A 106,757-nucleotide genomic window follows, 5' to 3' on the forward strand; every position below is an offset into this window, starting at 1 on the left:
AACTCTTTTTGAGTACGGGTATAAAAACCAAATATCTACATTTTTTAGTTGTTCTCGACAGATAAATTGTATCGATGCGCAGGGTTGCAATTTAACATATGGCATTAAATAATTATAAAACATAAGTTATTAATATGTAGGCACATTTGCAATACTAATAAATAAATATATCATAAAGTTGCTGTACTTTAATAATTTGCTCAACTTATTATTTTCCAAATTGTTTCATTTTAAAATTGGCAATTGTTCGCGCTCATACAGTATATACATTCTTGATCAGCATCAATAGCCGAGTCGATATAGCCATGTCTGTCCGTCTGTCCGTCTTGTTGAGCGCCTAGATCTCAGAGACTATAAGAGCTAGGGCAACCAAATTTGGTTTCCACACTCATGTGATATCACACTGCTACAAGTGTATTTCAAAATTTCGCCCCGCCCCCTTCCGCCACCACAAAGGACGAAAATCTGTGGTAGGCACATTTTTAAAGATACGATAAAACTAAAAACGCAGTATCGTAGAGAATGCCCATATCTACCAGATTGCCGAATCTAAATCAGATCGGATCATAATTATAGCCAGAATGAAGAAATTAATTTTCAGTTGCTTCCCCTGTCCCCCCTCCGCAAACGACAACGCAACTCATTTTCCTTCTCGCTCGCACACTCTGCCGCGTTCAGTGCGCGATCAACCCCTAGCGGAGGAGATGTAGAATCTAAATGGAACATGTACATTGTACAATCTACATGTTAGATGTATAATATACATTGTAGATGTAGATATCAGATGTAGCAAAAAAATGTAAAATTTTTTTTTTTAATTCTAAAATTCTAAAAAATCATAAGATCAAAAATGTATATACTGACTGAGTACGGGTATAAGTAGAGTCGCGTCCCCAGAAACGACTCACACGTTCCTTCTCGTTCAAATTGGGTAGGACATTTCAATGCAGGTGCTGGGACACAAACAAATGTATGCTACAAACGATTAGTTCGCATAAATTCCGCCAGGAAAGTTCCGTTCGGTGTTTCCTAATTATGTCGTTTGGGAGCGCTTTCGTGTTTTCAAATTATGCCGATGGGAGGAATAACAACAAAAATAGCACTCTTTTGGCTGCCTTAAAAGTTGATCTCTTCATAATTGACTGCAGTAAAATTTAGATAACACTACTCGACAAAACCGAACTTTTTTTTTCCTCAAGGATCCAAACCGACTTTTTCTGATAGATATGGGGCTTTAAAATTTTTTAAAGAATTATGGTTTTTTTTCTATGGCAGAACTTTTTTTGAAGAATTTTTGAAGTCTGGTATTTTTTTTTAAGCTTTTTTCAGAGGTAGCGATTTTTTTTTCACATAACTTTAATATCTTACGTCTGGTTGTACAGAACTTTGCTATTTTGAAAAGGTAATTAAAACAGCTAGAAGTTGAGCCCAAATACTTTGTGATTTCAGCTTACCGTCTGGGAAATATAAAGCATTGAAATGCAAAAATGATGATTTTTGTGGGTATTTTTTACGAAATTTTGACTTTAAAAACTCAGGAAAAGTCGAAAAAAAATTATATCTTGTGTTATCTATTTTTTGTGTATAGGTGCGTTAATTGGTATCGCTCATTAAAATCTATGGAGAGACTTTGGAGCTAAAAGTTAACCAAACCTAAAAAATGGAAAAAATGAACAAAAAATACCTTTTGAAGGGCGGGCCCAACTGCCAATTGGGAACAAAGCAAACGAGCAAGGGTTGTACATTTGGTACCTGATCGCGTTCCTTTGTTCCCAATTGGCAGTTGGGCCCGCCGCCTTCAAAAAGGTATTTTTTGTTCATTTTTTCCATTTTTTAGGTTTGGTTAACGAATTTTAGCTCCAAAGTCTCTCCATAGATTTTAATGAGCGATACCAAATTAACGCACCTATACACAAAAAAATAGATGACACAAGATATAATTTTTTTTCGACTTTTCCTGAGTTTTTAAAGTCAAAATTTCGTAAAAATACCCCACAAAAATCATCATTTTTGCATTTCAATGCTTTATATTTCCCAGACGGTAAGCTGAAATCACAAAGTGTTTGGCATCAACTTCTAGCTGCGTCAATTATCTTTTCAAAATAGCAAAGTTCTTTACAACCAGACGTAAGATACTAGAGTTATGTGAAAAAAACAAGCGTTACCTCTGAAAAAAGCTTTAAAAAAAATACCAGTTTTCAAAAATTCTTTAAAAAAAAGTTCTGCCATAGAAAAAAAAAAATATATCATCAAACCATTTCTAAGCCCCAAATCTTTAAGAAAAAGTTCGTTTTGTTCCTTGAGGAAAAATCGTGTTGACTAGTGTAATTTGAAATTATTAATAAAAAATTATATTTTTACTTTATTATTAATTGCATATAATTATTAGAACATATTTTCCGAATTATTTGATAATGTCGTTCATCAGGAAATCGAGCATATATGCATATAGTCAACACGAGTGCAGAGTTATTGCTCAGTTATTTTAATAAATAAAAACTTTAATAACTATTTTTCCATTCCAGCAAATGCCACCCCTGCAGTGTAGCAAGCTGCGATGGCGACAAGGCATCTTTCCTGTTCCCCAGCCTCCCAGAGGTCAATAAGAAATTGCTTGCTAATTTACAAATTAAACAAGCTACGTTACGCTCCAGAGTATGCGCAAATATAATTAATATTTTTTAAAATTTTATTTTTATATTTTTATTAATTTTAATAATAATTTAAATTATTTTAAACTGCACTAAAATTTTACTAATTATATTTTTCTTCAATTTTTATATTTAGGATATAGGCCTTTGTATGAGCTTTCGCTCACCAAAAGACAAACAAAAGCAAAAGATTGTCATTGTTAATAGACAATGTTGAAAATGAGTATTAATTAATAGACAATATAATCAACAATAACTAAGATCAAGCTATAGATAGTATAGATATGATCAGGGAAATATCTTTTCCGGTAGAATCCGACTTTGTATCTCTACAAAAGAAATACGAAGCTCTAAATGAGAAATATTTATCTCAAGAAAAAGAAATGAAATATTTGTTGCACAAAGCAACAGTTCTAAATCATGAAAATGAACAAAAAATTAATGATCTCGAGAAAGAAATCTCTCAACTTAAGCCAACGGTCCCGAACAGAGTTCATGAAGATCAATTAATAGACAATATAATAAACAATAGCCAAGATCAAGCTATGGATAATATAGATATGATCAGGGAAATATATTTTCCGGTAGAATTCGACTTTGTATCTCTACAAAAGAAATACGAAGCTCTAAATGAGAAATATTTATCTCAAGAAAAAGAAATGAAATATTTGTTGCACAAAGCAACAGTTCTAAATCATGAAAATGAACAAAAAATAAATGATTTCGAGAAAGAAATCTCTCAACTTAAGCCAACGGTCCCGAACAGAGTTCATGAAGATCAATTAATAGACAATATAATAAACAATAGCCAAGATCAAGCTATGGATAATATAGATATGATCAGGGAAATATCTTTTCCGGTAGACTCCGACTTTGTATCTCTACAAAAGATATACGAAGCTCTAAATGAGAAATATTTATCTCAAGAAAAATAAATGAAATATTTGTTGCACAAAGCAACAGTTCTAAATCATGAAAATGAACAAAAAATAAATGATTTCGAGAAAGAAATCTCTCAACTTAAGCCAACGGTCCCGAACAGAGTTCATGAAGATGTTTCGCTGCCGCTCCCATTCGAGCCAGGCTTTCAGGGCAAACACATCGACAAGTTGCAGAAATTTGTTGAAGAAATGAATGACTCACAAAAATTGTGCGCTACTTTTTGATGAAATGTTCATCCATCCTAAACTTGAGTATCTGCCTCTGGCTGATCGAGCTGTTGGCTGTATAGATCTGGGAGACGGTATTTCCGATAAGGAACAATACTCCTTCCAAGCAACCGGAATGTTAGCATTCATGGTACGAGGGCTGGTTAATGATTATAGTCATTTTGTTACTGCAGTTTTTGTTAACAAAAATGTAAATCATCATTACCCCGAAGCCTTTATAAAGGCAGTTAACTGTTTCAGATCAGTCGGCTTAAATGTCCAAGCTGTGGCTTGCGATCAGTCATCGGTTAATACCACTGATCTAAATAAAATAAACTTAGACAATTTACTAAATGCGCCAAGACCTCAAATCGTATGTGATTACATACATTTGTTCAAGAGTGTTAGAAATAACTTCTTGTCACATGACCTGATAACACCAGACGGTAAAGCGTCATGGAAAATCATTGAAAAGTTTTATGAAGTCGATTCATCAAACTTATTTCGTTTGGCACCAAAGCTAACGGAAAAACATATCAATCCGATAGGATATGATAAAATTAATACTTTATTGGCCGTTAATGTATTTGCCAATGCGGTCAGTACGGGCATTAAAATGTTTGCTGATTACAATGCTTTTGACGATGAAGCAGATGAAGATGAAGCCTTTGCTACATCGATGTTTCTAAAAAGAATGAATGATGGTTTCGATTTCTGATCGTGTCTGATTGAAACTTGCAAAAGAATCAATCATGTTTCTGAAAATCTTTTTAAAATAAAGGATATTGTTAGCGTTAGTACCAGGGGTTTCAATCAAGATTCCCTAGAGGAATATTTTGATAGTTTGAAACGCAATATTGGGTGGCAATACAAAAGACCAACAGTAGCCCAATTGCTGATGCAGCTTTCTAAAAACCCTGAAAAGGGAAATTCAATCGAGAATGGTGAAAACCATTTAGGTGTTTCACTTAAACAGTATGGCTTACTTTTCTTTCAAACAGAAACATTACGGCGACCAATTGTTAAAATTGCTGAGCGCGCTGCTGTGAGAAACACTTTAGGTATTGTTCTGTGCAAGCTAAAAATTGAATGCACTATCTGCCAAAGAAAATTGGTTGCAGATGGACACAAAATTGGTCAAATTATAAATCCAACTGAAGCTCTTTTTAAACATTCAATGGAACACATTGGAATATTTTCAGAGTTCTTCACTAAAACTCCATGCTCAAAAAATATTGTAAAATGTATTGTTTGAAAATGCATTAGGACTGATGCAAATTGGCTTAAGGCTTCCGATCCATGCTCTTCCCATAGACAGAAAATCTTAGAGCACTTGATAAAAGTGTTTCTTTCTAGTAACTTTATGTGGCTCAATGAGAAATTGGATAACACTAAAAACTTAAAATCAGACATAAAGCGGGGGGTATTACTGAAAGAAAAAAAAAAGAACAATGGATGAAGAAAGGCAAATATATTCTGAAAAGAATTATCTATATGCCAAAAAAATAAAGAGCATAATAAACGATGGCTTCTGTGATTAGAAAATAATTACAAATGGCCAAGCGTTACCCTTGCAGCACCTGCAGTAATGTAGGCTGTCCGATTTATCATCTTTTTCTTTATTGAAAAAGTAAAGATCGCTGACTAAGAAGAGTGGTTTCTTCCGAAACAGACTTAAAAAGCCTAGGCTTGAAAAGTGCAAGTTAACCGGGGACGCGTACTTTAAAATTTGTCAGTGCTCTGGCTGAAATTAATGTTTTAAATTTATGGTATTTAAATGGTATTTCTCGAAACTGAAATGGTATTTTTTTTTTGGTACCACTAACCATACAGTATATACTCTTTGAATAAAATAAAAGTACACATCTAGTAGAACATTTTCCAGAGCTTTAGCGAATCTAATTTTCAAGATAATTTTAGTTTAGGAGATATGAGCAGAGATAACATCCCTTATTTTTATACCCGTACTCAAAAAAGAGTTAAGGGGTATATTAGATTTGTGGTAAAAGTGGATGTGTGCAACGCAGAGAAGGAAACGTTTCCGACCCCATAAAGTATATATATTCTTGATCAGCATCAATAGCCGAGTCGATAGAGCCATGTCTGTCTGTCCGTCTGTCCGTCTTGTTTGACGCCTGGATCTCAGAGACTATAAGAGCTAGGGCAACCAAATTTGGTTTCCAGACTCATGTGAAATCACACTGCTACAAGTGTATTTCAAAATTTCGCCCCGCCCCCTTCCGCCACCACAAAGAACGAAAATCTGTGGCAGCCACAATTTTAAAGATACGATAAAACTTAAAACGCAGTATAGTAGAGAATGCCCATATCTACAAGACTGCCGAATCTGAATCAGATCGGATCATAATTATAGCCAGAATGACGAAATTAATTTTCAGTTGCTTCCCCTGCCCCCCCCTCCAGAAAACGACAACGCAACTCATTTTCCTTCTCGCTCGCACAATCTGCCGCGTTCAGTGCGCGAGCAACCCCTAGCGGAGGAGATGTAGAATCTAATTGGAACATGTAAAATCTACATGTTAGATGTAGAATATACATTGTATATGTAGATGTAGATATCATATGTAGCAAAAAAATGTAAAATGTAAAATTTTTTTTTTTTCTAAAATTCTTAAAAATCATAAGCTCAAAAATGTATATACTGACTGAGTACGGGTATAAGTAGAGTCGCGTCTATAGAAGCGGCTCGCACGTTCCTTCTCGTTTTTTTTGCACCCAAGCCAAAGTTGCGCTACTCATACTCCCCTCTTACTTTACGGGGCCGGCAGAGCATTTCCCCCAAAATGTCTTTGGATGGCGCTAAATTGCGGTATGTGGACGAAAGCGGCTTGCCCGTGGTTGTGGCGGCCAAAAGACGCACCTTTCAAGTAGGCTCGTATCTGAGCTGTGACCTGGTCCTGGATGGGCCACAGGTGGAGGAGGTGCTCTGCGAAATAAAATGCGACGCCTTCGGCAGGGTGAGTGGAGGGGGTGGGGGAGTGGATTGATTTGCCCTATCAACAGCATGTGCTCGTCCCCAGCACTAACCATACAGTATATCAGCGAATACTCCCAAACAAAAACACAAATATGAATAAGGGAACAGTGAAATCTCGAAGAAAAGACAACAACAAAATCTTAACAAAAGTCGGGTAACACCAATCAGAGAAGAGACAAACCCGGTTTTTGCTGGACGGATCGTAAGAACACAAAGTTGTTTGCATGGGTTGGCCTTTCGGCTGGTACACAGCACAATTACAAAAACAAAAGGGCTCGGAGGGCAATGGGCCTGGGCATCGCTGCTGTATAGCATCGCTGTTTTCTGTCCCAGCACCCCCACCCCTTCGGCTGTACAATATTTATTTACATAAGTAACAACAAAGACTATACAATATACATTTCATACCATATCTCTGCTCATGTCTCCTAAACTAAAATTATCTTGAAAATTAGATTCTCTAAAGCTCTGGACAATTTTCTACTAGATGTGTATATTTATTTTATTCAAGGCGTTCATAAAATATTTTTTAATTTTGCCACCTCTTTTCGGCTGAGTCTCCACTGTATATACACACAATGCAAACAAATAACAACTTTATAACCAAACTCGACCTATTCAGGGCCAGATCAACCCTCAACCGGGCCATCAATCTGGGGCCCTACATTTTTTCACGCCAGCTCCCTTCTGAAATAAAAACTTAAACATACAAATTAATCAAACAAACATACAATTTTTATCAGTGGCTATTTTTTATTCATTATGTGGAGTTTTGTTTTTTCAACAAAATTTCTTTGTTATCCCTAGGGGGGCCCTAGGCAACTGCTAATCCGGCCCTGGACCTATTCCCGTCGTAAGACTTAATATTTTCTTGGTGTATTCTGTCGCTCGACTCGACGCGGGCCGAGGCATTGACGAAGCCGAAAGCAGAGGCAAAGGCTAGCGTCAAAGAGAATGGAAGAAATACCCAGCGCGCCCGTCGCAACATCAGCGCTCAAAACAAAACGAAAAACCGAAATTCAGTTCAAGCGGCCAAAAATTGTAGAGCCCACACACAATCACAGTATGTGTGAATTTATGGCACACACAGACCTGGGGTGCTGGGACAATAAACTCAGCTGCGACACGTTCGGTCCCTGCAGTACGCGTAAGCGATGTGTGAGCAACCACACTTCGATGGCAACATCATGCAGCTCGATGACATAAGCGATGACCTGCCATACGATGGGCTGTTTACTTTAACAACTAACCATACAGTATATAGATGTGCCAGTTCATACACCGAACCCAATCAATTCGAGCGAACACGGCGCAAGCCGAATCGAACCGGCTGAGCCACTTAAACATTTTGAACATGTTAAACGCAGCCAACTTTGGGAATTCAAATGGACGTGGACGTGGACATGGACATGGTGGGCGTGGACATGGTGGACGCGTCCCTGCCGATGATGCTCCTGTCGTCCCTGCCGCTCCAGTGGCCGATGCCGCTCCTATCGCGCATGCCGATGATGCTCCAGTCGTCCATGCCGCTCGAATCGCCCATGCCGCTTCCATCGTCCGTGCCGCTCCAGTCATCAATGCCGCTCCAGTGGTCCATGCCGCTCGAATCATCCATGCCCCTCCTGACGATGATGAGCCAGTGGTGTCCCATGAGCGTTGGGCTGTGCAGGTGGCGCGCGCCGAGGCCGAGGAATAACCATTAAAAAACTAATAAACAATATTATGTATATAAATTTTTGAGTTTATTTATTTGCATTAAAACTACCTAACTACTAACTAATACTACCTAATGTCTTCCAGCTTCATGTACACTCCTGCGAATTGTGCCAGAAATATTGGAGCTGCCTCTCCGTTCTTAAGCTCCGGTACGTGCCCGGCTGCTAACAAACTGATCTCAACTCATCAGTGTTAACGTTGTGTAAGCTGATTTTGTCAGACGGGCACAGTCCGAAAAACTTTTGATGCGTTAATCTTAAGTTGGCAAGCTGCCTCTCCTTGTACTCCCGGTGAGGAGACAGTGCTGCAGCTGTATCTGCCTGGTCCAACACCGATTGCCAAGTATCCTTCTTAAAAATGCTCCTCATGTACACCCTTCGCAATACTCGGTCTTTGTAAAGGTACCGCTCTACCAAACTATTTTTCAAATGGATGTAGTCCCGCAGCACCGGCAAATGCGCGTAGTGGTAAGTATGAAATTCCGCTTTCCCATTTGCTGCATTGCCGTCGCTTATAACGCCCAAGACTCTATTCGAAAATTCGTGTCTTCTGTGACTGCCTGTTAAATACAAATATTTTGATATACTTTTCCAGACATGATATTGCTTTGACTTACCACCGCAATGTGGAGTACTGCAAATCGGCTCAGCAGTATGAGCCGCAATTACCAGCATTTTTATTCTGGATGGAATGCCATGCTATTTTGGATAACATATATTGAGCAAATTGCAACAGCTATGCTTAAATAACATCATACTTACACCTGTTTCAAACTGTTTCACATGCAGTTCGTCGTAAGTGACGAAGAACGGTGAGAACGTCCGCAACACCTCTACGCTTTCCACTATAGACCGCTGTGTGTGGCCGTTATTACTTTCTGATTGTACGAATTCCAGTGCGGATTCTACATCAGCAGGACGGTGCCGAAAGTTTTCGCTATTTAGGAAATATTCCCTGATTGTCTCCATTGTGTTCTTTATGTTTTCCTTTTTTGCTTTGATTGCAAATAGATCCAAATAACTGTTCATTTCGAATATTTGATCTTTTTGGAAGTATCTGGCAACTTCATGTATTTGTTATACCCGTACTCAAAAAAGAGTTAAAGGGTATATTAGATTTGTGGTAAAAGTGGATGTGTGTAACGCAGAGAAGGAAACGTTTCCGACCCCATAAAGTATATATATTCTTGATCAGCATCAATAACCGAGTCGATATAGCCATGTCCGTCTGTCCGTCTTGATGAGCGCCTAGATCTGAGAGACTATAAGAGCTAGAGAAACCAAATTTGGTTTCCAGACTCATGTGATATCACACTGCTACAAGTGTATTTCAAAATTTCGCCCCGCCCCCTTCTGCCACCACAAAGGACGAAAATCTGTGGCAGGCACATTTTTAAAGATACGATAAAACTTAAAACGCAGTATCGTAGAGAATGCCCATATCTACCAGACTGCCGAATGTGAGGACTAGGCACACTTTAAGTGCTGAAACTCTTTGTCATGTGGCTTTGCTTCGCTCCAGAAAAACTAAATTTGGAATTAAAACGCAAAATAAAAAACAATTCAAAGTGCTCGCCGTGTAATACCACGAAGTGAGAAACAAGTGCGAAAGTGCACGCTTTAAGTGGGTAAGTCATAGAAGGAGAACAGCCCTTCCTGTTCGATCCGATCGATCCAGTCCCGCTGGCAGCTGCCCGACTGGCTCGATCGCTTTCTGCAAAAAAGCTCGCAGATCTTGCAGTCGAACGAGATCGGAATAATCTTCTCCTCTCAGAGCAGTATGAACACATACGCCTAACAGTCAAATTCCGGCATTTCAAGCGATGAAATAGCCGCGAGAGCGCCAGCAGAGAGGCAGCCTCTTCCTGACCGACCACAAAGGCCAGTGTCGCGAACACCAATGTTCGAAGGGCCTTCATCCCCTGTAGACTGACCACAAAGGCCAGTGTCGCGAACACCAATGTTCAAAGGCCCACAAGAGCCACCGGTCGCAGTCATGGACAATGTGCCAAGCACTAGCGCTGCTGCACGGAAGCGATTCGCAGAGCTGGGTTTTTCAGGTCCACCTCTCAGCTCGACTCCCATAGGGGTGCAGCGTGCTCCTGCAGCGAAGACTCCTCAGCTCCATTCAAATACAACGGTAGGGAACATGACAGAGAAGCGCGACATGGAATATTCATTTCCGATCGATTCCGGTTCCCTACCGCCACTGCCTGCAGAAAAAGCTGATGCAATTTATGAAAAGGAAAAAATTAGGTATTTTCATGTCACTGATCCACTCCCCAATCCCGATAATCGTATTGCGGGGAATGTGTCTTTATTATAGATGGAGTGCCTTGGTGGCGACCGCCGAAGGGGTGTTCGGCCCCTCCAGGCTTTATCCCAGGCCAGTCTTTAAATAAAAACTACGTATTTTGTTCGAGATGTACGCATTTAGGCAGAAACGCAATGAAAAAGCACTCGACCCAGTGCCAATTGATTGCAAAAAAATATATTTGTTTGCGATGCTGTTTCACTAACAAAATTAAAACGGCAAACCACAACTGCCCCGAAAGCATGCGAAGTCAGCCAAAAATGGCTATGTCATTAGACAGTGAGCTTGTCGAATTGGTTCCTCTGTGTGAAAGATTTACTAGATTTATCTACTATATTAGATTTGTGGTAAAAGTGGATGTGTGTAACGCAGAGAAGGAAACGTTTCCGACCCCATAAAGTATATATATTCTTGATCAGCATCAATAACCGAGTCGATATAGCCATGTCCGTCTGTCCGTCTTGATGAGCGCCTAGATCTGAGAGACTATAAGAGCTAGAGAAACCAAATTTGGTTTCCAGACTCATGTGATATCACACTGCTACAAGTGTATTTCAAAATTTCGCCCCGCCCCCTTCTGCCACCACAAAGGACGAAAATCTGTGGCAGGCACATTTTTAAAGATACGATAAAACTTAAAACGCAGTATCGTAGAGAATGCCCATATCTACCAGACTGCCGAATGTGAGGACTAGGCACACTTTAAGTGCTGAAACTCTTTGTCATGTGGCTTTGCTTCGCTCCAGAAAAACTAAATTTGGAATTAAAACGCAAAATAAAAAACAATTCAAAGTGCTCGCCGTGTAATACCACGAAATGAGAAACAAGTGCGAAAGTGCACGCTTTAAGTGGGTAAGTCATAGAAGGAGAACAGCCCTTCCTGTTCGATCCGATCGATCCAGTCCCGCTGGCAGCTGCCCGACTGGCTCGATCGCTTTCTGCAAAAAAGCTCGCAGATCTTGCAGTCGAACGAGATCGGAATAATCTTCTCCTCTCAGAGCAGTATGAACACATACGCCTAACAGTCAAATTCCGGCATTTCAAGCGATGAAATAGCCGCGAGAGCGCCAGCAGAGAGGCAGCCTCTTCCTGACCGACCACAAAGGCCAGTGTCGCGAACACCAATGTTCAAAGGCCCACAAGAGCCACCGGTCGCAGTCATGGACAATGTGCCAAGCACTAGCGCTGCTGCACGGAAGCGATTCGCAGAGCTGGGTTTTTCAGGTCCACCTCTCAGCTCGACTCCCATAGGGGTGCAGCGTGCTCCTGCAGCGAAGACTCCTCAGCTCCATTCAAATACAACGGTAGGGAACATGACAGAGAAGCGCGACATGGAATATTCATTTCCGATCGATTCCGGTTCCCTACCGCCACTGCCTGCAGAAAAAGCTGATGCAATTTATGAAAAGGAAAAAATTAGGTATTTTCATGTCACTGATCCACTTCCCAATCCCGATAATCGTATTGCGGGGGAATGTGTCTTTATTATAGATGGAGTGCCTTGGTGGCGACCGCCGAAGGGGTGTTCGGCCCCTCCAGGCTTTATCCCAGGCCAGTCTTTAAATAAAAACTACGTATTTTGTTCGAGATGTACGCATTTAGGCAGAAACGCAATGAAAAAGCACTCGACCCAGTGCCAATTGATTGCAAAAAAATATATTTGTTTGCGATGCTGTTTCACTAACAAAATTAAAACGGCAAACCACAACTGCCCCGAAAGCATGCGAAGTCAGCCAAAAATGGCTATGTCATTAGACAGTGAGCTTGTCGAATTGGTTCCTCTGTGTGAAAGATTTACTAGATTTATCTACTATATTAGATTTGTGGTAAAAGTGGATGTGTGTAACGCAGAGAAGGAAACGTTTCCGACCCCATAAAGTATATATATTCTTGATCAGCATCAATAACCGAGTCGATATAGCCATGTCCGTCTGTCCGTCTTGATGAGCGCCTAGATCTGAGAGACTATAAGAGCTAGAGAAACCAAATTTGGTTTCCAGACTCATGTGATATCACACTGCTACAAGTGTATTTCAAAATTTCGCCCCGCCCCCTTCTGCCACCACAAAGGACGAAAATCTGTGGCAGGCACATTTTTAAAGATACGATAAAACTTAAAACGCAGTATCGTAGAGAATGCCCATATCTACCAGACTGCCGAATGTGAGGACTAGGCACACTTTAAGTGCTGAAACTCTTTGTCATGTGGCTTTGCTTCGCTCCAGAAAAACTAAATTTGGAATTAAAACGCAAAATAAAAAACAATTCAAAGTGCTCGCCGTGTAATACCACGAAGTGAGAAACAAGTGCGAAAGTGCACGCTTTAAGTGGGTAAGTCATAGAAGGAGAACAGCCCTTCCTGTTCGATCCGATCGATCCAGTCCCGCTGGCAGCTGCCCGACTGGCTCGATCGCTTTCTGCAAAAAAGCTCGCAGATCTTGCAGTCGAACGAGATCGGAATAATCTTCTCCTCTCAGAGCAGTATGAACACATACGCCTAACAGTCAAATTCCGGCATTTCAAGCGATGAAATAGCCGCGAGAGCGCCAGCAGAGAGGCAGCCTCTTCCTGACCGACCACAAAGGCCAGTGTCGCGAACACCAATGTTCGAAGGGCCTTCATCCCCTGAGACTGACCACAAAGGCCAGTGTCGCGAACACCAATGTTCAAAGGCCCACAAGAGCCACCGGTCGCAGTCATGGACAATGTGCCAAGCACTAGCGCTGCTGCACGGAAGCGATTCGCAGAGCTGGGTTTTTCAGGTCCACCTCTCAGCTCGACTCCCATAGGGGTGCAGCGTGCTCCTGCAGCGAAGACTCCTCAGCTCCATTCAAATACAACGGTAGGGAACATGACAGAGAAGCGCGACATGGAATATTCATTTCCGATCGATTCCGGTTCCCTACCGCCACTGCCTGCAGAAAAAGCTGATGCAATTTATGAAAAGGAAAAAATTAGGTATTTTCATGTCACTGATCCACTCCCCAATCCCGATAATCGTATTGCGGGGGAATGTGTCTTTATTATAGATGGAGTGCCTTGGTGGCGACCGCCGAAGGGGTGTTCGGCCCCTCCAGGCTTTATCCCAGGCCAGTCTTTAAATAAAAACTACGTATTTTGTTCGAGATGTACGCATTTAGGCAGAAACGCAATGAAAAAGCACTCGACCCAGTGCCAATTGATTGCAAAAAAATATATTTGTTTGCGATGCTGTTTCACTAACAAAATTAAAACGGCAAACCACAACTGCCCCGAAAGCATGCGAAGTCAGCCAAAAATGGCTATGTCATTAGACAGTGAGCTTGTCGAATTGGTTCCTCTGTGTGAAAGATTTACTAGATTTATCTACTATATTAGATTTGTGGTAAAAGTGGATGTGTGTAACGCAGAGAAGGAAACGTTTCCGACCCCATAAAGTATATATATTCTTGATCAGCATCAATAACCGAGTCGATATAGCCATGTCCGTCTGTCCGTCTTGATGAGCGCCTAGATCTGAGAGACTATAAGAGCTAGAGAAACCAAATTTGGTTTCCAGACTCATGTGATATCACACTGCTACAAGTGTATTTCAAAATTTCGCCCCGCCCCCTTCTGCCACCACAAAGGACGAAAATCTGTGGCAGGCACATTTTTAAAGATACGATAAAACTTAAAACGCAGTATCGTAGAGAATGCCCATATCTACCAGACTGCCGAATGTGAGGACTAGGCACACTTTAAGTGCTGAAACTCTTTGTCATGTGGCTTTGCTTCGCTCCAGAAAAACTAAATTTGGAATTAAAACGCAAAATAAAAAACAATTCAAAGTGCTCGCCGTGTAATACCACGAAATGAGAAACAAGTGCGAAAGTGCACGCTTTAAGTGGGTAAGTCATAGAAGGAGAACAGCCCTTCCTGTTCGATCCGATCGATCCAGTCCCGCTGGCAGCTGCCCGACTGGCTCGATCGCTTTCTGCAAAAAAGCTCGCAGATCTTGCAGTCGAACGAGATCGGAATAATCTTCTCCTCTCAGAGCAGTATGAACACATACGCCTAACAGTCAAATTCCGGCATTTCAAGCGATGAAATAGCCGCGAGAGCGCCAGCAGAGAGGCAGCCTCTTCCTGACCGACCACAAAGGCCAGTGTCGCGAACACCAATGTTCGAAGGGCCTTCATCCCCTGCAGACCGACCACAAAGGCCAGTGTCGCGAACACTAATGTTCGAAGGGCCTTCATCCCCTGCAGACCGACCACAAAGGCCAGTGTCGCGAACACCAATGTTCGAAGGGCCTTCATCCCCTGCAGGCCGACCACAAAGGCCAGTGTCGCGAACACCAATGTTCGAAGGGCCTTCATCCCCTGTAGACTGACCACAAAGGCCAGTGTCGCGAACACCAATGTTCAAAGGCCCACAAGAGCCACCGGTCGCAGTCATGGACAATGTGCCAAGCACTAGCGCTGCTGCACGGAAGCGATTCGCAGAGCTGGGTTTTTCAGGTCCACCTCTCAGCTCGACTCCCATAGGGGTGCAGCGTGCTCCTGCAGCGAAGACTCCTCAGCTCCATTCAAATACAACGGTAGGGAACATGACAGAGAAGCGCGACATGGAATATTCATTTCCGATCGATTCCGGTTCCCTACCGCCACTGCCTGCAGAAAAAGCTGATGCAATTTATGAAAAGGAAAAAATTAGGTATTTTCATGTCACTGATCCACTCCCCAATCCCGATAATCGTATTGCGGGGGAATGTGTCTTTATTATAGATGGAGTGCCTTGGTGGCGACCGCCGAAGGGGTGTTCGGCCCCTCTAGGCTTTATCCCAGGCCAGTCTTTAAATAAAAACTACGTATTTTGTTCGAGATGTACGCATTTAGGCAGAAACGCAATGAAAAAGCACTCGACCCAGTGCCAATTGATTGCAAAAAAATATATTTGTTTGCGATGCTGTTTCACTAACAAAATTAAAACGGCAAACCACAACTGCCCCGAAAGCATGCGAAGTCAGCCAAAAATGGCTATGTCATTAGACAGTGAGCTTGTCGAATTGGTTCCTCTGTGTGAAAGATTTACTAGATTTATCTACTATATTAGATTTGTGGTAAAAGTGGATGTGTGTAACGCAGAGAAGGAAACGTTTCCGACCCCATAAAGTATATATATTCTTGATCAGCATCAATAACCGAGTCGATATAGCCATGTCCGTCTGTCCGTCTTGATGAGCGCCTAGATCTGAGAGACTATAAGAGCTAGAGAAACCAAATTTGGTTTCCAGACTCATGTGATATCACACTGCTACAAGTGTATTTCAAAATTTCGCCCCGCCCCCTTCTGCCACCACAAAGGACGAAAATCTGTGGCAGGCACATTTTTAAAGATACGATAAAACTTAAAACGCAGTATCGTAGAGAATGCCCATATCTACCAGACTGCCGAATGTGAGGACTAGGCACACTTTAAGTGCTGAAACTCTTTGTCATGTGGCTTTGCTTCGCTCCAGAAAAACTAAATTTGGAATTAAAACGCAAAATAAAAAACAATTCAAAGTGCTCGCCGTGTAATACCACGAAATGAGAAACAAGTGCGAAAGTGCACGCTTTAAGTGGGTAAGTCATAGAAGGAGAACAGCCCTTCCTGTTCGATCCGATCGATCCAGTCCCGCTGGCAGCTGCCCGACTGGCTCGATCGCTTTCTGCAAAAAAGCTCGCAGATCTTGCAGTCGAACGAGATCGGAATAATCTTCTCCTCTCAGAGCAGTATGAACACATACGCCTAACAGTCAAATTCCGGCATTTCAAGCGATGAAATAGCCGCGAGAGCGCCAGCAGAGAGGCAGCCTCTTCCTGACCGACCACAAAGGCCAGTGTCGCGAACACCAATGTTCGAAGGGCCTTCATCCCCTGCAGACCGACCACAAAGGCCAGTGTCGCGAACACTAATGTTCGAAGGGCCTTCATCCCCTGCAGACCGACCACAAAGGCCAGTGTCGCGAACACCAATGTTCGAAGGGCCTTCATCCCCTGCAGGCCGACCACAAAGGCCAGTGTCGCGAACACCAATGTTCGAAGGGCCTTCATCCCCTGTAGACTGACCACAAAGGCCAGTGTCGCGAACACCAATGTTCAAAGGCCCACAAGAGCCACCGGTCGCAGTCATGGACAATGTGCCAAGCACTAGCGCTGCTGCACGGAAGCGATTCGCAGAGCTGGGTTTTTCAGGTCCACCTCTCAGCTCGACTCCCATAGGGGTGCAGCGTGCTCCTGCAGCGAAGACTCCTCAGCTCCATTCAAATACAACGGTAGGGAACATGACAGAGAAGCGCGACATGGAATATTCATTTCCGATCGATTCCGGTTCCCTACCGCCACTGCCTGCAGAAAAAGCTGATGCAATTTATGAAAATGAAAAAATTAGGTATTTTCATGTCACTGATCCACTCCCCAATCCCGATAATCGTATTGCGGGGGAATGTGTCTTTATTATAGATGGAGTGCCTTGGTGGCGACCGCCGAAGGGGTGTTCGGCCCGTCCAGGCTTTATCCCAGGCCAGTCTTTAAATAAAAACTACGTATTTTGTTCGAGATGTACGCATTTAGGCAGAAACGCAATGAAAAAGCACTCGACCCAGTGCCAATTGATTGCAAAAAAATATATTTGTTTGCGATGCTGTTTCACTAACAAAATTAAAACGGCAAACCACAACTGCCCCGAAAGCATGCGAAGTCAGCCAAAAATGGCTATGTCATTAGACTGTGAGCTTGTCGAATTGGTTCCTCTGTGTGAAAGATTTACTAGATTTATCTACTATATTAGATTTGTGGTAAGAGTGGATGTGTGTAACGCAGAGAAGGAAACGTTTCCGACCCCATAAAGTATATATATTCTTGATCAGCATCAATAACCGAGTCGATATAGCCATGTCCGTCTGTCCGTCTTGATGAGCGCCTAGATCTGAGAGACTATAAGAGCTAGAGAAACCAAATTTGGTTTCCAGACTCATGTGATATCACACTGCTACAAGTGTATTTCAAAATTTCGCCCCGCCCCCTTCTGCCACCACAAAGGACGAAAATCTGTGGCAGGCACATTTTTAAAGATACGATAAAACTTAAAACGCAGTATCGTAGAGAATGCCCATATCTACCAGACTGCCGAATGTGAGGACTAGGCACACTTTAAGTGCTGAAACTCTTTGTCATGTGGCTTTGCTTCGCTCCAGAAAAACTAAATTTGGAATTAAAACGCAAAATAAAAAACAATTCAAAGTGCTCGCCGTGTAATACCACGAAATGAGAAACAAGTGCGAAAGTGCACGCTTTAAGTGGGTAAGTCATAGAAGGAGAACAGCCCTTCCTGTTCGATCCGATCGATCCAGTCCCGCTGGCAGCTGCCCGACTGGCTCGATCGCTTTCTGCAAAAAAGATCGGAATAATCTTCTCCTCTCAGAGCAGTATGAACACATACGCCTAACAGTCAACTTCCGGCATTTCAAGCGATGAAATAGCCGCGAGAGCGCCAGCAGAGAGGCAGCCTCTTCCTGACCGACCACAAAGGCCAGTGTCGCGAACACCAATGTTCGAAGGGCCTTCATCCCCTGTAGACTGACCACAAAGGCCAGTGTCGCGAACACCAATGTTCAAAGGCCCACAAGAGCCACCGGTCGCAGTCATGGACAATGTGCCAAGCACTAGCGCTGCTGCACGGAAGCGATTCGCAGAGCTGGGTTTTTCAGGTCCACCTCTCAGCTCGACTCCCATAGGGGTGCAGCGTGCTCCTGCAGCGAAGACTCCTCAGCTTCATTCAAATACAACGGTAGGGAACATGACAGAGAAGCGCGACATGGAATATTCATTTCCGATCGATTCCGGTTCCCTACCGCCACTGCCTGCAGAAAAAGCTGATGCAATTTATGAAAATGAAAAAATTAGGTATTTTCATGTCACTGATCCACTCCCCAATCCCGATAATCGTATTGCGGGGGAATGTGTCTTTATTATAGATGGAGTGCCTTGGTGGCGACCGCCGAAGGGGTGTTCGGCCCGTCCAGGCTTTATCCCAGGCCAGTCTTTAAATAAAAACTACGTATTTTGTTCGAGATGTACGCATTTAGGCAGAAACGCAATGAAAAAGCACTCGACCCAGTGCCAATTGATTGCAAAAAAATATATTTGTTTGCGATGCTGTTTCACTAACAAAATTAAAACGGCAAACCACAACTGCCCCGAAAGCATGCGAAGTCAGCCAAAAATGGCTATGTCATTAGACTGTGAGCTTGTCGAATTGGTTCCTCTGTGTGAAAGATTTACTAGATTTATCTACTATATTAGATTTGTGGTAAGAGTGGATGTGTGTAACGCAGAGAAGGAAACGTTTCCGACCCCATAAAGTATATATATTCTTGATCAGCATCAATAACCGAGTCGATATAGCCATGTCCGTCTGTCCGTCTTGATGAGCGCCTAGATCTGAGAGACTATAAGAGCTAGAGAAACCAAATTTGGTTTCCAGACTCATGTGATATCACACTGCTACAAGTGTATTTCAAAATTTCGCCCCGCCCCCTTCTGCCACCACAAAGGACGAAAATCTGTGGCAGGCACATTTTTAAAGATACGATAAAACTTAAAACGCAGTATCGTAGAGAATGCCCATATCTACCAGACTGCCGAATGTGAGGACTAGGCACACTTTAAGTGCTGAAACTCTTTGTCATGTGGCTTTGCTTCGCTCCAGAAAAACTAAATTTGGAATTAAAACGCAAAATAAACGAGAAGGAACGTGCGAGTCGCTTCTGGGGACGCGACTCTACTTATACCCGTACTCAGTCAGTATATACATTTTTGATCTTATGTTATTTTAGAATTTGTGAAAAAAAAAAAATTTTCATTTTACATTTTTTTGCTACATCTGATATCTACATCTACATCTACAATGTATATTCTACATCTAACATGTAGATTGTACAATGTACATGTTCCATTTAGATTCTACATCTCCTCCGCTAGGGGTTGATCGCGCACTGAACGCGGCAGAGTGTGCGAGCGAGAAGGAAAATGAGTTGCGTTGTCGTTTGCGGAGGGGGGACAGGGGAAGCAACTGAAAATTAATTTCTTCATTCTGGCTATAATTATGATCCGATCTGATTTAGATTCGGCAATCTGGTAGATATGGGCATTCTCTACGATACTGCGTTTTTAGTTTTATCGTATCTTTAAAAATGTGCCTGCCACAGATTTTCGTCCTTTGTGGTGGCAGAAGGGGGCGGGGCGAAATTTTGAAATACACTTGTAGCAGCGGGATATCACATGAGTGTGGAAACCAAATTTGGTTGCCCTAGCTCTTATAGTCTCTGAGATCTAGGCGCTCAACAAGACGGACAGACAGACAGACAGACAGACAGACAGACAGACGGATAGACAGACATGGCTATATCGACTCGGCTATTGATGCTGATCAAGAATATATATACTTTATGGGGTCGGAAACGTTTCCTTCTCTGCGTTACACACATACACTTTTACCACAAATCTAGTATACCCCTTAACTCTTTTTTGAGTACGGGTATAAAAACAATTCAAAGTGCTCGCCGTGTAATACCACGAAATGAGAAACAAGTGCGAAAGTGCACGCTTTAAGTGGGTAAGTCATGGAAGGAGAACAGCCCTTCCTGTTCGATCCGATCGATCCAGTCCCGCTGGCAGCTGCCCGACTGGCTCGATCGCTTTCTGCAAAAAAGCTCGCAGATCTTGCAGTCGAACGAGATCGGAATAATCTTCTCCTCTCAGAGCAGTATGAACACATACACCTAACAGTCAAATTCCGGCATTTCAAGCGATGAAATAGCCGCGAGAGCGCCAGCAGAGAGGCAGCCTCTTCCTGACTGACCACAAAGGCCAGTGTCGCCATGTCACTGATCCACTCCCCAATCCCGATAATCGTATTGCGGGGGAATGTGTCTTTATTATAGATGGAGTGCCTTGGTGGCGACCGCCGAAGGGGTGTTCGGCCCGTCCAGGCTTTATCCCAGGCCAGTCTTTAAATAAAAACTACGTATTTTGTTCGAGATGTACGCATTTAGGCAGAAACGCAATGAAAAAGCACTCGACCCAGTGCCAATTGATTGCAAAAAAATATATTTGTTTGCGATGCTGTTTCACTAACAAAATTAAAACGGCAAACCACAACTGCCCCGAAAGCATGCGAAGTCAGCCAAAAATGGCTATGTCATTAGACTGTGAGCTTGTCGAATTGGTTCCTCTGTGTGAAAAATATACAAAAAAAAATATTCAAAATTCTTCCCCAGCTGTTCTTTGTGTGGAAGAAAATTCCGCAGCTGTTGGTGTGGAAAAAGATTCCGCAGCTGTTGATGAAAATGTTGTAATATATCAGTACTTGGATATAATTTCAGAAGATGACAGGATCGTCTGAAATGGTTACATATGAAATTCATGTGAAACACATGAACGACTGAAAAAATGTCTCGATCGCTTGGAAAGGCTAGAAAAATAAGTAATAATACCAAAAAAGAAATTCATGTGGCACACATGAACGACTGAAAAAATTTGTCGATCGCTTGGAGAGGCTTGAATAATACTTAACTAACACACATCCTGTCCGATCGACCATCTTTTCCCTTCATTGGAAAAAGTAAAGATCGCTGATGAGGAAGATTTGGTCTCTTCCGAAACAGGAAAATAATCCATTATATAATAATAATACATTTTCATTGCAGATTGGCCCCGCTGGAGCGACACATTACCCACAAAAACTCAAGTCGAATGGACACGCGATGCTTTGGCATGTTTCCAGATGCCCATAATATGGAATTAACTCTGGAAAAGAAGCTGCAGGGATTCCAACTGGTGGCACAGGAAAAGGTAATGCTAACAACACTCAACTACATAACGTCTAATTGGTGTATTTCCAGCTGCAAGCTATACTGCGCGATATCATCCTGACCCTCAAGTGGGTGCAGAAGCACATAGCCGGCCGCATCGGCATCATGCAGGAGTCGGCCAGATTGATGGTTGCCCAGGGCCCGGTTGAGGGTTGATCCGGCCCTGAATAGGTCTAGTTTGGTTTTAAAGTTGTTATTTGTTTGTATTGCTTGTATATACAGGGGATTCAGCCGAAAAGAGGTGGCAAAATTAAAAAAATATTTTATGAACGCTTTGAATAAAATAAATGTACACATCAAGTAGAAAATTTTGCAGAGCTTTAGCGAATATAATTTTCAAGATAATTTTAGTTTAGGAGATATGAGCAGAGATAACATCCTTTATTTTTATATATTGTATTTATTTCCCACCCCCACCCACTCTGCCCATTCCCCATTTATGTTGCGGCAGGTCAGCTCTGGTCGCTACATCACATCAGCCTTCAAAACAAAACGATAACCGTACTCAAAAAAGAGTTAAGGGGTATATTAGATTTGTGGTAAAAGTGGATGTGTGCAACGCAGAGAAGGAAACGTTTCCGACCCCATAAAGTATATATATTCTTGATCAGCATCAATAGCCGAGTCTATATAGCCATGTCCGTCTGTCCGTCTGTCCGTCTTGATGAGCGCCTGGATCTCAGAGACTATAAGAGCTAGAGAAACCAAATTTGGTTTCCAGACTCATGTGATATCACACTGCTACAAGTGTATTTCAAAATTTCGCCCCGCCCCCTTCCGCCCACACAAAGGACTAAAATCTGTGGCAGGCACAGTTTTAAAGATACGATAGCCAGAATGAAGAAATTAATTTTCAGTTGCTTCCCCTCCCCCTCCCGCCGACGACAACGCAACTCATTTTCCTTCTCGCTCGCACACTCTGCCGCGTTCAGTGCGCGAGCAACCCCTAGCGGAGGAGATGTAGAATCTAAATGGTACTCGTACAATCTACATGTTAGATGTAGAATAGACATTGTAGATGAGATGAAGATAACAAATGTAGCAAAAAAATGTAAAATGTTTTTTTTTTAATTCTAAAATTCTAAAAAATCATGCTCAAAAATGTATATACTGACTGAGTACGGGTATAAGTAGAGTCGTGTCCCCAGAAACGACTCACACGTTCCTTCTCGTTTTATATTGTATTTATTTCCCACCCCCACCCACTCTGCCCATTCCTCATTTATGTTGCGGCAGGTCAGCTCCGGTCGCTACATCAGCCCTCAAAACAAAACGAAACGAGAAGGAACGTGCGAGTCGCTTGTACATGTTCCAATTAGATTCTACATCTCCTCCGCTAGGGGTTGCTCGCGCACTGAACGCGGCAGAGTGTGCGAGCGAGAAGGAAAATGAGTTGCGTTGTCGTCGGCGGGAGGGGGAGGGGAAGCAACTGAAAATTAATTTCTTCATTCTGGCTATAATTATGATCCGATCTGATTCAGATTCGGCAGTCTGGTAGATATGGGCATTCTCTACGATAATGCGTTTTTAGTTTTATCGTATCTTTAAAAATGTGCCTGCCACAGATTTTCGTTCTTTGTGTGGGCGGAAGGGGGCGGGGCGAAATTTTGAAATACACTTGTAGCAGTGTGATATCACATGAGTCTGGAAACCAAATTTGGTTGCCCTAGCTCTTATAGTCTCTGAGATCCAGGCGTCAAACAAGACGGACAGACGGACAGACGGTCAGACGGACAGACAGACATGGCTCTATCGACTCGGCTATTGATGTTGATCAAGAATATATATACTTTATGGGGTCGGAAACGTTTCCTTCTCTGCGTTACACACATCCACTTTTACCACAAATCTAATATACCCCTTAACTCTTTTTTGAGTACGGGTATAAAAAGGGCGGTATATACTAGAAAAGTATCCGAAGTATTTGCTTGTATTGCTGGTATGTTTCGACCCACCTCGAAAAGTATATCAATTTGATATATTTTGCCAGCAAACACGAAGCAAACATTGCAATATGAGAACAAAAAACCAAATGAAATATTTAAATAATGAAACAAATAGAATCTAATTAATGCAGTATTATATGAATGACAATTATATGGATATTATAATATATTATTTTTTACTAATTTTCATAAATATAAATCGCCATCTGCTGCTGCTGATAGTCAGACACATTACATTGCCAATACAATACTGGAGAGCCCAGGATATGCCTAAGGAAGAGCGGCCCCAGCCGAAGAAGTGCATTTTATTATCTTTAAAAAAAAACCAAGCAGCGATCTGAGCAGTGTAACCGTTCGGAATGCAGTGCACACCTCTGGTCACACACTGGCCGCTCGAAGAATATATGACATTTGTTTGCTGGCAAACAGATTTGGATCTGAGTACTAGCACTAACCATACAGTATATAGATGTGCCAGTTCATACAACGAAAGGGGCGCAGCTGAGCTTGCAGCGAACGTTCCCAGATCTTCGGCTTTGGGAATGGCCGCGTTGGGCTCATGACGTCACACGAGCCGACTGGCAGCAAGCATGCATGTGTTGTGTACGTGTGCACTCAAAAATATATGATTGTATGCATAGAATAATTTTTAGCTGCCGAAACCGACTTTGTTCGAGATTTCAGTTTACGTAAACGTGTGTGTGCCATGTATTCACACATACTGTGCATGTGTGTGGGCTCTACAATTTTTGGCCGCTTGAATTGGTTTTTCGTTTTGTTTTGAGGACTGATGTGATGTAGCGACCTATTCAGGGCCGGATCAACCCTCAACCGGGCCCTGGGCAACCATCAATTCCCGTCGTAAGACTTAATATTTTCTTGGTGTATTCTGTCGCTTTCTGTTGACGAAGCCGAAAGCAGAGGCAAAGGCTAGCCTAAAAGAGAACCGCGCGCCCGTCGCAACATTAGCTTTTCAAAACAAAACGAAAAAATATTTTTTGAACGGCTTCGAGTCGAGCGACAAAACACACAGAAAAGATGAAGTCTTACGACGGGAATAGGTCCAGGGCCGGATTAGCAGTTGCCTAGGGCCCCCCTAGGGATAACAAAGAAATTTTGTTGAAAAAACAAAACTCCACATAATGAATAAAAAATAGCCACTGATAAAAATTGTATGTTTGTTTGATTAATTTGTATGTTTAAGTTTTTATTTCAGAAGGGAGCTGGCGTGAAAAAATGTAGAGCCCCAGATTGTTGGCCCGGTTGAGGGTTGATCTGGCCCTGAATAGGTCGAGTTTGGTTATAAAGTTGTTATTTGTTTGCCTTGTGTGTATATACAGTGGAGACTCAGCCGAAAAGAGGTGGCAAAATTAAAAAATATTTTATGAACGCTTTGAATAAAATAAATATACACATCTAGTAGAAAATTGTCCAGAGCTTTAGAGAATCTAATTTTCAAGATAATTTTAGTTTAGGAGACATGAGCAGAGATATGGTATGAAATGTATATTGTATAGTCTTTGTCGTTACTTATGTAAATAAATATTGTACAGCCGAAGGGGTGGGGGTGCTGGGACAGAAAACAGCGATGCTATACAGCAGCGATGCCCAGGCCCATTGCGCAACTTTGGCTTGGGTGCAAAAAAAAAAAAAACACGAAACGAAAAATTGCTGCACGGCGGAGGAGACGAGCGAGACTTAAACGAGTCGCGAATGAGTAATTGTTCACCAATAAATGGTAAACTTTTCACACAAGTATGATAGTTCCCCCTGCATTACGATATTTAATTTTTTTAATTAACTTAATTTTTTAGCTTAGTACTCAGATCGAAAAAAAACACCTCGCGAACAGAATCAGGGTTGATGTTCGTATGAAACCGAAAAGAAATTTGTTACGGCTAAAACTGTTTTCTAGGCTCTGTACGGAAGGCAGTACTCAGATCAAAAAACAACGAGAAGGAACGTGTGAGTCGTTTCTGGGGACACGACTCTACTTATACCCGTACTCAGTCAGTATATACAGCTTATGATTTTGTAGAATTTTGGAAAAAAAAATAAATTTTACATTTTAAATTTTTTTGCTACATCTGCTATCTACATCTACATATACAATGTCTATTCTACATCTAACATGTAGATTGTACGTGTTCCATTTAGATTCTACATCTCCTCCGCTAGGGGTTGCTCGCGCACTGAACGCGGCAGATTGTGGGAGCGAGAAGGAAAATGAGTTGTGTTGTCGTTTTCTGGAGGGGGGGGCAGGGGAAGCAACTGAAAATTAATTTCGTCATTCTGGCTATAATTATGATCCGATCTGATTCAGATTCGGCAGTCTTGTAGATATGGGCATTCTCTACTATACTGCGTTTTTAGTTTTATCGTATCTTTAAAATTGTGGCTGCCACAGATTTTCGTCCTTTGTGGGGGCGGAAGGAGGCGGGGCGAAATTTTGAAATACACTTGTAGCAGTGTGATATCACATGAGTCTGGAAACCAAATTTGGTTGCCCTAGCTCTTATAGTCTCTGAGATCTAGGCGCTCAACAGACAGACAGACAGACAGACAGACAGACAGACAGACAGACAGACAGACAGACATGGCTATATCGACTCGGCTATTGATGCTGATCAAGAATATATATACTTATGGGGTCGGAAACGTTTCCTTCTCTGCGTTACACACATCCACTTTTACCACAAATCTAATATACCCCTTAACTCTTTTTTGAGTACGGGTATAAAAACTGCAGTAACAAAATGACTATAATCATTAACCAGCCCTCGTACCATGAATGCTAACATTCCGGTTGCTTGGGAGGAGTATTGTTCCTTATCGCAAATACCGTCTCCCAGATCTATATAGCCAACAGCTCGATCAGCTAGAGGCAGATACTCAAGTTTAGGATGGATGAACATGAGTCATTCATTTCTTCAACAAATTTCTGGAACTTGTCGATGTGTTTGCCCTGAAAGCCTGGCTCGAATGGGAGCGGCAGCGAAACATCTTCATGAACTCTGTTCGGGACCGTTGGCTTAAGTTGAGAGATTTCTTTCTCGAGATCATTTATTTTTTGTTCATTTTCATGATTTAGAACTGTTGCTTTGTGCAACAAATATTTCATTTATTTTTCTTGAGATAAATATTTCTCATTTAGAGCTTCGTATATCTTTTGTAGAGATACAAAGTCGGAGTCTACAGGAAAAGATATTTCCCTGATCATATCTATATTATCCATAGCTTGATCTTGGCTATTGTTTATTATATTGTCTATTAATTGATCTTCATGAACTCTGTTCGGGACCGTTGGCTTAAGTTGAGAGATTTGCTTGTATTGCTGGTATGTTTCGACCCACCTCGAAAATTATATCAATTTGATATATTCTGCCAGCAAACACGAAGCAAACATTGCAATATGAGAACAAAAAACCAAATGAAATATTTAAATAATGAAACAAATAGAATCTAATTAATGCAGTATTATATGAATGACAATTATATGGATATTATAATATATTATTTTTTACTAATTTTCATAAATATAAATCGCCATCTGCTGCTGCTGATAGTCAGACACATTACATTGCCAATACAATACTGGAGAGCCCAGGATATGCCTAAGGAAGAGCGGCCCCAGCCGAAGAAGTGCATTTTATTATCTTTAAACGAGAAGGAACGTGTGAGTCGCTTCTGGGGACGCGACTCTACTTATACCCGTACTCAGTCAATATATATGTGAGCTTATAATTTATATATTTAACCAATACTATATATTTTTACGTAAGCGCCGCTCAAATCAGCTACCAATTTAGTATATTAATATAGATAATATATATATAATATAGTTAATATATATTTAATATATTAAATTGGTACCCAGGGAACACCACGGGGAGGCCATCGCGAAGCAATGGGGTCACTCTAGCCAAAACATAATCTTGGGGACCTACGAGTCGACTTGAGCTGCTTTTAAAAGCATTTTAAGCTCCTTATTCCCCAAAAAATTAAAAAAAAGGATTCCAATCCCTCGCTAAAGATATAAATACATAAAAATACGTAAAATTATTTAAGAAAAAAATACTTAAAATAATATATTAAGCAAAATAAATCTAATAAAAGTAAAAAGCCTTAAAAAAATTAAATAATTAAAAAACAGAGCTAAAGTTCTAATTACGCTTAAATATACAAAATATAAAATATGTACACTAATGCCTGCTTCATAAAAGAAATCTACTCTTCTGCCTCCCTAACATTAACTAAAATTCCACTATGATAACTATAGACAGTCTCAAAGGTGCGCGCGGTGGCCCTGCTATCAGAAATGTTTGAAAACGCCCAGTCAATATGCGTATTGCAATTGGTTGTGGACGAGTCCAAACCTAACAAAGACCTAAAATCCCTTTCTAAAAGGAATTCATAAATTTCCCTACAGCAACCAGAACGAGAATGCAGGCATAAATTAAAATCACCTAACACTAGAGAATTGCTACCTAAAAACGGAAAACGCTGAACTAAGTCCTTAAATTCGTGTTTAAACTTTGGCAACGGATAACTGGGGGTTCTGTAAATAACAATAAAACCGACAGATTTGTACGTAAACAAAGCATATTCGAACACCGGAGATGCTAAGTTCCCGGAAACAGCATAAAATCGATCACTTTCAACAAAACTAAAGTGATCTATAAGATCATTCCTAGCGAATATAAGAATGCCTCTTTTCGGTCTAGCTCCGCTGGCTACGGACTGGCAATCTAACCGCACTGCTGTGGAATAGCCAGGAATATTATAAGCTTCATTTGAGTAAGTGGAAGCCTCAACGAAGCACAAAATAGAAGATTTGAGCATTAGCTCATCAGAAGAGACATCGCTAAAATGGCAGTGCAAGTTTTCCGTATTATGGAAGAAAATATTAAATTCGGACGGATTGAGTAAACAATCGAAGTGGGTGTGAAGTAACTTAGCGGAACGTAAGCTCTCCATCTCTCTCGCGACAGGACAGTTCTGCTTGGGTTTCGGGGGAATGAAAGGCCCAACGATATAAAGTCCATTCGCACTCTTGGCCCTACTGCAAGCTACATACAATGCTTCTCTTTGCATATTGGAGGAAGTGTGGACGACAACTTTGCTGTATGTAGCTCCCTGACTCTTATGAATAGTTATAGCTTCTGCAGCTACAACCGGAAATTGTTTACGGTCTATAGTAACCTGTTCGTTTTGGTGGTATTGAAAACTCTTTGTGGTTTTCTGAATTGGTGTCCATGAAGATTCGTTACTATGGCTGCGTTTCGACCGTGCGTTAACTCCTACGCTTTCTTCGAGAAAATGTATCCAAAGAAGTTCGGGTGTATTGGATGAGCTAAGATCTATCTGCATTAAAACACCAGTGGCTCCGTTAACAAGGCCGTCTGATGTATCTACATTGACTGTCATCATATATTTAGCCGTGGTTTTGAGAACCAATGAAGTACACAAACCTTGTGTATTAGAAGTTTTGAAACTCTTAACAGCATCCAGATATCTAGTTTTAATATCTGGGGTAAGATGTTCGGCTTTGATGCAGTCTAAAGCTATTGAAGTATATTCTGCTGTCATAATCGATGATAGCTTCTCCCTTTTGTACCTTTCTGTCTCTTTATTGCTATAAAATAAGTGGATCGCATCTCTTGGAGCTTGACTGCCGTCAACTATTCTGTCCCTAAGCAATTGAATATCTTCAGACGACATTTCGGCCGATGCCATGTTATTTAGTGCGATTGCAAAAGGTTGGTCATCTCGCTGTCGCATAATCTCTTTAAGTTCGAAAAACTTGAAGCCATCCAAGAGACTAGAGCCAACTATAGCACTGTATGGACTAGCATTGTATGGATATAATTGTATGGATATAGCACTTGATGAGGATTTGAATATCCAACGATCACCTCCTGGACATAACTGCCTTAGATCGCCGAACACGATAACAGAAATGCCACCAAAAGGACTTTCGTGCCTTGAAAATATTTGCTTTAGGCGCCTATCCAAGTATGAAAACATTTTTTCACCGACCACAGAAATCTCGTCAATTATAAGAAGTTTAAGATCAATAAATCTTGAACGCAAGGCATGGTTGGATTGATTGAGGGGTAATGAAAACATTGAGTGAAGTGTGGCACCTCCAATACCAAATGCAACTTTTCCTGTGGGAGCACACAGAAGTACTTTTACAGTATTTGGGTCAGATCCTGGTATACGATTAAGCTCCTGAGAAATGGTCTGAAAAATGGTAGATATTGTTCTACTCTTGCCGACGCCTGCGCCGCCACCTACAAACTCATAAAAAAGTGCCTTATCTCTCACATTATGAAGAACATGTGTGAGATAAGTTTTTTGCTTTAAATTAAGCGATCTTATCATATTGGCTAAATCAGTAAGGGAAACAAATGTGGGAAGCTTAATTAATCGAATACTCCTATCTGGATCCGCTGCCTGGTCATTCAAGTTTAGAACATTTATTTGAGAACCTATTTCAGGAATCGCTAAAGCTCTAAATTCCTCATCAATTGCCTCATCACCTGCCTCACCTGCGTTTTCTACCCTATTGGCTTCGGCTTCCATGGCCCTCCTAAGCACGTCTTCTAAATCTGCTAATGCATTGTATTTTTGGAAATTCGAACTAACTAATTCCTGATGATCCCCATAAACATCCTCACAATTCCTGCTCACTAACTCTGCCTCTTCATTTCTCCACGGATAAAACAGCATCACTAGTGCTCTAAAATAGTTCGACCTATCTGTGTTTATATTAAACCTCATATATTTTAAAATCGAAGGCTTGGTCCGTTCCCTAATGAAACCACTACTATCGCGGAGAGGGAAATATACTTCTACTAGGACCTCATTTTCTTCGTCCTCTTCATCATCATTTTGGCCAGTTCTTTTATTGCTTTTAGAAAATTCATAATTTGCTGCAAAATCGGCTAAACACAGGCCCTCAAGAGAAGTTGGTCTTTGTTCATACCGCTCCAGCAATCCTTTGACGAATATGTCAGTGGAATCCTGATTCATATTTTGAAGGTTGCTTGTGGATTTGAGCATTCGAACTCGTTGCTCTGGAGGGAAAGTATTTACTTGAACACATTTGTTGCTGGTTCCGGACAACGGAATGCCTAGACAACAGTATACGGCTTCCTGAGCAGATATCTCAGTGCCAGAAATAAACTTATGACCAATGTGCTGTAGCTTTTCTCTGATCGTGTAATTGCCCCCTTGAACTTCGCTTACCGCCGCGCGCATAAGCTTTGAAATACCCCTTTGGGATTTATTTATATAGTTAATTATATAGCTACAGCACGCATAAGGGTCCAAAATGTATTGGATATCCATATTGGCCCTTTGCATTGAAAGAATGTGTTTATTATAAGCATTAATGTTAATCTCAGCAAATGACCTTTTTAGAAAAATTGTTGGTTTCTTCAAACCAGAACATATTGCATATTTGTAGTCCTCGTAATTGAGGCTCACTTGTTCGTGCGAAAGAATGTTTTCAAATAAGCTCAAGTGATCAATCATATCAGGGGATTGATCAGAATTTAATAGGTCTTTAATTTTCTTAAAATTTCCTTGGTGAAAATCAAGGTTTGGAGTTTCCTCCGGCAATGGACTCAATATCTCCGTTTGGGGCATTGGAGGGTATGGAATACCGAATCTGCAAACTTTGTTTCCACTTTTACCAACTGTCTTAAGACATGACCTGTTTGTGTGCTTATGCTTTTGGTATTCAACATACGGAGCTAATTCTGAGTCTGTTATATCTACTGTAATATGTTTATTAATGAAGGCTACAACTGTTGAAATTGACTCAGTTCTGGTTAAGTCCACTGCTGGGGCATCTTTCAGCCAAAACATGCCGTGAATATGGGGAGAACCTCTCTGTTGAAATTCAACACGCCAATAGAATTTGATGACGAAGTTTTCTCCGAAAATGCCCTCTGGACTCCTCATAACTTTTAAAATCTCGCGATACCTATAATCGAAATACCTAGCACAAGTAACTGGATCTGCCCTAATAAGACGCGCCTTTTCGTCCCAAACTAAATCAATGGCCTCTTCTTCACTAATTATGATTCTATCTACGTTTTTTTTGAGCAAAACAAGAAACTCTGGCCACCGCGTTTCAGCGGCAGACAGAGTGATAAAAAAAGTCGGCAGGCCGAACTGACGAATCATGGCCATAACCTTCTTCTTTTCATCCTCCCAGTGAGCTGGAGACGAGCGAATATCTCGAAGAACTCTATATCCCTCATCGTGGTTAATAAGTCCCCCTATGAAATTCTCATTAAGAGCGTTGGCTGCCGTTACTGCACTGGAAATGCTCCGCTTACGTAAGCAGATTGAAATATTATTGCGAATCTTAATGAGTTCTAATTTTTTGTAATTGAAAAACAGTTTATCAGTTCTACAACCTCTCCTATCTACATTTCGAAGCTCTGATCTAACTATGGTTGTATAACTTTCTGAGCATGGTCTCTTGACGCCTGCGTATATGGTGGGAAAGGATAACTCTTCCGAGTCAATATCTAGGATCATGTCGAGAGGTCTTTGGCCTTCGCCTGGTGCTATTCTTACAGGTGTATCATTAAATGCAATGTTATTTTCAAGCAGAGTTTCCTGACCTCCAGGATTGAGTTGATCAGCTTCCAAATCCTCGTCAGGATGGGCTGGCTCTGCGTCTACATTCCTATCTCTATTCTGCATCGCTTCTAATACGGCAGCGTCTGCCTGAGATGCTACAAATGGAACTATATCGGATCTAAATTTAGACATCCATTCCTTGTTAACTTTAACATCATGCTTTTTATATAGATCTGTGGTAACTAAATAGCTGAGAGCGTCAAAAACTTTTAAAGGTCTAATGGTTTCAGCCATGAAATCAGCACCAATTGCCAGTCTACGTTTCAGGTGGAGCTGAACTACCTGGGCTTCATGGAAAGCACGTGGAAGCTTTTTTACGGCTTCGTCTATAGAAATAGGGACGTTTACTACTGCTCCTTTAATGGCATTTTGGCCTCTCGATCCGTCTAAAAGACTCATAATTATCATAAATGGAAGTCGAGGAGAAATCAGTCGTTCCTCTAATTTAGTAAGCCCCTTTAAGCAGTCGGGCAGTATAGGGAAATCTAATCCATTTTTGAAGAAAAGCTTAGGCCTGTTGCCTTTCGTTATTTTGTTGTGACATGTTCTGCAGAACTTTAATTTTTGGCAGTCAGAAGGGAATTCTAGAAGGCTTTGAAGAGCGAAAATGTCAGCACTAAACTCGCAACAATTCTGTAAAAGCTCGCGAGAAATTTTACAAATTTGTTTGGGGAACCAGAGGCCTTTACAAGAAAGGCAAACCTGATCAGGACCCAGCTTTACATTCCTATTATAAACTACTTTTAGAGCTTCTAGGCCACTAAGCCTTATTCTGGGTCCTATCTGAGCCCTATCCTGGGAGATATTTGCTCTTTCTTCCTGCATTCGGGAGGCGTTTCTCAAGTTTTGCTCAAGCCTATTGCTGCTATCGCTCCTATATTGGCTAAGTCTCTGACTAGCACTTCTGGCAGCGTCAACTGCAGACCGTCGAGCTGCGGCACGAGCAGTTTGACGTGCCAGAGTTTCTCGCTCTCGTAAGATATGCCTACGGTCAATTAAACTTCTTTCTTGGGCCCTGCGAACTCTATCCTGCTCTCTTTCTAACAGTCGTCTCCGTTCGTTGTATCTACGCAGGCGCTGTCGCCTCTCTGTATTTGTCCTTTGCTCCTCACGTCTAGTCTGCGCGTCCGTGCGTCTTACTATGTGTTCTACTGTGTTTTGTTCCTGTTCTCTAATCCTATAGTCCAGGTCCTGTCTTCGTCTGGACCGACGCGCAGTATTGGCCACTTGCTCCTCAAGTCTAATCTGCGCATCTGTTCTTCTAACTATATGTCCTACAGTATTTTGTTCCTGCTCTCTATTTCTATAGTCTAAGTCCTCTCTTCGTCTGGACCGACGCGCAGTATCGGCCACTTGCTCCTCACGTCTAATCTGCGCGTCTGTTCGTCTCACTATATGCCCTACTGTGTTTTGTTCCTGTTCTCTAATCCTATAGTCCAGGTCCTCTCTTCGTCTGGACCGACGCGCAGTATCGGCCACTTGCTCCTCACGTCTAATCTGCGCATCTGTTCTTCTAACTATATGTCCTACAGTATTTTGTTCCTGCTCTCTATTCCTATAGTCTAAGTCCTCTCTTCGTCTGGACCGACGCGCAGTATCGGCCACTTGCTCCTCACGTCTAATCTGCGCGTCTGTTCGTCTTACTATATGCCCTACTGTGTTTTGTTCCTGTTCTCTAATCCTATAGTTCAGGTCCTCTCTTCGTCTGGACCGACGCGCAGTATCGGCCACTTGCTCCTCACGTCTAATCTGCGCGTCTGTTCGTCTCACTATATGCCCTACTGTGTTTTGTTCCTGTTCTATAATCCTATAGTCCAGGTCCTGCCTTCGTGTGGACCGACGCACAGTATCGGCCGCTTGCTCCTCACGTCTAATCTGTGCGTCTGTTCTTCTAATAGTATGTTCGGCTGTATTTTGTCCCTGCTCTATAGTCCTATACCTTTGGCTACGTCTCCGTCTGGCCCGACGCAGAGTGTCGGCCACTTGGCCCTGTCTCGGAGTCTCCTCGCCTACTCGTCCTTCTATATTTCCTAAAGATTGGTTCCGTATCCGTCCGGACCGACGCACAGAATCGGCCACTTGTCGTCTTGTCGTATGTCCTCGTGTATCCGGAATCTCTTCAACAGAGATGGCTGCCTGCTCTTCCAGCGCTACAGCTGGAACCTGCCCTTGGACCTCAATCTCCTGTTGCTGGTTATCAGAATCTAAATTTTCCCTATTTTCTAAATGTTCCCTATTTGATCTGTTTCTCAACCTGCGTCTCTGAGACTGTTGAGAAGCAGATTGTCTATTCCTACGTGGCATTTTACAAAAATGTATAAATTTAAAAATAATAATATAAAAAAATATATAATAATAATATATAATATAATAAAATAAAATAATAAAATAATATAATAATAATATAATATATTAATAATTATAAGAAAAGAAACTACAAGAAATAATTAGAAAATACAAAAACTACATATAAAATCTACAACTACAAAAAAATACTCCCCAAAGCGGAGCGAGCAGCAGCGACGTCCGTGGGAAGGCAGCAGCGACGTCCGTTGGAAGGCAGCAGCGACGTCAGCAGCGACGTCAGCAGCGACGTCAGCAGCGGCACCAAAAAGCGCGCGCGATTGCACCGACGTAGTTAGCTACTACTAATAGCTTCTAACTCACGATCGGCGCAGAAAAACTAAGTCCCTATATCACTCCCTAGCAAGCACTACTTTTAGCTATTAATCTAAGAGCTAAACTAGTTTAAATATGATTATTTAACGCACTTTATCGCAATCGGCAATCGGGAAGTCTCTATCGCTCACGGTGGCTCGATATCGACTGGTCAAACCAATACAATTGCGTACTGAGATTCCGCGGTTTTTTTACTCAAGAGCAAGTAAAAAAGTAGAGCGCAAAAGGAAGAAAAAACCGAGTCAAAACATGCATGCGTAACGGACAATTCAATGCATATGTATGTATGTATTTACATATGTACAGCAGAAAACCAATCTGTCTGAGCCATTTCTATGCAAATGTTTTAACTAGAATATGTTTATACTTCTAATTGCATTCCTATGGCGTGGGGTGGTGGGTGGTAAATGATTTTATTTACTATTTCTCTTTGCTATCGCTGTTCGCTGTATGTATGTGCATGCATGTGTGTAAATAGACAGCCGCGCATATTCTCAATTGAGAGAGCACTTGTCTGAGTGGGCAGAGAACTCTCAAGTGGAAACAGAGAGATAGAGAGAAAGACTCAAAGACATTTCGGCGGTTTTTTTTCTCATTCCTTTCACAGGAATTTTAAGAGTCAAAACATTTGCGTGTCACCCCTCCCCTACGTAAATAAACGGCTGATTTTAACAGCGCATGTAAAGGCTAAATGAAAGAGCGGCAATATCTTAAATATATATTTAATATTAATATATTTTATTACTAACATAAATATGTAAATATACATGTACGTATAGTCATACGTGCATATGCATGTAAATTTATGAAATTGCCAACAAATTGTTTACCAATTGCTTGGGTGGAAGGAGAAGATGCTCTATCTCTCTCCCTCTCGTTGGTCGCGCTGTTGGCAAAAGGGTCATATTGAAATGTTGGTTAATGCGGGAGGAGAGGAAGATCATGCAAAAGACGAGAAAAAGCAAACAGGTAGCGCATCGCTCATCTGACTTGTGGAATTGTGGACAGGGCCGGCCCAAGCCCGGGCCATGTTGCCAAATATAACCGAAATATTTCGCACTCCATCTAGCTATACTAATATACATTTTCAATCAATTTCCCTTTTGGCGCCCCTTAAAATTTTGCGCCCAGACGCTAAAACCGGCCCTGATGTGAAAGGGGAAAGAGAGAGATAGAGAAAGAGACAGAGCCAGCCGCTGGTGTTTTAGATTTCGCGTTTGTTTTAACGGACAATTCTCATTATTTTCAAAGGGAGTTTAGATAACAACCTACATTCGCTGGTCCCCTCCCCACCCTAAAATATAACGGCTGATTTAAACAGCAGCATGTATGTAGGACCTACATTGATATGTAGATATGTATGTGCAAATATGTATGTATGTATGTACATATATATACGTATGTGTGTATATAAATTGGTTTTATTATTAATATTTATACATATGTACATAATTTGTTCAACTTGTTGGCTGGGCGGAAGATGGGTGGTTAATGTGTTGTTGCGAACATGTGATATTGTTAAGAACGCTGTCTCTCTTTGGTCTGGCTGTTGGCAAAAGAGGCAGGTTGATTTTTGATAATGTGGGAGGGGGATTGTTTTAAGGCATCAACAGCAGATAAGGAGAGAGAGGGGTACGGCTGATGCACACATACATACATATGTACATACATATGTATGTTCATTGGCTTTAATAAAAACTTATGCATACATATGTAACTCATTTAACTTATTGCCGTGGTTGGTGGGCGGGCGGTCGATGGTTGTTGTCTGTTTTAAACACGTGATATCGCAAGGCATGCTCTTTCTCTCTCTCTCTCTCTTTCTGTCTCCCATTTTCTGCCTGGTTGTTGCAAAAGGGCCAAACTGATTTGTTTATGTGGGAGGGGGTGATTGTTTTAAGTCATAGAATCTAATACATCAACAAACAGACTACGCTTCTTGGTCACAATAGCTAGCAGAGAGAACCCAGCAGCTAGAGTAGGGTTTGCTGTTTAATTGCGTGGGATTAATATTAATCATTATGGGTAAAGGAGCAGTGCAGGGGTAAAGCAGACCGCGCACTACACGCTGAAGAGTGTGTGAGTGAGAGAGAATGAGTAAGCGCATGGGGTAGGTTAGCTATGGAAAACAATTTATTTTTTCTGGCTATAATAATGATCCGATCTGATCCAGATCCGGCATTCTGATAGATATGGGCATTCTCTACGATTCTGTGTTTTTATTAGTTTTCTAGTATCTTCAAAATTGTGGCTGCCACAGATTTTCGTCCTTGGTGGGGGCGGTGCAAAATTTGGAAATACACTTGTAGCAGTGTGATATTACATGAGTCTGTACATCTAACATGTAGATTCTACATGTACCATTTATATTCTACATCTCCTCCGCTATGGGTTGCTCGCGCACTGAACGCGGCAGAGTGTGCGAGCGAGAAGGAAAACGAGTTGCGTTGTCGTTTTCTGGAGGGGGGGCAGGGGAAGCAACTGAAAATTAATGTCGTCATTCTGGCTATAATTTTGATCCGATCTGATTAAGATTCGGCAGTCTGGTAGATATGGCCATTTTCTACGATTCTTCGTTTTTAGTTTTATCGTATCTTTAAAATTGTGCCTGCCACAGATTTTCGTCCTTTGTGGGGGCGGAAGGGGGCGGGGCGAAATTTTGAAATACACTTGTAGCAGTGTGATATTACATGAGTCTGGAAACAAAATTTGGTTGCTCTAGCTCTTATAGTCTCTGAGATCTAGGCGCTCATCAAGACGGACAGACGGACAGACGGACGGATGGACGGACAGACGGACATGGCTATATCGACTCGGCTATTGATGCTGATCAAAAATATATATACTTTATGGGGTCGGAAACGTTTCCTTCTTTGCGTTGCACACATCCACTTTTACCACAAATCTAATATACCCCTTAACTCTTTTTTGAGTACGGGTATAAAAAAAAAAAGCCAAGCAGCGATCTGAGCAGTGTAACCGTTCGGAATGCAGTGCACACCTCTGGTCACACACTGGCCGCTCGAAGAATATATGACATTTGTTTGCTGGCAAACAGTTTTTGGATCTGAGTACTAGGCTTTTGCAATGTACTCGCTGTGACGATAACGATAAAAAATACCATCCGGCAAAAAAATAAATACCATTTCAGTTTCGAGAAATACCATTTAAATACCATAAATTCAAAACATTAATTTCAGCCAGAGCACTGACAAATTTTAAAGTACGCGTCCCCGGTTAACTTGCACTTTTCAAGCCTAGGCTTTTTAAGTCTGTTTCGGAAGAAACCACTCTCCTTAGTCAGCGATCTTTACTTTTTCAATAAAGAAAAAGATGATAAATCGGACAGCCTACATTACTGCAGGTGCTGCAAGGGTAACGCTTGGCCATTTGTAATTATTTTCTAATCACAGAAGCCATCGTTTATTATGCTCTTTATTTTTTTGGCATATAGATAATTCTTTTCAGAATATATTTGCCTTTCTTCATCCATTGTTCTTTTTTTTTTTCTTTCAGTAATACCCCCCGCTTTATGTCTGATTTTAAGTTTTTAGTGTTATCCAATTTCTCATTGAGCCACATAAAGTTACTAGAAAGAAACACTTTTATCAAGTGCTCTAAGATTTTCTGTCTATGGGAAGAGCATGGATAGGAAGCCTTAAGCCAATTTGCATCAGTCCTAATGCATTTTCAAACAATACATTTTACAATATTTTTTGAGCATGGAGTTTTAGTGAAGAACTCTGAAAATATTCCAATGTGTTCCATTGAATGTTCAAAAAGAGCTTCAGTTGGATTTATAATTTGACCAATTTTGTGTCCATCTGCAACCAATTTTCTTTGGCAGATAGTGCATTCAATTTTTAGCTTGCACAGAACAATACCTAAAGTGTTTCTCACAGCAGCGCGCTCAGCAATTTTAACAATTGGTCGCCGTAATGTTTCTGTTTGAAAGAAAAGTAAGCCATACTGTTTGAGTGAAACACATAAATGGTTTTCACCATTCTCGATTGAATTTCCCTTTTCAGGGTTTTTAGAAAGCTGCATCAGCAATTGGGCTACTGTTGGTCTTTTGTATTGCCACCCAATATTGCGTTTCAAACTATCAAAATATTCCTCTAGGGAATCTTGATTGAAACCCCTGGTACTAACGCTAACAATATCCTTTATTTTAAAAAGATTTTCAGAAACATGATTGATTCTTTTGCAAGTTTCAATCAGAAACGATCAGAAATCGAAACCATCATTCATTCTTTTTAGAAACATCGATGTAGCAAAGGCTTCATCTTCATCTGCTTCATCGTCAAAAGCATTGTAATCAGCAAACATTTTAATGTCCGTACTGACCGCATTGGCAAATACATTAACGGCCAATAAAGTATTAATTTTATCATATCCTATCGGATTGATATGTTTTTCCGTCAGCTTTGGTGCCAAACGAAATAAGTTTGATTAATCGACTTCGTAAAACAATGATTTTCCATGACGCTTTACCGTCTGGTGTTATCAGGTCATGTGACAAGAAGTTATTTCTAACACTCTTGAACAAATGTATGTAATCACATACGAATTGAGGTCTTGGCGCATTTAGTAAATTGTCTAAGTTTATTTTATTTAGATCAGTGGTATTAACCGATGACTGATCGCAAGCCACAGCTTGGACATTTAAGCCGACTGATCTGAAACAGTTAACTGCCTTTATAAAGGCTTCGGGGTAATGATGATTTACATTTTTGTTAACAAAAACTGCAGTAACAAAATGACTATAATCATTAACCAGCCCTCGTACCATGAATGCTAACATTCCGGTTGCTTGGGAGGAGTATTGTTCCTTATCGGAAATACCGTCTCCCAGATCTATACAGCCAACAGCTCGATCAGCCAGAGGCAGATACTCAAGTTTAGGATGGATCAACATTTCATCAAAAAGTAGCGCACAATTTTCGTGAGTCATTCATTTCTTCAACAAATTTCTGCAACTTGTCGATGTGTTTGCCCTGAAAGCCTGGCTCGAATGGGAGCGGCAGTGAAACATCTTCATGAACTCTGTTCGGGACCGTTGGCTTAAGTTGAGAGATTTCTTTCTCGAGATCATTTATTTTTTGTTAATTTTCATGATTTAGAACTGTTGCTTTGTGCAACAAATATTTCATTTATTTTTCTTGAGATAAATATTTCTCATTTAGAGCTTCGTATATCTTTTGTAGAGATACAAAGTCGGAGTCTACCGGAAAAGATATTTCCCTGATCATATCTATATTATCCATAGCTTGATCTTGGCTATTGTTTATTATATTGTCTATTAATTGATCTTCATGAACTCTGTTCGGGACCGTTGGCTTAAGTTGAGAGATTTCTTTCTCGAAATCATTTATTTTTTGTTCATTTTCATGATTTAGATCTGTTGCTTTGTGCAACAAATATTTAATTTCTTTTTCTTGAGATAAATATTTCTCATTTAGAGCTTCGTATTTCTTTTGTAGAGATACAAAGTCGGATTGTACCGGAAAAGATATTTCCCTGATCATATCTATACTATCTATAGCTTGATCTTGGTTATTGTTGATTATATTGTCTATTAATTAATCCTCATTTTCAACATTGTCTATTGACAATGACAATCTTTTGCTTTTGTTTGCCTTTTGGTGAGCGAAAGCTCATACAAAGGCCTATATCCTAAATATAAAAATTGAAGAAAAATATAATTAGTAAAATTTTAGTGCAGTTTAAAATAATTTAAATTATTATTAAAATTAATAAAAATATAAAAAATAAAATTTTTAAAAATATTAATTATATTTGCGCATACTCTGGAGCGTAACGTAGCTTCTTTAATTTGTAAATTAGCAAGCCATTTCTTATTGACCTCTGGGAGGCTGGGGAACAGGAAAGATGCCTTGTCGCCATCGCAGTTTGCTACACTGCAGGGGTGACATTTGCTGGAATGGAAAAATAGTTATTAAAGTTTTTATTTATTAAAAGAACTGAGCAATAACTCTGCACTCGTATTGACTATATGCATATATGCTCGATTTCCTGAAAATATGTTCTAATAATTATATGCAATTAATAATAAAGTAAAAATATAATTTTTTATTAATAATTTCAAATTATCTAAATTTTACTGCAGTCAATTATGAAGAGATCAACTTTTAAGGCAGCCAAAAGAGGGCAATTTTTGTTGTTATTCCTCCCATCGGCATAATTTGAAAACACGAAAGCGCTCCCAAACGACATATTAGGAAACACCGAACGGAACTTTCCCTGGCGGAATTTATGCGAACTAATCGTTTGCAGCATACATTTGTTTCTGTCCCAAAAGCACCTGCATTGAAATGTCCTACCCAATTTGAATGACAGGGCGGGGACGGAGATAACTATGAAGGATAGAAGGAGAATAGAAAAACACAAAAATACACGCACATGCATGCGTGTTGCAAAAATGAAAAAATGCGAAAATTGACTTACCAAATTGGTTCCATTTTTAATTCTTGAAAGAGTGTAATTTATGTATATTTTTATATACTAATTTAGTTGTTGACAAAACACTCACTTAAAAATATTCAACGGCTTGTAGAAAATTCCAATAGCTCTGATCGGACTCTGATAGGAATCGAAACTCACCCCTTTTTATATTGAGCGCGAACAATTGCCAATTTTAAAATGAAACAATTTAGAAAATAATAAGTTGAGCAAATTATTAAAGTGCAGCAACTTTATGATATATTTATTTATTAGTATTGCAAATGTGCCTACATATTAATAACTTATGTTTTATAATTATTTAATGCCATATGTTAAATTGCAACCCTGAGCATCGATACAATTTATCTGTCGAGAACAACTAAAAAATGTGGACATTTGGTTTTTATACCCGTACTCAAAAAGAGTTAAGTTAAGTTAAGAGTTATTAGATTTGTGGTAAAAGTGGATGTGTGTAACGCAGAGAAGGAATCGTTTCCGACCCCATAAAGTATATATATTCTTGATCAGCATCAATAGCCGAGTCGATAGAGCCATGTCTGTCTGTCCGTCTTGTTTGACGCCTGGATCTCAGAGAATATAAGAGCTAGTTTCCAGACTCATGTGATATCAGACTGCTACAAGTGTATTTCAAAATTTCGCCCCGCCCCCTTCCGCCTCCACAAAGGACGAAAATCTGTGGCAGGCACAATTTTAAAGATACGATAAAACTTAAAACGCAGTATCGTAGAGAATGACCATGTCTACCAGACCGTAGATCCAGACACATCCCTAGATATTGGAGAGGGCATCAAGCAATGCAATACCTGGAGTGCCTCGCGTCAGGAGGCAGCCGATGGTATGCTCATCATACTGCGTTGATCGCGTGTCACTCCTGCTTCAAGACCAGAGCGAAGAACACATTCTTTTTGGGGAGTAAGTAAGAATCCCACCGTCTTATTGGTGCTATACCTTCGAAAGTGAATGAGCGTTATATTAAATTTGTGAATATTTTTGGACACGATTCGAGCGCCGTATTCATAAGATCCAGATTTTAAAAGTTAACACAGCTAAAATTTAAACTTTAAATCGTACATCGAACAGAATGCTTTCAACACCTGATCGCAGCCAAAACCAGGGCAATTGCATGATGAAGGGCCCGCCTGAGAAACAGGCTCTGCACGGTCAAGTGTTCAAAATCAACAAGTGACCGATGAAAAGGAACATACGAGTACTATTTCGCTGCCCTAGCAATGAATGAAATGAAACCGAGGAAAGAAGCAACAATCTGTATTATAGGGCGCTTGCTGTTTAATGTTATGTATGTGCATGTTGCTTCCCACATATGTAAGAATAAAGTAATCCATTAATAATAAATAAATGTATAGAAATAGCACATGCGAATAAACTGTTCAAAAAATACTTGAGGAACACACAAATTTTTGACTAGTATACCGAACCCAGTATAGTTCAGCCAACCGTTTTTAACTATTTATACAATTTTCTAATCCTTAAATTTGTTTTTAAATAACCCTTCGGTTGTAACGTACACGCACCCGGCACAAGCAACAAATTTACTATTTATTGTCATAATAAATACCGCGCATAGGCATATCCGTGCGTGGACTGTGGGCAGGGCTGAAGTCGCATGCTGATGTGACATAATCTTGGCTATGGACGCATCGGTGTTCCACGTCCCTCCTCCCCAAGGGCGAGAGTGGAATCGACAAGCCGTTGCTGGTGCATTGAGATGCCCAAATGGCTGGATCAGCCTTGTGTGCAGCTATGTTAATCTTGAGGAATCTCGCACAGGTGGGCCCAGAATCTGAAAAGAAATCGAGACAACAGAGAAAATCTCGAGTCTTAGGGATGCCTCGCTCACTTCTTTTCATAGTTGAAGCTCTCATCAAAGGCGCTGCAAAAAACAAAAACGAATGAATCCAACTTCATGGCCTGCTGCTGCTCCTCGTAATTTGTCTAGGGTACTTCCAGATCCTTTGAATGTAGGATATTTCCCGGGCATAAGCCAGGGCAGAAAAACCAGGGCAATTCGGCCCCTAACACCCCTCTATTTAAAAAGTTGAGCACCCTTTTTTAAACCGCGGAAAATAATACTTTTTGTAAAGGCTCCTTGTAGCGCCATCCTCCTCTTTACTTACAAAACAAAAAATGACCACCGATATCTAATATAATTTTATCCGATAGATACATCCATTTTTTACAAGATTAGCTAGTGAAACGTAATGAAATACGTCATTTAAACACATAGCTTAAAAAACAGAGACTGACTACTTTCTGCATTAACTGAAGCCGGAGATGACAAACATTTCCTCAGTTCTATAATATTCTTTTCCGAGGTAGCATGTTGCTACCTGTATAATGTTGCTCATCATTGCTATGTTATGTTGCTGTGTGAGCAGGGTGTGTTGGCACAACGAGGTAGCGTCATGTAACACATACGATACCGACAGCCAAACATCGATATCTTTCTAAAGAAACGCATCAAAATACCGATAGTGTAACAAGCAGGCAACGGCTAGAACAAATTTAAAAATTGAAAATGCTGTAGCTTATAAAAGCAATGACAAATTGAAACGCCTTGAAAACCCATCAGTATTCCCAGTTGTTAATCAGCCAACCCAATGTTTCCCCCAAGCTGAAACGGAAGTTCATTGCCATCCCCCGCTGTAAACAATAATAAAATCACCGAATCTCATAGATATCAGAACCAAAAAAACCCATGCATGCCCATGCCCCTGCTCAGCGGGCGACATGGGTTAATTACAGATACAGCTTCTACAGAAACCATGTACACCCCTGAGATAACGAATGATATTGATAAAAGACAGCAAATATATCGACTCATGGGCTTGCAATAATGTTTAGTTTTCGAGAGTCAGCAGCGCCATGCAGAAGCTTCTTTCATTTCTCGTCGTCGGGATTATTTTAGCCCTTTTCAACGTTGATGCGGCGACGACGCCCCAGAGGCTGCCGGATAGCCGCATTGTCAATGGGCGTGAGGCCGGGGAGGGGGAGTTCCCTTATCAGCTCTCGCTGCGGCGCCACACCATCCACATCTGCGGTGCCTCCATCCTCGCCAGCAACTGGGCCATAACGGCGGCCCACTGCATTGACAACCACGAGAAGAGTCCCCGCGAGTTCACCCTGCGCCAGGGCACTGTCCTGCGCACAACAGGCGGCTCCGTCCAGCCCGTGCAGACCATCTACAAGCATCCCTCGTACGATCGGACGGACATGAACTTCGATGTGGCTCTGCTGCGGACAGCCGTCGGAGCCCTCTCCACGACCCCTATCCGCCTGCCAGCTGTCGGCGAGGCTATCCCGGAGGGCATGTCCGCTGTCGTCTCCGGCTGGGGACACATGGATATCATCAATCCCGTCCTGGCGCCGGTCCTCATGAGCACCACTGTGCAGACGGTTAATCAGGAAAAGTGCCACGAAGCCTTAAAAAATCACGGCGGCGTCACCGAAGCGTAAGTATAGACAGAGAGATTAATTAATTATCTAGTTAATGACCCGCCATCTCGTCTAGAATGTTCTGTGCGGCCGCCAAGAACACGGATGCCTGTCAAGGCGACAGCGGAGGTCCCATCAGTGCCCAGGGCACCCTGATTGGCATCGTTTCCTGGGGGGTCAGCTGTGCGGATCCCTATTATCCCGGTGTGTACACTCGTTTGGGCCACCCCACTGTACGCCGTTGGATACGTCTGCTCACCAAATTGTAAATCTCCATAAATAAAGTATATACATGCGCGAAAAGATAAAAGTTCTCTTTTGAATGTACGCGCTAAACTCATCAAAAGTGCCATCTCTAGCAAAGGGCCAGCAGCTGTTCAAGTGCGATAGGCAGATGAGCGCATTAACGATAGACTGAGAAAATTATTCGTTTTATTTAGTTTATTTTTCGACGGGTATTTAAGGCACTGCCCGTTACAAAAACAAGTTTTAACCGAATCTAAATCGAGGGCTAGCTCTTAAATTAAACGCTGAGTAAACAGTGGTGCAGTGGCAGTGATATCCTAGGAAAAACAGGCGTGGGAGTGGCAACAGCAGCAGCGGGTGGTGTGGTGTGTTGTGGTGACGGTGGCGGCACGCATTCTATTTAGGGTGAGTGCGGTGCAAATGCACAATACAGAAGACACAGAAGAAATCAAAGAAATTAACAAATACAAGAGGTAAAAATAGACCCCAAACAGACACTTAAGTGCAATCTTTCAACAGTTCCCTCTGCTGAATGTACTGGCGCTGGTTGTGGCTCTGCCTTAAGATGATCTACCAGCTGCTGTGCTGCTCGGTGAGCTTGATCTTCTTCTGCTTCAACGTGTTCTGGTTGTTCTGCAACTTGGCTATACCCTGGGGCACCCTGACCCTGCTCGTCGTCTGTGTGGCCTCCAAGTTTGTGAAGCTGCAGCGCAGTCCCAACGAGAAGCGGCTGCTCAGCCTGCTGAGCGCGCCAGATGATTGGCCAAGCTACTGGCCCATCGCCAATCGGGCTGCCGGCTACGATGCGCCCGAGAACTCGAAGGCAGCTATCAAAAAGGTGACGTCATGAGGCGGTGGTTGCTTCGCCGGCCCTTACCCCAGTAAAAATCAATAACATCCCCCATTTTCAGTGCCTAACACGTGGATATCGGAACGTGCTTCTAGATGCCGGCCTCACATCCTGCGGGGAAATCGTTATAGCCAACCCCAGTCGCCTGGCTGTGGCCCAGCAGCCGTTGAGCGAGCTGCAGAAACTGAACATCACGGAGCAGCATCCCATGGGGTGAGACATGAGCCTGAGGCAAATCAAGTGGAAATTCGTTTAACTCAAAAGTCAATACACAGGTCCCAATTCGAAGCAGAGTCGGTGGCCACGCTCAGGCAGCTCGCCGACTATGTGGAGGCGGAGGCCACCTCGGCCACGCTCTTCCTGCGCCTTCACGACAACAGTGCCCGCATGCTCGACCAGCTGCATAAGTTTATGGCCGCCAATGAGCCGTTTACACAGCGCACAATTGTCATAAGTCGCTCTCCGCTGGCTATTTATCAGGTATGGAATGCACTCTATGCATAGAGGAGGATGCTCCCTACCCTCTCCAAGGATGCTTCTGATGTCTGTTCTCTTTTGAAGCTGCGTAAACTGCATCCGGAGATAATTTGCGGCCTTTGGCATGAGACTTATCTATCGCTGGCCATGCTCAAATCCTCCACACTGATTACCTCAATCTATGGTGCAATCTTTCGCAATATCATTGCCCCAGTGATCGGCATAAGCGTCGTCTTTCTGAGCAAGGAAGAGTTCAATTTGTAAGCCATTCATTGTGACTATGGAGATTATGGAGTACTCTTTAATGTTTTATGTTCCTTTGGCAGGCACATTGCCGACCTGTGGCGCAATGTGGGCGTCCGTCCAATCGTCTACATGGTGAATTCACCCAACGAGAAGCGCTATTTTCAGAAGACCATGAAGATACAATATCTGACCGACTCGCTGCGCTCCGAGCCGCATCTTCTGATGAAGGCCTAAGGAGTTGCATTCACCAGCGGGGAAACCAACGAACTCAAACGAACACAACTCAGACAGGAGCGCACACAAAGAGAAACTGTTTGCATTTAGCTGCGCTACACTTATTTCTTAAGAGTAATTCGTTTTTAGTGTCCACGTTCAGTCACCCACACTTGATATGTGTTTATATGATGCGTTTTTTGTACGCGTTCTGCATCCGTAGAAGCTTTAGAAAGTATTACCCGTTGTGTACCAGTACCAGTACCCGTACCCGTACCAGTACCAGTGAGATTGAAGCTATTTGTATATTTATGTTTGATTAGGTCTTGTGCTTTATTTATTGTATGTAGCGGATGCTTTTTATATTTTACATTGACGTCCTGTATAATTTTATATATATTTTATTTAATTATGTCTATATTCTCGTATACTATACCCGGCTAATATGTTCTAAAAATTTGTACGATATTTCTACCCATGCTCTCGATATGTACACAAATGTAGTATACCTTACAAGGTAGTGTATTGCTTTTTTTGAGTGCTCTATACATACATATATATGTAGTGTGCACACATACACGCGCAGGTTTTCTATAATGCCGAACATTTGCCAACTTTTTCACAAATGTTCCTATTGTTATGCAGATCCCAAAAGAATAACTTGTCTAAGACCAAGTCCCGACTACAAATATGTACAATTAAGTTTCTTACGTCTAATCCGAGGGAGAGCAAACAAATTGTGTTCCAACGAGCATTACCCATACGACTATACCAAAAAACAATGATGCAAATTTCATTTTATTACGATGCGATGATACGATGAGTAAATAAAGATAATGCGAACAATTGATTTAAACTCAAAAATCCACTCTAAAAGTTTTCTCATAGATGCACTGGGTAAGCTAGTAAGCATTTTGACTATCAGTAGCCGAAATGTTTAGCTTAGTAAGGCTAATATGGTCAATGGTGTTCTTTGGTTTAAGTATATGTACATATATGTGTACTATGTAGATTTACAGTTTATTATTGGTCATGTATTTTGCTCAGCACAGCGGCCGACAAAGGATAGCGAAAGGTTCTCCAGAGTCAGTTTAAGACGAAGGCGACTGTGTACAACAACGATTCAAGAATAAGATCCTTGGACCCACTACAGCTGAAATAAGGAATGTATCAAAGGCGTTCACCAGAACTCTAAAATATGATAACTGATAATTGATTACTGATTACCCATGTGATCACTGATAATTGTAGATTAGACCAAAGTTTTGTTTACATTTTAGTTACTACTATCTGACCTGGCCACCCATTTGCCGCATTATTGTGAACTGTTGTTTCTGCTGCTCCGAACGATGTCATTTGGAAACTTCAGTTCAGTGTGCAACTGGACTTCAGGAAAGGTTTTGAATCTGGATGCATACCGATGAGCAAGCCGTTCAATGGATTTGCGCAACACAAGCCTGCTGACTCATGTTTGAATGGGGACATTCTTTAGCTTGCAGATAGCCATGCATCGAGTTGTCGATAGATGTGTGTGAAATCATAACAAAAATTGTACGATACAGAATATTTATTTATGTATACAAGAAATTGACAAAATGCAAGAAGGCCAATTGTTCCCTATAAAGTTCTATTAAATTTCCTCATTTGCGGCGGGAACATGGGGCTCTCTTGGGTGCCTTATCGCTGCTGGGAGCAGATTCTGCCACGTCCGGAGTATCCGCCAAGTGAACCTTCTTACGTGCCTTCGGGGCTGATGGGGCAGCGGCTTCCGTTGACGGAGCTGGCTGCTCTGCCTCTGGTTCGACAATTGGGGCTGCCTTGGCAGCTCGTCCGCGTCCACGGCCTGCTGGTTTCTTGGCGGTCACAGCTCCCACCGGCTCCTTTGTAGGCTCCGGCTGCTTCCCGTCGGAAATCTTCGCCAATGGGGTCTTGGCACGGGCTCCGCCACGTGCTTTCTTAGCGACCGGCTGAGCCTCTGGGTCTGGCTCAGTCCCAACTTTGGCTTTGCGTGCGTTGCCACGCGCATTCTTCCTGGCCGCTGCCTTGGGCTCCGCCTCCTCCATCTCTGCAGACTCTGCTTCGGCCACATCCTCGGCCTTGCGACGGGTGCCACGTCCTTTAACAGCGGCGGTCGTTGCCACGGCTGGTGCATCCTCTGCAACTTCTGTGACCGCCTTCTTCACTGGAGGCTCTTCCTCGTGCGGCTCCTCAGCGCCGGCCTTGCCCTTGCGACCTGTCGGATTCCTCTGGCGCCAGCTGCGGGACGGGGTCGGCTTGTCATCGTCGGGGGCTTCTGTGTAGCTCTTCCGCGGCAGATTGCGTCCCTCACGCCTCTGCGAAGTTGTGGGGTCCGGCAGAGTCACCGTGGGTATCTCCGGGGTGGTCGGGGTGGCTGTGGCTGGCGTTGTGGGAGACGCCTCCGCCTCGGACGTATTGGCTGCTGTCTTGACACTGGTCGCCGGATTGCGGTTGCGTCGCGATCCAGATTGAATCGATTGAATAATCTCGGTGCATAAGGATGTGCTTTCCTCAACGGTGGAAATGGGAGCATTGGGAACAGGTTGCTGAGAAGAGTCTGATTGACTCTCTGGTGATACCTCTTCTTTCTTTGGTGATGATTGAGGCAGTTCCTTCACTACCTCTACAAGCTCCTCAACTAAAGAAAGATCCCCTTGCGTTTCTGACCCTGGCTTGGGGGAACCGTCCCCGGTAGAGTTGCTGAGGGAGCGTCGATCCTTAGCCATCTGCTTTCTCATCTGGAAGGCTTTGAACTTCCGGGGACTGAGAAAGAACAGAGATGGGCACTTGCTCTTGGCTTTCTCATTATCGGCGGCTACTTGGGCAGGGGTCCGTTTCTGTGGATGGAAGGGCAGACGAACTGGCTTAAGGAACTTACGACGCGCCATCAACAGAGATGGACGCTTGGGCGTGGCCACAGGTGTTGTTGCCTCCACGCTATTGGCAGCAATCTGCTTTTCGGGACTCGTGAGCAGAGCCTGTTTCATCAGGGATTGTGGCGTCCGCTTGGCCACTTGGTGCGACGGAGCTGAAGATGGCGGCGTATCCGATTTGGTACGGTTCGGTTTGACGAGCGGCGAGGCATCTGACGATTCATCGGCGCTGCCGGACACACTGATGGGCGTCAGCTTGAGCGTGGGACGCAGCTTTTGTGGTGTCAGGTCAATGAGATACATGGAGGTGGAGGTCTCCCGCCGGACCTTCTTCGATGTAGATGGTGTGCTGAAGTCGAGCAGATCCCGACTGCAGCTGTTCAGATCCCCATTCAGCTCTGATAGCACGCTCTTGCTCGTGGAGATTGTCGGCGTGCTGGGTTTGCGGACACATGTGAAGGACTTCTCCGTCTTGACACCTGTTTCGCGGGGGGAAAAGGAGGTGATGACCACATCGGAGAGGGCGCAGAGCTTCAGCAGCTTCTTGTGACTGGCTGGTGGGGTTGCTGTGTTCTCTTTGTTTTGCGTGGCATCCAGAAGATCTACTTTCTTAGTCTGAGTAGCTTTTGAAGCTGTTGCTACTGGCCCGTCGTCTGCATTTGGCGGAAAACGTTGGACGCTTTCGCCCACATACGGAAATTTAGCGCCTTCCGAAGACATTTTTTGGGAGACGAGCAAGACTTAAACGAGATGCGAATTAATAAAAATCTGTTCGACAAATGTTGCAACTATGAAATTTATATCAGGTTTACGATATTTGATCTGTCAAAAAGTCCTCACAGGTTATACGATATTTCTACCCATGTACTCAGAAGTGGGATTGAAGTAGGGTTGAATTCTGATAATTAAAACTTGAACAATTAACGAAAGAATGGAGCGCCCAGGTTTCAAGGAGGACCACGATATCTTTCCTATAGACATTAATTAATCGCGTGGGCAAACAATCAAGGTTATTTTTATGTTATTTATATTTTGGTTATGTTTAACCAGTTCGGTGGCAACCCTGTACGGTACAGATTTGGCGTGGTTCGGAAACTCTACTGAAAAAGCCCAAAATTGTTTAAGAAAACTCATAAAAAATTGTGTAAACTCGATAAAAAGACAAATAAACTCCTTGTGGTTCTTCTGTCCACTACGCCATATTAAAAAAAACAGCCACAATTGACTTTTTTCGGTCAATCTGTGTGGAACGTGTTGCGGGGCCGCCATCTTGTTTAGCCGGGAACATTCTCGAAGAAAACGTGACGTCAATATCTTTGCTTTAAAAGAAAAATCATCACTAGAATACTCTTTTACTTAGCCCACACTTACTACTTATTACTTACTATCCGGCGAACTAGAGAGGAAAAGTACGAAAAATTAAAAAAATGAAGGGATGTTTTGTTTAATAATGTTTTGTTATGTCTTAAGAAAAAAGCTCATTAAACTAAATAAACAATATGTGTAAATAGCTAACGAAACACTTAAACTTTGAGCCCATATGTCCTTGTTTTCAAAAGGATCCTCAAATCAAAAATTTCCCACTGCCTGCTAACTTAATGGCTTGTGTTTTTCATTTTTATCGGCGGTCATTGTTAACAGAGCTTTAATCATATTTCTTTCATATATTTACGTCATCTCCACATATTAGTTTGATCTTCATCAGAACGAACACAGGCGCAACGCCAAACCAATTCGAGGCAGAGTCGATGGCCACGCTCAGGCAGCTCGCCGACTATGTGGAGGCGGAGGCCAACCTCGGCCACGCTCTTCCTGCGCCTTCACGACAACAGTGCCCGCATGCTCGACCAGCTGCATAAGTTTATGGCCGCCAATGAGCCGTTTACACAGCGCACAATTGTCATAAGTCGCTCTCCGCTGGCTATTTATCAGGTATGGAATGCACTCTATGCATAGAGGAGGATGCTCCCTACCCTCTCCAAGGATGCTTCTGATGTCTGTTCTCTTTTGAAGCTGCGTAAACTGCATCCGGAGATAATTTGCGGCCTGTGGCATGAGACTTATCTATCGCTGGCCATGCTCAAATCCTCCACACTGATTACCTCAATCTATGGTGCAATCTTTCGCAATATCATTGCCCCAGTGATCGGCATAAGCGTCGTCTTTCTCAGCAAGGAAGAGTTCAATTTGTAAGCCACTCATTGTGACTATGGAGATTATGGAGTACTCTTTAATGTTTTATGTTCCTTTGGCAGGCACATTGCCGACCTGTGGCGCAATGTGGGCGTCCGTCCAATCGTCTACATGGTGAATTCACCCAACGAGAAGCGCTATTTTCAGAAGACCATGAAGATACAATATCTGACCGACTCGCTGCGCTCCGAGCCGCATCTTCTGATGAAGGCCTAAGGAGTTGCATTCACCAGCGGGGAAACCAACGAACTCAAACGAACACAACTCAGACAGGAGCGCACACAAAGAGAAACTGTTTGCATTTAGCTGCGCTACACTTATTTCTTAAGAGTAATTCGTTTTTAGTGTCCACGTTCAGTCACCCACACTTGATATGTGTTTATATGATGCGTTTTTTGTACGCGTTCTGCATCCGTAGAAGCTTTAGAAAGTATTACCCGTTGTGTACCAGTACCAGTACCCGTACCCGTACCAGTACCAGTGAGATTGAAGCTATTTGTATATTTATGTTTGATTAGGTCTTGTGCTTTATTTATTGTATGTAGCGGATGCTTTTTATACCCGTACTCAAAAAAGAGTTAAGGGGTATTGTTGAGCTACTGAGCTTCTTCAGTAGCGTTGTATTGCGATATTATTAAAAAGGCGATGATTGTTCAGTTAATGTATTCACAGTTTATTGTACTTAAGTTAATATATATGTTTTATCCAAAACTAGCGAAAGGTGTGCGGATTTGATAACGAGAGTTAACGATGGGTCGATTGAAGACGCGGGGGCCGGTTCAAGACTGTTGAAGTTGTTAGATTTATGTAAGGTTTAGTTTAGAACTCTGTGGCAGGCAGGTCACTGTGCCAGACAGCAAAACGTTTAACGACGGTGATGATCGAATCTGAAGTGTCTTCTGCTTTCTCTGACGAGCCTCCCCCACAGCGGCTGTCGAACGCCGACAGAGAGCAAAGCACCAGACAGAGCATAAGCAAAGCAAACAAAACAGTAATAAAGAGAGACGTTACTTTTAAGAGATGTTACATATGGTCTCTTTGCTCATTGTGCTGCCATGGGCCGGCGCTTAGCCGAACATACTCCCCCCGTTGAAGAGCACGGATCTTTAACGTCCTTATTTTGCAGCACTGTTGTTGTCTTCAGCACCGTCTTCAGTACCGCTACTCCGGACTTTATTTCTGACCCTATGCTGGGTCGAGCGAGGGGCCACTTCAGATGAGCTACCTGAAAATAGAGAAGCAAAAAGTGGAGCTGCCTTGAGAGACGGAGAAACCTCTCCTGCAACTATCCATCCCAGTTTGGTCTCCTAAAGACGTGGCAGTCCAGTTCCCAACTTGATATTGCCAGGGCATAGAAGCTCGAAGAACAGAGCCGCTCCAATCAGAATATCAACTGGCTGGGGCTGGTGAAACTTCTGATCCGCCAGAGGTATGTTGGAGGGCATGTTCCAGCGATTAATGTCGTGGATACCGTTGGGTTGGTTACCCGTAATGGTTGGAGCAATAAGTGCCGTAATGGTCGCGGCATAGTTGGACGCGTATGATTCCAGTTGGATATCGACGCAGCATCCTTCGGATATGGCACACGAATCGCCTAGACCAGAAACGGAAACTTCCGACTCTTTCTTCTGTAGCTGCAACTGTTGAGCCAGACGAGAAGTGACGAAATGCACCTGCGATCCAGAATCGAGCAGGGCACGGCAAGGAATCAACATCCCGGAGCGACTCCTTACGCTGATTATGGCAGTGGGCAAAATCACAGCGTCCCGTCGATGACTCTGGGCCAAGAGCGACGTGGCTGACGATGTTACGGCATGTTCAGCGACAGAGGGTATCGCGGGAATTCGTAGAGTCGATGTTGATTTGACGAGTTGAGGCAGAATGGCTTGAGAAGTGTAGGACGAAGACTCGAAATGAAGTAGTGTGTGATGCTTAGCACCACATACTCGGCAGGATCGTGACCGACATTCACCTTGCTGATGGCCTGATCGGAGGCAGTTGGTGCATAGGGATAGCTTATTAGCTTCCTGGAGCCGAAGTCGAGGAGAAAGGTTGCTGAATTGAGAACATCGATATATCGAATGTCCGGTGTCGCCGCAGAGCGCGCAGGCAATCGGCTTGAAGGTAGTTGCAACTAGGCAGTGTTTCCGATTGCTATTAGTGTACATTTCCTTAGCGTGCTCCTGAGTCTCCAACCTCTGGCATCTCTGCTCCAGAAAAGCGGTAAATTGCTGGCTTGTGGGTATGCTATCCATTGACGAGCATTCCTCCCACTTGGCTTGTGTGGCGCTGTCCACTTTCTGTAGCAGGATATGTATCAGAATGCAGTCAGCTATCTGGTCCTTTGTCCCCATACTCTGCAAGGCCCGCAGATTGGCATTTACAGTATCTGACAATGACCGGAGCTGGGACACAGACGAGGTCTCAATACGCTGCACACCCAAAATGTCGGTGACATGTGCCTGAAATATTAAACGCTTGTTATTGAATCGTTTATTAAGAAGGTCTCAGGGCGATGGGATAGCTGGCGTGGCTGAATTCTAGCGAAGAGATTGTGTCTAGAGCAGGTCCTTTCAGCCAGGATCGTAGGTGCTGCAGCTTCTCCACATTCGTTAGGTCAGAATCCTTGTCAATTATGGAGGCAAACATGCCCCAAAACGCAGCATATTTCGCGTAGCCCCCGCTGAATTCGGGAAGCTTTAATTCCGGCAGGCGAGGCCGACTCTGCACTATGACTGTAGCTGGGGCCTCTCCAACATGATCCGTCCGCATTGTTGAGCATGGGAGCATTGTGGGCTGCCGCTTGTTCAACTCGCGCTTCATACGAATTTCCAGCATGACCACGCATTCGTCAAACTCCTCCCTCAAGGGACTGCCAATCTCATCGAGATCAATCCTCTCCAGGGCATTATGGTGCTCGTTGAACGAAGCGACCAGATCCGCTAGCAACTTTAGTCGCACATTTAACTCCTCCTCACTGAGTTCCCCAATCCTCTCCTTGCCGACGGCAGTTTCCATTCTCCGTGCTGCTCCTACCATGGATTGCACCTTGCGCTTGTTGAATGCAGCTTCCGAATCGACGAACAAAGGTGAGGGGGGGGAGATTGAAGGGGCGCATTAGAAGCCATCGTGTATGCTCAGTAGAAAGCTGGGTTTAGAGTCACTGGGGAGCGGTGAAGGTTACACCGGGTGATTAACCTCGAGCAGTTTTACATGAACTGTACAATCGATCGCAGGGTCAGAAACACACGGTCTTGCAGTTTTACAGATCAGCAGCGTGAGCTAACAGTTTGAAACGCACTAAACTTGTGCATCCGACAACAACAAAGGCATGCACACTGAGAGCACGAAACCGAAACGAAACAGCAGCAAGCAAGCAGACCGCAAATCGAGAACCGTTTCTGTTGCTTGCCCAACCCTTCCCAATTTTTTTTTTTTTTTTTTTTTTTTTTTTTTTTTTTTCCCTTCTTTTTTTAAAACTAGCGCAAAGGTCAGCTACTGAGCTTCTTCAGTAGCGTTGTATTGCGATATTATTAAAAAGGCGATGATTGTTCAGTTAATGTATTCACAGTTTATTGTACTTAAGTTAATATATATGTTTTATCCAAAACTAGCGAAAGGTGTGCGGATTTGATAACGAGAGTTAACGATGGGTCGATTGAAGACGCGGGGGCCGGTTCAAGACTGTTGAAGTTGTTAGATTTATGTAAGGTTTAGTTTAGAACTCTGTGGCAGGCAGGTCACTGTGCCAGACAGCAAAACGTTTAACGACGGTGATGATCGAATCTGAAGTGTCTTCTGCTTTCTCTGACGAGCCTCCCCCACAGCGGCTGTCGAACGCCGACAGAGAGCAAAGCACCAGACAGAGCATAAGCAAAGCAAACAAAACAGTAATAAAGAGAGACGTTACTTTTAAGAGATGTTACATATGGTCTCTTTGCTCATTGTGCTGCCATGGGCCGGCGCTTAGCCGAACAGGTTTATTAGATTTGTGGTTAAAGTGGATGTGTGTAACGCAGAGAAGGACAATTTTCCGACCCCATAAAGTATATATATTCTTGATCAGTATCAATAGCCGAGTCGATATAGCCATGTCTGTCTGTCCGTCCGTCCGTCCGTCTGTCCGTCTCGATAAGCGCCTGGATCTCAGAGACTATAAGAGCTAGCGAAACCAAATTTGGTTTCCAGACTTATGTGATATCACACTGCTACAAGTGTATTTCAGAATTTCCCCCCGCCCCCTTCCGCCCCCACAAAGAACGAAAATCTGTGGCAGGCACATTTTTAAAGATACGATAAAACGAAAAACGCAGTATCGTAGAGAATGCCCATATCTACCAGATTGCCAAATCTGAATCAGATCGGATCATAATTATAGCCAGAATGAAGAAATGTAATTTTCTGTTGCTTTCCCCGCCTCCCCAGCCAGAGACACGCTGTTCATTCTCTTTCTCTGCCGCGTTCAGTGCGCGAGCAACCCCTAGCGGAGGAGATGTAGAATCTAAATGGTACATGTAGAATATACATGTTAGATGTAGAATATACATGGAATATGTAGATGTAGATAACAGATGTAGCAAAAAAATGTAAAATTTTGTTTTTTTTTTAATTCTAAATAATTATATGCTCAAAAATGTATATGCTGACTGAGTACGGGTATAAGTAGAGTCGCGTCTCCAGAAGCGACTCACACGTTCCTTCTCGTTTTTTATATATTTTATTTAATTATGTCTATATTCTCGTATACTATACCCGGCTAATATGTTCTCAAAATTTGTATATGTGCACACATACACGCGCAGGTTTTCTATAATGCCGAACATTTGCCAACTTTTTCACAAATGCTCCTATTGTTATGCAGATCCCAAAAGAATAACTTGTCTAAGACCAAGTCCCGACTACAAATATGTACAATTAAGTTTCTTACGTCTAATCCGAGGGAGAGCAAACAAATTGTGTTCCAACGAGCATTACCCATACGACTATACCAAAAGCTAGTAAGCATTTTGACTATCAGTAGCCGAAATGTTTAGCTTAGTAAGGCTAATATGGTCAATGGTGTTCTTTGGTTTAAATATATGTACATATATGTGTACTATGTAGATTTACAGTTTATTATTGGTCATGTATTTTGCTCAGCACAGCGGCCGACAAAGGATAGCGAAAGGTTCTCCAGAGTCAGTTTAAGACGAAGGCGACTGTGTACAACAACGATTCAAGAATAAGATCCTTGGACCCACTACAGCTGAAATAAGGAATGTATCAAAGGCGTTCACCAGAACTCTAAAATATGATAACTGATAATTGATTACTGATTACTGATCACTGATAATTGTAGATTAGACCAAAGTTTTGTTTACATTTTAGTTACTACTATCTGACCTGGCCACCCATTTGCCGCATTATTGTGAACTGTTGTTTCTGCTGCTCCGAACGATGTCATTTGGAAACTTCAGTTCAGTGTGCAACTGGACTTCAGGAAAGGTTTTGAATCTGGATGCATACCGATGAGCAAGCCGTTCAATGGATTTGCGCAACACATGCCTGCTGACTCATGTTTGAATGGGGACATTCTTTAGCTTGCAGATAGCCATGCATCGAGTTGTCGATAGGTGTGTGTGAAATCATAACCAAAATTGTACGATACAGAATATTTATTTATGTATACAATAAATTGACAAAATGCAAGAAGGCAAATTGTTCCCTATAAAGTTCAATTAAATTTCCTCATTTGCGGCGGGAACATGGGGCTCTCTTGGGTGCCTTATCGCTGCTGGGAGCAGATTCTGCCACGTCCGGAGTATCCGCCAAGTGAACCTTCTTACGTGCCTTCGGGGCTGATGGGGCAGCGGCTTCCGTTGACGGAGCTGGCTGCTCTGCCTCTGGTTCGACAATTGGGGCTGCCTTGGCAGTTCGTCCGCGTCCACGGCCTGCTGGTTTCTTGGCGGTCACAGCTCCCACCGGCCCCTTTGTAGGCTCCGGCTGCTTCCCGTCTGAAATCTTCACCACTGGGGTCTTGGCACGGGCTCCGCCACGTGCTTTTTTGGCGACCGGCTGAGCCTCTGGGTCTGGCTCAGTCCCGACTTTGGCTTTGCGTGCGTTGCCACGCGCATTCTTCCTGGCCGCTGCCTTGGGCTCCGCCTCCTCCATCTCTGCAGACTCTGCTTCGGCCACATCGTCGGGCTTGCGACGGGTGCCACGTCCTTTAACAGCGGCGGTCGTTGCCACCGCTGGTGCATCCTCTGCAACTTCTGTGACCGCCATCTTCACTGGAGGCTCTTCCTCGTGCGGCTCCTCAGCGCCGGCCTTGCCCTTGCGACGCCTGGGCGTGGCTGGTCTGGGCGTGGTGTCCACAATCAGCTCCAGGGCCTTGACTGTCGGATTCCTCTGGTGCCAGCTGCGGGACGGGGTCGGCTTGTCATCGTCGGGGGCTTCTGTGTAGTTCTTCCGCGGCAGATTGCGTCCCTCACGCCTCTGCGAAGTTGTGGGGTCCGGCAGAGTCACCGTGGGTATCTCCGGGGCGGTCGGGGTGGCTGTGGCTGGCGTTGTGGGAGACGCCTCCGCCTCGGACGTATTGGCTGCTGTCTTGACACTGGTCGCCGGATTGCGGTTGCGTCGCGATCCAGATTGAATCGATTGAATAATCTCGGTGCATAAGGATGTGCTTTCCTCAACGGTGGAAATGGGAGCATTGGGAACAGGTTGCTGAGAAGAGTCTGATTGACTCTCTGGTGATACCTCTTCTTTCTTTGGTGATGATTGAGGCAGTTCCTTCACTACCTCTACAAGCTCCTCAACTAAAGAAAGATCCCCTTGCGTTTCTGACCCTGGCTTGGGGGAACCGTCCCCGGTAGAGTTGCTGAGGGAGCGTCGATCCTTAGCCATCTGCTTTCTCATCTGGAAGGCTTTGAACTTCCGGGGACTGAGAAAGAACAGAGATGGGCACTTGCTCTTGGCTTTCTCATTATCGGCGGCTACTTGGGCAGGGGTCCGTTTCTGTGGATGGAAGGGCAGACGAACTGGCTTAAGGAACTTACGACGCGCCATCAACAGAGATGGACGCTTGGGCGTGGCCACAGGTGTTGTTGCCTCCACGCTATTGGCAGCAATCTGCTTTTCGGGACTCGTGAGCAGAGCCTGTTTCATCAGGGATTGTGGCGTCCGCTTGGCCACTTGGTGCGACGGAGCTGAAGATGGCGGCGTATCCGATTTGGTACGGTTCGGTTTGACGAGCGGCGAGGCATCTGACGATTCATCGGCGCTGCCGGACACAGTGATGGGCGTCAGCTTGAGCGGGGGACGCAGCTTTTGTGGTGTTGTCAGGTCAATGAGATACATGGAGGTGGAGGTCTCCCGCCGGACCTTCTTCGATGTAGATGGTGTGCTGAAGTCGAGCAGATCCCGACTGCAGCTGTTCAGATCCCCATTCAGCTCTGATAGCACGCTCTTGGTCGTGGAGATTGTCGGCGTGCTGGGTTTGCGGACACATGTGAAGGACTTCTCCGTCTTGACACCTGTTTCGCGGGGGGAAAAGGAGGTGATGACCACATCGGAGAGGGCGCAGAGCTTCAGTAGCTTCTTGTGACTGGCTGGTGGGGTTGCTGTGTTCTCTTTGTTTTGCGTGGCATCCAGAAGATCTACTTTCTTAGTCTGAGTAGCTTTTGAAGCTGTTGCTACTGGCCCGTCGTCTGCATTTGGCGGAAAACGTTGGACGCTTTCGCCCACATACGGAAATTTAGCGCCTTCCGAAGACATTTTTTGGGAGACGAGCAAGACTTAAACGAGATGCGAATTAATAAAAATCTGTTCGACAAATGTTGCAACTATGAAATTTATATCAGGTTTACGATATTTGATCTGTCAAAAAGTCCTCACAGGTTATACGATATTTCTACCCATGCACTCAGAAGTGGGATTGAAGTAGGGTTGAATTCTGATAATTAAAACTTGAACCATTAACGAATGAATGGAGTGCCCAGGTTTCAAGGAGGACCACGATATCTTTCCTATAGACAATTAATTAATCGCGTGGGCAAACAATCAAGGTTATTTTTATGTTATTTATATTTTGGTTATGTTTAACCAGTTCGGTGGCAACCCTGTACGGTACAGATTTGGCGTGGTTCGGAAACTCTACTGAAAAAGCTCAAAATACTTAAGAAAACTTATAAAAAATTGTGTAAACTCGATAAAAAGACAAATAAACTCCTTGTGGTTCTTCTTTCCACTACGACATATTAAACGAGAAGGAACGTGTGAGTCGCTTCTGGGAAGCGACTCTACTTATACCCGTACTCAGTCAGTATTTACATTTTTGAACATATGATTTTTTAGAATTTTAGCATTAAAAAAAACATTTTACATATTACATTTTTTTGCTACATCTGATATCTACATCTACATATACAATGTATATTATACATCTAACATTATAGATGTACCATTCATATTCTACATATCCTACGCTGGGGGTTGCTCGCGCACTGAACGCGGCAGAGTGTGCGAGCGAGAAGGAAAATTAGTTTCGTTGTCGTTGGCAGGAGGGGCAGGGGAAGCAACTGAAAATTAATTTCGTCATTCTGTCTATAATTATGATCCGATCTGATTCAGATTCAGCAGTCTGGTAGATATGGGCATTCTCTACGATACTGCGTTTTTCGTTTTATCGTATCTTTAAAAATGTGCCTGCCACAGATTTTCGTTCTTTGTGGGGGCGGAAGGGGGCGGGGGGAAATTTGGAAATACACTTGTAGCAGTGGGATATCACATGAGTCTGGAAACCAAATTTGGTTGCCCTAGCTATTATAGTCTCTGAGATCTAGGCGCTCATCGAGACAGACAGACAGACAGACAGACATGGCTATATCGACTCGGCTTTTGATGCTGATCAAGAATATATATACTTTATGGGGTCGGAAACGTTTCCTTCTCTGCGTTACACACATCCACTTTTACCACAAATCTAATATACCCCTTAACTCTTTTTTGAGTACGGGTATAAAAACAGCCACAAATGACTTTTTTCGGTCAATCTGTGTGGAACGTGTTGCGGGGCCGCCATCTTGTTTAGCCGGGAACATTCTCGAAGAAAACGTGACGTCAATATCTTTGCTTTAAAAGAAAAATCATCACTAGAATACTCTTTTACTTAGCCCACACTTACTACTTATTACTTACTATCCGGCGAACTACAGAGGAAAAGTACGAAAAATTAAAAAAATGAAGGGATGTTTTGTTTAATAATGTTTTGTTATGTCTTAAGAAAAAAGCTCATTAAACTAAATAAACAATATGTGTAAATAGCTAACGAAACACTTAAACTTTGAGCCCATATGTCCTTGTTTTCAAAAGGATCCTCAAATCAAAAATGTCCCACTGCCTGCTAACTTAATGGCTTGTGTTTTTCATTTTTATCGGCGGTCATTGTTAACAGAGCTTTATTCATATTTCATTCATATATTTACGTCATTCCCACATATTAGTTTGATCTTCATCAGAACGACCACAGGCGCAACGCCAAACACCATCAAACCTTCACGTATTCCCAATTTGAGACCTTTTTTTCGTTTCAAAAAATTTACAAAATAATTTAATAAAATTACGATTATAGCCAATCGTATTCTAGCCACTTCATTTATGTGATACAATTATTTTTCTTTTGAAATTCTCGATGAAAAACTCTTAAATCATCAATGAACTGAAGTCTGAAGACTCAAGTCTGGCACTGTATGTACTATAAGTGTGCGATGTGATTGTTTTCTGAGAATTTGGAAAAAGGGTTCGTCAATGGCAATGCTTGCATATGCTCACTGATTCCTGATCAAGGTGGTCAGTGCAATGATCGAATATTACAGAGAATTACCATTAAGTGTTACTCAGTGGTTTGTTGTTGAGTGGCTCACAAACAACAGCTATACGTATGTATAGTTTAGTCACCAATGAGCAACCCAACACCATTACTAGCACTAGAAGGAAACACCAACTGTAGATTAGACCATAAGTTTCATTTCAGTTTTCTTTATTATTTGGGGATGTCTTACTATATATATGTATGTATGTATATGTATATTTGTGTATATGGTATGCCTAAGTCTATTAGGGTTTTACATTTCTGAGCAAGGGGATGGGAACCTTTTGCGGGGCTGACAGGGGATAGGATATATGTACGTAGTATTAACGATAGAGCTTAGAGATAACCATGCATAATCGAGCTGTCGATAGATGTATGAATGTATGAAATTTTATATTATACAGAAGTTCGTAAAGTGTGTGAAAGCATAACAAAAATTGTACGATAGAGAATATTTATATATAAAACAATTGGGTTAAGTGCAAGATGGCAAATGAAAACCAGTTCCTTATTTGCGGCGGGAGCGTGTGGCTCTCTTGGGCGCCTCGTCGTTGCTGGAGGCTGGCTCTGCCACGGCCGGAGTGGCCTCGAAGTGAACCTTCTTGGCACGGCCACTGCGTGCCGTCGGGGCTGATGGGGCAGCGGCTTCCGTTGACGGAGCTGGCTGCTCTGCCTCTGGTTCGACAATTGGGGCTGCCTTGGCAGCTCTTCCGCGTCCACGGCCTGCTGGTTTCTTGGCGGCCACAGCCACCACCGGCTCCTTTGTAGGCTCCGGCTGCTCCCCGTCGGAAATCATCACCACTGGGGTCTTGGCACGGGCTCCACCACGTGCTTTCTTGGCGACCGGCTGAGCCTCTGGGTCTGGCTCAGTCCCGACTTTGGCTTTGCGTGCGTTGCCACGCGCATTCTTCCTGGCCGCTGCCTTGGGCTCCGCCTCCTCCATCTCTGCAGACTCTGCTTCGGCCACATCCTCGGCCTTGCGACGGGTGCCACGTCCTTTAACAGCGGCGGTCGTTGCCACCGCTGGTGCATCCTCTGCAACTTCTGTGACCGCCTTCTTCACTGGAGGCTCCTCCTCGTGCGGCTCCTCAGCGCCTGCCTTGCCCTTGCGTCGCCTGGGCGTGGCTGGTCTGGGCGTGGTGTCTACAATCAGCTCCAGGGCCTTGACTGTCGGATTCCTCTGGCGCCGGCTGCGGGACGGGGTCGGCTTGTCATCGTCGGGGGCTTCTGTGTAGTTCTTCCGCGGCAGATTGCGTCCCTCACGCCTCTTCGAAGTTGTGGGGTCCGGCAGAGTCACCGTGGGTATCTCCGGGGTGGTCGGGGTGGCTGTGGCTGGCTCCTCGGTCGGTGGACCCTTTTGAGAGGGTGTTGGCGTTGTGGGAGTCTCCTCCACCACGGGCGTATTGGCTGCTGCCTTGCCAGTGGTCACCGGCTTGCGGTTGCGTCGTGATCCAGAGCTAGGCTTGTCATCGTCGGGGACTTCTGTGTAGTTCTTCCGCGGAATATTCCGTCCTTCGCGTCGTCGTGGTGTCAGCTCATCCTCGGTGTGGGAGGGCGAGGAGTACACCCCATCGTTGGGTTTCTCTGGGGAGCCCAAAGCGGTGGCAGTGACGGTCGGAACGATTCCTGTGGGAGCTTCTTGGTTAGTGAGCTGCGCATCGATGCCTTCTTCCTTGGCGGAGGCTTTGCGTCCTCGTCGCGCCGTTGTCTTTTTGGCTTGGGGTGTCCCCTCGTCGATACTCGCCGATGGTTTCCGGACAGCTCGCGTTGGCTTTTTCTTCTCTGCCAGATCCACATCCACGCTTGGTTTGCGACCTCGTCGTGCTGGCTTCACGCTGGCTGTTGATGCTTCCTGGATCTCGGGAAGAGGAGCCTCCAGGGGTGCACCTTCTGCGCTGTGACGCTTTGACTTTGGCTCCGCCTGGTCGACCTTAGCTTCTTCTACGGTCGCCTTGCGCCCGCGTCGCCGGGAGCTGGTTGCCTCGACATGCTCCTCGGGTACATCCACCGACTCGGTTGTGGGTTTGCGTCCGCGTCGACGCGTCTTTTGCTCCTCCTCGTCCAGCAGCAGCTTCTTTGGCTCTGGCTCTTGCTCGATTTCCTCAGTGATCTCCTCCAGATGTGGATCCACGGGCTCCGCTGAAGCAATGCGCTTCGTTAATGCTGGTTCTTTATCTGCTGTTGCGTCTGCTTTCTGTCCCCGTCGCCTGGGCTTCTCGAGGACATCCGGAGCTGCCAGCTCGACATCCACGGAAGGCTTGCGTCCACGTCGCTTGGGTCTGTCTGCCTGGGCATCTGTCTGATCCTCTTTAGTGGCTGTTGGCTGGCTGGCCTGTTCAGTTTTTACACGCTCCGAGGACTTACGGGTTCGTTTTAGGGGCTTCATTGGTTCAGCCCCAGCCCCAGCTGCTTGATCTTCTTTGATAGCTGCCAGAAGCCCCAGGGCTTTGGGGTTCTGTGTATCATCCTTTGCGGCCTCCTTCTCTGCAGATGGAGGTCGTCCGCGTCGCTTCGATGTCTCAGGCAGAACCTCCTTTGGGGGCTTCCTGAGCTCGGAGTCCACTGTGTGATCTTCTTTGACGGGGGCCACGATCTCCTGGGCTTTGGCCTTCTGTGGTTCATTCTTCTCCGCCGATGGAAGCCGTCCACGTCGCTTCGCTGTCTCAGGTCGAGCTTCTGTAGTTAAAGGTAGCAGCTCCTTCTTCTGTTTACTCTGCTCGGATGGCATCTCTTCCTCTTCGATGGCATTCAGAATCCCCTCCGCCTTGTTCTTGGCTTCGTTGTCCTTTGCCTCCTCTGCTGATGGCTTGCGTCCACGTCGCTTGGGCTTTTCCAGATTGGATTTGGACGTCTCTGGCTCTGGGTTCGCTTCGTCTACTTCTTTGGACGGCTTTCGTCCCCGTCTCTTGGCCGTCTCCATGTTGGCTTCCTTATCCTCGAGGATCGGCTGTTCCTCGGCGGTCGGTTTGCGACCCCGCCTCCTTGGCCTCTCCGAGTCGCTGGCCTCTGTAATTCTCTCCACGGACGAGCCCTTTCTGGTTACCCTCTTGGCGGCAGGCAGTACCTCCTCCTTAGCGTGCGAGTGCTCGTCCTTGCGCTCTAGTCTTGTTACCTTCATTGCCCCCTGCTTGGCTGCCCCTTCTGCTGCCACCTCTGCCTCTTGCTTTTCCCGGTTTTCTGTTTTTGTCTCTGGTTCAACTTTTTTCAAGATTTTTTCTACAAGCGATTGATTTCCGTTTTCAGAATTACTTTCGAGCTGCTTCTCCGTCGCTAACGTTTGCCTTTTGTTCTGTTCAGAATCAGTTTCCACAGGCGCCGCCTGCGTTTCGACACTGATCGAGGCCCCGCCCTCTGGAGCAGATTTCATTTCAGTTGGGGATTCAACGCCTTGGCCGGGAGTAGGCTCAACTGTGGCCGCCTCACTTGGTGCATCATCAGTTGTTGTGACTGGAACTTCAGTTTCCTTTGCAGGATCAGGATCAGTAACAGAAATGCCGCCTTTGGGTTGCACCACCTCAGCGGGAGCACCCGAAGACGAAGGTTGCTCGACTGCAGGTGCTTCTGTGGCAGCTTCCACTGTGGGTGTTGCACTTCGTGTCGGGACTTTTTCCTGCGGGGCGTGGCTCGAATTTGAGTCGCTCAATTCAATCACGACGTCATCCATTTGGACATTAGAGGGGAGCACTTTGGTAGTCGTTTCCCTTCGATTCACATGCAGATCCACAGGCTCGGCTTGTTCTTCCAGCATGTCCATGGCCACAGAATCCTCATCATCCTCATCATCATCTTGGCTAGAAGTTTCTTCTCTTGGGGATGACACTGACTGACTATCGTCTGATATTATTTGGATCTCCTCGTTCGCACTTTGACCTGTATTGGCAGACGGTCTGGGTCTGTTTTCCAGAATGTTTTCAGCATTCAAACCGATTAGGGATTGATTTGTGGGCGTCTCATCGATTACTTCTTCAGACTCTGACGTTGAGGAGGAAACTGATTGAATTTCCTCGGTGGATAAAGGTGTGCTTTCATCATCGATGGAAATTGGAACATTGGGAACAGGTTCCTTCGAAGAGTCTGATTGAATCACTGCTGATACCTCTTCCCTCTCTGATGATGATTGGGAGAGTTCCTTTACTTCCCCTAATGGCTCCTCAATTGGAGGTGGAGCATTGGGAACAGGTTCCTTGCAGGGTTCTGAGCGAATCTCTGCGCGTTCCTCTTCTTTTTCTGGTAATGAATGATTTACAGGCTCCTCAACTGCAGGTAGAGGGCTGCTTTCCTCTGCGATGGCAATTGGGGCACTAGAGACAGGTCCCTTGGAGGATTCCAAATGAGTCTGTGATGTTTCTTTCTCTGGTGATGATTGTGGCAGTTCCTTTACTACCTCTGCAGACTCCTCAACTGAAGGGGGGCTCTCTTGAGCTTCCGCAATTGCACTGGATCCGTCATGAAGTTCGGCTTTAGCTTCAGGTTCGGTTTCAGTTTCAGTTTCTTGTTGAATATTCAGCTCTGGTGTTACAGCAATCTTTTCTTGTACTTTGGGTTCATCTGGAGTTGAATCCTCTTGAACAGCAGCCACTTCGTTGGTTGTAGCTGCCTCTTGGATGACTTCTGCATCAGATGTGGACATTGTTTCGCTTTCTTTGGGTAACTCGATGGCTGCGGCTGTGGTTGTCGGTGTTGCTTTTGGGTCCACAGCTGAGATCGCATCAGTCTTCTCTTCCTCCGTCGTGTGGACAGGTGATTCTTTGTCAGAAAATGACTGTTCGATGACGGGTGCACGGGTTTCTGCATCGCCCGAAACCTCGACTGTAATGACTTTGTCTTCGTTTGTCGATTTCCTCTGGACTGAAGGCTCCTCCAAGGGCAATGTCTTCGCTTCTTGGGCTGCGACCTCTTCATCAGCTGCTTTAAGTGGTTCATCGCTTGGTGGCTTGCGAGCTTCTGGGGCTTCCTCCACATATTCAAAATTGTTGGAGGCATCTAATTGGATGACGTCATTTCCGTTCTCCCTAGCAGGTTCTTGTTCTTGCGGTGGGGATCTCTCTGCTTCGTTTACGACCTCAGGGATGTCCTCCCTTTGCGTGACATCCATGTCCCTTGATGCTTCCAGAATGGAAACCTCTTCAGGCTGTTCGATTAAAGATTCGTCGCTGGAAGCAGGTTTCTCGTCAGTTTCCACGTCCTGGCCATTGCTCTGTTCACCTCCACTTGGACTCTCGTTTTTGGTTGTGTCCAATGCTTGCTTTGCATCTTCTTGAATGGCATCCTCTTTGATCATTTTATCTGCAGATACTTCGACTGGACATGCTTCAGGCTCAGGCATTTCCTCGATAGTAGAAACATCTTCAAGACGGTTTGAGGCATCCAATTGAATAACCTCATCTGTCTGTCTATCCTTTATCTTCTCAGCTAAGCTTATATCCTGCGTTGGATCCACTGCAGTTGACTCATCCAGATTATTTGGTTCTGCGGAAACCGCGTTGGCGACCTCCACGCCAGCTGCAGGTTTCTCATTTGCTTCAGCATTGGTAGGCACGTCCAGTGTGGTCCCATCATCCTTCTCCTTTTGGCTGGGACCATTGGTCTGCTGAACCTCAGAGCGAATCTCATCTAGAGTTGTTTCCAATGCAATGGAATCGTCTTGATTCTCTTCAATCAAAGATTCCTCTGGAACCTCTTCAACTAAAGATTCTTCTGAAACCTCTTCAATCAATGATTCTTCTGGGACGACTTCAATCAAAGATTCCTCTGGAACGTCTTCAACTAAGGATTCCTCTGGAGCCTCTTCCACTAAGGATTCCTCTGGAACCTCTTTCACTAAAGATTCCTCTGGAACCTCTTCCACTAAGGATTCATCTGGAACCTCTTTAACTAAAGATTCCTCTGGAACGACTTCAATCAAAGATTCCTCTTCCACTAAGGATTCCTCTGGAACCTCTTCCACTAAGGATTCCTCTGGAACCTCTTTAACTAAAGATTCCTCTGGAACGTCTTCAATCAAAGATTCCTCTTCCACGAAGGATTCCTCTGGAACCTCTTCCACTAGGGATTCATCTGGAACCTCTTTAACTAAGGATCCATCTGGGACGACTTCGATTAAAGATTCTTCGGTTGAAGCTGCTTCAGCTACTTGCGGTTGATCGATGATTGACTCTTCAACAGACTCGTCAACGGTTTCTGTAACGCTGAATGCATCCAAATGAATTTTCCCATCCTCAGGTAGTGTCTCAGCCTCCTTTCGATTCTCAGCTATGCTGATTTCTTGTGTAACGTCCACCACATTTGCGTCATCTTCCAGACTATGGGCTTCTTCTTTGGCTGGTTCACTTGCAGAATCAGCAGCAGGAACCGCTTCGCTTTCCGGTTCTTCAGCTGTTTCAGGCGCAATTGAAGCTTGCGATTCTTCGGCTTCGCGTTCGACCGTTTTTAGTATCTGTTGATCTTCGGAATCAAATGTATCTTGAATAGCGTTTACAACAGCCGAAACACCCTGTACATTCTCTTCCTCAGTTCCTTCCTCAACCAAAGATGCTTCGGCAGGCGTTTTGTTTGCTTCTGGCGTTTGCTCAACGATATCCAAACTATTCTCAACTGATGGGATATCATCACTTCCTTTTGGAGCTGGAGATTCTTCACAAGTCACCTTCTCCTGTTCGTCTGTATCCTCTGGTGTCCGCTTGATTGGTGATTTTCGTTCTGACGTCTCTTCCAGAGGCGTCCTTTCAGTGACCTTGTCCGTGGTGCTTTCGTCTGCCAACTCTTTGGGCGACGAATCGACTTCGACCTCTGACTTTTCTCCTGCGCTTTCCTCTGGCAACTCCTGGGGTGATACTCCAGGTACGATTTCCTTACTTGCGATTGGAGGAGTAGCCGATGACTGGCTGATACTGCTTATGGAAGCATTTGCAATGCTACAGCTTGAGACATTCAATTCGATGGCCGAATACTCGATTGAAGAGTCGAGAGGATAGCTCTCGGACTCTGTGGTCGTCGCCTCCAAGACAGAGGAGACATCCGTTGCTTTAGCCTGTGGCGGTTCGGTGCCTTCGCTTGAATCCAGTTCAATTACCAGTGAAGAATCGTTGGGCAGAGTCAGAGTTTTGCCTGGGGTTTCGCTGGGTTTGGTGGCATTGATGCTGCTTTCAGCCGTGATATCTTGCACCTCAATCAAAGAAATCTCATCAACTGAAGAGTCTACAGCTGGTGTGTCAGCTCCCATGGATTCCTCGACAGATCTAGGCACATCCTTGCCATTTGTGTCCGTTGCATCTGTAGCAGCGTATTCGCTGGGCTCCTCAAGGAATCTACTGCTGATTTCTTCCCCCACCTTCTTCTTGGGAATGACTTCATGCTCTGCAATTGTCTCTGTCGGTTCAGCATCCTCCTCATCATCGCTGAACACCAAGGGCTCGCTCATGCCAATGATTGAGTCAGTGTCAGAGCGATCGTCACCTGGGATCGGGACAGATGGCGGACGGATGGTCTGAACCTTTGTCTCCTCCACGGTCACGCCGCCCGATTCAACACCGGAGACAGACACTATCAGAGGGTCTGAGAACATTGAGTCCGAGGTCTGATCCAGCAGCTGTATGCCGCTTATGTCATTGACGCTTGACGAGGTGGGCCTAGACGCCTCCCCTCCCTCCTCGGTCAGTGTGCTGAGCTCCAAGTCTGCCCTGATGGCAGCTTTGTAGGTGGTGCTGGTCGTCGCAGTCTTGCTGTAAGTCGGGGCCGCACTCAAATTCATCAGGTCCTCCGACGAGACCGAGTCGTTCTGCTTGTAGGCAGCCAGCGGATCGGCGTCAGTCGCCATGCTCACGGTGGTCACATTTATTTCGGTTTCAGTGTCCTCCACGTGTGCAGCGGACGTGCTGGGGACATCGTGAAAGATATTGTCCAAGGGCAGGGTGAGTCCTCCAACGCTCAGGTCGTACCTCAACACCACCGAGTCTCTGTTAGATTCCTTGCGCGAATGCAACACCGCACTGGCTGGCTCATTGGGTACCATAATATTCTTGGCGCTGGGAGTCTTCAGAATCTTGTCGAGGTCCCTGCCCTCCGCACCTTCCGCTAGTGGTCTCTGCCTGCTCCTGCGGGGTGTGTCTGAGACGCTGTCAGAGGCCTCCAGCAGCTCCTCAATGTTGCCCAGTATGGGCGAAGCAGGCATCTTGGGTGTCTGCATCAGTTCCCGCAATCCCTTGAACAGCGGCGTGCTGCAGTTTTTGGGCGTCTTTAGCAAATCTCTCAGGCCGTGATAGTCCACATGGTCGGGCTCATCTGTGACCAGTTCTGTGCCATAATCTTCATCTTCAGCGGCTGCCCTTTCGTCTGTAACAAAGCAAACCCTTCAGATATACACACATAATCCCAAAGACTGGTCTGGATTTCAGCTTACCATCTGCTGTAGCAACTTCCTCCACAATGGCGCCCATGTCGCCGACTGATTCATCGACTAAATTGGTCCGCTTGGGCGTGTTTAGAAGGCGCTTCGACTGCCGCGTTGGCGTGCCCATGTCCTCGGTCAGGCGCCGCTTTCGCGTGGGCGTGGCCAAGGCCTGGGTGTCGGCCGATGAGAAAGAGGCGCGTCGCGTGCGTTGGCTGATTGCATCTTTTTCGCACTTAACCTCGACAGAGGCGCGACGAGTGCTGCGCCGCGGAGTGGTGGCCACAATCCTCTGGTCGGCGGAGAGACGGCGCGAGCTCCTCCTAGGCAGGGGTGTTTTTAAAGATGGGGCTACTTTTTCCACTCCCATATCCGGCTGCTCAACTGGTGAGGGTTCTACAGCGGAAGCTTCGTTCTGTTTATTCGTTTTCAGACTCTCTGAAGACTCTGAAGGAACTTCTGCAGCTGAAATTCGAGGCTTGAGTGTGATTCGATCCCAAATAGAATTCATGACTCACCTTCCACATCAGATTTCGGATCTGTGGGGACCTCCTCGCAAATGCTGTCCTCAATTACAACTGCACCTGAGGGAAAAAAAAGAATTTTAGGCTGTAGGAACTGTAGGAATCGAATCAAAGAATCCTTTTCACCCCACTTACCCTCGTCGCTTTTCTCGGGCAAGTCCACGAGCACCTCTTCACATATGCTATCATCGATGACAGGAGTCTCCTCTACTGCATCCCCTGTATCTACTGATGGCTCTTCAGCGGCTACCACTGGGCTGGGACTCTTTAAGCTGTCTTCTATGGGCTTGGTGGCCACAGCTTCAGTGCCGTCCATCTCTGCGGTTATCAAAGCAGCAAAAGCCTCGACTGAAGATCCCGCTTTGATTGGCTCTTCTCCGCATTCGTCATCATCGTGATCATTGATGGTAAAAGTGCGGCTCAGGTTATCATCGGAATCGTCAAGTTTCTCTGGGGTGGAGCATTTGCTTTTAGATATATTTAATGCCTTCCCCTCGCTTTCGCTCGTTTGAGGCGTCGATCGGGTGATGGACAGGGCTGGCTTGGGCGATCCATGCCTGGGTGACCCGATCCTAGGCGTCGACCCTGGCTTGGGGGAACCGTCTCGGGGAGAGTTGCTGAGAGAGCGTCGAGCCTTGGCCACCAACTTGTTGCTCATTTCCACATGGGGGCTGCGTCTGGCCACCGCCAGGGACTTCCTCATCTTGGAGAGTTTGTTCTCCCGGGGGCTCACAAAGAACAGAGATGGGCGCTTCCGAGGCGAGGTGCTGGGTGTCTTGGCTTTCTCCTGATCGGCGGCTCGTTGGGCAGGGGTCCGTTTCTGCGGATGGAAGGGCAGGCGACGGGGCGTGGTAAGGCACTGACGACGCGCCTCCAACAGAGATGGGCGCTTGGGCGTGGCCACAGGTGTTGTTGCCTCCACCCGATTCGCAGCAATCTGCTTTTTGGTACTCGTGAGCAGAGCCCGTTTCATCAGGGATTGTGGCGTCCGCTTGGGGGTCGCCGCAGCCGCCAGTCGCTTGGGTGTCTTGGCCAGTTGGTGCGACGGAGCAGGAGATGGCGGCGTATCCGATTTGGTAATGTCTATGACGAGCGGCGTGACATCTGACGACTCATCGGCGCTGTCGGACACACTGATGGGCGTCAGCTTGAGCGTGGGACGCAGCTTTTGTGGTGTTGTCAGGTCGATGAGATACATGGAGGTGGAGGTCTCCCGCCGGGCCTTCTTCGATGTGGATGGTGTGCTGAAGTCGAGCAGATCCCGACTGCAGCTGTCCTCATTCAGCTCCGATAGCACACTCTTCGGCGTGCTGTAGACGCTCTTGGGCGTGGAGATTGTCGGCGTGCTGGGTTTGCGGACACATGTGAAGGACTTCTCCGTCTTGACACCAGTTTCGCGGGGGGAAAATGAGGTGATGACCACATCGGAGAGGGCGCAGAGCTTCAGCAGCTTCTTGTGACTGGCTGGTGGGGTGGCTGTGTTCTCTTTGTTTTGCGTGGCATCCAGAAGATCTACTTTCGGAGTCTGACAAGCTGCCGAAGCTGTTGCTGCTGGCTCGTCGTCTGCATTTGGCGGAGTCTTGCAGCGTTGGCTCTCATCTGCCTCCACATGGGCATCGCTTTGGTCACGCGACTCTATCGACGTGTTGCCTTCGTCATCCGAATTGATGCAATAGCGAAAGCTGCAAATGACACATTGATGATGATTATTTATTGTGGCGGAAATTCTAGGGCAATACACATATGTAGGGAATATGTGCACACATACACAGGAACAAACAACAAACAAACACACTCGCACACACGCAGAGATGGAGGATATTTTAGGGTTGGCCGTCGTCTACCTGGGTGACTGCCTGCCCTCCCAGACGGCTTCACTTACTTGTGCACGGTCAAACGCTTGTCGATCTGAGGCCGATGGGAATGCAACTGTAAGGCAAACAAAGGGAAAGGGCGTCTTGAGAAACTGTACTTGGCATTGAGGCGGACTCTGCTGAGGCTCCAAATTGACAGACATACCTTCAGGGATGGACAGGAGTTGGAGGCCTGCTCGATGGGCGACAGACGTTCCGGAGTGCGCGGCACATCCTCCGCCTCGGAGGTCTTGGGAAACTCCCAAGTGTAGATCTGATTGAGTATGGTGATGCGTCCGCCATGCAGCAGCGGCCGCTTGCCATAGACAACCTTGTCGTTCAGATGGATGGGCTCCTTGCGCGATTTGTTGTTGATGGTTACCTGGGGACGAGCACATGCTGTTGATAGGGCAAATCAATGCACTCCCCCACCCCCTCCACTCACCCTGCCGAAGGCGTCGCATTTTATTTCGCAGAGCACCTCCTCAACCTGGGGCCCATCCAGGACCAGGTCACAGCTCAGATACGAGCCTACTTGGAAGGTGCGTCCTTTGGCCGCCACAACCACGGGCAAGCCGCTTTCGTCCACATACCGCAATTTAGCGCCATCCAAAGACATTTTGATGGAAATGCTCTGCCGGGCCCGCAAAGTAAGAGGGGAGTATGAGTGGCGCAACTTTGGCTTGGGTGCAAAAAAAAACACGAAACGAAAAGATGCCGCACGGCGGATGAGACCAGCGAGACTTAAACGAGTCGCGAACGAGTAATTGTTCACCAATAAATGGTACACTTTTCACACAACTATGATGGTTCCCCCTGCATTACGATATTTAATATCTGATGTATCAAACATGTAAAACTCTGTGCAGGAATTTTTTTTTTGCAATGGACGCGCAAGTGCGATGCGTCTAAAATTAGAGATGGTCCGTTAAGTTCGAAATTGAGTATCTTGGGGCTGCCAACTTGCTCAAATTTAAATGACACATGTTTTCAGTTTTTATCACTAGCTCAGCGCGTTTAATCTTGTTGCGATTCGCTTTTTCTCCACAATTACACATAGCACATAATTCAATTATTAAATCGGCCTTGAGTCGAGTTCCGAAAAACTGCACGCTAGCAAAATCAGAGTTGATATTCGTATGAAACCAATAATATTGTTATGACATTAGACGTTTGCCAATTTTTCTGCGTAGAGTGGGATAGCATGAGATAAAAACATGCAACATTATTTTTCGTAGCCGTCTCTAGACACGTATAATGGCTTTCAGTCGAACAACTGAGGCACTAATTGATACCAAGCCAGCTGCTCCCAGCTCAACTGGAAAGCTAGCTTGACGCATATACATCCCTATTTTACCCAGCTAGTCAGTTAGCAAAGTCTAATGTCATAGCACCATAAGAAATTTGTTCGAGCGCAAACTGTTTGCTACGGTCAGTTCGTCAGGCAGTCCTCAGTTCAAGGCAAAAAATGCCGATAGATACTAAAAAAGCAGCCGATAGTATTTGTTGGTTCGTTGGTATTTTAAAAGCCGCTCAAAAAATATATAAGTGTTCTTTTTCCGCTAGGTACGGTACCCTAACAAACACAAACACGTAAAAGTTTTAGCCTAGTACTCTGATCGAAAAAACACCTCGCGAACAGAATCAGGGTTGATATTCGTATGAAACCGATAAGAAATTTTGTACGGCAAAAACTGTTTTCTAGGCTCTGTACGGAAGGCAGTACTCAGATCTTATTTTCCGAAAACAAAAGGGGGCAAGAAACAGAAAATATTTCAAAGATTTGCTTGTTTTTTTGGTTATGTTTGTTTTTTCGTCCCACCTCGAAATTTATATCAATTTGATATATTTTGCCAGCAAACACGAAGCAAACATTGCAATATGAGAGCAAAAAACCATATGAAATATTTAAGTAATGAAGACAAATAGAATCTAATTAATGCATTATTATATGAATGAAAATTATATGGGTATTATAATTTATTATTTTTTACTAATTTTCATATATACAAAACAAATATTGTTTTTAAAACATTTTGTCTTCACGGTGGTCGGCACGGTAGGCGTCGCCATCTGCTGCTGCTGATAGTCAGACACATTACCTTGCCAATACAATATTGGAGAGCAAGCCCAGGAAGAGGGCCCCAGCCAGAAGTATTTTAAACAAAAAACCAAGAAATGGTCTGAGCAGTGTAACCGTTCGGAATGCAGTGCACACCTCTGGTCACACACTGGCCGCTCGAAGAATATATGACATTTGTTTGCTGACAAAAAAATTTTTGCATCGAGTACTAGGCTTTCAAAATGGAAAGCAACGAACCAAATTTTATGATATAATAATGAAGAAAAACAAAATCTAATTAAGGCAGCTATAAGATGGAAAATTATAATTTACTATGTTCATTAATACGAGTATGTATGAATATAAATCAAACATATCATTGTACCTCTTCTGGCGAAATCATGCATTTTTATTCCATACGAATATAATCTCTGATTCGGACCACAGAAAATATAGCGCGTCTGAGTACTAGGCTTTATAATGTGGTAATGCTGAGCTGGTCACACTAATAACTGATACCAAGTATCGATACAGAATTAGTGCTGGGAAATTCAGCGAATATCATCAGAGAGCCGGAATTTAACATTTACAGAAAATATTAGAAAATCTACGTTCAAAATGGATGTCGACGCTGCACAAAAGACTTGGGAACTGGAGAACAACATACAGACACTGCCCAGCTGTGATGAAATCTTTCGCTATGATGCCGAACAGCAGCGTCAAATTATCGATGCCAAGCCGTGGGAAAAAGATCCACATTTCTTTAAGGACATAAAGATTTCAGCTCTGGCGCTGCTGAAGATAGTCATGCACGCCCGCTCCGGGGGCACACTCGAAGTTATGGGCCTAATGCTGGGCAAGATTGAGGACAACACAATGGTGAGTAGACAAACATATAAATAGAAACAAAGAAGCTCACACCCTGAAGTCTCATTTGCCGGCAGATTGTGATGGACGCGTTTGCATTGCCGGTGGAGGGCACTGAGACACGCGTGAATGCCCAGGCTCAGGCCTATGAGTACATGACTGCCTACATGGAGGCCGCCAAGGAGGTGGGACGCATGGAGCATGCCGTTGGCTGGTACCACAGCCACCCGGGATACGGCTGCTGGCTGTCTGGCATCGATGTCTCCACACAGATGCTCAACCAGACCTACCAGGAGCCGTTCGTGGCCATTGTGGTCGATCCTGTGCGCACTGTCTCCGCTGGCAAGGTCTGTCTGGGCGCCTTCCGCACCTATCCAAAGGGATATAAGCCACCAAATGAGGAGCCATCCGAGTATCAGACCATACCATTGAACAAGATTGAGGATTTCGGTGTGCACTGCAAGCAGTACTATCCGCTGGAGATTAGCTACTTCAAGTCGGCTCTGGACCGCAAATTGCTCGACTCCTTGTGGAACAAGTACTGGGTGAACACCCTGGGCAGCTCTGGTCTGCTGACCAACACGGAATACACCACTGGCCAGATCATGGATTTGTCCGAGAAGCTGGAGCAGAGTGAAAATTTTCTGGGTCGCGGTAAATGTCGAACACAAAGCGAGTCTTGACCCTTCTAATTGCCAGCTTCTTGTTTTACAGGCACCGATGTCAACGAGAAACGCTCCGAGGACAAGCTATCCAAAGCTACGCGCGACTGCAGCCGCTCCACAATTGAGTTGATACACGGCCTGATGGCCCAGATAGTCAAGGACAAGCTCTTCAATAAGGTTGGCCTGGGCAAATAGGCCTCTCCTGCATTAGATTATTATATGTAAAATGCGATACTATACTACTATTTGATACTATGATTTCAAAATACACCGAGTGGATTTTCTAAAAGCAAGAGCGGTTTGAATGCTGAACACTGGAAGATACGGTTTAGAAACGCTTAAAATGTATTTTGGACAGCAGCAGCAATGGCATTGTCTACTCATCAATCAATTGGTTTCATCTTTTATGTATATCGTTAGGCGTATTTTATAACTTTTATTCTCCGATTGCGTGTCTGTCCAGTGTCGGGGCTGCCTGCTGGAGAGCCACTGCATACCGACAGCATAGGCCACAAGTGAGGTGTCAACGCACTCCCTGCACGTGGCCCAATCAATTTCGTTGACTAGAGAGATAGCTTAGTCGCTAATTAAATACGTTGTCACGTTTATAGCCAGGGGGCCCTGGCATACCATCCCCCAGCACCAGATGTCGGCAATGCAAATGCCAAGCTCCTTACTACAGTGAACGCTCGAGAGAATAAACACTAGGTTGTATTATTTGGATAGGAAGGAAACCATCAAAGAGCATGACTGATTAGTCTAGTTTGAATTTCGAGTCCAACTGTTTTTTTTTATTTCAAGATCGGCAATATTGGACCCCAAAGCCTAGACTGTTTCATTTGTAGTCAAAGAACATATATAATTTTTGTATTTAGGGAAAACTGTTTTTCTGGTATAGCACACATATATATATATATATATATAAGTATATCCCCCCGCGAGACCACTGTATTTTCCCTCTCTCTCTCTCTCTCTCATCAACCATATTTAACCGTGTTATCATCACTTTAACTATCCTGGCGTCGCACCATTAAAATGTTAAATATTTGTGTGCATGTGTAGGTGTTTTTGTGTGTTTGCTATACCCCCGAAAATCCCTTTAGCCCAAGTACAACGATAAACAATGCAAACGAATTTATGTGGGGGAATTTTTAAATCCTCTTAAAAATGTCATAAAAGCAAATGTAAATTGTGGCGTCAGACAAACCAAATAATCCGTCATCAAAAGCAAACAAATTCCAAGGAAAATTACATCGCAAACAGGAGGACACAGAAATAGTCTTTTATAAAGATTTACCTACAAGGAAACCCCTCCGAACCATTCCGAACTTGATTCTCAAACACAAAATGTGGGTGGAATGCGCTTTGTGCGTGTGAATTATTGTTATAAAAGCCATAAACTAGGGGAAAATACTTCATTTTTTGATACTTTATCGAAATGCGACCGTCAATTGGCATCAACAAGGAGCAATGACATGAAATGTAATACTGCCCGACTAGATGGGGGGGTACTGAGAGGGAGTTAGTGCGTCCAAAGAGGGGACAACTAAGTGGGGTAGAGTTAGAGTGTGGGCTGAGTGCTGGTCGACTATAAAAGTGCTGGAACCCAACGGTAGACGTTTCATTCGCACACACAGTGCCAGCGGGGAAGCTTTAATACAGCACAGCAGCAGAATACCATCCACAAGGTCCAAAGTCCTAAGCCAAATCATCCCACTGCACCCACACACGACAGCATCCACACAGTGTAGCAGTGTAGCATCAGTGGAGCAGAACCACGGAATTAAAGTCACAGCGGAAAAAGCAAAAGGACGAGCGACGCGTCTAAAGAATATATGTATGTACGAATATAATGGAAAAATTGTCGTGTCTGCGGGATTGCGTGTGTGTTCGTGTGTAAAGTGCAGCCTGGTTGGGGCGCGTGTGTGTTCATAAATTGAATTTCCTTGAAATTAGAAACTAAATAAGTCTCAGATGCTGCCAGAGAAAATTGCCCACTAAAACGGAAACAAAAAAGAAACAAGGCAACGTTTAATAAATAACTTGTAGGCAGTTTTAAAGTGTAGCGTAGAAGTTGTAACGGACCTGTTGAACAAGGTAAGGAATAAATGCTATACATACCCCGGATCCAGTCCACTGATACGTTACCAAAATATTCATCTGTATCTTAAATATGATGAAAGGAGAATCTATTATGTTCCCATTTCCCATTGCAGATTCTCCAACAGTCCCAATTATGTATGGCATGCTCTATGAGAGTGTCCAGCACTATGTGCAGGAGGAGTACGGCGTATACGTTTGGAAGAAGGTCTGTCACATCATCGACTGCAAGCACAACAGCTTCAAGACCCACCAGATCTATCCGGACAAACTGATGCCGGATATAGCGGCGGCCCTGTCCGCCTGCACGGGCGAGTCCTTCGACTACTGTATGAACTTCTTTGGGAAATGCTTCGTGAGGTTCTTCAGCAACTTTGGCTACGACAAGATGATTCGCTCGACGGGCCGATATTTCTGCGACTTTCTGCAGTCCATCGACAACATTCACCTGATCATGCGGTTCACCTATCCCAAGATGAAGTCGCCGAGCATGCAGCTGACCAGCATGGACGACAAGGGGGCCGTCATCCTCTACCGGAGCAGCCGAACGGGCATGTCCAAGTACCTCATTGGGCAGATGACGGAGGTGGCGCAGGAATTTTATGACCTGCCGATCAAGGCATATGTAGTCGAGAGCCAAAACGACATCAGCGGTGGGACGGCGGGCCCCATCAAGATGACGGAGGGTCCGCTCACTGTCGTCGTGAAGTATCGCCTGGACTTCGACAACTCCGAGTATATGGCCAAGCGTGTGAACACGGTGACGCATCCCTCGCAGCTAAAGATGCCCACGGTGAAATTGGACGTGTTCCTGGACCTGTTCCCCTTCACCTTTGTGCTGAACCACGACATGAAGATTACGCATGCCGGGGAGAAGATTGTGGAGACTTGGATAATGCACAATCCTGGGGTCAATCCCAAGGGCTTCATCGGCACTGGCGTGATGGACCTGTTCCACTGTCGACGCCCCAAGGAAACCAAGATCGATTGGGAGACACTGATCCAGATGCGGGCGGTTCTCTTCGAGTTCGAGCTGATCCGCACGGGACATAATCGGGATGCCTACGACGCAGCCCTGAACATGGACTTTGAGAACTACGACGAAATGGATCTGAACGAGGCCCAGACCATGGCCATCACTAAGGCCAAGGAGTTCAATGACGCACATCCTGCCGATGCGGAGCTTGCCGCCAATGAGAACGAAATCGATCCGGCCACGGGAGAACGTCGCTCCTCCCAGGGCCTCAGATCCATTCTGCTCAAGGGTCAGATGTTCTACATCAAGGATGTGGACTCGCTGATATTCCTCTGCAGCCCGTTGATTGAGAATCTGGATGAACTGCACGCCATTGGTCTGTACCTGAACGATCTCAATCCGCACGGCTTGAGCAGGGAGCTGGTCATGGCTGGCTGGCAGCACTGCTCCAAGCTGGAGATCATGTTCGAGAAGGAGGAGCAGCGGTCCGACGAACTGGAGAAGTCCCTGGAGCTGGCCGACTCCTGGAAACGTCAGGGCGATGACCTCCTCTACTCCATGATCCCTCGTCCCATTGCCGAGCGAATGAGGAACAGCCAGGAGCAGGTCTGTCAGAGCTTCGAGGAGGTCTCCGTCATCTTCATCGAGGTCCTGAATGTCTACGACGGCGGCTTGAACAGCATTCAGGGAGCCATGATGGCAGTGAACACGCTGAACAAGGTCTTCTCGGCTCTCGATGAGGAGATTATTTCCCCGTTCGTCTACAAAGTGGAGACCGTGGGCATGGTCTACATGGCTGTGTCCGGAGCACCGGATGTCAATCCTTTGCATGCGGAGCACGCATGTGATCTGGCCCTGCGCGTGATGAAGAAGTTCGATCCCAAGGATATGGGCGATGTGGCCATTCGCGTGGGCATCAACTCGGGGCCCGTGGTGGCCGGAGTCGTTGGCCAAAAGGTGCCCCGATATTGCCTGTTCGGGGACACGGTCAACACCGCCTCTCGCATGGAGAGCAGCAGCGATCCCTGGAAAATTCAGCTCTCCAAATACACGGCAGATAAGGTGCGCGATATTGGCTATAAGGTCGAGTCCCGCGGCACTGTCCAGGTCAAGGGTAAGGGCGAAATGGAAACCTGTTGGCTGCTTGAGGGACCAGTGGGTTAAAGGACTGAATGGAGATTCAACGTAAAACACCTGCACCTAAAATATTGTACCCCACTTGAGGCTTTTGGAACTACGCATATTTGCAATAAAAGAGAATTCCTCCTTTCACTTTGAGTTTAATTGGAAGTCTCTGGGTTCTAGGTCTTTCAGATATCGCATCTGAGGTCACAACCCCTAGTTTTAGGACTCTCGTAAATGGGAATTAAGCTAACAAACGTTTTTCTTTTGCTCGAACATCCAACTGATGAGGGTCTCGTATCTAGTCCATTCCCCCCAGACAACTTCCATTTCCGAATATCCTATTTTAATAACTTTTATGGAGGGATTGCGTGTCGTTTGGCACACCATCCAAAGCTGATAGCTATCCACGCAGGCAATCATAAGCCCATGTAAGTCGCAAGTGGATTGGGCTCTGCACTGAGAAAACAAGTTTTGATATCAAAGGCAGGCAGACCCTAAGAGAGATATTTATGAGAGTAATAGTAGCAGTATAAAAGATCAGGAAATAAAGCCACTGCCATTGTCCACTGGCATCAATAGAATTTACTTCGAGGAAGTAGAACTCCTTCTAAAAAAGAACAAAAATACACTTAGTTTTAGGAGGTTTATTCTAGCATTTGCATTCGATGTGAGAGCGAATAATAATGATCCGATCAATCATTTTCATGAATCATTCTTTATGATTCTGCATTTGCGCTGTTGTTGCGACATGGGGGCTTGGCAAAGATTTGAAATACACTTGACACAGTCTGCACATAAAATCGTGTTACTCTAGCTCCAATGGTCTTTGAGAGCTAATCAAGACGAGCAGACAGCGAGACATGAATTGAATTTTCAGGTGAAATGACCATCGGAATCGTAAGTATTTCAGCTACTTCTTCTTTCAATAACTTTTCCACCTATAGACTTATATAGTACTGAGTATTTTCTCTAAGTGTGTTCACGTGCATGCCTTCTGGAGTTGCGTTCCCCTGCTCTTCTTACCGAAATTGAAATTAAGCCATTTTGCGTGTACCGCAGAGGAGCTAAGCTCAAGTGTCGGGACGCTTGCCAATTAATTCTAGACCAATAATGACAATGACCAATGGCCACCCCCACACACAGGACTAATTAAGTTTTTTATTTTGGGCAAATGAAAGGACAAAACTTGATGTCCTTCTCGTATTTTGTTTTAGCTCAATTTCTCATTGTAATCGCCCCTTTCCTGTGCGTTATTAATGTCATTTTAAGTAGGTTTTAATCATTTTCAAAACATCCGTTTCGTGTCCGGGGCTTGACATCCAGCAGAGATGCCCGATGGCCCATGTCCTCGCACATTATCTTCACTTTTGGCAATTCATGCGCTGCCTATAAAATTGTCATCGCCTATTTAAAAAGCTCTCCCGGACATCCGTTTCGGTTAAGTTAAGTAGGACGAAGGTTCGGTTCGGTTGGGATGCTGTGAGGCTGTGGGGGAGCCGAAATCCCCTTTAAATTGCTTTAAAAAACAACATCAAATATGTAGCCAGGACTCTCTTATTCACACACACACATATGTAGGTATTTACTGCGAAAGTATGCGTGAAAATGGAATGACATTAAGAACAGTAGCGTAGCCCCAGCCCCACAGTCACCCATCCATCCATCCACCCATCCACCCACTAAGAGAACCAGGGAAAATGCCAAGGCAAAAGCGAAAGCGAAAGGCTACGACAATGATACATTTGACGAGCAGTTAAAAGCGAAGACTCCCAGGGCTGGATGATTGTGAAGAATATTCCTACAAGCGTTCGGGTTTAATAAACGTATCCACAAAACACATTCATTAAGTGTTAAAAATTATGATAATCATATCAGTTATGTTTGATTAAAGAACACAAAAATACAACACTTTATTTTATCTTGTGTATTAAGAATCTGTTCATGTGTTTCTATAACAAGCAGCCACAAACTCCATTCTATAACAAGCAGCCACAAACTCCATATCAAAGTTTATTCAGAATGGGATATGTAATCTCTCCTCCTAAAAAAATAAAACCAAATGATAAACATACGAGTATTACCCATCCCTGAGACAATATTTTAAGTGTAACGTAAAGGAAACAGTCCGAGTCCAAGAACGCAAGCACGTATTCGGTGCGTATTGTGTGTGTATCATAAAAGAAATGAACAGAGAGAAAAATGACTCCTTTGGCAGTGTGTCAATGTTGATACTTTATCGAGAAAGAGAGAAAGTGGCAATTGACATGGGACGGAGGACCCAGAGACCCAGAGGACCGAAGCCAAAGAGCATTGACTGGCGATGTCCATAATGATGATGATGATGATGATGATGATGGTCAAACAGAGAAGTGCGTGTCGAGGCGCCAGCACGGAGGTCGTAAGTGGGTTGGAAACATCCATCCAACAGGAATCTGGCTGCGGGGGCTACTATAAAAGGGCAGAGAGCCAACGATACACGCTCCATTCGTACGACGACCACCAGTCTGATTGCCGGCTAAGGGAAAAGCTTCGCACGACCGAACCGACGACTCCGCCATCAACATCGACTCCGGCCCAGACTCACGAAGTTCCCTCAGAGGAAATCATGGAGCAAATCACACCGGAAAAAGCCAAAGAAGCAGCGACAGGCGGGCCAACAAATTTAGTGTAACAATAGCAACAGACGACGACGGAACACGGACCCAGAGACAGGGAGAGAGAAAGAGCTCCACAAAAATAAAATATATACATATTTGTATATATATGTATATATATTTGTATATATATCGAGTGTTAACGTGTCCGCGAGGAGAAGGCGGCTGTGTGTGAGCAGCATATGCCCCAAAAGTGCTTGTGCGAGTGTTCGGGCAGGTTCCCCTGAATTATAAATAAGCGAAAAGCAAATGCCGCGTGGATAAAATTAAAACTTCAGATATACTCGTACCAGTATAAGTGCGAAACAAAAGTTGAATAAGTATTTGGAATATCTGATGGCGATTTAATCATCTGTAAAAGGCGAAAAGGCAATCTAAAGTAAGCCGGATTAGCAGTGATACAATATGCTAATTTCACAGCCAACTTTTGGGAGGGTTTCATCAGAGAATTCAACTATGTTTGAGTGGGAATTAATTTTTCATTGGTTTTCCCATTTCCAAGCAGAGCAAAGAGTGGGAAGCCATATTTTACATAGATCGTTAAATATAAATTGATAGATCATCCTAATTTGTTCCTTTTAATATTCAGTTTAATTTATTTTTGTCCTATATTTTCAAAAAAATATTTTACTTGGTGACAGATTAACGTAATTATTTATTATTATTTATTATTGTATGAATCAGCTTAGAGTTGTAATGCTTAAACCGCAATAAATTGATTTAAACAAATTATAAGTAGAAGCCACTGAGTAGACGACAAAACATCTTTCATTATGAATGATTGACACTAAAATATGAATGAAAATTTTGTTATGGAAGTGAAAATAATGATGACACGAAGTTAGTTTATCACTTCTAAATTTTTTAATAATATAAATCATTTTGTATGAGGCTCATTGAAAAATCATAGAAGTCAGCTAAGAGGAGGCAAATGGAACAAATTTGTACTGGGGTTGTAAGACCAATGATCATTTTTCTTTTCGAGTACAGAAGATTTGAATCAATGATACAACCCGGGCTTTTGCTTATTTATAAGTAAATTATGAACAAGAGAGGAGCAAAGGGATGCTTCCGTTTTAATATATTTTTATTTGACAGTTAACATCCTCAAACATTAATCAAACGCCACCATTTTCCTTTCTACTTTCAACTAGACACCAAAGAATTTTTACGACTCTTGCCCCAAGAAAAATTTGCATGTTTTGGTCACAATTGAATACACAAACTCCCCGAAGATGTTTGAAAATTTATGGCCCAACAGTAAGTTGGGTTAACCTTCGACTTGCCGGGGGGAATTTGGGGCGGGAAATTTGAAAAAAAAAGTCACCGCAACATGGCGAATTAACGGCAACAAAAAGCCAACGGAAATAAGTCAAGGAGACAACGAGTTCTGTCAAGGACGTGACAAGCACTGCGGAACATGAGTTAAAGTCTCTGCGGAGGCGCGTGCCTGGTCCTGGCACATGGAGCCGAACTTTAGAGGCAATAAATCAAAAGACAAAGAAGAGGAAAGGGAACGCAGGATTAACTTTCCCTAGGGCCTGTTGAGGAGTAGATAGGCGATGGCTGCAATTATTTATTTTCCTGGAATATGTTACTTTATGTACTTTAAAATCCAAGTCAATTTAACGCCTGATGATTTTATTTGATGGCTTATGGGATAGGCGGACTCCTATTTAATCTCTCATCAATCACTCGAGCTTAATATTCGTTAGCTAATTCCCGACCCGACACACTTTCTCATATCCTGGGGGCAGACTTCACCTAATTACTAGCAGTGAATAATGGAAAAACTTTGTTATCCTAATTATGTGGCTCCCAACTTTTTCTCGTTGCAGAGAAACTTTTTGCACAGGCAATTTTTGCGACAGACAGACCACCCCCAACTGACCATCCCCGAGGAGGGACCCCAACAGAACCCCCACTGACCATCTCCAAGAAGCGACCAGGAGCAAACAGCCGCCATCATGTATGGGATGCTGTACGAGAGCGTGCAGCACTACATCCAGAAGGAGTATGGGATGGAGACGTGGAAAAAGATATGCCAGATAATCGACTGCAAGCACAACAGCTTCAAGACCCACCAGATCTATCCGGACAAGATGATGCCGGACTTTGCCGCCGCCCTCTCCGCCTGCAGCGGCGAGTCCTTCGACTTCTGCATGAACTTCTTTGGGAAATGCTTCGTGAGGTTCTTCACCAACTTTGGCTACGACAAGATGATTCGCTCCACGGGTCGATATTTCTGCGACTTCCTGCAGTCCATCGACAACATTCATCTCCAGATGCGGTTCACCTATCCCAAGATGAAGTCCCCGAGCATGCAGCTGACCAACATGGATGACAATGGAGCTGTCATCCTCTATCGCAGTGGGCGAACGGGCATGTCCAAGTACCTCATTGGACAGATGACAGAGGTGGCTAAAGAGTTCTATGGCCTGGACATGACGGCGTATGTTCTGGAGAGCCAGAACGACATTTGCGGCGGAACAGCGGGTCCCATCAAGCTGTCGGAGGGTCCGATGACGGTGATAGTCAAGTACCGCCTGGACTTTGACAATCGCGACTATATGGCCAAGAGGGTGAACGTCGTTGCCCATCCGTCGCAGCTAAAGATGCCATCGGTGGACCTGAACGTGTTCCTGGAGCTGTTCCCCTTCACGATTGTGCTGAACCACGACATGAAGATAACTCTCGCTGGCGAGAAGATTATCGAAACGTGGATACTGCACAATCCGGGGGTGAATCCGAAGAACTTCATTGGCAGTCATGTCATGGATTTGTTCAAGTGCCGGCGGCCCAAGGACACCAAGATCGAATGGGAGACAATTCTCCAGATGCGAACGGTTCTCTTCGAGTTTGAGCTCATCCGCACGGGTCACAATCGCGCCGCATACGACGCAGCCCTAAACATTGACTACGACACCTTCGACGATGCAAGTCTCAACGAGGCCCAGACCATGGCCCTGGCCAGTGCCCAGGAGTTCAGTGTGGAGCACGCCAAGGAGGACGAGGCTGCTGCTGCCGCCACGAAGGATGAAATCGACCCTGCAACGGGACAGCGTCGTCCCTCAGTGGGACTCCGATCCATTCTGCTCAAGGGTCAGATGTTCTACATCAAGGATGTGGACTCGCTGATATTCCTGTGCAGTCCATTGATCGAGAATCTGGATGAACTGCACGGTATTGGTCTGTACCTGAACGATCTCAATCCGCACGGCTTGAGCAGGGAGCTGGTCATGGCTGGCTGGCAGCACTGCTCCAAGCTGGAGATCTTATTCGAAAAGGAGGAGCAGCGGTCCGACGAACTGGAGAAGTCGCTGGAGCTGGCTGACTCTTGGAAACGTCAGGGCGATGACCTCCTCTACTCCATGATCCCTCGTCCCATTGCCGAGCGTATGAGGAAGAGTGAGGAGCATGTCTGCCAGAGCTTCGAGGAGGTCTCGGTCCTCTTCATCGAGGTCATGAATGTCTACGACAGCGGTTCGAACAACATCCAAGACGCTATGCAAGCTGTCACCACATTGAACAAGGTCTTCTCGGCTCTCGATGAGGAAATCATTTCCCCGTTTGTCTACAAAGTGGAGACCGTGGGCATGGTCTACATGGCTGTGTCCGGAGCACCAGATGTCAATCCTTTGCATGCGGAGCACGCATGTGATCTGGCCCTGCGCGTGATGAAGAAGGTTAAGGCTCATGCACTGCCAGGCGTGTCCATCCGCGTGGGCATCAACTCGGGGCCCGTGGTGGCCGGAGTCGTTGGCCAAAAGGTGCCCCGATATTGCCTGTTCGGGGACACGGTCAACACCGCCTCTCGCATGGAGAGCAGCAGCGATCCCTGGAAGATTCAACTCTCCAACTACACAGCCACAAAGGTGCGCAAGGTCGGCTACAAGTTGGAGCTGCGTGGCTTTGTCACGGTGAAGGGAAAGGGTGAGATGGAAACTTTTTGGCTGCTGGAAGGACCAGAGTAATATTGTAGCACCATCATTTGACCAATATCTAATGGTATTCATATCACCCTCTGCTCGCTTTGTAAGAGAGCTCACACCAAATATGTACAAATTTTTAAAATAAAGCGAGTGGGAACGTTGATTCGCTTCTATTGCCGCGACTCGACTTTTATACCCGTACTCAGTCAGTATATAAATATTTGATCTGTTTAAATTTGTTCCCTACATCTGGCATCTACATTAAAAACTCTATTCTTAAACCTCTGACAGAGGGCGCATACAGAGACAGAGAGAGAGAGAGAATAAGCAGCGGCTGCAAGGGAGTGGGGCTAGAAACTGGCTATAATAATGATCCGATATGGATAAAAAATAGAATAGCCACCGATAAACATAAAAATTAATCAAACAAACATAAAATTTATAAGTTTTTATTTCAAATGAAAAAAGAAGGGAGCTGGCGAGAAAAGTCCTTTCCATAAGCTAATTGTACGTCGTCTTTTCTATCGCTTGCCACCACACTAAGACTCCATACAGCAGAGTCGGTCGCACCACCGCACACTGGGCAAAACAGCCAAATTTTTTTCTTGTAATAATAATAATTTAGGGCATTTAAAAAAAAAAAATTTATTTTATGTTTATTTTTTATTTTTAAGAAAAATTAAATAAAATATTTTGAATATATTTTATTATAGTTTGTTGATAGAAAAAACAAAATTTGAATTGAAAAAAAACAACAACGCTCCTCATTATTTGCATTATTCTGAGTCTGAACTACTACTTTCCTCAGAACTGGAAGCTTTCGAGTCCAGACTCAGAAGTAAATTCTTTACCTCCACATCTAATTTAATATGTTTGTTTTTTAAACGCGATTCACGTTCTGACAACGAGCTAATTAATGGATTGGATGAATACAACAGTGCATGCATTAAATCCTGCATAGTGTTTGTACGTGAAGTTTTACGCGTGTGATTCAGTCTTATATTTCGAAAGTCTTTGTTTCTCGCTACTAGCGCCTCTTCCGACATCAGCAGATATTATATCGGCACCATGCATTAAAATTTTGTGAAGCGAAGAAGGCATATAAAACCACGGATATTCTTTTACAAAAATGTCTGCAGTTTTGTAAGCATAGACTCGAAAGGCATTCGGGTCTACTTCACGCCCAGAAACCATAGCACGTAGGATAACTCCAAGTCTGTGAATAAGGTCTTCACTTACGCCTGTTATTCTAGCTGACATTTTTGGATTTTCAAAAAAAACGTCTAGCGGTGTTTCCATTATTTGTATTCCTGGAACCAGGCATCGGAATATCCAATAATAATGCCATTTCAGCTCTAAACTTACTAAGGATTTCGCTTTTGTGTCTATTGACAATTTCTTTGTCGGAACCACGAACCTGCCACTTTTTGATAGGAAGTCGATAAGCAATATGAATCATGCACTCAAAGCATCGAATCCAAGCTTGTAAAGTTGACTAACCAAACTTATACAAGGTTTCATTTGTGGAGAGGTTTTTAATCAGTCTTAAATTGTTCTTGTCTTTGGGCGATGCTTTACAAATTCCGCATGTTTGTGCTAATGTTTCTGCAATAACGCTAAAGGTTTTGCCATCAATCATAGTCATTTGCAAATTATGCTCAACTTGAAAATAAGAAAGTGATGTTGGCGTTAGATTGGATATTTGGGTCTTCATATTTTCCACCTCTTTACAAATTAAGTCTGCAGTCTCCTTTTCAAAAATTATTTTTATTGGCTTGCAATAACGAGTCGAAGAAGGGCGTTCATTTTTCCAAATTATTGAAGTACCTCGCTGTACCTGCAGAGGTACAATGCAGATAGCAAACAAGTTTTCATCGAAAATTTTATTTTCGAGGCTGCTATAGTTTTGCCGATAGCTTGAATGCCCGCTGTTGCCGTCACATCCCCATTTATAAATTGCAGAAAGCGTTTCATAATTTTCTTTTTCTACAATAAATGCATTCTCGTTTCCTTCGACAATCCTCATAATTGTATGATGCAGTAACTCTTGCAAAGGTACTTCAGCAGAACATTCTGTTATTTCGACAATATCAGGATAGCAACGTGTTTTTGCAGATCGGATCGCTTAATAGCTCGGAAAGACGTTGGCTTTCCGCTTTTTTGTGCCAGCTTGCATATGCTTGTACGAGTTTTTCGTGAGACCTCCATCAATGTATAGTGCTAACGCTTCAACTGGAGTATATTTAATTGGAAGTTGAGTGCTTGATTCAACGCATTTCTTAACTTTTTTTGAATCAGTATCCAGCATGGACAGCACTTGAGAAGCTCTTCGTTTTCAAGCCTTATACAAACTGACTCGTGCTGCCGCCATAAGCTGTCCGCATGTACTATTTTCAAATATCTCTGATACTTTAAGCGTCTTATTTTTTGTGTGGCATTCACCGAAGTCTTTAACAGGTCGTCCTGTTAGAGTTTGATCTTTTATCTCTGCAAGGAAGAGCATCCCATCCAACCATTCTTTACTTTGTTTCTCAAAGCACTCACGGACCCTAAAAGCCCTCTTCCATTTTTCCATCAGTTTGCTGGTAAAATTTCATAAACGTTTTTTGATTTCTTGTAGCTCGTTTTCATTATATTTGGTTTTGTCTAAAATTTTCGAAGTCATCTTCCGCCAGCCACACCAAGAAAAGAGTGCGCTTGCAAACTGACATCGTGCCTTAAAAGATAGCTGTGTCAAAAACTTGCCGTGTATTGCAGCCTAAATTTCAAACTTACAAAAGCAATTAGCCACATTAATAAATAGAAAAAAATTGAGTCGAATCCGGTCGATTGGCAGTTACAGTCCACGATGTCGAAAAAGACGCCAAAGTTGGTGTGCTCAATTTACGCGCGTTTGGTATACAGCACATACGCAAAGCAACAGCTAATTTTTTTAATTAGTAATATGTTGAAAACAATAGAAACCAAAACAAATATGAAAACAATCAATTTAAGTATTTGCAAGCAACAACTTTGGAGTGTAAAAAATAGCGGGAAAATTTGATGATGTACCTACGAAAACATATGTTCACTTTAAATGGTCACAGCTGATCGAATGTCGAACGCATAATTTTTTAAAAACTATTTGCTGCCTAACTAGTCAAATCCAAGTCGTCGACCACCAGGTTCCACAGGAGGGGCGAGAGGACCCCACCCTGCGGTGTGCCTCTGTGTGCCCCTTTCACCATGGAAGCGGTGCCCCACTCTGAATACAGCCGCCTACAACTTAGAAGGTTCTTTATCCAGAGGTTGATTGATTGTATTCCTCATTGATTATCACATCGTTCGCCAGTTTGGCGATTTTGAAGAATTCTTTGAGGTTGTTTCTTTGAAGCGATAAGTCCCGGTTCCACCAGAGTGGTTTGGTTCTCTTTTTCGTTCTCGAGGGTGGGCATGCTGCGTGGTACGCATCCAGTAGTTCCTTGGAGAGGGTCTCTAGGGACGATTCTATTTCTTCTGGGGATTTCACTGTGCCCGGACGAGTCGCGAGCTTCGAGGTAACTGTCTTTTTAAACTTTTCCCAGTTTGTGTTCCGGGGGTTTCTATAGACAGTTATCTTCGGAGAGTGTTTAAATTTGAACTTGAACTGAATGTACTTGTGGTCTGAGAAGGATGGTCTTTCAAGGACTCTCCAGCCAGATACCAAAGTACTCTTTGCCGTTACGAGTGTTAAATCTAGCACGTTTGAAGAGGTGGGACCTACGAAGGTGTATTCCTCTCCTACGTTTGCTACATCTAGGTTAGTCAATAGTATGAAGTCTAGAAGTGACTCGCCTCTATCGTTGATGTCGGGCCTTCCCCACACGTTGTGATGTGCGTTTGCGTCCGTACCGACGAGAAGTTGCTGGTATTTCGGGCTGGCTTCTGCCACTAGATGCCTCAACTCTTCAGATGGAGCTGGCCTGTCGTGTGCCATGTAGCAGGATGCTACCATCAGGCGCCTTTCCTTACTTTCTAGCATCACCACGGTCAGATCGTCAGTGCTGTAATGAGACATAAGATAAGCATGGATTCCCCTTCGTACGAGTACGGCGGTTCTGTTCCTGCTTACCGATGGTGGATAGAACACGTGAAAATTTGAGGACTTTAGTCCGGCCACAGCATTGCCTGATGCAACCCATGGCTCCTGGACTAAGGCTATGTCGGCGGGCCCGACATCTGGTGTCCAGACCAAGGTCCTTCTCCACCTCGCCCGCCTGCAGAGTGTGCATCCTTATCTTCGGGGTGGCGCTTTTTCAGCCGCAGGTAAACACTGCCCATCCCCCACGCCATCTTCCCGTATCTTGGGTACAGCAGGTCTTCTGTCTCCTTGCTGATCAGTATGATCGCACTCTGGCCCCCCTCATTGGGTAATGGGCTCCCGATGTGCAGTATCCTACAGTTCGCCGTTGGCACATCAGGGTTCTGCCGCTGTAGTAGCTTCAGCGCACGGTCCCCTTGAATGGCGATGGGGAAGAGTACCTTTGCCTTTGCTATGGACGGGATTAGCTCCATGTCCACCACCTCCAGCTTGGTCCCCTCCCACAACTCTTCCAATTGGCAGACCGTTTGCGTCAGCCACTTGAGTGGGGGGTCGTCAATACATTTAAGTATATTGACCCCGTTCAGCCACCCTGCACCATCGAACGTGGGCATGGGGGCCGTTGGGTCCTCCTCCATTCGAGTAAACAGCGCATCCACGAGCCGCGCGTGCACCGTCTTCACCGCGCCGCCGTTATTTTTCCGTTCCCGTCGCTCCGATCAATGAGTGCCACGATTAAGTGTCGTTTGGTCACATCAATGACCTTCGCTTTCAGCTGGGATTTCTTCACCTGTCTTGGTGTGGAGCCTGCCACCTTGGGCCTGCGTTGCCGCTTGCTCACCGGAGTGTCCTTGATGGCACTCTCTGCAGCCGTCCCTCTTCTACCCTCTGCTCGGCCCAGGCCAGTTTGGCCTTCTCCTCTTCAGAGAGGTCGTTCCTGCCCTGGAGCTGGCACAGGATCTTGAGGGCCGCTTTGTATTGTGCCTTTGCCTTCAACCCCTCCTTGGAACGCTTCGGCCCTTCCCTACGCAGGGAGCTGGAGCCTGGTTCCGGGGAGCGGAGAAGGCTATCTTTCTCCGTCTTCGTTACCGAGAGCACGGTCTCCAGGTCCGAGTCTGTGTCGACCACGGCACCTGTGCGGCTCAACTTGGAGTGAGTCGTTTACAGTACATTTGTTTATTATGAAAATATGTTGCGAATATTGGTTATTACATGGCATTTGCGCAATTTCCGCAGCGAGCTACTGGAGCTGGATCTGCAGGCGCAGCTGTCTCCACTTCCATTTCGGCAGCGGATTGACAGTCTTCTGCAAGCCGCAGAAGATTCCTTACGGACTTCTTCCTTCACAATTGCCGCCAACATTCAGCGGAATCGCCGATTAAAGGGGACTTGACCGGCTCGAGCGCCTTGACCGGCACCACTAACCATACAGTATATTATCTTGAAAATTAGATTCGCTAAAGCTCTGGAAAATGTTCTACTAGATGTGTACATTTATTTTAAATAAATATTTTAATTTTGCCACCTCTTTTCGGCTGGGTCCCACTGTAAATACAAACAAATAAATTAAATTTTAAAACCAAAATCGACCTATTCGGCTTGCTTTCGTATCTCGTCATGAATTGAACATGTCGAAAAACGTCTCAGGTCCAGCAGCCGAAGACCTGGGGACCTGGGACAGAAAACTCAGCTCGACACGTTCGGTGTATGAACTGGCAAATCTACATATATACTGTATGGTTAGTGGTATAATAAAACGAGCAAAGTATCGAATATCGGCAAAAAATGGCGCCAAAATGCGAACACCAGGTGTTCACATTGTTTTTTTTAAATTTGATTCCGATTTTTACGCTGATTTAGCTGCATGGGATACCACATTCACTAAATGACAGGCAAAATGATGTTGCGCTTTAATCTAATTGTCGCGGTTTGCGAGAACTTTGGCATTGGCCTTAAGGGAGATCTGCCATGGCGTTTAAAGTAAGTAAGTTTGTGATTATATTGTCTGTGTGCTTATATCTCTGGGAACCTAACCTAACCTTACCACTGCAGGTCCGAGCTAAAGTACTTTAGTCGCACCACCAAGCGGACCAGCGATCCCAACAAACGCAATGTGGTAATCATGGGCAGAAAGACATATTTCGGAGTGCCCGCCAGTAAGCGTCCTCTGCCAGAGCGTTTGAACATTGTGTTGAGCACCACGCTGCAGCCAGCAGAGCTTCCGAGTGATGTGGTATTGTGCCCCAGCCTAGAGGAAGCCATGAAGCATCTGGAAGCAGAGACCTTGCGCGACCAAATTGAGAACGTCTGGATCGTGGGCGGTAGTGGGGTGTACGAGGAGGCCATGGCCTCGCCCCGTTGCAACCGCCTTTATATAACCAAAATCCAGCAGAACTTTGAGTGTGACACCTTCTTTCCTAGCATACCCGACGGCTTCCGTGAGGTGTCGCCCGACGCGGACACGCCCCTAGGCGTGCAGGAAGAGAACGGAATTAAGTATGAGTACAAGGTATTGGAAAAACGAGAATAATAAACCAATTTATTTGCTTTTACTACTGCCGCGCACATCGTCTGCCGTGATTGTATCGCCCTCCAGTCCCTTGGCGGCTAGCATGAGCTCGTAGAGCTGCACCACCTGGTCATCTTTGAGCATTTCCACTGCATTGGGATCCATTTCCTCTCCCAGCTCTCCCTTGGGCTTGCCCCGCAGTCCCAGCTGCTTGGTAATTGTAGAGGCATAGCGCTGGGTAAAGAATTGTCAGTTGCGATGCTCGTCGCTTGGTAATTACGTAAAACTTACGGCCCATTCTGTCATAAAGAGCTGTGACTCCATGGGATTGCACTTTAGATGTCTCTTGAATTCGTCCCGAACATAGCCATCGCCGAGGGCACGCAATTCTGTGGGCATTCCTAGAAGTAACACCAATCTGGATGAAATTTATGCGCTCAGCAATATGCAAGCCATTTGTGGAACTCACTCACCTCGATGCAGTCGCAGAATGGTTTTGTAGAGCAAGCGAACGCGCTGCGGATGCGTCAGTTGATTTATCACAAGATTTGACATTTTTTTTATAAATAAAACAATTTATATCAGTCAAGTCAACAGAAAGTGAAATACAAATTGAAATTAAAGCAAAGCAAAACAGCTGATCGGCCAAAAACAAACGCTAGATGGCGTCCCTGCAGTACAGGAGCGCATTAATAAGTTAGGAGGGTTGAGTTCATGATTTTAAAGCGTTATGTTACTCTTTCAATTTCGTTTATTTGTAGCATGTCTGTATATATATAATCACATGTGCAGTGTAACGTTCAATCTATCATGAATGCATCTCTTAGGGTCAAATTTAAATTACATTTAGTGGCGTGTGTATTGGACTCTGCATCAGAAAATAACCCAATAAATTATATACACGCCCACACTTTGAATTAACTTTGGCTATCTATTGCACGCCTCTCTCAATACTATACGCCTAATGATACCAAGCACCAAATGGGTGGCGGCGGAGGGGTACACAACATTGTCGTCGTTAGAATAGAAAACAATTTTGTAACAATTCAGTTTCGTTATTGCGGCGCCGCTGCAGCCGGTGGCTCCTGATCCGCCGGCTCCGGCTGCCCTCCGTTCTGGACTAGCAATGGCTCACCACCCTCGCCGCCCCATGGAAAACCGCCGGGACGATCCTGTGCGGCTGCCTGGTAGTTGCGCTCAATGTGCTCGTTAAAAAGCCGTTTTCTAAAAGCGAAGGATCCACGTTTAGTAGTAGTACACGTTAAGTAGTAGTGAGGTAGATTAGCACTTACAGAAAATATGGAGTCTTGATCAGTCTGTATCCATTGGAGAGTGTTGGATATACATCCTCCAGCACATAGTAGATGTGGCCCACGCCCATGCCAATGATGTCCACCCAAACCGTATTGCCCAGAATCATGGAGCAGCAGAGCAGAACCCAGGGAAGATAGGGAGCCTATCCCCAGAGGATTAGTACACCAATGGACGGCATATTCTCAAAGACCTCTCGGACTCACCTGAAAGTTGAGCACGCCGAAAAAGTTCATGGGCACCGAAGGATTGCGTCGCGACCACACATACACCAGCATCAGAGTGAAGGCTTGGCCCAGGAACAACAGGTTGACAAAGATGCCAAAGAACGTCATCAGCACGCCGCCAAAGATGAACATCATGACAAAGTCCGAGCTGCGCCCGCGAAAGGAGCCGTCCTCCAGCATTCGGCAGTAGCGGTATGTGAACACCATATTGAAAAAGAAGGTAATGCCGATGGTTCCAAAGTACAGGAATGTGGTGGCAAGTCGCCAAATTTGGAATTTGCGCACAATCAGCGTGGGATTAAAGTACAGCTGTAGCGGCGACACCAGATCCAGATGCTGAAGGAGAGGAGCGGCAACAACAAAAAGGTTAAAAAACAGATTGGAGGGTACACGTCACCCACCCCACTGGAGGCGACGGCCTGAATCGGGACAACGACTTACCACCGCCAGCGTTGTGAGCACGCAGACCGTTGTGTAGGCCCTGGTGACGACCGGGATCTCCAGATAGAACTGCCGCAGAGCATTCATGGCGTCGCTGGCTTCCACTGGAGTCACAGTATGGAAATTCCTGGTCTGGTCCTTGATTTGTGCGTTTTGTTGTTGTCTGCCCGCCACTTTGCGTTCACATTTGCTGCGTCAAAATATCCCCACGACGAATGTCGGATTTGCCTAGGCTGACAATCAGAAATAGAATTCGTTTATTTTGGGCACATTTAGACCGAAAAGATAAAAATGTTTTTATTTTTATATCGGACTGTTGATATTATATCAATATATCGATATAGGTGATATTTTTATTTTTGATACGATAGTATTGGTATGATATTTTTATATCAAGAATCGATATTTTTAGGTCGACCACGTAACAAGATAAAAAAGTTTTATACAAAAATGGACAAGCCATCAGTATCGTGCAATCTTTGCGGTAAAGTTGTGAAGACAAGTGGAAACACATTAAACTTTAGCGCACATACATACATACAAATCCTAAAAAATACCCTCAAATATACCAAAATAGACCCTGTCATTATCAAAATATACCGTAGATATACCGCGGAAAATCATTTTCATCAATTTTGATATTCGATTTAATATTACTAGCTAGTTAGGACTTTAACAACTAAAAATATAATTTTATCAGATAGATGAATCAATTTTCTACAATCTGGCTTGTTTTATGGACTGCTATAAAGGACTTATTTGTTTAGTATGGCACTTTGTATACACCAAGTTCATACTTCTTGTGAATTATATTCTTCTTGCTGTTCCATCTTTAATGCAGTCGTCCAGTCTAGACTAGTTTACCAACCAAAGATATGAACATCGATCCTTGCTGTTTGGTCCATCTCTAGAATTGTAAAAATACTGCAAACAAACAAACAAAAAACACCCATGTGGTACCGCACCTCCGCAAAAGATGGCGCTTTGTATAGTTTGGCGGTCATTTAAAATGGGTAAATCATTAAAAAACTTTTCAAGCCGCTGAATTTTTGCTGCATAAATGTACAGTTACACACATAAACCCGGCTTTTGGCTGCTGCTCACACCCACTCACACACCCCAGGCGCCTGCGCCACCTTTGCTCCATTCCAGCGTCGCAAACTTTACATAAATTCCAAAAAGGCCAAACCCCCAAAAAATAAATCTACAACCCGCTCCAAGCACAAGGCAATTCAACAAGTAAGTTGTTGCTGCCATGCCATCTCTCTTGCTCCCAGCCGCTACGAGCCGTTCGTCAGCGTGATTTTGCCGCTTTGTAGTTGTTTCTGACTCTGGCTCGGCTGCTGCTGCTGCTGCTTTTTTCCACTTTTTTTCTGGCTTGTTTCATGTTGACCCACTTTTTGGTGGCAATACGTATACGTGCGCCTGCACAGTGGAACACAGACGTGGTGAAAGCTGAAAAGTGCAGCCGTTACTGCTTGTCGTTCGGTTTTGTTGAATTTTGCCCACCGTGGGACAGGCAAAAAAGTCATAAACTGAATTGCCAACAGGTTATGGCGACTACGACTTTGTTGTTGCTGCTTTTGCTGTTTGGCTGCAGAGTAGTAAAAAGGGCCATGACAGTGACACTTTGAAGTTTGAGGTTAAATCGTCATTGAAGTTGCCTTGCTTTTGTCCGTTGCTCTTTCGGGTTGAGCAGCCGGTATGACATTTGCTTAAAAATCCACTGACTGACTCGATGGATTCATTAAAAGCATACAGCTGCAGGTATACGTCTGCACTATGGGAGATAATCTTGGTTAGAGGAAGATCAAACTAGTGTCCAAATAGTAGTTATTTTTGATCTGATGAAGCTGTGGGTGGTGTCGGACCTGGACTGATATTTAACTTATAAAAACAGTTATTCTTTACCAATCTATGAGTAATTACATACATACATCGGCCCCCCCCCCCGCGTCCCCCCCCCGGCCCCGCCCCCGCGCCCCCCCGGGCCCGCCCCCCCCCCCCGGCCCCCCCCGGCCCCGCCGGCGCCGGGGCCCCCCGGGCCCCCCCCCCCCCCCCCCCCCCCCCCCCGCCCCCCCCCCGGGCCCCCCCCCCCCCCCCCCCCCCCCCCCCCCGCCACCCCCGCGCCATCGTGGGGCCCCCGCCGGGGCTACCACCAACGTACATATTACTTGAAAATGACCTGGTTCAGCAAATTTTTCGCTAGAATATTAACGATTAGATATAAATCGGATAAAAATCAACCATACTTCCAAGAAATGGATCATTTCTGGACTGGCGATATTAATATAAATATATCATGAGATATATTTTTGAGTCTTTTCTTGGTGTTTAAGTAAGTATCATTTAGCTTCCCATAATGTGACTTTTTTAATTCTTCTGCTCCTTCCTTCCTCTCTTGGGGTGATATTTCCGCTTTAGTTTTTTTTTTTGTATGCAAATTGCAGCTGCATTCGAATGACTTAAGCCGCAAACTTGCAAGGAAATAACATTGAATTTAACTCTCATAGCAAAATTGTACTATTAATTATTTTGAGTGCTCTTCAGCATAAATATACTCACTAACACACACATACTCGCATACAAGCACTCTTATAAAACTCACATTTGAAAAGTGAAATTTCAAAGTAGAACAACGTACAACAAGCACTAACAACAACAATAGCAACAACCACGCAGCACAACAACACGTACAACACACGCCATGCCACGCAACCAAGAGAGGCCGCGAGAGAGGTTCCAATAAAAATGAGGTCACTTGTCGCTGACCAGCCAGTTCCCCCTGTACCAGGTTGTCCCCCTGCCTCACCGCTCGCCCCTTCTCACCCACTGTCACTACCCCACTGACCATTGATCGCATAGATCACGCGCCGTCTGTTGCTTTACCCTTTAAGTGGGTATTACGATTTTAATCCAATCTTTGAACATAAAGCGGTCCCGGCACCTAACAAATTGTGGTTTTATATGCGCACTCGTAGTATCTAAGCCAAAGTCAGAATCAAATATACGCACAACGGATCGATATGCTAGGGTATCAATAGCTTCGGCCCCAAAACTTTACTTTCTTGTTGTTGGTATTGTTTCTAGTGTTGTTGCTGGTCGTTGTTGTTGATGTTGGTCTTGCCTCTTGTGCATTGTAAATTAATTGCAGTCGCGTCGCCTCGTCTTCTTTTTGTTGTTGTTTGGCTTTAACCGTTCTTAACCAGTTTTAGGCCATCCATCGTGTGTGCCATTAAAATGCACCACGAACTTGACAACGCAACAGATTTTATGTATGGTGAAATATCCCCCCTCGTACAGAAAGACTTTCGCTATAGACAACAAAAATAATACATATATATGTATGTAAATGTAAATGTGTACGAGTACCCATTAAGGGGCCATAGCTCAAGTGATTTTTGTGAATGAAAATGGAGTCCTTTTAAAATATATATAATTATAAAAATCTATAAATATATAAATATAAAATATATATAAAAAAACACCACTAAAGACAATGGGTTTATTTACTTCAAATCACTAGATCCAGGAGCGGAACTTTGTGTCATTTTGGACGATAAGGCCTATAATATACTATTGCCAAATATAAATATATGTGTGTACATTTACCGACTTACTTATTTATACTGAGAGTGTCCGAATTGAAAATGGGAGTATATAAGTATTATTGGATGATCTGTGAGCTCCAATTTCTTAGCAACAACTGCAATTATTTCGCACTTGTCTTTGATCTTGTTAGCAATGCTTCTTTGTTGGTAATAGTTTTATTACTACGAGTGTTTTTTGGTTCAGAATCATAATCAAGTTTAATTGCGTATTTCATAAGTTTTCCGTTCTGCACTGTTTGCTTTTGCAGTTAATTAAAGTTTGTAAAAACGGGGGAAAAAAACAATAATAGAACCAGCACAACACTTAAATATTAATAATTGATTATAATGTTATTACAGACATGATTTATTCTAGTCAGAATCTTGGTCAGCCAATGCCGATCGGCGAGGCGTGAAACAAAGTCTCAAAGTTTCTTGACGGCGCTCCGGGGTGGTAAAAATATTGCAAAATCAAAAGTTGCAATTTCGGATATGAATTATATTTTTTAATTGCCGAAAAAGCGAATGCATAAATTATGAATATTGCAACATTTTCGCATTTAACAAGTCCAAGTCCATCCGAAATTCACACAGTGCCCCGTGTCGTACTTCCTCTCACCCTCTACTTCCTGCACGCGATCCATTTCCGTTCTGTTTTGTGGCTCTGCCTCTACCCATCCTCTGCCCCTGCCCCCATCATGCGCTTGACTGTGCATCAATCAAAGTCTCAATCAAGAGCAAAAGTATTCAAAACTTCAGCACAAAAGGGGAAAAGAAATAAATAGAGAGATGGCGAGTTAGAGCACAAAGGCGTCACAAAAGCCAATATGGAGACGAAACAAAATCGTTAAAACTAACAGTAGAGTGGGCGTTTGATACCCGAAACAATGGGTTCCGGGGGTGGGTCTAATCCAGGAATATGTCCAATAAGTGGGAAACTACCCAGGAAATACATATCTTATTTGACGAGAGATCTATTGGAATATCTATTGGATCTATCTATATCTGAATATTTGTTGTACATGTTTGTTTTTATTTAAAAAATACGGAGACTTCGATGACGTTTGAGTGGTGCTGCTGATAACAAAGGTATTCCGATTATTGATCATTCACTGTACCTGTATGCATAAACGTTAGCACTTACATACATATGTACATATGTATGTATATATGTAAAGCTATTTTCGTATAAACATGTGTAAATCTGTTTGTCTACATTCACTATGTACTGTATGTATACATACATATATGCACATTTGTATGTACGTACAAAAATGGCATAGCAGAAGCAGCAACAAAACAACATTAGCAACAACAGCATCGGCAGCAGCAGCAGAAGCAGCAGCAGCATTGACAGTGCCACACAAAAAAATAGACAAACAACAAACAGTACACACACACACAAACAAATACAAAATAGAAATGGAGAGCAACTTTCACCCAAGGTCATTGTGTCTTTAACTGCGCCACACAGCCTAGGCAGAGGAGGGGCAGCAGCAGCAGCAGCAACCGCAGCAGCAACAACAACAACAACAACAAAAGCAACAACAGCTGCTGGACAATATGAATATGCGACGAAGACCCAGACCCAGACCCACGACCGACCGCGCCGCCGCCGACCGCCGACCGCCGACCGACGCCCGATTTGCTATTTTGAACAAAAACAACTAGAAGAGACTTGCCCAAAGTATATGGAAAAATAAGGTGAGGCAGTCCCGATCTCCTGTCGGTGAAAGGTCTTAGCTGCTTCCACAGATTTTCTTGGCTCGGAAGTGCCTGCCTACCTTCCAAATAACTTACCTTGGACTATCCTGTCCGTCTGTCACAAAGAGGAGAGAATGCGAGGAGGATGAGGAGCCATTGGGAGAGGGAGGGGAGGGGAGGGAGGGAGCAGTTGTTGTTGCTGGTGCTCCCACTGCATGTGCCAAAAATAAACCAAAGCAAACGGTAAACTGCAATTGCTGCCCGTGAAGTGTGGGGAATGGAGGAATCGCGAAAAAGAGAATAGTCTCGACTGGACGAGGCCGCCTAGAAAGGTCGAGAGCAAGACTTTACCACCAGATGAGTCAGATGTGGGGGGATGTTGAGTATAGGAAATAGCCAGTAAATACAGAACTTCATATTTAGCCTGTGAATATCTGTTATGATATGTTAAAGAGAATTGGGTATTGGGGAATATGTCCTGCTGGATGAATTATATTATATTTCATAATTAAATTTAATTCCCCATCCAGCTCTCTACCCAGCTATGGTTCTACCCTAAGCTTGGAGCATCTTTCCCACTCTCCATCTCCAGTCCCCAAATGACTGCTCAGCCATTTGTGGGATTATCTGTAGGACTCCCCCTGTTCCGTGTTATCTGCATGGTCTGCACGATCTGGGTCATGCTTGGGCACATTGTTAGCTGCCGCCTGCAATTAAGTGGCCAAAAATAAAAGATGAATGAGTGGAAAATGACTTTTAATTGACATAAACTTTAATTAGAAATGGAGAAGAGAAGAAAACAGATAAAAGAGATTCCACAGAAGTGAACATCGGGGGGCTTAGTTGGGGTTGGAGGAGATCTGCCGTTTCTAATGCATTTCAAATTACATCATTAGGTTCTCTGTTGCCAAAATCTCGAAATAAAATTTTATAGATTTCGAGTCTTGAGTACTTAACCCATGACAGCGCGACAGCCGCAGCACGTAGCACAGTTTGATTAGAACAAAACGAAGCGACAGAGAAAGACATGGATGGGACAGAAGGGGGGGTGGCATGAGGAGGGTACGATACCAGTACCATCAGAGACATTGCCATGATGTTGCATAAATTTAAGTGCCACAGATACAAGGCGCAAGATACAGAAACGAGTTACAGATACATCAAGAAGCAGGCGAAGCAGCAACGGCAGCAAAAGCAGCACCAGATGAAGCGACTCTGCAGCATAGAAATGCGGATGCGAGACTGAACCCGACTCGCCTGAAGTCGAGACTCCACTTCACATGCACACACACACACACTCCTATAGAGTCGTATCCCCATGCCTATGGAGGCAGTATATCGTTGTCTACCTCCAGACTTGCTGCGGTGAAAGAGCAAAGTATCTTTGTATCTGTTTTCCTGCTGCTGCTGCTTCGAGTTAACATTTCAAATCCGCTGCGGTTCTGCTGTGGCAAACGAGAAACGAGTCTTGGAAATTGGGTCAGTGGCACAGTATGTATGGCATTCTCTGTCGCCGTCTCCGTCTCCGGCTATATCTCTGTATTTGTATATACTCGTCTGTATGTATGTATGTATGTATGTATCTTATACCACTATGTGGGCTTCTCCCTCTTTCTTTGACTCTTTCTTCCACTGGCTTTCTTTGTGGTCAATATAATGATTCTACCCGACTTGCCGGTTTGGTTTAGTTTGGTTTCTTGGTTTCTGTTCGGTGCGGTTTCGACTTGGGCTCTGGCTTGGCTTGGGGTCTGGTCTGGTCTGTAGCTACTTACTCCATTTTGTGGCTGAACGTGCCTCAGTGCGACGCAGTGAGGTTGCTAATGGGATCCGATCCGTGTGGGGCATATGCAATGCGGCGACACCCAAAAGTCATTGCTTAAGCTAAAAAATCGCATTTAAAAACCAAACCAAATTCTTTCCATACATTACGCATACGCCTAGAGGTCCAACAGCCAACTACTAGAACCGCCCAAACAATAGATCGAAATAAAACTCCCAAATACAAAATACAAAAAACATTTTCCACATTGTGAACTTAATTTGTTTTCTGCACATTTTGAATGACATTTGTATTTATTTAAATAGAATTAATTAAATATAGGGCGCTAAAATTACGAAATAAATATTTACAAATCGAAATGTATTGAACAAAATAAATAAAATTGCACGCTAAATAAAATAACACAATTGATATTGTTTTTTGCTTTTTGTCCATGGAATTAACATCAACTAAAATTAGATTAATTCAATTTATATTTAAAATGTAATTTATTATTTGTTTGAGTGTGTGTGTGTGGGTGTTCCAAAATTGTTAATTAATCATAAATAATTTCAAGCATATCGAACATACATAATTTAAGGATTATGGTTAAGATTAACTTTAAAACTTTAGCAACAAACATTTTTTAAAAAACAAATTAACAACGCTTTAAGATATTAGCTAAATTAAATCGTATTCGTATTTTGTATACTTGAGTACATTGCTAAACAATTTTCCATATTTCTATTTCCACGATTACGATTATTCTGCAAATTAATTATTAATAATAATATTTTGCCAAGCCCGCTACTGAATCTTACAATCGAAAATGTTTGTGTATAAATACGAGTAATGCTCTTCCATTGGTTTGTACAGAAACTATAAAATAATTGTAATTTAAAATTGTATTGCTCTTGCTTGATTAATTTTAAATTAAACGTTTAATTTGTATGCTTCGTCACTTTTACAGTTTTCAACATGATGAGGTACAGACAACATTTCAGAACTTTATACAATTGGGACTTCGCATCTCCTTCGCTCCGTTCCACTTCGATTTCCATCTCTTAATTTGTATTATTTTCTAGATTTTGATTTAAATATATATATGTATGTGTGTATGTATGTGTGTATGTATGTATTTATATTTTACCTGTGCCAGGACCTTGGTCGCTAGAAGTGCGCGTATTTGCATCAAAACAGAACAACAGTTGCAGAAAGACAATTGGACGCTTCGTTGTTCTTACATTGCTTGTGGTCTCTTTGGCCCATCGTTGCCTCAACTATTGCATACGAGTATATCTTAGGGATATCAATTACCATTTGCCTGCTGGGAGGTAGTAGGTTGATGTTGTTTGCTAGCCTGACAATATCTGTATCTATAACCTTTTTGGTTTGATTTGAAACTAATTCCCATTTCCATATTCGAAATCCATCAATGGGAATATCTATGGAACTCAGAACTCACGTAAAATCCGTTCGATAATCCTTTTACTAATCTTTTCCAGCAATGACAGAAATAAAAAAAAAGAACTCAGAACTTCTCAATGTATCTGCTATTTACGCGTTGAGTTTATACGAGTATTTCTTTATGGATTGCTCTTCAGTACTGTCAAATAATTCTGATAGTTTCACGAGTAGGCAATAGAGATCAAAAGCAACCAACAACAACGAATATCAAAAAGTGTGTGTATGAGATTGCTCGACCTGTGTATGGAAAAGGGCCGGAGTGCCTGCGCCACTCCAGTCACTGTCCCGGCCAAGCAATGGCACACACGCACACAGAGGCTGGGAGAAGCCTTTGGCCAGGAGAAGCAGTCACCGATCGAGCAATCCAGATCCCGAGAAGAAGAACCCGTATTGCTGATGATGGGATGACTAGACTTGACCTTGGAGTGGGGCCCTCCCCGCCTCTGGGGTCAGATGCAGACACTCAGAGCGTGCTCTCTGCCTCTTGTTGGTCCAGCTAGATCAAGATATTTGTCGAGGAGCCTGCCGCCGCCTCGGTCAGTCACGCCCAATTCTCTTATGTATCTGTTGATGTTTGAGCAAGTGCGCCTTCTGGCGGAAGGCCTTGGCGCAGACATCGCACCGGAAGGGCTTCTCGCCGGTGTGGGTGCGCAGATGCACCTTGATGTTGGACTTGTTGAGGAATCCCCGATTGCAGATGCTGCACCGGTGCACGGGCTTCTCTTTGCCCAGAAGGCCACTCAAATCGCTGGCACTGAAGCTGCCCACGCTCGACGGCGAAATGGCGCTCATCTGTGGCGTCGACGGACCATTGCCACTGTCTCCCTGCTGCTGATGCTGCGACTGCTGCTGCTGCTGTTGGTGCTGCTGGCTGGACTTCTTTTGGGCCCGCGATCGCTTGGCCTTGGGGGTGCCCGTCCGCAGCTCGGAGCCCGTCGTGGTGGCCGTCGTCGTATGCGGATAGTTGCCCAACATGTCCGGGGAGCAGAGTCCTCCGTCCTTCATCGAGTTGGGGCCATTGAGGGGTCCCATGCCGGAGCCGGACAGCTGGTAAGCGGCCTGCTGCTGGTGGGGATTGGAGCCGTTCGGATTGGACTGCGATTGGTTGGACAGGTAGCGGGGATTGATCATCAGGCTGTTGTCCGTGGTGCTGACCACGGAGCCGGGCGGACTGCAGCTGCTGCTCGTTGCCGCCGACAGTTCATTGCAGTATGAGGTAGATGTGGGCGCCTCCCCCTTTGATGTCCCTGTCGTGGTCGCCGAGGAGGAGTTGTTGTTGTTATTGTGAGAGTGATTATTGTTGTTGTTGTTTCCAGAGCCGGGGGGACCGTGCTGGAGGCGGTTCTGCAGGAGCGGCATGTAGCCATGGCTGAGCAGACTCTGGAGTGTGGAGCTGCTGGCGTGCATGGGCAGGGGCGAGTGGGGCAGCATGAAATCGCCCAGCGAGTCCTGCTGCGAGACGAGCACCTTGCCCTCCTGCTGGATGCAGTTGCCGTCGATCCAGGCATCGAGATCCATCCAGCTGTCCCGCGTGTCGTTGCCATCGTCCTTGTCCAGCTGATTGGGCACCGTCGTGTCCGCAATGGCCGATCCAATGATGGCCGCTATATCGTCGATGGAGTTCATGTCCACGTACTCCGTCAGGTCCTTGTAGATGCGCACCCCGCTGCCATGCAGCGAGTCGGCCACCTGATCGATCGGCGTCAATGTGGCTATGCTCGGCCCGTTCCCCTGTCCCCCGCCGCCCGATCCCGCTCCACCTGGTCCCCCACCGCCGGGCCCGCTCATCACACAACTGTCGGCGACGGAGTAAAGCTTAGAATCTAGTTGACTATCGGCAAAGAGCTTGACATCTGCCAGGCAGGCGTCCGCACAGGGATCCCCGCTCAGTACGCTCTCGGGCAGGCAGGTGGAGGAGGAGACTATGTTGTGCTCGTTGGAGGAGTTGCTGCTCCCGCCGCCACTCCCCCCACCGCCACCGCCACCGCCGTTGGGCCCGCTCTGGGCCGTCGTCGATGTGGGATTGGCATTGGGATTGGCCTGGTAGGCGCTCTGTATGTAATTGTTGTTGCTCTCGTCCGGCAGCCGCTGGGCAATGGCATGGTAGTGATGGCCCGAGATGCCGTTGATGGACAGGTGGCCCGTGTAGCCGGTGAAGGGGGGCAGCGGCTTCAGGTCGGACAGCGCATTCAATGAGGAGCCATTGAGCAGCAGATTGTCCAGCACGTCCAGCGAGTTCTTCTGATCAGCGTCGCTGGGCAGGGAGTCCAGGTCGTGCTCGAGGAGCAGCTTGTGCCCATCCAGCAGATACTGATCCTGGCCGCTGTTCTGTGGCGGTCCCCAGCAGGGACTCATCAAGAGGCTTTCAACTTCCGATTCACTTGGGCCGTTCATGCTGCAAAACTTCATTGTCAGTGGACCCAGGCGATCGATACGAATCTTCTGCCGATCCTTGGAATAGCACGTTTCAAACAATCCAATCCAAACCAAGCTTCAACTGCAATTATAAAACAGAAAGAAAATATTGTATTTAGTCATGGCATTTGGGCAAAGAAAGGAGTTTCAAGTGATCTGCGGGCATTGACCAACAAAATGTGTTAGTTCAGGGATCTCTACGTTGTGGTATTACTTATAGAATGCGAGTAG

General features: G+C 44.4%; 13 protein-coding genes across 14 annotated transcripts; 7 read left to right on the forward strand and 6 right to left on the reverse strand.

The window, feature by feature from the left end:
• The first annotated feature begins 44,342 nt into the window (after positions 1–44,342).
• LOC111068478 (trypsin-4) lies at positions 44,343–45,234 on the forward strand. Its single transcript, XM_022357972.2, has 2 exons — positions 44,343–44,950; positions 45,010–45,234. Exons 1-2 carry the CDS (start codon positions 44,364–44,366, stop codon positions 45,200–45,202), a joined length of 780 nt encoding a protein of 259 aa, XP_022213664.1. The 5' UTR covers positions 44,343–44,363; the 3' UTR covers positions 45,203–45,234.
• Positions 45,235–45,331: 97 nt separating this feature from the next.
• LOC111068477 (glycerophosphodiester phosphodiesterase 1) lies at positions 45,332–47,841 on the forward strand. Of its 2 annotated transcripts, none has more exons than XM_022357971.2 (6): positions 45,332–45,584; positions 45,663–46,017; positions 46,091–46,242; positions 46,305–46,509; positions 46,591–46,766; positions 46,833–47,841. In XM_022357971.2, exons 2-6 carry the CDS (start codon positions 45,712–45,714, stop codon positions 46,984–46,986), a joined length of 993 nt encoding a protein of 330 aa, XP_022213663.1. In that variant the 5' UTR covers positions 45,332–45,584; positions 45,663–45,711; the 3' UTR covers positions 46,987–47,841. The 2 variants fall into 2 exon arrangements, with proteins under 2 accessions (XP_022213663.1, XP_022213662.1); XM_022357970.2 differs by having other exon boundaries at positions 45,699–46,017.
• Positions 47,842–48,600: 759 nt separating this feature from the next.
• LOC121404767 (mediator of DNA damage checkpoint protein 1-like) lies at positions 48,601–50,672 on the reverse strand. Its single transcript, XM_041595047.1, has one exon. It carries the CDS (start codon positions 50,574–50,576, stop codon positions 48,606–48,608), a length of 1,971 nt encoding a protein of 656 aa, XP_041450981.1. The 5' UTR covers positions 50,577–50,672; the 3' UTR covers positions 48,601–48,605.
• An 851-nt stretch (positions 50,673–51,523) lies between these two features.
• Positions 51,524–52,602, forward strand: LOC121404768 (glycerophosphodiester phosphodiesterase 1-like; the record flags this gene model as incomplete). Its single annotated transcript, XM_041595048.1, is given in 4 exon segments — positions 51,524–51,649; positions 51,651–51,788; positions 51,870–52,045; positions 52,112–52,602. Coding segments are annotated over 4 exon segments (594 nt in total), but the record flags the coding sequence as incomplete, so codon positions are not given.
• Positions 52,603–57,776: 5,174 nt separating this feature from the next.
• Positions 57,777–59,804, reverse strand: LOC121404741 (proteoglycan 4-like). Its single transcript, XM_041594931.1, has one exon. It carries the CDS (start codon positions 59,802–59,804, stop codon positions 57,777–57,779), a length of 2,028 nt encoding a protein of 675 aa, XP_041450865.1.
• Positions 59,805–62,055: 2,251 nt separating this feature from the next.
• On the reverse strand, positions 62,056–73,579 carry LOC111068476 (titin homolog). Its single transcript, XM_022357968.2, has 7 exons — positions 73,108–73,579; positions 72,829–73,044; positions 72,692–72,738; positions 70,945–72,491; positions 70,804–70,869; positions 70,298–70,750; positions 62,056–70,230 (listed from the first exon to the last, which is right to left on the reverse strand). The coding sequence occupies exons 1-7, from the start codon at positions 73,279–73,281 to the stop codon at positions 62,408–62,410; spliced, it is 10,326 nt and encodes a 3,441-aa protein (XP_022213660.2). The 5' UTR covers positions 73,282–73,579; the 3' UTR covers positions 62,056–62,407.
• A 1,673-nt stretch (positions 73,580–75,252) lies between these two features.
• Positions 75,253–76,545, forward strand: LOC111068315 (COP9 signalosome complex subunit 5). Its single transcript, XM_022357707.2, has 3 exons — positions 75,253–75,603; positions 75,669–76,245; positions 76,306–76,545. Exons 1-3 carry the CDS (start codon positions 75,343–75,345, stop codon positions 76,449–76,451), a joined length of 984 nt encoding a protein of 327 aa, XP_022213399.1. The 5' UTR covers positions 75,253–75,342; the 3' UTR covers positions 76,452–76,545.
• A 1,259-nt stretch (positions 76,546–77,804) lies between these two features.
• Positions 77,805–80,578, forward strand: LOC111068461 (soluble guanylate cyclase 89Da). The gene is made up of 2 exons (XM_041595036.1): positions 77,805–78,353; positions 78,473–80,578. The coding sequence occupies exon 2, from the start codon at positions 78,493–78,495 to the stop codon at positions 80,494–80,496; it is 2,004 nt and encodes a 667-aa protein (XP_041450970.1). The 5' UTR covers positions 77,805–78,353; positions 78,473–78,492; the 3' UTR covers positions 80,497–80,578.
• A 2,658-nt stretch (positions 80,579–83,236) lies between these two features.
• Positions 83,237–87,367, forward strand: LOC111082009 (soluble guanylate cyclase 89Db). The gene is made up of 2 exons (XM_022378183.2): positions 83,237–83,490; positions 84,950–87,367. The coding sequence occupies exon 2, from the start codon at positions 85,079–85,081 to the stop codon at positions 87,083–87,085; it is 2,007 nt and encodes a 668-aa protein (XP_022233875.2). The 5' UTR covers positions 83,237–83,490; positions 84,950–85,078; the 3' UTR covers positions 87,086–87,367.
• Positions 87,368–92,927: 5,560 nt separating this feature from the next.
• On the forward strand, positions 92,928–93,655 carry LOC111068409 (dihydrofolate reductase). Its single transcript, XM_022357874.2, has 2 exons — positions 92,928–93,083; positions 93,156–93,655. The coding sequence occupies exons 1-2, from the start codon at positions 92,989–92,991 to the stop codon at positions 93,631–93,633; spliced, it is 573 nt and encodes a 190-aa protein (XP_022213566.1). The 5' UTR covers positions 92,928–92,988; the 3' UTR covers positions 93,634–93,655.
• Positions 93,618–94,236, reverse strand: LOC111068411 (succinate dehydrogenase assembly factor 3, mitochondrial). The gene is made up of 3 exons (XM_022357875.2): positions 94,086–94,236; positions 93,904–94,013; positions 93,618–93,846 (listed from the first exon to the last, which is right to left on the reverse strand). Exons 1-3 carry the CDS (start codon positions 94,165–94,167, stop codon positions 93,643–93,645), a joined length of 396 nt encoding a protein of 131 aa, XP_022213567.1. The 5' UTR covers positions 94,168–94,236; the 3' UTR covers positions 93,618–93,642.
• A 109-nt stretch (positions 94,237–94,345) lies between these two features.
• LOC111068408 (derlin-2) lies at positions 94,346–95,913 on the reverse strand. Its single transcript, XM_022357873.2, has 4 exons — positions 95,592–95,913; positions 95,130–95,486; positions 94,905–95,068; positions 94,346–94,836 (listed from the first exon to the last, which is right to left on the reverse strand). Exons 1-4 carry the CDS (start codon positions 95,676–95,678, stop codon positions 94,668–94,670), a joined length of 777 nt encoding a protein of 258 aa, XP_022213565.1. The 5' UTR covers positions 95,679–95,913; the 3' UTR covers positions 94,346–94,667.
• Positions 95,914–104,648: 8,735 nt separating this feature from the next.
• Positions 104,649–106,520, reverse strand: LOC111068407 (ichor). The gene has a single exon (XM_022357872.2). The coding sequence runs from the start codon at positions 106,518–106,520 to the stop codon at positions 104,649–104,651; it is 1,872 nt and encodes a 623-aa protein (XP_022213564.1).
• Between the last annotated feature and the right edge of the window lie 237 nt (positions 106,521–106,757).

This window comes from Drosophila obscura, unplaced genomic scaffold (assembly GCF_018151105.1).
Source record: "Drosophila obscura isolate BZ-5 IFL unplaced genomic scaffold, ASM1815110v1 contig_4, whole genome shotgun sequence".
Taxonomy (NCBI): Eukaryota; Metazoa; Arthropoda; class Insecta; order Diptera; family Drosophilidae; genus Drosophila; species Drosophila obscura.

Coding starts and splice junctions, on each gene's coding strand:
- LOC111068461 (XM_041595036.1), top strand. CDS start 78,493: ATGTATGGCATGCTCTATGAGAGTGTCCAGCACTATGTGCAGGAGGAG.
- LOC111082009 (XM_022378183.2), top strand. CDS start 85,079: ATGTATGGGATGCTGTACGAGAGCGTGCAGCACTACATCCAGAAGGAG.
- LOC121404741 (XM_041594931.1), bottom strand. CDS start 59,804: ATGTCTTCGGAAGGCGCTAAATTTCCGTATGTGGGCGAAAGCGTCCAA.
- LOC111068477 (XM_022357971.2), top strand. CDS start 45,712: ATGTACTGGCGCTGGTTGTGGCTCTGCCTTAAGATGATCTACCAGCTG. Junction 46,510..46,590: donor CTCCGCTGGCTATTTATCAG/GTATGGAATGCA, acceptor TCTCTTTTGAAG/CTGCGTAAACTGCATCCGGA. Junction 46,767..46,832: donor AGCAAGGAAGAGTTCAATTT/GTAAGCCATTCA, acceptor TTCCTTTGGCAG/GCACATTGCCGACCTGTGGC.
- LOC111068315 (XM_022357707.2), top strand. CDS start 75,343: ATGGATGTCGACGCTGCACAAAAGACTTGGGAACTGGAGAACAACATA. Junction 75,604..75,668: donor AGATTGAGGACAACACAATG/GTGAGTAGACAA, acceptor ATTTGCCGGCAG/ATTGTGATGGACGCGTTTGC. Junction 76,246..76,305: donor TGAAAATTTTCTGGGTCGCG/GTAAATGTCGAA, acceptor CTTGTTTTACAG/GCACCGATGTCAACGAGAAA.
- LOC111068409 (XM_022357874.2), top strand. CDS start 92,989: ATGACAGGCAAAATGATGTTGCGCTTTAATCTAATTGTCGCGGTTTGC. Junction 93,084..93,155: donor GATCTGCCATGGCGTTTAAA/GTAAGTAAGTTT, acceptor TTACCACTGCAG/GTCCGAGCTAAAGTACTTTA.
- LOC111068476 (XM_022357968.2), bottom strand. CDS start 73,281: ATGTCTTTGGATGGCGCTAAATTGCGGTATGTGGACGAAAGCGGCTTG. Junction 73,045..73,107: donor AATGCGACGCCTTCGGCAGG/GTGAGTGGAGGG, acceptor GCTCGTCCCCAG/GTAACCATCAACAACAAATC. Junction 70,751..70,803: donor TCCGAAATCTGATGTGGAAG/GTGAGTCATGAA, acceptor CTCGAATTTCAG/CTGCAGAAGTTCCTTCAGAG.
- LOC111068478 (XM_022357972.2), top strand. CDS start 44,364: ATGCAGAAGCTTCTTTCATTTCTCGTCGTCGGGATTATTTTAGCCCTT. Junction 44,951..45,009: donor CACGGCGGCGTCACCGAAGC/GTAAGTATAGAC, acceptor CATCTCGTCTAG/AATGTTCTGTGCGGCCGCCA.
- LOC111068408 (XM_022357873.2), bottom strand. CDS start 95,678: ATGAATGCTCTGCGGCAGTTCTATCTGGAGATCCCGGTCGTCACCAGG. Junction 95,487..95,591: donor TGCTCACAACGCTGGCGGTG/GTAAGTCGTTGT, acceptor CCTCTCCTTCAG/CATCTGGATCTGGTGTCGCC. Junction 95,069..95,129: donor TCGGCGTGCTCAACTTTCAG/GTGAGTCCGAGA, acceptor CTCTGGGGATAG/GCTCCCTATCTTCCCTGGGT.
- LOC111068411 (XM_022357875.2), bottom strand. CDS start 94,167: ATGTCAAATCTTGTGATAAATCAACTGACGCATCCGCAGCGCGTTCGC. Junction 94,014..94,085: donor CATTCTGCGACTGCATCGAG/GTGAGTGAGTTC, acceptor TGTTACTTCTAG/GAATGCCCACAGAATTGCGT. Junction 93,847..93,903: donor TCTTTATGACAGAATGGGCC/GTAAGTTTTACG, acceptor TTCTTTACCCAG/CGCTATGCCTCTACAATTAC.
- LOC121404767 (XM_041595047.1), bottom strand. CDS start 50,576: ATGTCTTCGGAAGGCGCTAAATTTCCGTATGTGGGCGAAAGCGTCCAA.
- LOC111068407 (XM_022357872.2), bottom strand. CDS start 106,520: ATGAAGTTTTGCAGCATGAACGGCCCAAGTGAATCGGAAGTTGAAAGC.